Source organism: Nesoenas mayeri (genome assembly GCF_963082525.1).
Source record: "Nesoenas mayeri genome assembly, chromosome: 1".
Classification (NCBI taxonomy): Eukaryota; Metazoa; Chordata; class Aves; order Columbiformes; family Columbidae; genus Nesoenas; species Nesoenas mayeri.
This window is the reverse complement of record NC_137541.1, coordinates 38,504,920-38,615,769: the sequence shown is the minus strand read 5'-3', so window position 1 is coordinate 38,615,769 and position 110,850 is coordinate 38,504,920. Positions and strand designations below refer to the sequence as shown.

At 48.2% G+C, this 110,850-nt stretch overlaps 7 protein-coding genes across 7 annotated transcripts; 5 read left to right on the top strand and 2 right to left on the bottom strand.

Annotated features, from left to right (window-relative positions):
• Window positions 1-5,700: 5,700 nt before the first annotated feature.
• SSTR3 (somatostatin receptor 3) lies at window positions 5,701-6,948 on the top strand (the record flags this gene model as incomplete). The annotated part of the gene is made up of 1 exon (XM_080359545.1): window positions 5,701-6,948. The coding sequence occupies exon 1, from the start codon at window positions 5,743-5,745 to the stop codon at window positions 6,946-6,948; it is 1,206 nt and encodes a 401-aa protein (XP_080215671.1). The 5' UTR covers window positions 5,701-5,742.
• A 10,841-nt stretch (window positions 6,949-17,789) lies between these two features.
• Window positions 17,790-21,148, top strand: C1QTNF6 (C1q and TNF related 6; the record flags this gene model as incomplete). Its single annotated transcript, XM_080350741.1, is given in 4 exon segments — window positions 17,790-17,870; window positions 17,872-18,000; window positions 18,878-19,115; window positions 20,607-21,148. Coding segments are annotated over 4 exon segments (990 nt in total).
• Window positions 21,149-36,184: 15,036 nt separating this feature from the next.
• IL2RB (interleukin 2 receptor subunit beta) lies at window positions 36,185-47,387 on the top strand (the record flags this gene model as incomplete). Its single annotated transcript, XM_080361469.1, has 9 exons — window positions 36,185-36,302; window positions 36,634-36,760; window positions 38,317-38,422; window positions 39,582-39,690; window positions 40,658-40,806; window positions 41,225-41,396; window positions 43,206-43,302; window positions 45,090-45,174; window positions 46,560-47,387. Exons 1-9 carry the CDS (start codon window positions 36,221-36,223, stop codon window positions 47,385-47,387), a joined length of 1,755 nt encoding a protein of 584 aa, XP_080217595.1. The 5' UTR covers window positions 36,185-36,220.
• Window positions 47,388-53,873: 6,486 nt separating this feature from the next.
• Window positions 53,874-72,242, top strand: TMPRSS6 (transmembrane serine protease 6; the record flags this gene model as incomplete). The annotated part of the gene is made up of 17 exons (XM_080344724.1): window positions 53,874-54,036; window positions 54,203-54,345; window positions 54,540-54,607; window positions 55,856-56,040; window positions 58,830-58,871; window positions 59,820-60,024; window positions 60,379-60,515; window positions 61,067-61,179; window positions 61,657-61,766; window positions 63,236-63,381; window positions 64,320-64,418; window positions 66,452-66,565; window positions 66,854-66,970; window positions 67,717-67,885; window positions 69,786-70,057; window positions 71,296-71,432; window positions 72,084-72,242. The coding sequence occupies exons 1-17, from the start codon at window positions 53,889-53,891 to the stop codon at window positions 72,240-72,242; spliced, it is 2,364 nt and encodes a 787-aa protein (XP_080200850.1). The 5' UTR covers window positions 53,874-53,888.
• A 3,569-nt stretch (window positions 72,243-75,811) lies between these two features.
• On the bottom strand, window positions 75,812-81,453 carry KCTD17 (potassium channel tetramerization domain containing 17; the record flags this gene model as incomplete). Its single annotated transcript, XM_080340911.1, has 6 exons — window positions 75,812-75,907; window positions 76,616-76,741; window positions 77,086-77,181; window positions 78,128-78,219; window positions 79,954-80,062; window positions 81,247-81,453. 6 exons carry the CDS (start codon window positions 81,451-81,453, stop codon window positions 75,812-75,814), a joined length of 726 nt encoding a protein of 241 aa, XP_080197037.1.
• Window positions 81,454-88,567: 7,114 nt separating this feature from the next.
• MPST (mercaptopyruvate sulfurtransferase) lies at window positions 88,568-91,803 on the bottom strand. Its single transcript, XM_080340888.1, has 3 exons — window positions 91,689-91,803; window positions 90,472-91,121; window positions 88,568-89,864 (listed from the first exon to the last, which is right to left on the bottom strand). The coding sequence occupies exons 2-3, from the start codon at window positions 91,061-91,063 to the stop codon at window positions 89,566-89,568; spliced, it is 891 nt and encodes a 296-aa protein (XP_080197014.1). The 5' UTR covers window positions 91,064-91,121; window positions 91,689-91,803; the 3' UTR covers window positions 88,568-89,565.
• A 68-nt stretch (window positions 91,804-91,871) lies between these two features.
• On the top strand, window positions 91,872-100,512 carry TST (thiosulfate sulfurtransferase). Its single transcript, XM_080340899.1, has 2 exons — window positions 91,872-92,497; window positions 100,044-100,512. The coding sequence occupies exons 1-2, from the start codon at window positions 91,912-91,914 to the stop codon at window positions 100,340-100,342; spliced, it is 885 nt and encodes a 294-aa protein (XP_080197025.1). The 5' UTR covers window positions 91,872-91,911; the 3' UTR covers window positions 100,343-100,512.
• The last annotated feature ends 10,338 nt before the right edge of the window (window positions 100,513-110,850 follow it).

The following is a 110,850-nucleotide window of genomic DNA, read 5'->3' as shown; positions in this document are numbered from 1 at the left end:
GACACACGGGCCCAGACTTCTCTCCCTGGGGACTGCCTCTGCAGATTGCTGGGGACACCTTTTCACCAAAACATTTCTGCATTGATGCTCCTAAGCTCACGTCACAGTCAGTCATAGCAGTACCAGCACTCACGCTGCCAGGCACAGGCAGAGCGAGAATAGGAAGGGGGAGGGTGGGGAAAAAAAATAAAAGAGCTAGGAATGAGTCACCAGTCCAGACAAATTGCCTCTAAGTCACTAAAATTAAGCAGAAGAGAGTGGTCCCAGTGGTACTATGGATCTGGCAGCTGTGAGCACCTGCCTTCCTGATGCATTGCAGGGACTTGAGAGGAAGAAGTGTTACAGGGTGGCTGCTACTGACACAGCTTGTGGGTGGGAGGAGGGCTCAGGGTGTAATGATTGGCACCGAAAAATCCTGCAGTCCTAGGAGGGCATAAAGAAACTGTGAAGTTGAGCCAGCTTGCCACACCCCGATGCAGCACTGCTTCTGAGTTTCAAAGGCTGCTCCCTGCACTGAGGAAGTGCATGGCTGGCATCAGCAACAACCCACAACAGTGAAGCCCCTCTCATAGCCTGCTGCCAGGGAAATTTCTGACAATTCAGTTCACGGCAGGATCTGAGTAAGGCAGTTAATTCAGTGATGTGACACATTACCCAGTGATAACATCCAGAGCTACCCTGGAGGACATGCTGTGGTAGCGAGCTCCACAAATGTCTGCACTGCTGCTGGATGAATTGCCCAAGCCACATCCAAATATAATGTAAATTGTGTCAACCTAAGTCCAGAAGAACATATGTGAGCATATACCTGTGGAAGGGCAAGGGGCACAAAGCCCTTAAGACTGGGATCTAGCCTCCCTTAAATATATAAAACATTACTCAAACCAATCAATTTCCAGTGCATTATTACTTCCTTTCCAGTTTCCAAGTCTCAGCTTTTTCCTTCTCAGTATGCCCTGTCCTGTGTCACATACAGCAATGCAGAGAGGCTCACCACTTGCACAGAAGAAAATTCATATATCTGCTACCCATGAAAGTGCACAGGCTGAGCTCTCCTTCCAACACAATTCAAACAGGTTGTGCAACCCTGTTGGAGCTGAGGCAGAGAATAGAGCTGGACTCTGAGCACTGAAGAAGTGAGCTGCAGTTGTGGCCCTATGACTGAGCTTACACCAACAAGTTCTGCAAGGTGCAAATGGCCCAGATAGAGCTCTGCTGTTGCATGGCTCTGTTACTTCTAAGATATGAGCTCAGGGACTCCTTGTATGCTGCTGCAGATACCTGTCCTGCTGTGACAAAGATAGCCACTGGGTGCTGCCCATGCCATTCCTTCTCCACTGACGCCTCATCTCTCCTGCGTATCTTCAGACATTGCTGTGGCTGAGATCTAGGCTGAGGTTTTCTGACAGCTTTGAAGCCCCATACTGCCTTCACCTGTTCACCTTTCGGCAGCACTGGCTGGACATAAAATTCCTGACAGGTTTGGAAGGCCAGGTTTTAGACCCTGGCTATGTTCTGCTCACAGAGATACTCTCTACTTCTTTTAAGTCTTGAATTGTTCCTAGGAGCTCAAATGCTCATAGCAGCAGTGCCAAATGTCAAGATCTGGGTGACTGCATAGCACAAGTGACAAGCACAAGTGATTGATGCTGGCTGCAGGACAAGGAAGGGGATGAGTACCACAGGAAAGCCATTTATCCAGGGAATGGGATGCGGAAATCCTAATTTCCTTCCTGGGAAACTGCTCACACAAAGGAGCTTCATTTCTTGCCCTGCACGTTTGTTCTGGGTCCGCTCCTTGCAGCAGACAATAAATTTGGTAGGAGACTTTGGGGCTGTTAAACTGGAGCTTTTTTCCTAAAGATGGTGCAAAAAACATGAGATTGTGTGTCGAGCCAGGAGAGAGAGTTGAGACAGACAGACCTCGTAATAGCCTATCTGCCCTTTGCTCCATCCACGTGGAGGTGCTCATGGGGAAGAGCAGAAGGGAGAAGGGTTTGTGTGCTCAGTACCAACCCCGGTTTCTGAGCATCTTGACAGCCAGAAGGCTTTGCCGTGTCCCTGCAGCTCTGAGCAGCACCGGTCCTGCACGCAGGATCCTCGAAACACGGAGCCGGTGAGCCGAGCGGAGCACCAGCCCCCGCCCCGCCACGCCGCTCTCCCACCGCACGGCTGCTCTCTGCATCCCTCTCTCCCTCTCCACTGTCCTCAGCCTCTTTTACCCCGCTCCCCATCCTTCCATCCTCCGTTCCTCTACGCTCCCCGTCTTCCATTGCCCCTCTCCTGCACTCCCCCCCACCTCTTTTATTCTCCATCCCGTCACTCCCACCGCTCCTCTCCCTTTTCCTGCCCTATCGTCCATCCCCCGCTTCTGCTTCTTCTGCCGGTGTTTCCGTGCGTGGCGACGATTGGCTGCCGGTATCCGTGCCCCCCGGTAGCCGCCGCTCTGCTCCGGCTGCCCCGGCCCGGCGGACGCGCCCCCTCTCCCTCAGATGGCGAGGGGACCGCGGGGCAGGGACTGGCCGGCCCGAGGGTGAGGGACCGCGCAGACTCGGGCGGACGCCAGCCCGGCCACCGGCCACCTGCGGGGCACGGGAGTGGGCCCCAGTTCCACGCCAGTCACGGAGAAGGGGGCGATGGGCAGGTCAAGGAAGAAGGACTTGCGCCCCCGGTAGTGCGTGACGGGACCTGCTCCCTCCTGGGACTGCTTTGTTCAATTGCTTTTAAAGAAAGGGGAAGGGGGAAAATATGACACGGATTCTCCTGGTGAATCAGAGGAAAATGTACATCCCAACGACACGTAAGTACCAGGCGGCTCTGCCTGCTCTTCCCAGACGTCTCCCGCGCGCATGAGTCCATGCAGAAGTTGACTCTGCAGTCCCAGAGAAGAAAATCTGCAGGGGCAGTCCTGAGCTAGGACAGGGCCATGGGAAACAAGGTGGACAGGAGGGGAGGGTGGTAAGAAGGTTGCAGGTTACTGGACTCTCTGGTCCCTTGCAGCTTTTATTCCTGCTTTGTAAGCAGGTCTATATTCAGCTCTTAGCATCCACCTCCTCCTCTCATTCAATGCAGAAATATATACTTTTTTTTCTCCCCTAAAGAAAACAGAGGCACCAATTTACCTTCTTCCCTCTGCTCTCCACATATAGGGATCAGGTATATTCTGGCAGCACCTGTTAGGGGATCTCAAGCATCTTGCAACAGGTGTTCTCATCAATGGTGACAGACCCCAAGCAGATGCCAACACATTATAAAAGTCTGAGGCAAACCAATTCCTGCCTATGCACGCACTGCCGAAGCACCATCAGAGTGGATCCAATCCAGATGAAGCACTGGTGTCCAGTGGTCATTCTGTCAAACTAGCCAAAATATGTGATATGGTGTTTGAGTTGATATATGGTACTTGACAAAGTTAAAATGGGACGGGCAGACCATGCCTGCTTAGAGATGAAGTTTCTTCACTACAGCTCTCTGAGCAGGAGAATGATTTTATAGTGAAACAGTACTCTATTGCATGCCCTGGCATTTTTTATAGGGCTTTTGAAACCCTGAAGCTGGGTTTACTGTATTGCTAAGCCACAGCCTGAGCAATCATCTTTGAGGTCTAGACGTCAGATACTTCCCGATATGCTCTTCATCCCCAGCACGTATGTCCCCATCCGTATTTGATTTTTGTGTGGTTCTGTGTCCAAATACTTCTGTTTTGGAAATTTGTTTGCATGCAGGAGGAACATCCAAAGTGATTCCTAACTATGTCCCCACCTTAGAGGATCATCACTTTGTGAACATACTGTTCTGGTCTCTGCCACCCTTTGCAGCCAACTTTGTCCTCAGAGCAGCCATCACCCTCCCCTTTCCTCCAACAAGTGACTTGTGTCACTGGAACAACACTGGAAAAATACATCAGAGAAAAGATCTTTGAGTTTAGAAATAGAGTTTTGAATAACTTCCTACTCTGACCATTCATTGCAGCTACTCATGATGTGCGGGACAGCCCTGAGAGGTGGGTTTCTATCAGGACAGTATGTAACAGCCCAAGGCATTTGAAAATAAAGAGTCTAAACAATTCCAGTCCTTCAAAGTATATTTAACTATAACAGGAAACATTTATGCAATAACCTGTAGAAATGGCCTTAAGACATAGTTGCCCAATTGTGGTTTTTGGGGTCTATCAGATGAGGTTCTTTCAGCATAAGATTTGATACACCTGTGGAATCTGCTGGATTTGCCTATCTGATGTCCAAGGAATCCATCCAAAGCTCAGATCTCCCCTAAGGTTTTCAGAAGCTGGAGTGACATCTACAAAAAAGAATAAATGCTGTAATATCAAGATATGTGAACAAAGTTGTGGTGCTACAGAAAATTGCACCTGAGAGAAAAGTCTCTGGAGCACTTCTGGCCTCCCAGAAGTGGTTAATATTGGGAGGCCTTTCTTTTGAGATCCTCAGGTTTTATTTCAATAACACAGAAGCTTCAGAGCCCTAAGAGATTTGTTAGGATGGGTAAAAGAGAGCCTCAGGGTCCCTGTGCTCTTCCACCAAGTTATCCTCACTTCCGCAGAGCTAGTTCATCAAAAGAGTAACCCTGACAGTCCATAATTCCAGAAAATTTTGCCATAGCCCAGCTGATCCTGAAAGCATCACAAATCTCCCCCACATAAGCTTTGCCAGGATGTCTCTGGTCTGCAGTATGTGCTGGACTCTGTCACACACATATGTGGAGCCCTGACAAAAAACAAAAGGCACATCCTTCCCTTTTCTGTCTCTTCTCTCCCTGCAGCTTCTCACCCAGTGTCAGCAGCGAGCTGTTGGAGAGTGGAAACCTTGTTTGTTCAAGGCTTTCTCTGAGTGAGCTGAGCACTGTTTCCATGCCAAACCCTGACGTGATGGGCAATTGGGCACCGCAGGTTAGGAGGGCTGGGACACTGTTTTGGTATTGCAAACAGCTGGGGCGGACAGAGTTTCTTACGTTAGCAGTGTGTTGCAAGGTGCAGAAGGAGAGAGAAAACAAGAGAAAGAGACAAGAGAGAGATCTGGACTGATCTCTTTTTGTGTACCCAGAATAATCTGGGTCTTCCTGTACTCTCAAACTGACATAACACAAACCAGCTGCCTTTCAGCTCAGGTGTTGAGCTCAGCCTCTGGCTTTGGATTGAGAGTGGAGGTGCTTTTGTTTCTGCTGGTGGGGCTAACAACCCCATAACCTGCCCAGTCCTAGAAGAGCTTCAGCAGTCAAGAGGATACTCAGTGAATGGGGGAGCCAGAGTTGAAATGGCCTTTTGTCACTGGATGCTCTTCCCTCTTTTTGTTTGTAAGGCACCTGCCATTCATAAATAAGAATCAGCCCCCTGGTGACTATGTCCTCAGTATTGGAGCCATTAGCAGAACATGAAAAATTTCCCTGTCCCTATCGTAGTCTGTGGTTCTTTACCCAGAGGATCTTTCACTAGGGGAGAGGATCCACTGGCCCACATTGAGCCACAACCAGGCTCACTGTGCCTCCCAGGTCTAGATGCAGTCAATATTGTCCTACATCTTTCAGTGGCTGCCAGCATCTTCAAATTCACCTTGACTTCCCATGCCTGTCCATACCTACACACAATTAATGTGGAGATTTTACCTGTGACTTGTCCAGCTGACACGTCCCCAGTATCAATGGCTTTTTTTGTCTCTTCTTCTCACCTCCAGATTGGTAACTGATCCTGCAAGGACACTATCTCCCACAGTCTTCCCTGCCTTTGCTATGGACGCTTCTGCTTTCAGCCTCCCCACACCAGCAGCGTCAGAGGAGAAGAATGTCTCTGGCAGCTGGGCAGGCTTCACCACTCCCAATGGCTCCACCACCGCCAGCCCTGGTGTGGTTGTCAGCGGTGTCCTCATCCCCCTGGTCTACCTCATTGTCTGCGTGGTGGGGCTGGTTGGGAATTCTCTGGTCATTTATGTGGTCCTGCGTCACTCTGTGAGCGAGTCGGTGACCAATGTCTACATCTTGAATCTGGCTCTAGCTGACGAGCTTTTCATGCTGGGCCTGCCCTTTCTGGCTGCACAAAATGCCCTGTCCTACTGGCCATTTGGGTCTTTCATGTGCCGCTTGGTGATGGCTGTGGATGCCATCAACCAGTTCACCAGCATCTTCTGCCTGACAGTGATGAGTGTTGATCGCTATCTGGCCGTGGTCCACCCAGGGAAGTCCTCCAAATGGCGGACTGCGCGGGTGGCCAAGGCTGTGAGTGCAACTGTGTGGGTACTCTCTTCCGTGGTGGTACTGCCGGTGGTGGTCTTCTCAAATGTCCCCTTAGGGATGAGCACATGCCACATTCAGTGGCCAGAGCCTGCCTCAGTGTGGAGAGCTGGCTTCATTGTCTACACTGCCACCCTGGGGTTCTTTGGGCCACTGCTGGTGATTTGTCTCTGCTACCTTCTTATTGTTGTGAAGGTACGCTCCTCTGGCAGGCGGGTGAGGGCTCTGTCCTCCAAGCACAAGCTTTCAGAGCGCAGGGTGACTCGCATGGTGGTGGCTGTTGTGGCTGTCTTCGTCCTTTGCTGGCTCCCCTTCTACGTCCTCAACATAATCAATGTCGTCTGCCCACTGCCAGAGGAGCCATCCCTCTTTGGTGTCTACTTCCTCGTGGTGGTGCTGCCATACGCCAACAGCTGTGCCAATCCTATCATCTATGGCTTCCTCTCCTACCGCTTCAAGCAGGGCTTCCGCAGGGCCATCCTCAGGCCGTCCCGCCGAGTCCAGAGCCAGGAGGTACAAGCATGTCCCCCAGAGAAGACTGATGATGAAAGGGAAGAGGGTGAGATCAGCAAGATCACCCAGAATGGTAATGACAGGCAGGAGCACCCTCTAAGCAGTAGGGAAGGAGAAAGCAATGAGCAAAAAACACTCCCCGAGGAGCCTGTGGGATGTGAAAAGAGCAACGACTTGCATGTCAGTTATTTATGATGAAAAGGATGGTGCAGGGGAAAGAGATATTGGGATCCCCTTCGCCCTCTGTGATTTACCATCTCAAAGGTGATGGGAGAGGTTGATACAAGAGATTATTCAAGGCCAAGACTCTGCTTAAAGATCAATGGGGCTCCATGAGCTTCGGAAATAAGCAAGGCACTGTTCTTGGCTTTAGAAGGGACACCTGCAGTTTGTGTGGTACCAGGTAAAGGAAGGACTGGATCCAGGGAGAGCTGAAGATATAATAGGCACTGAAGATATAATGAGAGCAAGGTGGGCCCTAGACTGCAGGATCCATCCTTAAATCATCCAGCTGCAGAGGGCATCAGCTGCCATCTGACTGTGGCACCTCAAGGAAGTCCTTAAAATGGCATATACGACATGTGCCATTGAAGATCTCGAATAGGCATCCCAGTGCTTCCGTTATCTTCCTTATAAACATGAGAAGCAGTTTACCCTAAAGGAAGAACAGGAAGAAAAATGTCTGGAGCTAAGACATGCCAGCTTCTCTCCAATAAGTCTTGGGGACAATTTCCCTATCCATGCTGGTCCTGGTTGGAGACCACTCTGACTGCTCAAAGCCTCCTCTTTCTTTCCAGGGCTTTCATGGACTCTGGGCAGGCTTGATGAGACTTGCCTGGGAGAACAAATGGGACAATTCTTTCCTGAACCTCACACTCTTCACGGTTTTCCTGGTGCCTCTGCACCCTGGTGGAAGGTGTAACAAGGGTAGAGAAGAAAACAATGAGGCATGGGTTGGAGGCAGGGTTTCTTACAAGCTGAAATGCCCTTCACCTTTTCCTCTCCCTAAGCCTTACTGTGAATAAAAAAAGAGCCTTTGCACTTAAAAGGCCTTCTGGGCAGAACCATTCTGTTTGTTTAGGGGAGGGAGGGTGCCATAGATTTGGCTCTCCTGAGAAGACACAATGTCTTTGAGATGACTTGGTCTTTGGACAGAGTAATGTTTAGCTGGTACAGGAGATCAAGGATGGGGGCAGAGAGCAGAGGGAGGTTGTGGGATCTCCAGTGTGTGAATTAATTTGTCTTATGGGAAATAATACGGTACTTGGCTCAGGATGGAGAAGAAATGATGTGTCTACATGTGTACAAAGGTGGCTGTATGCAAAGGTTGATCACTAGACTGTATGAATGGCTGAACATGGTCAGATGTGGAGGAGCCAGTGCTGATGGGAGTTGTGTGTGGGTTGAACACTGATGCCAATCTGTGTGTGGCTGTGGGATGTTTATAAATGTGTACAAATGTAGACAGGGGGGTATGTGTATGTATAAGCATATATGAATACAGACAAGGAAGTGTGTTTATGTAATTGTGGGACATCTAAGTATAGGTATGGTTGTGGCAGCACACAAGTACATATGGGAATGTGTGTGCACGTGTGAGTGCTTGGGTAAGGGTGTGTGTTGCTGTGAGTGGTGGATGAGTGTTGCTTCTGTGCATCAGTTGTTGGAGAGAAGTTGTAGGTGGGCCTGTCTGAGTGTGCAGGCTAGAGGAGCAGCCACATATATTTGTACTTTGACTTCATTCCTGCAGGCTCTACTAAATGACTGTCCCCACACCTTGAACTTCTCCGTGAATGCTGTTGCTAAGATACAGACACCAAGAAGACTCTCATATCAGAGCCCTTGGCTATATCTGGGCACTTTTCTCCACAAATAGTTTTGACAAATAGGAAGGCAGGATCCACCACAAGAATCCATGCCTCCCTGAGGTCAGGAGATGTTGGAGGAGGCAGTCCATGGAGGGTCAGTGACAAGAGCTGGCTGGGTGATGGAAAGGTGTCTCACAGGTAACTTGAGAGAAGGTATAAGGCAGGAAGGGATGGCATGGGGCCAGGTGTGCTGGGACAGAAGAAAAAACCCCTGGACTGGGAAGCAGAACAAGCTGCAGCAGCTGAGGATGAAAGGGACAGAATCACTATATGAGGAAGCAAGGTCACCCGAAGGTGATAGGAGAAGAAGTGAAGGCCTGGTAGCCATCAGGAACTGGAGAGCAGGACACTGGAGTTTGGAAAAAGACTGTAGCAGAGCATCAGGTGAGGAGACACGTTCTAGCCAGGCCAGAGGGCAGAGGAGGTGTGGGGAGGGACTACAAACATGACCAAGCAAAAGACATTCAGCTGTGCTCTCAGCCACTGGTATAGCTGTCACCTCCTCGACAGAGGTGACGGTTGTCCCTATGAATTCTCCGTCCTCTTGGCTGGTCTTTGAGCCTGGGATGCTGGTGCCAAGCCATCCTTGCCTGTAGGCTTAGAATCTGAGCTACCAGCAATACCACACAGCTACTGCTTTGCTCCTCTTACAGAGTGTGCTTGCTCCTCTGAGTGCGAGCAGACACCCAGGAGTGCTGGCTGAACTCATGGGCAAAAGAAAGCGCTTGGTAGCAAGTTTCTATCCTCTGCTACCTCTTCACATCTCCTTCTTCCATCCCTGCACCAGCTGCCCACACTCTGGGCCTCAGTGAGAAAGCAGCCAAATTATTCATGGGTGTGGCATACACAGTCTGTTGGACTAAGGAAGTATCTTTTTTTTTCTTTTTTTTTTCTCTTTTTTTTTTTTTTTCCTCTTGGGGAGCTACCGCATCCACTAGACAAAGAGCAGCCAAGAAATCCCAGAAGAATGAAGATGAACTGCCAAAGTTCATGCCTCTATATGGGGCAACAAACACTAGGAAGATTAAAAGGTCTGGTTACTGAGTGATCAACTAGATGGACAAGAGAGTACTTTACATGGAGGTCTGTTTTGCTCCTCTTGCAGTGAGGAACAGGGCAAGGTGAATGCTGGGCACCACTGCAGGACCGAGGAGAAATGGTACTAGCTGGGGAGCATGTAACGCTGGTCATGGCTGATGACCAGGTGGTGAAGAAGGTACGTGACAGTGAATGAGGACCTTGCAGGAGGCAGATCAGATGGGTGGGGGGCAGATATCAAAAGGGTTTTGTTCTCCAGAGGGGCTGCCCAGCAGCCTCGAGGAGGTGAGGTAGTTCTCTGGCTGCCAACACACTATCAGAGACGTTCTCCTTCACCACCAAATGGAGCTGAGTCTTCACTTCGCACGCCTTTGCAGCTCCATCTGCTGCACATCACCACTCAAGAAACTCCACCAACTGGTTGGCTTCTTAAAATACCTACGTCTGAAGAGCCCAAGCACTTCAATGCCAGTGCTGAGCAAACGTGCCAAGGAGACATCAGTGTGATACATGGAGTCTGAGCCCACTAGCAAGGCAGCTCTGCTGGGAAAAACCAAAATGTTTTCCAGGAAGACCTGCAGAAACTGAAGATCTTTCACTTAAACAGGAGTTAAAAGCATCGCAAGTATAATATTTTTTCTGTCTTGTGTTTTCTTCTCCTGCCCTACTCTGCACCCTATTCTTCAGTAATAAATTGGGGGGGAAATGGAGTTAAATAAGACTGGAAGAGGGAAAAGAAAAAGTTTGTTGTTGTTGTTTGGGGTTTTTTTGTCTGAAATTCATGAGGAGAAAATAAGTGCTACAAAATTCTGCAAAGCATCATCATTGATTAAAAGGCTGTTTTTCATAGGAACAGATGTTTGGAATCACAGACCTCCGACCCCTGCTGCTGTCCGCAGCTCTGTCTCCCTCCTGGTGCACCCCCAGGTTTCTCTGTGGTAATAGCATATTACTCTGACCGCCCTTGGGATCCCTCTCCTGTTGATGGTGTGGATGACTCTGGGCAACCTGGAGGCCACCGGGATTGTGCACAGTGGCTAAGTGAAATTCTGGCTGAGGTTCAGTGGGATTTGTTCCAGTCATATGTGGAAATGGGTTTTTCTATTCTGGGTGCAGAAACACAGAGATAAGGGCTCCATCAAGCCCTGTACTGCATAAAAGGTTTTATTCCCATCACGTAGAGATGAGAGCTGCAGGACTAGAAAAGGCCGCAATGGTTTCAGCAGCATTGTGCAATGCCTCTTTCCAGCAAATGTTTGATCACAGACAGAATGTTAGAGGCACTGAGAGCTCATTCTGCCAGCTGCTCAGATAGTTTGTATGCACATGTCAGAGTGCACAACAGCAGATATAGAGAGGCGTATGTATGTGATCTGTATGCGTGCATACAAATGAGTATTTATGTGATTGTGTCTGTGTATGTGTGGGTACACGTGACCGTGTGAGTGTTTATAAATATATATACATATTCAGGTCTGTGGGTGCTTTGATTCGAGTATATCTGTGTGTGCGTGAGACCATATGTGGCCACCCACACAGACGCATGCACACCTCGACATGCCTGTACCTCTTGGCCTAAACACGAACACAGGAACACAACACACACAGCCCACACGCAAGCTAAAACTGGGAGATGAGAAACTGACCTTGCAAATGACCCTGCCCACACATGGACCCACCATACACGCAAACCCAAGCACCTTCCTGCCAGCCTAACAGTGGCCTGGGGGAGCTTTGGACCCACTTAATGTGACCCTTCTGCTCTGTAATGGATCCTCAGGAGAGAAACTGGAAGGGCAGTGAGTGGCGACCGGGGAGGGGTTCCAGGGTGGAGAGGCGAGGGTACGATTCTGGCTGTTACTAACACAGCCCACACTTAATGTCATTTGAAGCTGTTGTTAGGGAGCTGCTGTAATTGTCACCAGCAGGGGAACACCGCAGCTCAGCTCAGGCAACAGCAAAACTGTCCAGGGCACATTCTGCTTCAGCTGCTACAGGACGATGGAACAAGGGCATGTGGGGAGGGGGCAGGAAGCACTGAATCAGTTGTTGAAATTATGGAGCTGTTAGGAAAAAGAGGCAGAGAGATACAAGAAAGGGAAACACTGCTGAGAAGATGATGTTCCTGGCTCTCCTGAGGATGCAACAGAGAATTGAAATGCTTTATCTGCTCGAACAAGTGGAAAATATGCAAATATTTGCTCATGAAAACTTGGTGTTCTTTGCCTTCCCAAGCATAAAATATGCAAACACCACACACAATGCAGCCGGCTCACTCAGCTCTCACTCTTACCACATCATGCACAAACACACACATTCACACACACCCGGCACATCAATGCAGCCAGCTAAAGAGATGTGCCTGCAGCATGTCCTTCTATATATGACAAACAGGACTGTATGGGAAGGAAATACATATGCTTTGACTGATGGCATGTCTCAGATTGCCCAGAGAGGTGATAGATGCTAAATCCCTGGAAACATTCACAGCCAGGCTGGACAGGGCTCTGAGAAACCTGATCCAGCTGAAGATGTCCCTGCTCATTGCAGGGGGGTTGGACTAGCTGACCTTCGAAGGTACCTTCCAACCCAAACTATTCTATGATCCCGTGAACTGTGAATGCACAAACGGTGCCCCATCACCTTTTCCTTCGACGGTCTTTAACCAGAGCAGCTGCTAAGCTGTGAGCGGGGGTTTGCAGAGAGGACAGAGGAACGTGAGCCCACCCAAGCCAGCAACCCGCCCTCGGTCACAAGTGCAGGACAAGCGGGCTGCCCGCCCTTTGCAGGCAGCCGGGCAGCGCCGGGGCCGGGAGCAGGCGGAGCGGGGCGCTGCGCGGCAGGTCCTGCAGGGGGCAGTCGGCAGCCGCCGGGCAGGCGGGCGGAGCGGGGCGCGGGGAGCTGGCGGGGGGGCGGCATCCGGCGGGGAAAACCGGGCGGGCGGGGAGCCGGGGGGTGGGCAGCCGGACGGGCTGCGGCAGAGACGTGTCCGCTCGTCGCACACCTGCCCTTTTCCCGGTTGGAAGTGTCTCGGGTTTGAGGCAGCGCCGTGCCCGGCGGGAATGTTGCACCAATGGTCCCAGCCACCTCTGCACACCTCACAGTGTGCTGACTGCTGGAACAACGGATATTGTCGGGACTTTCGTTGGGACCCCTCTCTCCAACACCACTATCTTCTTGGAAATCTCACATATTCACCATGGAGGTGCGTGGATGTGGAGACCCATGCAGGGCCCTCCTTTGGACCCTCAGGCATAACAAAAAGGCATCATACAGTTTCAGCAGAGATCTGTTGCTGTGAAAAGCATCGAGCTTTGCTGCACAGATATTGAACAACGACTGTGCCCCATGCCTTGAAGATGGAGTGATGAACACGATTGTACTGGATCAAATGGCCACAGAACATGGCAAGACTCTTGCCCTGTTGGCTGGTTTTAGGACCGGACTCAGGACAGTGGAACCAAGTCACACTGGAACCTCTCTGCTTCAAACTGCCTTGGTGTCGGGTGGTTCCCTCACTGGGAAGTACCTGTCACAGATCCAAGAGTTTCTGTGAGCTCTTAAACACCAGCTTCCCCTCCTTCTTGCCATGAAGTGCTTGTTTCTTTGGTGAGAAAGATCATGGACACCTGAAGAGAATTTCCTTTCCCTTACCACTGTCCACCTTTCTCAGCATTACTTGTGAGAGTTGAGATGCTCCCAGTAGTGACCTATCTGCGGCTCAGGACAGGGCTAGGAGTATGTGGAGGAGATGGCAGCACAGGGGTAAAAACTCCTAGGTCTCCATAGAAGTGGATGGGACAAGGAGGCATTCAGATGCAGAGAAGCAGAAGGCTCAGCCGAAGTTTATTTTTAAGAACTGTTTCAAACAGGCTGCAATGTCACCTGGTATCTCCCACCCAGCCAAGCTGTTGGGCCTAGATGCTCACAAGGCAGCGAAGTCTTGCTGGTTGCAGTAGGATTAGCGCTCATAGTCAGTTGGCAGAGTTTGGGGTGGATACTGGGGCAGCTTCTTGTCTCAGTGGTCTTGTAGGCAGGCTCACAAGGTGGGGTAGGAGGTAGGACACTCAAGTTGACAAACCAGCCTCTGGGGAGAGGGGCAGCCTGGGTGATGTGCCCTTAGCTGCAAGGTATCTCCAACTGACACAGCTTGTCAGTCAGTCTCTGATAGATCGTTCAGCTGTGTCTGGCAGACGTGTGGTGTCAGGCTAGCTGTGGGGGCAATGGGAAGTAGGACAAGTTCACGCTTTCATTCTCAGTGCTGGAGACTGCCAGGTCTAGCAACAGCTTTGCTTCAGCAATGAGTACAGGTGAACAGCTCTTCCAGCTGCTCCTCAGCCACGTGGCATTTCAGCAATGCAGAGCAAAAAAATGTAATGGCTTTGCCAGGCCTTGATCTCCTTGTGAGACAGTCCAGGCTGCCGAGCAGCCCACAGCAGAAATCTCTGCTGGCAAAAGTGCCCTCAGACTCAGCAGCAGCCTGCATAAAGCCAGGGAATGTGTTGTTCCTGGTTGATCCTGGCCCCACATGGGCACAAGTTATGAGAGAAATGTTGCCACGCAGCTGATGTCCAACAGGCCTGCCTGTCCTCAGAGACGTACAAGATATTCTAAGCCAGCAATTTCATACTGTGTTGGTGCTCTTGGGTAACAAGGGCTGGCTGTTACATAAGCCTCATGCACAGCCATGGAGCCCACAGGCTGGAAAAGATTTGTCTTCCCAACTCATTCTGCAGCCTGGTCAGAGATGATCAGTGATCCAAATATGGCTGAGGATCCACTGTTATTATGGAGTAACTTGGGGGCACCTGAAGCATAAAAGCTCACTGCCACCTTTCCATGTCTCAGGTGTCCCCCTTCCCACTTGCAGGTACTATGGAAGAGCAAGCTGAAGGAACCTGGCTGCGGTTGGGCAGTGATGGAGAGGAAGTAAGTGGGGAGCAGTGCTGCCCATCACTTCCCAGCTCTTGAAACATGTGAGCTCTCTTTCCAAGGGTAGCAAAGGCAGTAGCCAAAAGCCTGAACTTTGCTTCCACAAGGAATCAGCTGTTTAGCTGAGCAAATCATGATGCTATGCGGGGCGGATGGAAGGAGGGAGGGAGAGCCAAGCCTGACACGGGCCAGAGCAGCGGGGGGAGGCACTCACAAAGGCCTTGGAGGCAGGATGGAAAAGACAGTAATTACATAAGAGCACTTGGCGAACATCTGGCTGGAGTCAGCTGGACCCTGCCGGCCCTCCCTCCCCACGCTGTTACCCAGGAGCAGCTGAGGATACGGATAACCCAGCGTGGGACCCTTTGGAGGGGAGCGGAGGTAAGAGGTCCTCTGCTTCCCCTCCTGGCTTGCCATGCTCTTGGAGAGTGGGGCAGAAGGGTGGGGAAGAGGGGAAAGGGAAGGCAGCTGCAGTGGAGGAGAAGCAGCCAGGAAGGGGAAGAGAAGTGGCTGCTTCTCTGCCTTTTGTAGTGGAGAATACCTTTGCTTTGGAGGTTTTGGTGAGGGAGGATTCCTGGCAGGTGAGTGTGTGGGTATTTGTGGGTGAGGCGAGTACATGTGGATGTGTAGTGGGGCAGGGGGTCCACATGTGCAGCAGAGGAGCTGAGCTGTACACGGGTGGAAAGGGGAGGAAATATCAAAGCCATTTCCTTCCCTCTGTACTCATGGTAGAGAGGGTTAATAAGATGGAGGCAGTCACTGAAGGACAGCCAGGCTTTATCCCCCTATTTTGCCCTGTGGAGGTGTTTGCAGGAGAAGGGTTGGAAGTGTAAAAGGAGGATAAAGCAGCTGCTTTTGAGCAGGGATTGTTGCAGTCCAATCTGACCAGAGCTTCCCTGGGCTCCCTCCAAGGCAGAGGGAGCAATGAGGGAGAGGGAAGACTATTGAGCACACAAGGTGCCTTCAGGATTGGATTACACTTAAAAGCATGACTGGCACAGGGCTATTGGATAGCATTTTCAAAACTGCAGTCCTTGAGCACTCGGCCACACAAGCCAAAACCTCCTGCAAATGTGGCTGCCCTGGCAAAATGTTGATGGTACAGCCAGTTCCATTCAGGGAACTGGCAAAAGTGTCTTTTCTGGCATACCCAGCTGGGCAATGCCACCAGTCTTTGTCTGCTGGCTCCCTGTGGGTCCCTATTCAGCTCAGACAAGACATTAAATATGAAGTCCTGCTCGTTGTCCACTGTAAGCTGTCCTTGCAGTCAGATGAGACAAAGGCAAAGGCCCCAGCTGGTGAGATCCTCCGTGAAGAATGCTTGCTCGGTTGTAAGCAACTCAGGAGTGCAGATGGAAACATGAGATGGAAATAAGGACAACAGCCTCCCTGATACCTGTTCCCCTTGGAAAGGTGGAGGAGGCCAGACATAAGGGCGAGAGCTGCAAAAGGGGGATAATATCATGCTTGGAAATAAGCCAGGCAGGAAAACCTGAGGGAGTGAGGCACTGTAATAGTGTTGATGTGACAGTGAGGAACTTTGTCTTCAATGTCAGCCTCTGAGTTTTCATGCACCCCAGAAAATTTATTTGCTTTCAATACTACTGTCAGCTGACAAATACAATGTCAGCTACCAAAATGCCCACCAGCAGCAGGCAGGAATAGACAATGCAACTGATCACAAAAAGCCACTTCTGTCAGCTGGCAAGGCTCTGTTAGCAAGGGGTGTTGCCCTAAATTTTCACCCCTCATTTTCCAAAAGGGGAAATTGAGGCTCAGGCCAGACACAGGAGATTTGCAATGAGTCTCATTGCATGTCAGTGCTGGAGCCCATCTAGGAAGTCATAAGCACAGCAACAAATTTGTTGGTCCTCTTCACGCTCCGACTGGGAGGCATGTTCACTCCATGTTAATTGAGCTCCAGGCTGACAGACAGCCTGAGAATGTCTCCAGGCCTCCCAGCCCCCCTTTTCCCTTCCCCCCAGCTTGTAGCGCATATTTTCCCAGAGTTTTCCGCTTGCTTCTCCAGTGGTTCTGGGGTCCTGCCAAACGCCAGCCACTCTCTGGAAAGCAGGGCCTCCCATTCCCAAACCAAACAAATGGGAGAAAGAAAACAAAAAAAAACAAATCCAAGCACACGTAGACACACATAAAACCCTTTCCCCTTTAGAAACCTTGGAGCCTTCAGCTTCTCTCAGAAACTGCAGGAGACATAGTGCTGACTTGGCACTTGGGACCCCAAAGGAGAAAGTTATTGCCCATCCTTCCTAAAGCCTCTCAAAGATACATATGTGCACCCCCACCAGGTACAAGTTCACAAATCAGGTTTGCTGTAGGGTAAGACCCCCAAAATCGTCTCCCATCCACTCTCCTTCTGCAGCATAAGGAAAGTCTCCTCTGTGTGTCCTCACACTCCTCCTCCCCACCAGAACGCCCTCATTCCCAGGTTCTGGTGCAGCCACTTAGTGCTCATGCCAACAGTACAAGTGTGTCTGCTTGATGCCAGGCTGAGGGCAAAGATCAAGGCCAGGGTTTGCTCCTGATCCTCAGCTTTGCTGGCAGGCACCTCCCCGCAGCGGGGCTGTGCTTCAGGCCAGGCACACCCCTCATATGCGAACTGCTCGGCCAGGGACCTGGCCAGGGACGTGACCGGAGGATGACATACATAGATTGCAAGGCTTGGGGCTCTGCCCAGGGAGAGTGGATGACCAGAGAGGGAAAAAGATGATGCCTCTCCCAGTTGGCAGATGAGCCTGCTGGAAATATTGTGCCTGGGGTGACAGGCTGCAGTGACGTGCAGAAGAAACTATGCAGGAAAGAATGGAAGATGAAGAAGTTTGGGGACTAAGAGTGGGACCAGCACAGCTGAAGAGAGAGGATTGCCAGATGGGTTAAAGGCTAATGCATGGGAGAAGGGACTAATGCCAAGGAGTGAGGGCAGAGTGCTGCACTATCCCACCTGAAGGAAAGCCTGTCTCTTGCACGGGTGCACCCCACCTTACCCACCCTGAGGTGCTCAGGGTGGGACACTGGCCTGCTACCTACCCACCTTTTGCACAGGGTACAGCAATCTGAGATGCCTACATTTTGCTGACCAGGGTTAGGCTGTTTGGAAGTGAAAAGGCAGAGGAAAAAAAAATAAGGAGAAGGCGCTACCTAGGAAAGAGTTAAAGGCGCCGAAGCCCAAAACGGTTTGCAATGGAGAGCGCCCAAGGCCAGGGAGGGAAAGGGAGGGAGAGGAGTGAGCAGGGAGCAGGTCCAAGCCCAGCTGCCTCCCAGCCAGCAGCAGCAGTGCCTGTGCCAAGAACCAGCTTTCTTAAAGCCATGGGCCCGGGGGCCGACTTTGCAGGCAGAGGGGAGCCCTCGAGCAGGGGCTGGGAAGTGCAGAGGGGAGCCCTCATCCTCCAGGGTGAGCTGCCACGCTGTGCTGGTGTGCAGGCAGAGGGAAGGGGGGCAGAGGCTGGGAAAGGGGCTTTTTTAGCTCGCTTGCGTGTCTGTCTTTCGTAAGCGTGCTTCTCTGCAGGCTGCCTGCTCTGAGCTTTGCTTCCTGCACCCTGTGCGGCGGAGCAGCTCCCCTCCGATCTGTCTGCAAGGGCCTGGCGCTGCTGCTGCTCTTGGAGGAGCCAGCCATCCTTTCGGGAAGGTGCAGGGGTTTGTGAGAGCACAACTGAGCGCTGGTGGGAAGGACCTGAGACACAGGGAGGGATGGGGTTTGGTGGGGGGAAGAAGGGGGCTGAAGTTCCCAGCCCGCAGGAGAAGGGTCCTCTGCAGAGAGATGTGGGTCAGACTCCAGCTGGGACAGGGGACTTGTTTGGTTAGACTACTGTAAAGAGTGGATACCGAGTGACTGGAGGACTGGAGAAGCTTCTTCAGCCCTCCTGTCAGATTCAGCAGCCTACCAGAGCATGCTTTTGCTAAAGGGGCTGTGTGGTTTGGCATGTCTCCTTCCTCTATCCAAGCCTGGGGACTGAATCTTCTAGTGGCTCCAATGGTTTGCCTAGTGACAGGGTTTGACGGTCAAATCGTCTTCCAGGGTTACCACTAGTCTCCATTGGTCTGGGCAGAAGGGCATGAGGCATCCTCTTATGCCATGCGGTTGCTACTCAGATTGCAGCCTTGAACCTCCAGGGACTGCAAACATGTAAACTCCCTAGACAGGACAGTGGCATTTTGTCCCACCCTTGGCTCCAGCCATAGAAAGATATTCTGTGGTGATCTCCTCTGTTCCATCCTCTGTGTGCTCCCCTTCTTATACCTCACCCTGATGCTTCCTCATTTCTTCACAGGTCACCATGGACATAATCTACCTGCGCACACCCGTGGCCTTCCTTCTTCTCCCTCTTGTTGTGCTTGGGGCACCCACTGATGAACCCAACCTCAGAGAACCAGCCCCTGGTGCTTGCAAGCGGTGTTGTGACCCACTGGACTCTTCCACAGATGACCCACCACTCCCTCCTAGCCACCACCACTTGCCCTACCCAATGCCAGAGGTCCGTCCCTATATCAACATCACCATACTGAAGGGTAAGTGCCCATCTTGGTCCTGGGATGCAAAGGCCTGCTTGGGGACAGGTGGCACTACAGTGGAGGTGACAGTTGGACCACTGACATGCTGGTTAAGCTAACAGGCTGCTAGACGCCATCCTGAAGAGTGTGTGCCCACACACACTGTGTCTAGGGTCTAGATGTTTTGTGCTGTGATCAAGAGTAGCCTGGGGAAGAGGGAGCTCAGTGCATACCCATGCTGTAACCATTGTGTCTCAGGATTTTGCCTGCTACCAGCTCTTCCTCCCTGCTAGCACAGGAGTAGCAGTGTCAGCCTCTCACCAAGCTAGGAGGACACCTTCCGTGCCTCAAACTTCCAGAGTCCTGTAGTGTGTGAGGGAAGGACCAGTCTCTACCCAGCTGCAAAATAAGCAGGTTTGGAGGGTAGTCGTTGGCACTCAGGGAACCTTCTTCAGTTCCATGGGTCACGTGTATTTCAGAGGAGGGCAAGGGGAAGTAGCATCTATTTGCAAGCACCTCCAGGCTAACTGGCAGTGACCGCTAGCTTGTTCCACCCTGCTGTGGCTGGCTTGGCTTATGGGAAAAGGTTCCTTATTTTAGACCAGCTCCTCCCTTCAGGGCTCCCCTTTTAGCTTTTGCTGCGGGCAGCTGGATCCTGCTCCTACTCACTTATTCTTGCACTTTGGTTCCTCTGGACTAGCTGGGCAGATGTTGCCCTTTCCTTGACCAGCCTGAAAATATCTGCAATCCATAAAAGCTCAGAAGGTGTCCAGAGTAAACAGAAGCAGGGAGTCGCAGATAGTTGCAGATAGTGCAGACCTGTGCACCAGTAATTTTTCAAAACCACACAGGGAAAGGACAGGAGGAAAAGAACAAGGCCCAAATTTAGGATGTTCTCACTTGTGCTGGAGGCTGCTCTGACCCCCATTTTCTTTCTATACACAAAGTACATTCTGGTGCTCATTCTGCCAAAATGATGCCAGTGTTGTCAAAATACCAGCCCTCTAACTTGGACTGCACCATCTGCCAAGACCAGGTGGGATCTTTCCCCTCTGAACCAACTCATTGTCCCTCTCTAGTCATATTCTCCTATGGGCATTAGCACTTCTTGTCCTTCTCCAGCCTACAGAAAGGACATGGTTCATATTATGTGGATATTTGGGTTGTGGGAGAGGTGTGTAGGAGGGCAGGGACTGTGGTGGAGGTAAAGGAGTGCGGTGGAAGAAGAAGAGGTCAAGAGCCCCAGTCTCCTAGGAACAGGTCCTAGTGCCTCCAGCAAGGCCATATCAGGTGGTGAGCAGGGTATTCATAAGAGACCCCCAGTCGCACGCAGAGCTGTGCTAGCTCCTGTCCCGTGAAACACAATGATATTGTGACCCTCAGGAATGTTCCTTCTTCTGGCATTGCTCCATCCTTGAGCAATCCTCTGCCTCCTCATTGGCCTTTCTCACAGCCACTTCCGTCTCTCTGGTATCACACAGGAATTCTGTCCTATGCTGCTTCTTTTAGGAGAGAAAGGAGACCGAGGAGAGCCTGGGATGCCGGGAAAATGGGGCAAAGAAGGACCACGAGGCGAGAGGGGTGCCCAGGGCCCGAAAGGCAGTAAAGGACAGATGGGCACAGCAGGAGACCCCTGCAAGCACCAGTACGCTGCATTCTCCGTTGGTCGCAAGAAAGCACTGCATAGCAGTGAAGGCTACCAGGTCTTGATCTTCGACACTGTGTTTGTCAACCTCTACAGCCACTTCGACATGTTCAACGGCAAATTCTACTGCTATGTAGGTGGACTTTACTATTTCAGCCTCAATGTCCACACCTGGAACTTCAAGGAGACCTACATGCACATCATGCACAACGAAGAAGAGGCAGTCATCTTGTATGCCCAACCCAGTGACCGCAGCATTATGCAGAGCCAGAGCCTCATGCTGGAGCTCCAGGAAAATGATGAGATCTGGGTGAGGCTCTACAAGCGGGAGAATGCCATTTACAGCGATGATGTTGATGTGTACATCACCTTCAACGGGTACCTGGTCAAGCCCAGCCTTGACTAACTGCCTCTCCTCCTTCTTGGGGCCTCTTTGGCCTTTTCCTTCTTCCTCTCTCTCTCTTTACTGCCCATAACCACTGCAAATCACTTAGAAATGGGCCTGTTAAGTCTCAGGCACTGAGTATGAAACTTGCCACACTGGGTCTCTTGTAGCCAGGCCTATATCTGTCCACTTACAGCGTGACGCTACCATCTCTCACCCCCTCACCTCATGACCCCAACTTAGGTTATTGGCTTCTTCTAAATCTGCCAAAAAACTGTGCCTGGCATTTAGGGTCCTAGAGCAGGAGGAAAGCTATAATGCTGTTCCTGGGGATGCGTCTCTTCTTGGGGTTTCATACACAAGAGCCTCCTGGAGAAAGGGTTAGAAAGTCCCTGCCACCCAGGTGCATCCTGGCTCCTCTCTGTTCCAACTAAACATGCCAGTTTTGCAGCCCACAACATGGCCCTGGTGTCACCTCTCACACCTGTAGTCTGCAGAGCAGACTGGGATCTGATGGCCTCCTATAGCACAAGTAAGATGTAGGAGCAGTGAGACATGATACTGTCTTTCCAAGAAAGCGAACAGTTGGCCTTCTGAAGTGTGTTCATTGACTTTCTTTAGACACCCTTCTGTTTGGCTATAAAATCTGGGCCTGGTGGGGTTGTCTGCTGTGCCAGCTCTAGTTCTTCAAAAAGAATAAGGGCCAGACACTCAGCCAGACCCTTCAGAGGCATCTGTCATTGAGTCAGTAGAGCCCACCACTGTATTCCCACTACGGATCATAAGTACAGAACGAGAGAGAGAGCAACAACCCTACAAAACCTCCCTCCCAGACCTCACATGCGGTGCTACTTGGTTGTGGTTCCCCGGCTGTGGGAAGCTAGTCCATACAGTGAACCCAAATCTGCTCTCTTTGGCAGGGGTGCATCCATCCATTGGTATCAGCAGCCATCCCTAACACTCACTGATGTGAGGGGAGAGCCAGGACTGGGCCCTGGCTCCCGTGTGCCATTGCGCTGGTCCTCCTGAAGGTGGTTCTCCCATGCTGGTATTGAGGGACTGCTGTTGCAGGACCTGAGCCAGAAGCTGCAAGGGCAGTTGCAGTTAAATCAGATCCAAACCTGGGCAGGTTGGCTCCTTCCTACCTCTGTGATGGAAAAGAGAGAGAGGTGAGATTACAGCACCTTGGCACAGGGTTAAAAGCTTTACTGCCACATGCTCTGTGCTCTTTTCTGGCAATCTCATCAGAACAACTGAGAAAAGCATGGGGCTAAAACAAACCCTTGCTCTTCTTGTCAGGTTGGAGATTTCGCAGTGGGAAAGGAATGCCAGGGGTGAGATTTGTACTGGCCTCACGCTGCGCTCACTCACATCCCTCTGGGGTTGCTGCAGTCCTGGGGGGAGCAGATGAGGCTGACTCAGTACTTGGAAAACCTACTTCCACATGTTGTGGTACTCCTGTAAACAGCAGTGCCAAGAGTTGTCCCTTTTTTGAGTCTCAGGGCAGGACAAGCAGGGGAAACTGTGTTTCTCCTATGCCCATCACTGATGATGAAGTCTTCTGCCTTACCTAGCTTCTGTGGTCTCATGATTAGCCACGGTCTCTGCCTTTAGCACCTGGGACTACTAGAGCTCTCCCATAGGAGATACACATCAGATTATTGTACAAGACTAGGTCCAGTACACTCAGCCCAGGATGGTGAAGGCACAGGGATCCAGGCTAGATAATAAATATGAGCTTGAGAGAATTGCAGGACATTTTCTCTCTTGCCCTGTTTACTTACCTTCCCTGCTTTGCTAAGGAAGCTGTACAGACTGGAATGAGTTTCAGGCACTTTCTGCCCTGGATCCTCCCCACCACGGTCACTGAGGCAATGAGTATAAAAACAAGGTTTCACTGAGGCAAAGCTGGATTTTTTTTCCTGGGAAACATGATGCTGGGATCATGGGAACTAAAGGAGACTTGAGTTTTATCCCCTCCGATAGCAGATCAAGTGTGTGGAATTGCTCAGAGAGGATTTCAGGCAGTAGAGGTGATGCTCAGGACAGAATCTCTTTCTCCTTTTCTCAACAGGTTGCAAACCCAGATATTGTCTCTTTACAGTGTGTAGCACCCCTGTGTCTCCCTGATGAGAAGCAAGCCTCTCTTTACACTGAACATCTCCAGAAACAAGCTCCATTCTTCCTCCTTTTCTATTTGGTGTTTGAATGCCAGTGATAGTTCTCACGTGCAACCCATGAGCAGCCAGATGGTGCCTGATGAGTGTGAGAGGGTAGGGGAACCAAAGGGTATGTTTAACAGGCTTCTTGGTGCTAAACAAGATGTCAATCCCTTGGTGCTAAATCAGATTTCAGGAGTATTGGATGCTTTCTGAAAGGTGTAGTAGGCTGAGTTGTAATGTACTGTGGAATTAATGGTGCTTTATGTTACAAAACCAAACTCCAAAAACTTTTGTGTATATATATATTTTTTTTCCAGTGGTATTAAACTTTTTTCCCTAGTTGTTTTGCACTTAAGTCTGCTTTTACCTCCTAACCTATTCCTTCTGGCTCTGGTTATAATCAAATAGTGTCATGGAGAAGACAATGACCTGAAAGAGACAGGTACCAAGTCTAACTCAGCTCTGAAACTTCCCATGGCAATGCTTGGCAATCTTCTGTCTGTTTCCTTTATGGAGAGCCATAACCTTAAATCTATGTACTACTTTGACACTTCTAATTATGACAACCCTCTTCTCCCTGCAGGGAAAATTTTACATAAATTCAAGGAAGGATTCTTCGGAAATTATCAAACCAAAGAGGGCAAAACAGTACCTTGTAGAATTAGTTTTCAGATACTTCGCTAAATCTATTGAGAAGGCTGGGCTGATGCTGGACTTCTTTTAAGAGGGATCAGACCCTTTATTCTTGTGAAGTTTTGAGTACATCCTTATATCATGCAGTTAGTAAGTATGCGTGTTTTCCCTGTGGTGTTTATATTTTCTCTGCCAAAGGGTAAAAGCCAGGTAGTACGGATGTATAGGGACATCAAACTGTCGACTAGAAACTTTTGTTTGCTAACAAGGAGATGGGTGACAGTTCCAGAGTTAAGCTGGCCACAAATATTTGGAAGACCTGTGTGTGATGGGAAAGGTTTGAGGGTCAGGTCAGAGGTGGAACACAAGAGGAGATGCCCATATAGGACCTTCTGTTTTGAATTTAATTAATCTTCACATAGCTTCCCCTGTGTTTTGATGTGTACCAGGCGCTACATTTGGCAAGGAGTAGAAAACATAATCATACACATCCTTACAGGCCACTTTGTGTTAGGCCCAGAGCTAGGGCTATATATACATACCCTAGTAAACGCGATACTCTGACAGGTTGGACCACAGCCTTCTTTGGGTTTTTTATTTACTTCTGAGGAACCAGGTAGAAACATGTCCTCAGGAAGTGCAGGGGTTACGCTTGTGCATGTTCTTGGCCCATTGAGGTGAGATGCTGGTAGATTGGAGGTACTTTTGTCACACTTACAAAAGGTGAGGAGCGAGGGAGGAGCGGAAACGTGTAGCCCAGATCTTCTAGAAAAGTTTTCTGTGATACAATCCTTCAGCCTGCCTGCTTGGAGAGTAAAGTGTCACCTGAAGAGTGTCTTCAGCCAAATTTCTTGGGGCTAAGATGCATGTGTGACAAATGGAGTGTGTAGCCAGTGCCACCCATCACACCATGGATGCCCAGCTGGGGAGTTGCCACAGGTGAGGCTCAGCTCAGACAAGGTGAAGCCTGCAATGCTGTTGAAGAAATGAGGGCTAAACTGGCTCAGACCAGCCCTGCTGCCCAGCCAGTGGGTGCAGCCATGCTCTGACAGCCACAAGACCTCAAGTCACCTCATTCACCCAGGGTTGGGTCCTTTTCCATGCAGTGGGGCTGCCCTGTGTTATGTGAGCCTGGGGAGGTGACAAGCCAGAACCTCTCTCTTGGGCAAAGCAAGAAGCATGCCTTGGAGTGGGCAGATGCAGCAACTACCCTGAGGGCTGTGCGTCTCTTCCCCTGAAAGACAGGTCCAAGTTCTGCTGCAAAAGGGTCTGCAGCTGCATCTCAAGCTTGTTCAACGTATGTGCCAAGGGGTTGGCCCTTTAAACTGGCTTCCTGCGAGTTTGTGGTCTTGCAGGTATGAAAATGGGGCAGTTGGAGAGGAGGTAAAAGGCAGGATATGGTGCTGTCTCTGGGGAAAGAAGCATGTGTTGGGACCAGCTCAGAAGAAGCTGAAGGTCTTGAAATAGTTCCCTTCCCTGTGATAGCTGTGGAAACAGAAAGAGAGAAGCAGAGCAAGAAAAGGGGTATAAAAAGAGACTTTTCACCCTGCTGTGGGCACTTGGACACAGGTGCCTGCACCCAAAGCTACATGGAGTGCAAGTGGTGCAGCATGGCAGGACCTGGCACTGCATCTCCATTGACCCTTTATCAAGGGTGGGCCTGGCAGATGCCAGCAGAGCCCCCACCTTGTTCCATCCTGTGCATCGCAACTGGATGCCATCAATGGGCTGAACCTACCTCGGATCTTCTGTTGCTCACCTTTGCTTTCCCATTGCTGGCTGGGAGCTGCCATTGGGCCCAAAGGGCTGGATGAAGACTCTGGCCATGTCTGCATGGGTGATGGGACACAGCTGCATCACTGAGGGCCATTGTTCCACCACCTCGTGTGACATGGCCCTCCTCTAACCGCAGTGGGAAAACAGGCATTTGCTAAGCCATGCCGGGCTTCAGAGGTCAGCTCGGTGCTGCGCTTTTGCTATGACACCCACACATGTACACACAAACATACCAGCCCTGTATGGACATCTCTCACCTTCCTGCCAACGGAAACCGTTGCCCTTTGCAAGCCTGGCTCGCTCTGAAGATGCTATCAGGAGGTAGGTAGAGGGAGGCTGAGGCTCTAGGCCTCTTCAGTACAAGCACAGCTCCCTCACGTCATGACATGCCTCCCCCCTTCTCCAACAAGTCCTCTGTGCTCTCCCTCCTCACAGTTATACCACAGTGAGTGCCAGGGCAGAAGATTTAAATCAAAGGCTTCTGACAGTTTCTCAACCCACAGACCAGTCCCATCTCTCGAGTTTGTGTCATTTAACTCACAAATGACCAGGGAATTGTTGTGAAATCTCGCACCTTTCCCAGTCTGTGTGCAATGACTAAGACGGGAAGGAGCAGAATGGAGAACTCTTGGGTTGGACAAGCTAAAGAGGACAGCAGGTCTCCTATCTAACCGACACTGAGCCTGTAGGCATCATTTTCACTGCTCTGGTCCCTTGCTCTAAAGTTCTGACCACTCTCAGGGTGTCTGACATAACAATGTCCTAATGCGAGACTTGCGCAAACATCTTCCATGGGGTACCTGAGGCTCACTGCATCTTCCTGCTTGTCCCACACATGCTTTTATGGGCTCCTGGCATTCTCTCATTTTCCCCAACACACATGTTTTTCCCCCATCACATGTACTGAAGTAGTGGAATGGAGCAGAGTACTAGAAAGGACATTCCAGGCAACCAAGCCCTGTCCCCTGCAGCCACAGGCAGGAATTCAGCAGATCTTTTGGGCCAAGGGCCCACAGAATTACCATTGCCTCAGTTAAGAACACCTCCCAAACCTTTGCTTTGCCCGGCTGCCACTTCTCTCCATGTGGTATGAGCGTGGCATTGTTTGACTCTCTAGATGACTTATGCAGGTTTTTACAATTGTACCATCTTAGAAGCTTGGTGCCACAAGGCTTTGAAATGTTTTTCGTTTGTTGTTTGGTTTTTTTTTTTTAATTCCATTAATTTGTGATAAGTGAGTCTGAAGCACTCCACTGACCCTAGAACAGGCTTACTTCTCCTCCCCCATCCCCAGCCCTGCCAGCTGTAGGGGCAGGACAGCTATGGCTTCATTGCAATGGCTAGACCATGCAGGGACCATGGTGTGATGGCTCAGCCCATGGCTCTCTTGTCCAGCAGGGTGGCAACCTGAGCTCCAGGGAAATGGACACAGGATCACTGCATTGCTTTGTCTTTGCCACAGTGCTTTTTCTTCTTTTTTTCCACTCCTGCCACCCCCACCCCTTTAAACTCCTGTGACAACTCTGCTCAGCATTGCGACGGGCTGTGCAGAGAGTTCTCTGAGTGCAAAGTGCAGGGGAAGCAGTGGGAGGGTCAGGTGAAGACCGAGAAGGGCGAGAGGAAAAGGTCAGTGACGCAAGCCCAAAGCGATGGCTCTCAGCTGAGCTGCTCTGCTCTTCGTCCGTCCGCAGTGCACTATTTCTATTCGGCAGCAATTCACACATCTGAGGACCACAACTCCTTCCACCACCCACGCTCTTTCCTCCCCACTCACGGGGGCTGAGGCAGGGGAGGGGGGAAGGAGGGAGAGATACTGCATCAGGCTGCCAGCACCATCTCCAAGACCTAAGGGAAAAAAAAAACAAAAACAAAAACAAATGAGCAGTCCTTTTCAACAGCCACCTTCCCTTTGGGCACTGAGCATCTCTGATGAAGGAACCTGCTAGCTGAAAAGGAGTTGGGGAAACAGGAAGAAAGGGGGGAATCCTTCCTCTTGGGGTGCAGGGAATGTCAGCACTGGAGAACCATACTGACACCCTTGTCCTTGAAACATAAAAGCAACTGTGCTCATTTCCTCTTAGAAATAAGGTCTCACCTGGGTAGATCGTGGCTAAGGGATTGGACCCTGGTGCCTGCGGACACATGTCCTTGGCCTGTTCCCAAGGTAAGCATTCAAGTGGAGCCAAGTGCTTGATCCCCTCTGTGTTTCCCCACTGGGCTGCAGCTGTGCGTGCGTGTGTGTTTGTGTGTGCCAATGTGTGCACAGGTGCAGACAGAGGGCATTCCCCCCCCCAAACTTCTCTACAGCCTGCTCCCAACTGTGTGGCACAGCACCCTCCTAAAATAGCCCTCCCTGCCCCGCTGCAATCATTCTTTTGAGCTGCAGGGACAGGGATCATGAAATTATGAAATGCTTTGGTGCTCTGTGCCCTTTTCTGCTGAGGGAGCAACAAGGAATGGAGATATTCAAAAGGGCATTCTCCTCCTGTCCGTGCATGCTGCTCTCAGGAATAGATGAGGAGGAACGTTACACAGTGGTACTGTCTTACTCTCAGGGAACAAAATCCCATTTCCCTCAAGACCTCCACATCCCATTTCCCAAATACAGGTGCAGTCAATGGGACAGATGTGGTGAGCTTCAGCTTTCTGTTATAGCAACGAACCTGAAATGTATCATATGTAAAGGGCTCTGTGTCACATCTCTCAAGGAGCATCTTCAGGCTCCTCAGAGACCGTAGTGGGGCAAACAGTATTTTCCACACTCTTTGTTTTTCCTCCAAGTGGTGGTCTTGCAGTGTTCATCAGGATCTGATGAGTAGTCTCCAGTAACAAGCAGCCTTTCCTACTCCAGTTGCTGTAGCCAGAAAATGGGCTCTTCAATTGCATACAGCCATACCCAAAAGTTTCACCAAGCCACAGAGCCACTCTGCTGCAGGCAGTTCACCTGTAGGGCTCCCTAGGAAGAAAAGCACTCAGAGGAGGGAGCCCACAACTGAAACTCTGACAGAGATGGGCTCTCAAGAGGGATGAGGAACTCTTTGGGTTAACCTATTTCACAAGGCAGTACATCACTTGAGGGATTGAAGTGCTCTTAAGTCCTTGGGTCAGGTTGTGGACCTGGGCTTCACCTTTCCCTGCCATTCCTTCCATCCAGGCATACTGATTGGGTTCATTGCCTTTCTCATCATATCCTCTGCCTTCTAAGAGTGGGGAAGAAAGAGTAAAGTGCTTATGAGCAGTGAGGTTGAAGGGGCGAATGGGGAGCGCTGAACCTGAGAAACTACAGAACAGGGGAAGAAATTTTCTCTCCTGATTGAGCCCAGGGGAGAGACAGGACTGCAATTCCTGAACATCAGTCTGTAGGGAGAGAGGCATCTGCCTCCAAACAAGTCATTTCTATTGAGGCATTTTAATGACATGAAAAATAATAATTGCCATAGTCGCAAATAAGTAACACCCAGAAGAGCTTCAGGGAGAGCAGGGGATTGGCCTTCGGATAAGCGTGACATCATCAAGCATATTTTAAAACAAAATCAACGATCTAATTAACTCCCTTCTAGAAACTGCTCAGGCATAGAAATGAAGAAAATGGAGGAGCAAGGAGAGCTCTGAGTAGAGCGGGGGTGGTTGTTGTAATGGATTTTTCCTCTAGAGAAGGAAGGTAAATGTGATTAAATTGGGAGCGGGCTTCGCTAATCAGAGCACCTGAGGGTTTATTCCCAAGAATCTGCTTCTAGTATCATGTCTTGCCTTCAAGCACTTCTGAAAGTACAATAAATCTCAAAATTCTTCCCAATTTATTAGGTCCGGAAGCCATCATTGCTTCATATTAGGTTTGTCAAGCATTTTCATACAAGCCCCTCTAACTTTAAATAGAGAGAGATGTAAAACGTTGGCAGGCTGCAAAATAGAGCAGGGCTTTATCTTTCCAAGACTGCCCAGGGTAACAAGGTAATAATCTGCTTCAAGGACGAGAGCAGTCGCTGGTGCTGAATAGCAAATTGGCCAGTGTTCAGGTTATTAACTTGCTCGGGCAGAGATTTGGTATAAGGTTGGTCTCCAAATCTGGTGCTGCCCTCCTGTAAATCATATAACTTGCATAGGTACCCCCTCTTCAATACAGACCTGTGACCGAGTTCATGAAGCACACTGGCCATCCCTCTGCAGCATTCAATGCAAGGGAAACCCTCAAGGATATGTGTAGGCACATTTTAATACTAGAAGTCAATAATGTCCCCACAGACCTGGGCAGCAGACACCCATCTGTGATGCAGGATCAGGTGCCTCTTCTGCACGTCTCAGTTCTTAAAGATGGGAAGATGTCCTTTATGCCTTTTTTTTTTCTTTTCTGCTGTGGAAACTGAGACACAGAGAGGATGTGAGAGCCGTACAAATACATCAACAGTCCCACGGGTACACCACCTTCCAGTTCACACTGGTGAGTTTTCCATTGCAGCTGTGCCAGGCTAAAGCCACCTGGGTCTGAGCAGCACTTGTGGCACCACAAGCACTCATCAAGGAGGTACGCAACCTCACTTGGGAGCTCTCTGAAGCCTTGAGTCTGCTGCGTGGGCTTTGAACTGAAGTCCTGACACTGTCTAGTTCTGTCCGAACATACTGAGGAACCGGGGTTCAGGTGCTGAGTAGGGACATCTCGTGACTGTCCTGTGCTCATATGTTCATAGCTGCGTGTTCACAGCCAGGCAGGCTAAGAGTGAAACTACTCAAAAGTGGCACACTTCCCCCTCCCACCCTTGTTTCCCCACTTCTCTGGGCCTGTGACCATCACCATCAGGGAGTGAAAGTGAACACCTCCTCCATCTCCTCCCACCTGTGGCCCCAGACTTGCCACAAGGTGAGAGTGTCTGCAAATAAATGCCTCAGCTTCCTACCACTTTTATCCATGTTCTTCCATAGCTTGCAGGGCTAGGGAATCCCTACTTTTGAAAATTTTGTGTATTCATGTGTATATTTGATGTTTTCTACTTTTATCAGGCAGATCTAGCAGGACACTCTCTGTGGGACAGAAGCTGGAAGGGAAGAAATGCAAAGAACTCATTTGCTGTGTAGGTGGGCTTAACAGTTGCTGCCTGGAATGGTTACCCCATTGAAGTACCTGATCCCAGAACTCGCACTCCGTTGTTTAAATGTCTCTCCACTTAAACATGGTGATGGAGATCAATCCGAGGGCAGCATTTATCCTATAGCAGGAATATCCCCAGGGATGATGGAGCCGGAGGAAAAAAAAAAAAAACCTCTTTAACATTGGCACAAGGTTGCCATTTTGATACAAAGCAAAACCTCTGTTAAACTGGTAAAATGAAGAAATTCAATAAAGAGCTCCCTGACACACTACACAGTGGTTCCCCTGCAGGTACATTTTTTACAGGCTTTTTTTCAGAGCAGAGCTACAATTTAAGAGTAAAATAACAACAGATGTAGAACATCGTCTTAGTTTTGAGAAGTGCGCGTATACGAATGGCAGGAAATTCAATTTAAAGGTTATAGTTGAAATAACATTATTTGGAAAGTACCAAAAATAACCTACAGAGCGTCTAGAGATCTTCAGAGTGTATCCTGTCAGGAAGCGAACTTGGGTGGCCATCAGGGCATCTCTGCACTCATCCCCTCACCTCCTGCTGGCTCTGCAGCCTTCCCGCTGCTGGACTCAGAGTCCCATGAGGACAAGACACCGAGATGGATCTACTGAGCCCTCCACTGGGTTCACCCCTGGTGAGCTGGGACGTTTGTAAACCACAGGCAAGGCATCTCAGTTAGCCTGGGACTCCAGTCCAGGAAAGAGAAGGAATGTGTCCAGCCTAACGACAGATAATGAGTTGATGAATCATGGGATAATTTGACACCACACGAGACTTTTGCCCTTCACAGTTCTTCACATTCTCTGTTCTCCTGTTCACCTCTGCTGCTCTGCGGAGACTCTCAGAGGACGCGCAATTGAAAACAAGAAGTTTCAGCAGCACTGCTCTTCTCTGGTGGAAACAGAGTGCAGGAAGGGGGGAAAGATGAGCCTGTACATAAGCACCTGCCTGAAACGAGAGGATTTTTAAAACTTACATTACTTCTAAAACACCAATCTGGCCGAAACAACACCTTTAACCAAACCTCCAACACCACACTTTTACCTGCTGCTTTAACACTGAACAACATTGCCAACAACTGAGTTCACCCGTCTCAGTCACCATTATGGGGACAGGAAGGTAATCGCAAGAACACCTCACATGTGTTGCTGACAATATGGTTTTGTTTGGCTTCTCACATTACAAATGGCACCATTCCCAACAATCTTGGTATAAAGGAGATTAAAGTGCCAAATTGTCACTAGCCCAACATCCTGGGCAATTGAGTCTGTACACTGTGCTGACAGCAAGTGTATTTATCTGTATCAGATGGAGTCTGGACACAATCACAGCATTATGTCTGCGTAGGAAACACTTTCTTACTAATGCCATGCAGTTGTTGTTTTTAGCACATTTAAATTGTGTTTCCAATGGAAATTAAACATGCTGAGGCAGTCTGTGTCTCCATGCATCGGTATTTGACTATCTGTTGGCTGATCTGTCAGACCATTACCTCTCCCTCCACAATTTTTGAAAAGTAAGTCAATTCCAGTCACACTTGACAAAGATGTACATCCCTTGCTACAGTTAAGCAAAGGTGGGTGTCTCTCTGAGAGCTGTCTCTCTGTTAGGACCTTCATTGGGAAAGTCTTCAATATGACACCAGTCCTTACCAGGTATCAAAAAAATCTATATGAAAATCTATCACAGAGACCCAGTTCTAGAAAAAACTGTATCCAGTGAACTGGCTGACCAGATAAATCCTTGTTTTCAACTGTAGCAGCTGCTCATCTTCTCCAGGGACTAACTACATGTTAATTTTTCCTCTTCCACTATTTCAGGTACTACAGTGTGCAACTCATCTGATTCTTACTATATTTAAAAAAAAAAAAAAAAAAAAAAAAAAGAAATGGATGCTTTGTGTTCTTTCTTTCCCAAAGTGATCTTTGATCTGAAGGAAGGTGCAGATTTCTCAGCTTGAAGGAAGAACGTGAAAAATTATGGTTAACATAAAAACTGCCTTGCAGCCACAGAGCTGATAATACCAAGAAGTTACTCACAGAGCACTTCATTGCTTCAGTTGAGGACTTCTGTGCCTGAGTATACTGCATTCATTTTAGGAGCTCCTGAGAAAGGTGGGCTGTGCCTTGAAGGTACATGCCATTGCAGATCCACCCTGATCGGACCCTCCAAGCTGCAGCCACCACAGTCAGTGGCTGCAGAACAAGAAAGCATACAGCCCATCCTCTAGAAGCTGACTGGTCAGGTTCCCCAGTTGCCCTCATAAACGGTGGCCATAACAGGAGCCTTCAGATGACTGGCAAGAACATCCAAATGGCACCTCTCACACTCTTGATCCATGTCATGGGTGGTGAAGAAGAAGGTATTACCAGACTGCTGGCTGAGTGCTTGATGCCTGAGTGGAGTTTGAACTGCAATGTTCTCTCAGAAATGGCCATGGGAATCCACTGTTACAAACTCCTTCAGAATGGCTCTACCCATGCCATCAAATCACTGTTTTGGTCCAACAGTCCAACACTCTTTCTCTTTGAAGTCTAATATCTTCTGAGATACAGTCTCTGGGCTCTGCTGCCTGTGACTAAAAACTCATCCTCCTCCTACACATTTTCCACTACCTGAAACCAAGATGCCTTTGTTGCTAAAGGAGGCTTAATCCTTCAGGTTTGTATAGTCCTCAAAAAGGAACTGCCTGGAGACTTGGGATTAGCCTCTGGCAACTTTTTGTCAGAAAAATGTGCTTGCTGGACCTGAGCTTGGCCTTGAGCTGCTCCAGGAGAGAAAGGTAAGAAGTGCAGAGCGTGGTGATCAGTGCGTGTAAAAGCAGATTCTCATCATCTGGCCCCACATCAGTGGCCATCTTTGTGCAGCTCCGACCAAACAGGAAATATGATGTGCTGCACTTCAGAGAATTATATTTGTGTATGGAAAAAGAGAGGTGTGTGGGGACACGTGCATGTGTATGCCATCGCACTGTGGATTTGTAGTTGTGTCTGTCTTGGCTTGGGATGTGAAGACAAAGTGTGCTGGGGAAGTTATCTGCCTGTGGCAAAAGGATCTTCTAAAACTACATATGTCCTGCAGGGCCCCTGAGGCCTTATCTGTCTGTGAAGGTAAGGGCACGTGAAGCTTTGGAAGAAGGTGGACATAGTTTTCACATCCCTGTCTGGCCTATTGAATGGACAAGCCATGCCAAGCAGCTCTTGCAGGTACTGCGGGGATGATTCTTCCTTCTGTGGAGTCACTGGGGTGCTCAGCTGGGTAGGGAGGCCATGGGATGGATGTTCCTGTGGTGTCACACCATCTGCAAGCGTAAGGGCTGTGCCTCAAGCTTGCTCACATTCAGGACTGCCCTCGTTCCACTCCCACTCTGATGCAGGATGGGTCCTCTGAAACTGGGGCACTGGTGGGGAGGCTGGTTTTGTTCTAGTATTGCTTAGATCAGTGATTCAAGTAATTTTTCACAAAGTAGTCCGCGGTATTTCTACTGCCGATTGACTCCTATCCCCAGTTTCAAAGTGATCAGTGCACGTGCACAGATCCTGAGAGCGATATGAGTGATGTGTTTGGGTGTCTGAAAGAGGAAACTATGGATCTCTTGCCAGTGTCCCAATAGGACAGGTCCTTCTCTCTCTGTCTCTTTTGCTTCCCAGCAATAGTTATAAACTGGTCCCAGTATATCTGAGCACAGCAAGCTAACACCTGATCCCTCCACCCTTGTTTCTGCACCTATTGCTTTACCAGCAGGAAGTAGGACGTGGTTTGGGGCTTTTTATTCTCGGCCTCACTATCCTTTTCGATACTTCAGGGCCTTGTCTCAGTCTGACAAGGCAAGCAAGCAGCAGCTTCCTGTGAAAAGGTGAGACGAGAAGACGGAGAGACTGTACATGTATGAGAAGAACAGTCGTGCAGCAGAACTTCTGGGCTGGAGGCACCTCTTCTCTCATGCCAGCAGCACTGGCTGACACCTGGACATGCACTGAGCTAGGATATCCCCCTCCATCCCTCTCCTTTTCCTCCCTACCCGTTCCCTTCACAGTTTGACGTCCAGCACCTGCATCTATCCAGCCCCGCAACCCGGTCTCTGGGGACTCCTGCGTCTGGACCGCTGGGTTCCTGGAGCTGGAAGGTAAAGGGGACGATACCAGCTCTCTCCCACACAGGGGTGGCTGATCTGAAAAGCGTCTTGGAAGGAGTTTCGGTCTGACAAACTGAATCTCGATGTTGGGGAGGGCTGAGCACTTATTTATCTCTCTGTCTCTCCACAGTCCTCTCAAATCATACTCCACATCTCACAACCACACCGCCTGCTTGCTTTCTCTCTCTTTCTCTCTCCTTTGTCTGTTAATCATTGTCGTCATGTTTTTCTTCCTCTGAACCTAATCTTTTATCACAACGGGAATCAATGTTATGCCTCATGCCAGCCCTTTATAAACCCTCTCTTCCCGCTGCCCTGGCAGTCCCAGCAGGCTCCAGCGGGACTATGTCTTGTTTTGCCCAGCTCTGCCTGGGCTCCAGGCTTGCTGAGAGGTGAGGGCAATCACTTCTTCTGTGGGTAGAGGCAGATCTCGAGCTCTGGGTTTCCAGGGGTATGAGGAGAGTGGGATGCTTGAATGAGAAGCCTGTAAGCCCAGCCTGTCTAATACGGAACGTGGCTGTACAGGTTTCGTAAGACAAGGAGTCTCCCTGAGTGCCACAAGTAGATGAGGGGTGCTGCAAAGTTTCCTAATTACAAAGCCCAAATTTTCTGCTACCCCTAAAAACGCTGCTCCTTCCAAGGAAGTGCGGGGTCTACATGGTGAGGATGGTGCATGGTTTGTGCATGACTATGCAGTATTTTCTGATATGTTAAAACCTTGACTTTCCAGAACTTGGTAAACTCCTTCTTCTGCCTGATTTCCATCCCTGTCCCAAACAAGCCATTCGACATTTACCTCTTAAGCCACAAGTTCTGCAACTAACTTTTGTCATTTGCAGCCAGGGACCCCTGTTACTCAGCAAGCACCTAGTTATTTCAGCCCTTGGGCTTACCAAAAAAAGAAGCTCTTCAAGACGCAAGCTGTGCGCAACCAAGGCAGCACTCTCTACCTGAGTCAGCAAGCAGCCTGAAACAATACAAGTGGACGGTTACACAGAGACACACATTTCCAGAAGGCTTTACTCCTGCAAACAGCCCACCTGTGTTGTACTACGAACAGTTTTAGTGCTGAGCAAAAGCACCCAAGGCAGGAAAACAATGAGGTGCTGAGGGAAAAGCACAGAATCCAGAGTGGAAAGGGTATGAGTTTGAGCCTGGAAGATTGGCACTGGCTTTGAGTTCTGCCTTGGGACAGTGGATGCCTCCTGTGAGATGACATCTTCCTAATTTGCATTGCTGAGCTATATTGGGGGGGCGTCTTCTCTCTTTCAGTGTGTCACCAGTACAGATGAAGCCCTCTTTGCTGCTTCTGTGTCACCTCTGGCTGTTCAGCCTCACACATCTCTCACGGGCATCAGACTCGGCACAAGGTAGGAAATGATTCCCTTAGCTCGTGGCAGATAGGCGAATAGGGAGATGGATCAACCGGAGGAGCTTGTTTGCCATGGTGTGTTGCTGTGCAATGCTTGTTTTGTAACATACAGCCAGAGCGGGTTGCAATAGTTACAGGTTTCTTATGAGAACATAACCTCCAAGGACATTGCAAAGTGAGTGGCTCTGCCTTTGTTACCTGGAGACAGTTACCCAGCAGAGGAGCCAGTCTGTATTTTGGGATGGGGCAGAACTATCTGGGGTGATGGTTAATGCCAAACATCATTGCTAATTTAGCCACATTGCTGTCTATCTCTTCTCTGCCGGCAGGTGCCTCCAGCCTAACCTGTTGGTATGACTCACGGGCAGCTCTCTTCTGTGACTGGAACCCAGGAAGGGACCTGGTTGAAGCACCATGCCAGCTGGAGATTCTATCCAAGTTAGCTTTTTGTGACAGGTGAGTGACTGGAGAGGCTGAGTAAAGCCAATGTTTAGAATGAAAAGTGTCCGGGAAAGTTTAGCACTTAACAAAAATGTAAGTTCCGCCTCCCCAGGCCAGGTGTAGCGGAGTCACGTAGCTGAGGCGCTTTGTCTGGAACTCTGTCTCTAACCCTGTGTTGGCTGAGGTGCTGAGCATGGCTCAGTGTTTGTCATCTCACAATCCCAAACTGTTTAGCATAGCCCATCTTCCAGCTCCATGGTTCTTTCTGTGCTTCATTTTAGAAAAAGTTTCTCTTCCTTGATAGCCACTCTCTAGAGAGAAAGGCATTTTCAATGGGAAAGGGGGATGTATAGAGATGGTGGCAGAGGAGGTTTGAATTGAAGTTGTACAGGGGCCATTTGCCGTTGTCAGTATGAACTGGGATGTTGAACCCTGAATAACAATAAATGAAGGAAAATATTGTTCCCCTTACCTCCCTTGGCTGTTTCATTTCTCCCAGTTCCCGATGGTTTCCTCTCCCACATGTCTCCCAGCAGAGAGGTTGGTGTGTGGCCAGTACTGCAGTGGCAGCTGACTGAGTCTCTGTGATCTCCAAGTATAACATCTCCAGTCAAGAGACTTGCTCGCTTACCCCATGGCTTCCCTGGATTCTCATTATAAGGATAGCTCAGTATGATTCTTGCAGTCGGTGCGTTTTTTGTGACTGTCATAGAGACAGTTCCAATGGGGGGACAAGGGAAAGTATATTCCAGGGTCTGGTGAATGGACCTAGAAAGCCAAAAGATTTATGTTGCTCCATGAGTGAGAATCACAGAGAAGGGGGATGGAATTTGAGCTGAATTTGGAATTGTGCCATTGCTTGACCACAGCCATAGGACATCACTTCTCCCCACAGTCAGCAAGTCCCGGCCTTGATCTGACCTTACAGATGGAGCAGGCATCTCAGTCTGATAACCCCTCAGCTGCAACCTCCCAGATATTCTCTGCCCTGTCACCCTCTGTGCCATAGCTCAGCTCAGGCCACCCAGCCACGCTTGTCAGAGCAGAAAACAGGTCATGGTGTAGCACTGACAAGTGTGATGTACAGTTCTGGCTGACTGGGATGTGACCTGGTTCAGACAATCGATATCTCAGTTGGTATCTGAGATCCTACAGGACTGTCAGTGGCTTGAAAGGAGACCTGTGAACTATAGAGAGGCTGAAACAGATACCAGATACCTGTCTTCCAGGGCAACATTGGTGCAGTTGTGGCCAGCAGCTGTGTTTGGGTTCCGTGTGCCCTCTGGTATCAACAGGAAGCAGAGCAGGTAGCCAGAGGTTTCTGTGAAGACTTGGAAACCAGAAACCTGCTGTTGTCTTTGGCTTGAAATAATTGGGATGCATTGACTCCCCATATGCCAGCACATAAAATTTGGATGAGTGATGCAGTGGGGAGAGAAAGTGGAATTACATCCTTCCTGTAACCTGTTCAGCAAAAATGGTAGGATGCAAAATGTTTGAAAGGCCTTTAGCATTACATAAATACAAAATAGCCTCCTTGGCTCACTGGAGTTCTCCTACTTAAACCCCAGGTCATTTCCCTTACCTGAAAAATTCAAGGAGCACTGTGAATTACCCAAGGCAGAACACATGACAGGACTGAGGAGGTGCATCAAGACCTTCAGCAAAAACAGTAATGTGAGTAATTCATCTGGAATGTCCTGGCAAATGACAAGGTGGGAAGGATTTGTATGTGGATTTTGGGTGTATAAACAGTGTCACACACAGAAGCAGTATAAAAAACCCAAACCTAATCCCTGACTCCAGTTCTGGTGCTTGGCTTGCTCTTGTGTGTTGCTGATATGCACAGTCCCTGTGGGTTCCGCTGCAGGAAGGACTGGCTTCATTGTGAGCTAGGCCATGCTGTCCTGATACATGCAGAAGAGATGCAGGACAGACAGATCACGTACAGTTTCTTATGTGCCAGTTACCTGGGTTTGGCCCTAATCCCTCTGAGGAGGGATGGACATCACCACCAGCTCTGAGGTCACCTCTTGACCTCATTTTTCTTGGAGAGGTCAGTACCATCTTACAGATCATTAACTACAGTAAAGTCTGATTAGATGTGTCAAATACAAGGTGCAACAGCAGTGTATCACTAGAGCTAATGGTGATGCAAATCCTCTGGCTGTTATTCTTTATTTAAATCAGTCTTTTTTAGACTCGTATGTACTTCCTTCAGTGATATCCAAGATTACTGTATCCTTGAGTTTTCAGAAAAAAATTCACCTAAATATGAGCTAATTCTGATATTGATAGTCACAACCAGTTCTAATGACAAACTGTCCTACATTTGTACATTACGTGCAAAGACAAATTGCAGAGTTGCTAGTTCAAAAATCTTCTCTTTCTAATCAAGTTAATTTTCATTTGTTAATTTAATACTACATGATGTATGTGGCCCTTTAGTATCATTGCATTTCAAGAGTAATAATTAATACTAATCTTGGCTCAATGTTACCAATGAACACAGAATGTTTTAGTAAAAATTTTTTTCCCGATAAATGTCACCCATAGAAAGTAACTTTTCTTCCTGCTTAGCACATACAGCAAGCCTAGCAAGCTAGCATGTCACAATATTTTGTGCCCATCTCACCAATGAACCAAAAGAATCCAGCTACATCAAGTATAAATCTTTGGTTATGCACTGACCACTGAGGCTTATGCCTTTCAGCCACAAATATAATCCATATTTATTGTCAAGTATTCGTAAACCTCTTATACATAGGCAATGCTTAGAAATACAAATGTTCATTGATGAGGCTTCAGTGTTACTAATGGTAAATTTTCCTTTCAGACTCAATGCTTCACCACCGCAGACCGTCTTGCCATGTCCGTCCATTGCCAGATTGGAGAAAATAAGTCTATACCTGTGCAAATAGAAGATTTCAGTCCACTTGCAAATAGTGAGTACTCATCTGTCTTTTAGTTTCTGAAGTTTCCCCACAATAGCTAATTTCTCTTCCCCGTCCACCCCTATGCAACACCCATAGCTGATTTTAGACTTGTCTCTTTTCCTTGTTGCCTACTATACCTAGCCCAGATGAACCACTTGCACCTCTAATGTGCAATGTCATGCCAGCCACTTTGTGCCCTGTCCTGTGTCTAAGACACTGTTGAATGACAGTGCTTTTCACTAGGAGTTCTGGCTTCAAAATGGCAATGACATCTCAGGTGACCTCCTGAGAAATGCATGCTGCAACAAGGAAGGAAAGTCTTACTGCTCTTCCCTTGCCCTTCTTACCAGTTATGTGCTACTGCCCTCCTTTAAGCCAGCTTTGCCATGCATCAGTCTTTGCTGAAAGGATTCAATTCACTAAACCAGCAGAAAAACATCTGCTTCAGTAATATTTTTTTTTTGCTGGATGGCTGAGTGTGCCTTGCTCAAGGAGAGGTCCAACAGGGCTGCTGGAAGGTGAGGCATAGGAAGGCGTGGCTGGAGTCAGGCTTTGGGAAGGGTCAGCCCAGACAGTCTGTGTAACTCCATCCTCTGTGGCTGCAGCTGAAAAGCAGCTGTCACCCCAACCACGCTCCATTCCTGTCTGCACAACTGCTCTGTGGGTCACTTCTACAAGACAGAATGCGTGGCCATGTGGGATTGATTGCACTGACTGCAAGCGCCACTCTCATAGTCTCACAGGAGGAGCTGGCTTTAACCTGGTCTGGAGACAACAGGCCTTTTGCCTGCAGTGACAGTGGGGAAGAAGAAGGAACAGAGAGGGGAGAACTCACTAGCCATCTCACGTGGCTGTGGCTGGCTGGAGTCTGTGAGCACAGCCGAGACACCAGCCCTGCTGCAATGGGGTTTGCAGTGGAGCCCTGTCACGGACAGACAATGCAGCGGCATCAGCCCTGTTCCTTCTCTCTTTCCAGTAAAGCTGAGGCCTCCAGGAAACCTTCAGCTGGTTAGAAAAACTGAAAACACCTACAACTTAACATGGAGCCTGAATATTTCCTCCCACTATTTGGATGGGGAGCGGGAATACCAAGTGCGGTACCGAACCACGAGTCAGTCCTGGGAGGTGAGTATGGAGTGAGGCACTTGAACCTGTTACCATATGAATCTTGGTCTTCTTTACATCACCCAGTGCTTGTTCCTGGGCCTCCCCTCAGGCCAAAGCCAGTTTTGGTGAAGCTGGAGAGTAGATGACACCTCCTGCCCTCTTATCTGTGTGACCTGCTGCCAGCATTTGGTGATGACATGGAGGCAGACAGGAATCCTGTTTTACTTAGTGCTGTCTCAGACATACAGATAGGTCCAGGACAGACCTGAAAGGGATGAAAAAAGCAAAGTGAATAAGACTTGTCCTTCAGAGTGAACAAGCAGTGCACAAGGTGCAGGGATCTGAGACAGGTCCTCTCTGAGGGCTTTGGAAAAGATGAGTACATGAGGCTGTAAACCAGGGTATTGATGATGCTCTAATTTTACCCTACTCACAGGAGGCCAGGAACTTCACCATTGTGCAGGACCAGATGTGGGTGGTGTTTGAGAGCCTCTCCCCTGACTTGAAATATGAGGCAGCTGTCCGTGCAAGGCCAGGTGCCTCAAGTACCTCCAAAGGCGTGTGGAGCGACTGGAGCGAGACGATACTGTGGAGGACACACGCTGACCGTAAGGATCAGAGTCAGGCAGTCTGGCTTGGAGGGGAAAAAGGGGACACAGGGAAAACAAAGTAGAAGGGCCAAACTGGCTGAGAAGCTGGATGAAGATGGATAGGGAGGATTGTGTTAATCAAAGAGCAATAGAAAGGTCAGAAATGATCTGTCTCTCCTAATCTGTTAGGTCAGAATGGCTCAACAGGGCTTAAGGGAAAAGACCCCCTGACCCCAATAGAGCCCCTCTGACTTCCAGAAGACAGTCAAAATCCACAAGACATAAATCAGGGACTGCTTGCCCAGAGCAGTAAGGCCAGATGTCTGACCTGCAGAAGCAGTGGCCAGAACTGGCGTTTTCCCAGGTGCTCCTGTGACCTAGGAACATAAATCCAGCTTTCTAAAATTACCCACTTCATTGGAGCCATTGATCACTGAAATGCAGTGAAAGAGAGCACTCAGCTCTTGAAGAAAAGGAGACCTGAGCCTAGGAAGCAAAGTCTCACAGAGAATGAAAAAGACTTACATGCATGTAAGTCCCTTCCAAAAACATCGGCTGAGACTTGCATCCGTCATTTCCATGAATGACAGCATGGAGGACACCTCCAGCCTTGAAAGACAGTGCCCTAAGCAAGTCTCTTTGGTGAGTCACTGGCTGTGGTCTCTGTCATTTCTTTTCCGAAAAATAAGCAGATAGAGGTTATTCCTTCTAATCTCGCCCCCACTCTGCCCCTGCTCAGCCCTCACTCCCCCGTGTTGTGCCTGGTGCTGGTATAAACAGAGAAGCTATGTTTAGAAAGGGCGCTGTGTTGCTGTGGCGATCAAATTTTGACAGTGTGTGATGTCAATGAATAGGATACAGCCGCAACCAGTTGTCATAGCAACCAAGACCCAAAGATAACCAAGGTACCAGAGACAGAGGAGACAAAGTGATCTGAGTAGCATGTCAAGGACAGGCAAAGAAAGAATGTCCTAAAAATGTCTCCTCCTTATTTTATTTTTCTCTGCTCCCTCACAACTACCCCAGAGGAGCTCTGCAGGCCCTGACCAAGGGAGAGTAGGGATGAAGGGAAATGTGAGTGGCAGGCAGAGGAAACAGGCACCAGAATAGTAAAACCAAACAAAAGTTCATTGGGGAGATGTGTGTGAAAAGAAAAGTATGAGATAATGCCAGACAAGCCTGAGGAGTGCTGGCAGCTCTGGCAATGTGGGAACTCAGTCTCTTTCTCCTAACTCCACAGTCCAAGTACCAAAACCATTATGTAGTGGAAAGCTGCAACATTCCTAGCTTCCTAAAGCTTTTCTACATGTCTTCAAAGAAATAAGTCAGCTCCCTGACCTCTAACCTTCTCTATCCTTGGTCGTCCTGCCTTCTCAAAGACCCATGAACCCCATGCCTCTATTTCCACCACTGACTGATAATGGTGTTTCAAGTGCCATGTTGATTTTAGGACTCCCAGCACTCCTTTGCAACAAAACAGACAGGTTGATGGACACTTCAACCAGTATACTGTGGCACCTTGTCTGTGGAAACCCCCAGCTGTGGTGCTGTTATGAACAGGGATTTCAAACTGCTCAGCACAAATTTTCTAAGCCTTGCTGAGTAGACTCTGAAACCCATCTCAGCTCAAAGGCATCTTACACAACACAGCAGAACTCATTTGTCTGACTTGTATATTATAATTTTATATAGTATTATATATTATACATTATTATAAAAAAGGCCCTCTTCGATCAGCTTGAACAGGCATAGAATTGATGCAGGTCCTACCTCCAGAATTCTGGCAAAATATTTACAGCAACTCTCTTGTTCTCTCTCATCTTGTAGAAACATCCCGGCCGGTCTTGCCAGCTCTTATAGTGAGCACCTGCATCTTCGTGATCATTGGGACTGCCTTCCTTATTAATCTACGGACCCTGAAATGGTAAATGAGAACCAAGTTTTCCTCTCTGTTCCTCTTCTGTATCTTGTGTCTTCTCAAAACCCGGATTATTTTTTACATGGCATTACTCAGGATAGGGAGTGACTTTAAAATATGGTTTACATCCCAACCTTTTGAGGCTGACATTTGTCTGGGGAGGCACATCGCCATTCAAGATGATGTGGTTTCAGCACCATCATTGTATTGTGCCACACTCCTGTGATCTGGTGCTGTGCCCTGGCTAAATTAAAAACAGATGACTCAGCGCTTCTGTTGCCCATGGGTTAAAGTGCTGTTCCCTGGCAGGGACGCACAAAATCGCCTCTTAAAAATCAGGTCAGTGGGCTGAGCACTCCTTCAGTGGAGAGGACCAAGCAAGCCTAGGTACCACTACCTTCTCGCATACTCAAACACTCCAGCAAGAGCTCAGACAGGACGTAGGGACTTCTGGTCTGTAGACAAAACTCCCAAGCGAGGAGTACAAGTCTTCCTCTCCGTGGTCTGTTCAGTCCTGGAGTATGTTGGTAAACACCTACATGATGCTTTAAAGACCTTTTTGTCCTTGTTTCTAGCCAGACATTGCTTTTATTCGGGACTGAAAGTATATCACAAGGTTAGCCCATGGAATAATACAGAGGGTGACCTGTCAACATGGTGAGGTTAGAAATGGCCTCAGGTTTTCTCATCTCAGGACAGGGACAGAGAAGTAGGGTGCTGATGTTCATGGCAGGAAGCAGGGAGAAATGTTCTCAGGGTTGAGGCAGCAGAGGTGGGGACGGCTTCTCTATAAGAACAGAAGGAGAAGCATGTTGAAGGAAGTTGGATACTGAGAAAAGCCACGAGTCACTGTGTTTTACCTCGAGTCATACCACAAAGGTGAGGAAATGTTAGCTGTATGGCACTGAGAGAGATAAAAGTGCCTCCTTCCTCCACAGAGTATAATTAACCTGCGAGAATTGGACAGAGGATAATGCTGAGGTAAGATCCAAGCAAGGATTAGACATGCATGAATAAAAATAGCTTCTGCAGTGATGTAAGTTAGTTTATATGCAAGAACTAGCAAATGATGCTTCAGAGAGCACACGGATTGCCTCCAGAGGTCACGAGGGTCTTTCCTTAGAGCATCTCACAGCAAAGCTTCAGCAAAGAGCCGACATCTCTGAGAGACTGAGGAGCAGATCAGATCAATTCATGCTGCCTCAGGATGACAACTCATTGGATCCAGTAAAGTAGAGGCCACTGGGTGGACACAAGGCATGCTCAGATGGATTGCACAGGCAGCAATACCATGCAGTGTTCTACTAACAGGACGGACAATTGTGGCACAGCTTTGCTAGCGATGGTCCCATTCAGGCCATGTGGTCCTCTGAGTCATTTTGATGACAGCAAAGCAAAGAGGGGGCAACTCACAGCAGCTGGACCTTGGAAACAAGGGAGACCTTCCTATCTTGTCATCAGGGCAGGAGGGGAGGGGGGCAGGTGGAGAGGTCAAGGTGACCAGCCAAGGCAGGGAAGAAACTGTTGATTGGTTGTGCTTCCCCAGGGAAAAGGCTGAGGGGAATGTATTTTCCAATGCTGGGTTTAGCTGCCTGGTCTCCATATCTCTCATCCTTCAGCTACTGTGTTTTAGGCCGCTCAAGAGCAAGGCAAGCCCTCAGACTTATTCTTAATTTACGTCTCCCTCACACCAGTGTAGTAGCCATGAGCTGTGCTGCTCTCTCCTACCCCCCACTGCAATTGGTCAGAATCAGGCCCTGCTTCATTCTTCCTTCTCATTTTCTTTTCTCAAGGTTTAAGAAGATCCTGAAGATTCACATCCCAGACCCTGAGAAGTTCTTTCCCCCACTCGTTTCAGTTCACGGAGGTGACATTCAGGTATGGGACTTGGGATGGAGCCGAGGGATTCTGACGGAGAAGTGAGGGAAAGGAGGGTCCAGCTGCACATGCCCGAGACAGACACTCCATTGTCAAATCTACATGTGCACACACAACACATGTGCCTGTAGCATCAGCTGCTGGGTTCTCCCCTCGAGTTTTGTTTTCTGTCCTTCTAAAACCTGACACTCGGCTGAAGTGTCTCTATAGAACGGAGAAACAGCAAATCACTCAAACTTCATCACCCTGCTCCCCTAACAGGGAGCCTAAGAGACAATGAGGGACCTGCAAGAGGGAGCTTGGCCTCCCAGATCCCCTTGCACCCCACTTCAATCCTTCCCTGCCTGCCCCAGGCTGCCGAGCTCTTCCCCACTTTTCCTGCTGTGATCCCCACCTCCTGGCTGTGAGCCTTTCCTCTGCTCCTAATATGAATTGCCCTCACACTGGATGGCACTTAGCTGTTTTCTGCATTCCTGTTGTCTTTTTTTTTTCTCTTCTTTCTCCACCCCTGCTTTCTCCTTTCCCATGATCTCTCTGTGAATATGGGCAGCTGCAAGTAGGCAACTACCATTCTGTGCAGTATTAAAGGATGTGTCAGATGTGAGACATTTCGGCAGGTGATCCCAAGAGGCATCTTGCTTTAAGAAGGGTGGAAACAAACTGCAGAGGTTCCAGAGGACAGCAAAGCTTTGGGAAAACCTAAGTGCAAAAAGCCTTAGCAAGCTTAAACTAGAGGGGAAGAGTACAGGGCTGAGGGGGGAGGGGGCAGGGGTGTTCAGCTGGCACCCACACTTCCTCCGTGCAGAAAACTAGAAGAATTGGCTTTACAGGCCATGAAGGCAATGAAGTTGGATGTTATCAAAACCAGTTTATTTTTAAGGATAATGATGCACTACAGGATGTCACTCATGGTGAGTGTGGAAATCTAGGCACAAGGGTCTTGGAAGAGCACTTTAGATAAGAAATCTGCGTAGAGCCATGTAGATGTATCAGAAACTGGTTCAGCACCTACGAATAGATCACATGAGACATGTCTTAGTTCTGCTTTTCTTTCTTCCACCTTCACTTATCTTATGGTCTTGCAATCTTTTTCCTTCATATCACTTTAATCTTTCATTCTCCATCCCCCACTTCAGAAATCTCGAAACATAGACTTGCAAGATCTGGTCTTGATTTTGAAGTGACAGATATACTCTCTCTGAAAATCCTGCAGATGAGACATCATGAATGTGAATTTCCCTCCCCACCACCTCCGGCAGCTCTTGCCTGGACAGACAAAATGTTACTTGATTGCTGTGGGTGCTCAGGAGTGGAAAACTTTGGTTTTTCACTGAGTGTTATACTTTGGATGTAACAGTCGCTCTCCTGTGTTTTTTCCCTACCAGAAATGGCTTTCCTCTCCATTCTCCACATCTTCCTACTGTGTGAACAGCACAACCCCGGAGATCTCCATGCTGGAGGTGATGCAGAAGAATGACCAGGAATCCCAGTTCCTACTTTCCAAGGGAACACTGACTCCTGATCCACCCTTAGAAACCAGTGGGAACTCAGTATCCAGCTGCTTCACCAACCAAGGCTACTTCTTCTTCCACCTTCCCAACTCCTTTGAGATCGAGTCCTGTCAGGTCTACTTCACATATGAGCCTTTCACCCAGGAGGGCAGTAGCAGTGAGGACAGCGAGTCTTACCGTGCTCTCCCCTCCCCAGACCTCTGCACACTGGCAGAAGACATGCCCGTGTTGTCCCACAACTTCCTTCACTGTATCAAGGCGACCCAAGGCTTCCAAAACAGCTCCTTCATGGGGGAGAGAGAAGGTGAAGCCCAAGGGGCCATGGTTATTTCTGGGGCTCTCCAGTCAAGGGAAAGCACCTCACCAACACCAGTTCTGAAACAGGATGAGAAGGTGATGGACAAAGCAGCTTTACAACCTGCTGAGGCCCCATGCCAGCTGGACACTGACTTTCCTGACCCACCAGACCTTCATGACAGCAGTACTATCGATGTAATGGAGGGGAGTGGAAAGGCAGTCCCTTCAAATAACCCCTGTACACCAGCAGCACATGCTACCTCCTCTTTCTCTCAGCCTCCACCTCTAAGGCAAACTCAGAATGAGGATTTGTGCAGAACAGCCTTCTCCAGCCAGGACCCAAACACTGGTGCCTACCTTTCTCTGAGGGACCTCCAAAGCCAGTACAGCCATTGCTCTGTCTAGGATCTGCCTGGAGGAAACCCACAGGTGGGAAAGGCCTTCTCTTCACGGAAGGCTAGATGAACGTTTTTTCTATTCAAGAAATGAATGTAACTTCAGCATCAAATCCATTGGGACTGTTCTTTAATGAGTCTGGAGAACCAAGTTACTCCAGGGCTACAAAAACAGTAAAGGGATAGGATGGACAAGGTGTAAATTCATGGATGGCTACATAGGTAGAATTAGTTCTCAAGGTAAAGTGTTAGTGAAATAGACCACTGGAAATTAGAGGACTTTTTTTTCTGGTGAACTGGGCTAGTGGACAGTGAAGCAACACATGGAGAATGATAAAGGCACATTAAGGCTGTTCAGTGGCTACACAGCTCATGGAGATGTAGAAGCCTGATTCTTAGACATACAGGCCAACAAGGACTCACCTTCACAACTGAACCTGTTTCTCAGCTATTACTGGATATAATGGCATAAAAACCCTTTCCCACACTGCTCAAGTGCCATCCCAAACTTCACCAGCTTGTTTCCTTCTTCCCAGCTCCCAGCAGGAGGCTGTGCCAGTGTATCCACACTCTGCATCTTCATCTAAATAACACTTAGCTTTGTGGCTGAGCAGGCACGTGGTCCATTTACCTCATCCCAGCCTAAAACCCTCTAATGGGAGGGAGAAATACCTGAAAAAGTGAATATTAAATTTTATACAAGGAACAGTAGCACAGTGTTGAGACTGATGATGAAATGGGTGAAGACATCTCCTGACCGACCAAAGGTCTAATTTTTAATGTGATGTCCGCAATTCAGGTTTTAATCAGACATTACCTCCTGAGCTACTCAGTCCAGTTTTAGACACAAATCTCTAAGGTCAACTCAGAGCCAGCTGTGTCAGCTGTGTAAGCAGGGCAGTGTAAAAGAAATCCCCATTATTGGGTTAAAAATACTGGGGAAATCCCCTCCCCCCTCCTTCTTCACCCCGGGTCTGATGATGGCAGTAAAAAGAACGCACACATTTTCCCATTCTTGCTGCAATATTTTTCATGAAATCGAAAGCCTCTCTCACCCTGTTGGCAAAACACGGTTATTTGACTATGATAAGCTGATTGCAGAATAGCTCATCCCACATCCTGTATTAGTGGAAAACTTCGCAAACGTGCTGCCCATTCCTTCCATTGCTCAAGGGAAACCGTTACCTAATTAGCAGCAAAGATGTGGTGAATGAGCCCAGAAAACTAACACAAAAATCAGCACCTTTGCTGAAAAAGAAACCTCAATCGACTCACAAAGAATGAGGATGGCAAAGGCAGATTTTTTTAATTTTTCCTCTGCGTTTGCTGATCTTGGTTGAGAAAAAGCAGCACACCACTGAAGAAAAGTAGCAAGGCAAGGGTAGACATGCTGTTCTAGTTATATCCATCCCTGCATTCAACATCTCTACTGTCTGTCCACTTTCTTGCCATATTCCTGGACTATTCAGCAGCAGGAAAATACCAGCCCTGTGCTAAATATATTTATTCTCAGAATTTTTACATCAAAAAGGTCGAGGATTTCAAACTTGTCGGTACTTACGTCACCCCTGTGAGTATCACCCAGAACTAATTATTCCCTACCTCTGCTTGTACAATTGTGGAGTTTCCCCTTTGTCCTGGTCCCATACTGTTGCCTGACCTTACATTGTGCAGCATGATTGTCATTATGTGTCCCAGCTATGAGGTCAGCCACTGGCTTGGATTTCACCTCAGAAGAGCTACTCCAAGGAGTTGAGCCTGCCTGCAGCTGAGAGGCTGGGAGAGATATACCTCTGCTCTCATCCTCTTCTTCACTACCTGCATCAAGATATGGACTGCTCTGTTGTCTCTAGGAGACAGCAGGTGAAGAAGACCCCACGGCTTCCCTGATAAGGAAGTACAAGGCATGCTCAGCTGTTCGCTGTACTTTGAAAAACTTCCCAGATGGACTTCAAAAAGAGACAAAGAATCCCTTGCCCTTGATGGGCAATTTGCTATGTCACCTGGGCCAAGGATCCTAGCTGTACTGATAGTTATCCCGTTCCAGTGTAGACCTTCATAAGCTTCTCAATTATTCTTGCTGCTAAGATGACCAGAAAAGAAAAACTTTGCCTCTTTGTGAATAAAATAAATATTAAGGAATCTATAGTGTTCTTCTGTCCTTTGGGGTTGGGGGAAGGAATTAACAGCTTTCCTAAATAGGGGACTAGACAAAGCTTTGCTCAGACCCATATACCTTTAGCCTTCCTTCCTTCTCCCTTCCCCAAGGGATTCAGCCACCTAAACCAGAAAGCAGAGTTGGAAGTGATCCTGCTGCAAGCCCCAAGGGACCATTCTGCTGGCTGGGTACTTCTCTGCACCTTGTGAAAGCGCTGACAGCTTTCGAGCTGGCAATCTGTTAGCACTGCCTTCACAGGCACGCTGGGTGTGAATGTGTGACACACCACGGCAGGAAGTGCTCAACATCAGATCTGGTGATAACCGGACTTTTCTTCCAGGAAGACAAGGTCATGTGGTCTGCTGTGTGAGTAACCTGGGTCGTGAATACCAGAGGCATAACACTCTCAGTGATACGGGGACCTTTCTCTGCTGGGTCCCCAAGACCTCTTTTGGAAATGTCACATGGGGAGTGGTCCCCTTTCAAGATGATGTGAATGCACAGTGTGTGATTCACAAAACCACAGAAAGATGCTGCAATGGTGTCCATCAGTATCAGAGATAAACCAAAGCTGAATGCCAGCAGTGTGTGGAAAATATTGAGCTAACCACCACAAGCACAAGTCCTCTCTTTATCTTAAGCCCAGAGACAGCAAAGATAGCTGTCACATCTTTCATCTCCCTCTTTCCAATATACCTTGTTTGTAAGTAGGCAATATCACCCTCAGCCTCCTCCCATACCTCTTCCTTTTTTTTTTTTCCTGTGGAGAAGCAAAAAGTAAAAGGTACTTGCAGCAAAGGAATTCCTCTGAAGTCAAATCTGATCAAGGTTTTGGCTCCTTGGTTGATTCAAAAGCCTGCAGTGATAGATGTGGTGTCTTGCTTAGATAGATCAGATTGAGATTCTACGGGGTTTTTTTCTGCTGAAAACAGCAGAGAAGGAAGATGCTTCTTTCCAGGAAAGATGGATACAAAAAGTGAGGTCTCTGGCACTGCAAAGTACCCTAATCTGGGTTCTGACCCACTGTGGCAAGCCCTCATAATGTAAGTTTGGGAAAGCCGTATACACATACATGTAGGCAAAAGATGCATCTAGACCCCAGTTGTCTTGGGAAATTTTGGCTGAAAGTAACTTTTTAAAGTGAAATCTGGTCTCCTGTATCTCTCAAGCAATTCTGAAAGCATTTATTGTCATTGCATGCCTCAGTTCCCATATATACAGCAATGAGTTAGCTGTGATAACCACACTGACCCATTCCCAGTCAAACACTGAAGCTTTTAACTCACATGTAATGTTTATCTGCTAGAATCCACCACGAGGCAACTACAGCAATGGCTTTTGGTCCTCATGCAGTCTGAGACTAAACTGGAACCGGGGGCAGAGATGAAAACAGCTATCCCTGTCCAGCTGACAAGCTCAAATGAGCCCTGACCCGAATGAGCTCAGCCCCAGGTCAATGACACTGGCTGGAGCCCAGCCCCAGGTCAATAGTTGTCTATGTCCCCATCCCTGCCCCCCAGGCTAACTGTATTTACTCTGCTCTAGCTGGGGCTTGGTTGCTTTTCATGATAAACAAAAGGGCACGTACAGAGCTGCAGGGCTGTAAGAAGAAGGTGGTACAGGCAAGGTAGGGGAGGACCTGGGGCTGGAAGAAAAGCAGATGCTGCAGACAGGAGTGAGTTCTGGTGCCACGGAGTACAGGGAGCCCAGTGTCAGGAGACAGGGCAGCAAGAAGCACAAGAAGACCAGAGGGAGTCTTGCAGGTGAGGACTGAGAGACACTGTGCTTTGCTTTCATCTGCATGACCACTGTAGTAACCAGACCCACTGCCTACTGCCATCTTCCTTCCTTCAAGCAATCTACACCTGCCAGCCAGCGTCTGCTCCACCTCTGTGCCAGGGAGCAGACACCCTGCGTTTTACCTCTCCCTCCAATGGGACCAAGGAGGGTATCTAAGAAATACGTCAGTTGCTCAGCAACTTCTTGTCCCCCGAGGAGGACATTGTAAGCTATCTGCACCAGCCTCCTGGGTATTCCCAGCCTTCTCTGCACAGCTGAAGGTGCTCCTACCCTGACTTTTTCCAGGATCCCCCTGCTCTGCCTACAGATCTTGTCCCCCTGCAAGCCTCCAAAACCTCCATTTCAGAAAAGAAAAAAAAACACTGCATGGGGTGTGCTGACCCATTGCAGCAGGACGGTGCAGGACAAAGGCCAAGCTGAAGGGACATGGCATCAGATTATTGATCATTGAGGAGACCTTGAGCCCAGGCAAATAGATGTCCTCCTCTCCCTCCACTTCCATGCGTGCATGAGCTGGCTTGCGTAGGGGGTGTGGGCCAGGCCTCACAGGCGGCAGCAGGTTTCAAAGGTAGGTCTGCAGCTCTGGGGGAAACCCCAGTGCCTACCATCAAATCTTCTAACAAAGAGGCTCTTCTACGGCTGCTTCCTGCCCTCCTTCCCCCACCCCTCTGTCTGCGGTTCTTTGCTTGTTCCTGCTGTTTCTGAAGGGATGCTGTGATAGTAGAGAAATGTCCTTGTTCTCTGGGACCACCGAACCTGGTTCCTGGGGAGGAGATAGTCCCCAGAGGTTACACAGAAAGGTGGCCCACAAGAACCAAGGAAGGGCAATCTGTGCTGGGCCTGTTTGTAGCATGTGTCTGTCTGGAAGGGTGCACTACAGCAAGAAGGTGTGCGACTGCCTGTACAAGTGTCGGTGTTCACCAAGTTGTGTTTAACGTTTCAGAATGAGTTATCTGGTGTGAGTATGTTTTTGTGTTGAAAGCCAGCCTGGAGTGCTCAGGGCTCAGTAACAAGGGTAAAGCAAGGAGACTGAGAAGACCACTCACCTTTATCATGTGAACACTCCAGGCTATCCATGTGGGCTAAAACAGGTGCGAGGCCAACCGCCTGCAACATGTCCTTCCTCTGCATTCATGCCTGCATGGTCACACACACCACTGAGCACAGAAACAACTCACAGACACATAGACATGGCATAGGCATTCCCTGAGACCTCTGTGTCCTCCCACACAGATGCCATGAGCCAAGCACAAGCCAACAGTGTGCCCTGGCAGCCAAGATGGTCAGCTGTGTCCTGGGGTGCATCAAACACAGCATTGCCAGCCACTCAAGGGAGGTGATTGTCCCACTCTGCTCTGCACTGGTGTGGCATCACCTGGAGCACTGTGTGCAGTTCTGGATGCCACAGTGTAAAAAAGTTATTAAGCTACTAGACAGTGTCCAGAAGAGGGCTACGAAGTTGGTGAAGAGTTTGGAGAGGAAGCCGTATGAGGAGTGGATAAAGTCACTTGGTTTGTTCAGTCTGGAGGAGACTGAGGGGAGACCTCATAGTGTCTACAGCTTCCTCACAAGGGGAGGAGGAAGGGCAGGTGCCAAACTCTTCTCTTTAGTGACCAATGACAGAGCCTGAGGGAATGACAGGAAGATGTGCCAGAGGAGGTTTAGGTTGGACATTAGGAAAAGATTCTTCACCCAGAGGGTGGTGGAGCACTGGAACAGGCTCCCCAGGGCGGTGTCACAGCCCCAAGCCTGGCAGTATTCAAGAAGAGACTGGACAATCTCCTCAGATACGTGTTGTGAACCGTGGGGTTGTCATATGTAGGGACAGGACTTGGACTTGATGATCCTTGTGGAACCCTTCTAGAAGGGGTGCTGGTCAGGAGAAAGCAGAAGCAGCAGCCTAGGGTATACGAGGGGCAAAGGAAGCCAGAAGGTGTCCCCTGGCACAAGCAGAGGGTGGTGGAGGGCTGAACATTGTTCAGGTGCTCTTTCATCACTAGCTCAGCTAGTGAGTCAGTGCCAGCATGGGCTTAGCCCTGGAACACTTGGTCTGGTGGGAATGGCAAGGTTTGCTTACTTTTAGGGACCTAGAGCAAAATGGCACAGCAGGCAAAGTGCAACTTCAGGCTCCCAGGCTGGGCTGCTGTTTGCAACTTCTGTGTCCATTGGAGGTTATGGATTTTCTTTCACATTGATTTCTAGGTCAATAAAATAGCAGTTTTAGAAACATTTCCAGCCTGAGAGGACAACACTTTTGTCTCTGGAGAAATTCATGTTGTACTCATTTGCGGTTTTGGCCGAAGCAAAAACCAGGGAACGCCTTTGAATATTGAGAGATTACCCAGGAGACATAGGCAGAACAGTGTCCTGGAAGCCTGTCTCCCACTGAACTAGGAATTTTACTCACATTTGCACTGAGCCAAGTCTTTGATGGCTAGCATACAGTTCTTTTGGGGCTACAGATCTTGGAAGAGGAGCACCTCCAGAGACAGATGTAAAGGGATACAGAAACCCCAGCCTGACCATGCTGTGCTGTGTCACCAGGTGCCCCCAATGGAGGCCGAGGAACAGGAGGAAGATGCCAGCTCCCTCTCAAAGGATGAATCAGAGATTAATTCACGGTACTCCCTCCGCTATGTGCTCCTCGGGATAATCTTTCTTTTGCTGGCTGGAGCTGCTGCAGCAACCTGGTATTTCCTAGGTAAAAATGCAACATGTTTTGTCCCCATGCAGGAGGTGTAGTCAAAGCAATGCTCAGCCCAAAGTGCATTAGTGACTCTGGGTGATCTTTACAGACTCATACGTAGGGGAAAATCCCTCTCTCCTATATATCATCAAGGTAATCCAGTAGGGTCTTCTGTTGGCAGACTACAGACCATGGCACCTGGAACCATCCGTCCTGCAGTTTTACTCTGGCAGCCTCCAGGTCCTCAATCGCCAGTACTCGCCAGACCTTGGGCAAGTGGAGTCCAGAGCCTTCTGGTTGGAGTCATCTCAGCTCCAGAAGATGGTGAGGGTAATTCCATGACCAGAGCTGGCCTTCAGGCAGTTCAGTGAGTAGAAAGAGGAAGGGGTCAGGTGCCTCTGTCTGAGTGACAGACTCGGTGGGTCTATACAGCAAGAGGGATGAAATATATGGTTGGCCAGGGGTCCTTTTCCACTGTAACATTGTGTGGTAGTTATCAGATTACATTCTCGTTGCAGCTGAAGGAACTGATTCGTGCCACAGAACTGGGTCGATATTACAACTCGAGCACAGTGTATGCCTTTGGGTGAGTATCACCCAGAGTATTTTTGCTTGCTGATGTGTGAAAGCTTCCAGTCAATTGTACTCCAGTTTCACTGAAATTTGGCAATGATAAACTGCTTCAGTCCGCAACATGAGCTCTAGGTTAGGCTGGGCAGTCCAGATACAGAACAGTTCCAGCACAACAGAGCTAGGGATATTTTGATGCTCATGTTCATCCAAGGTCATGATGAAAAGCCAAAACTGAGAAATTTTTCGGAGGGGCAAAAGTTCAAGAGAGTAAAAAAACTTACTGGAAAGAACTGAAAAAATATCTGGGCTTCGTATTCTCAGTAGAAACTAAGCAGCTGGAAATGAACTTCTGTAATTCAAGAAAGTAATTTTATGGCCTGATTGTGGGCACCAGAAGAGAGAGGCCAGAATGCACCATGGAAAAGGTATTTCAGCCAAGAAACATGGTCTACCTAGGAACAGCTTAACAGTGGAATAGGAGAGATGTGGGAGTACAACTTTGCAGGTCATCACAGTAGATCAAAAAAGCTGAAGTTACTTCCATTCTGATGTATACATTTACTTCAGATTTTTTTCCCACGGAAATCTACAGGCCTAATTTGTCCTTAAGCTCAGGAAAATCACAGTTTTGATGCAACTCCATTTTCAACTGGGGAGGAAAAAAAAAAAGTTTCATTTTCAATTCTTCCTCTAGCCTTTTACTGAACAAAAGTTTGTTTCAACGTCTCTTGCCCCTCCTTCAGCCAATTTTCTCTGCCAGCTTGTTGAACAGAGCTTTCCCAGTCACAGTCTCCTGCAGCTTGAGCCTGCCCAGCATTAATGGCTTGTGGTGAGGTACTGAGTCATAAACCATCCACTTGTCACCACTGGGAGGTGAGACAATGAAGTCTTACGTGTTCCTTTTCAGTCCCTCATCAGCAGTAACCAAAGGTCATTACTACCTGAAATGAGACTGCTCATTAGACCAGTCTTGATTAATTATCACATTAATTTGACTGTGTTCAGTCATCATTGAAACCAGATGGCATAAAATGTCTTCCTACCCCAAAGGACTGAGCATTAACTAGCACCATGGACATACTACAGCAAGTCTACTGCCCCACTCAGAGTGGTTCCTCTGGGTCACAGCAGTGAGCTGGAAAGTCCACACAGACATGTCTGATTTGTGGAAAAACAGCAGGGCATTGATCTCTGGGGTTTGCCTCTCCAGTGATTCTGGAAAGGAAGAGGGAGGATGTTTAACATGCTATTTCTCTGTTAGGGAGGGGGCTCTGACCTTCTTCTTCTGGTTTGCCCTCCAAATCCCTGAGAGTCAGCAGAAGGAGATGACTGCTGAGAGAGTAAGCAGAATGCTCCACCAAGAGCTCTCCACCAGCTCCAACAGCTCAGGCAGCCTGTCCTACCAGACGGAGTACAGGGTCAACCCAGACTCACTGATTCTGCTGGGTAAGTACCAGCTGCTCAGCTGTGGCCTGAGCAGTCCAGAATGCTGCAAGGTCTATAAGGTGCTGAAGGGCAGTTCGGAGAAGAGACCAGAAGTCACTACCGAGGGGGATAGGGGAAACCAGAAGATGATTAGAAAGAAGTGAGGATCAGGAGATACAATTACATGATTCTTCCTGATAAAGGAGAACTGAATTTTGATTTAAAAACCAAAGGAAAAAAAACAAAACAAAACAACAATAACAACAACAAAAACATCTTTCCTTTGAAGGATTAAAGATTATTGGAAATACAGCTGACCATGACCAGCCAAGAAACAATTTTTTTCCTCCCTCTCCCGTCAGTTTTGGCTTCTGTTGAATGAGACCTTACATAGGTCATGATTTTGGTCAACTTGACTCAAAAATAGTAAGCAATTAAGTCTCCTACTTTCCTTTGGGAGATTATTACAGTCTACATGATTGAGGGAAGAACAAAGGCAATGTACACCTGAGTTACCACTAGTCTTATTCTCAGAAAAAAAATGTTGTGGCCACTTCAATTGCTGACATATGATTTTAAGGATTATTTATCATTGTGCAAAGTGAAAATCACAGCCTGTTCAAAAAGCCACCTCTACAGGACTGTTCTAAAATATGTGTCAGATAAAGGACTAGGGGAATCTGTCTATACTAAATGCATCCAAGTCCAATGGAATTTGTATTTGGTCTTCATAACGAGGCTTAAGTTCCCAGCCTGATCTCATCCCTTTTACAGAGCCCCAAACCTCACAGGTCTTAAAATACATTGTGTTTATTCTCTCCCCTTAGGACTTTGATTTCCAAGTTTCCTTTTCCCATTAAATGCTACAGCTCCTTTTTTTTTTTTTTTTTCCCCAGACACTTTATCTTTCATTTTTCTAAGGCTGATCTTATTTTAATATAGCCCACCCATATTTTCTTCAACTTTTCCCTTCACAAATCAATTGTTTTGATTTGGGGGTCATATTTTTGGTGTCCCCAAAGAAAATCTGATTTCCTCAAAATTATTTTCATTCCCTCATTCAGACTATTTTGTTAAGATCTTATTCTGAAGCTGCATTAGCATCTCATGAACAGCTCTCCTCCCTCAATTACCATTAGTCACTTAGTTCTACTTATGATTTGTTTCCCCCATACAAGACTTTACGCTCAGCCAATTTAAATAAATTTTCATAAGAAAGATACCACAAGTCAATAGGTTAAATGCTTTCAGTTCAACCCATCTAGTATTTTCCCTTCATTTACTCACTCCATAATGTAATTCGTAAACAAATAAAAATGATGGTGCATTCTTCTAGTTGTTTCCAGTTCCCTCTTATTCCCTTTGCATCTGCTTCACTGTTTTATTCACTTTAGCAGAAGACACTTCTTTCTATTCTGAAATTAACACACCAGCCATAGTTTCTCCAGCTCCTTCTATTTTCCCTAGTCCTTTCCACTTCCCTCTCCGGTCAGAAGCACAGTCTGGCAACTAAGGCAAAGGCCAGAAACATCTTCTACTGCTGGGCCAAAGTGACCACAAGCCAGTGACTTAACCTCTGGCTTCATTTGCTCTGTAAAGTTGGACTGAAAAAATAGCAATAGCTAATAGCAAGTCATTAGCACTTCATTGCTTTCTGAGAGGTTCATTTGCTGATCTGCTTAGCTCTAAACTTTAACTCTTGCCACTGGCTGCCTTAAGACACAGAGCTGCAAACCATTGACTAGTGCAGGAAGCTCTCCAACAACCTCTCTGATGCTTTATTTTTACTAACAGCTACACTCACTCCAGGGCACTAGCCTCCTCTTTCCCTTAAAGAGTTTCTCCTTAAAGGAACTCAGTTTTGTTACCTTCAGATAAAAGAGTATTTAGTATCAGCTCCACATACATCCTTCCCTACAGCACATGAGCTTCTCCAGGAACCTGGCTTATGCCTCCAGGATCATCTTTTCCACAACATCTGTTTTTACCATGACAAAACCGCTCTCCCCACAGAATTGAAAGCTCTGGTTGGGAGCTACAAAAGACCGAAGTCCTGACCTAGGCAAGCCCCAACAGCAATTCTCACACCCAACTGACCTCACTGTGCCTTTGGTTTTGGCAATTATTCCCAGTAGCACCTGATCTCTGGCCGCTCCCAGTTCAGCTGGGAGGCTGGAGCAAAGCCCAGCTGTCCTAAAAGTGTTATCCACCCTGTGGCTCTGTTTTGCTCAGATTTATAGTCTTTGCTGGTGGCTTTCTCTGCATCTCCCTTCCCCAGATGTGGACTCTGTAAGGATGTTGAGTAGCTCATCAACCAGTGGTCTTCAAAAGAGACCTCCTTCTTCACCATGCATTTCAGTGAGAGTTGTTTAAACTGGGAGAATGAGGGATGTGTAAGCATATGGTGAAGGCTCTGGGAAGTGGGATTATACCCTGTGGTGGGGCTGACAGAAGAGGGGGTGGCTGCCTGAGGCAATGCCCAGCCCTTCTGGGAAGGAAAAGAAGTTCTGGAATAGCACACAAAAACAAGAAAGAAAAAAAGGCTGAGAAACCCATGGTATGCTGCAAAGCATGAATTGGGACTGTTGTATCTGGGGCAGAGGTTAGAGAGATTTCGCAGACAGATGGGATAGGTAAGGCATGTCTGAAACAGGTCCCCGAGAGCAGACAGAGAAGCTCCTGGAGCATGCCCGAAGCCCAGGTTTTAAGGGAGCCCTTTACATAGCAAGGGAGAGAGTCATTACCTACCATTCAGATACTGCTGGTTTATCTTTTTGTTTATCTTCCTTTATATATTTTCTTTCTAACAGAATCCAGTGTGAAAGATATAGTAGTGCTGAAATCAACGCTAGGTAGGCTATATCTTTTGCTTTCTTTTTGAGTTTGTGACTTTGTGGGAGGGATTTTTTACAGGGGACAGAAAGTTTGTCGGCTTCCTGGAACCGTAAATCCTGGGAAGGGGAGGTGGGAACAGTAACAAGGGAGCATCAGTGCTGCTGCTTGGCCAGATCCAAACTACATGATGCGGCTATGTGCTGGACCACTCAGCACCCAAACATCTCTGTCCCAGTAGCACACCTCGTTGCAGAGGCACCAGCTCCCAGGGGCAGTGCAGGCACCTTTGTCTTGTCCCTGTCCTGATGAGTCCTGTCAAATAGCTTGGTGTACTGGTACAACAGTGCAAATTCCAGGCCCTATGAAAACCTACTGAGTGGGGTGGGGATTTCCCTGTCTGGCTCCGTGCTGGATGCGCTGTCAGTCATTTAGGAGTCTGTTGTCTTAGCAAAATTTAAAGGTGCTTTTAGTAATTTCAGGCAGTGTCATAAGGGCTGTGACTGGCAGCTTGTGGTAGATATGCTATTAGAAACTCACCTTTAAGCCAACTTTTACTCAAAAATCCTGGTCTGGAAGCCTGCTGAAACCTGGAAATCAGATAAGGGGAATGTAAAACTGGGAAGAATATGGGGGTGAGAGAGAAAGAGGTGAAGCCAGCGGAAGATAACTGTGTCGTGGTGATATTTAATAAAGCCTGAGGCAGTATTAGCTTAACTAAGGGAGACGGGACAGTTCGTATAGAGAAACTGGGGCAACAGTATGACGGAGCCAATGCTACTGCAACAAATGTAGAAGTAAATTGAGATCACTGGGAGGAGTCAGCCATACCCCAACATAGGGCTCACACTGATATCCCAAGTGGCAATCCCATGTCTTAATTTCCTTTACGACCATCCCTAAGCCCTCTTTGTCTCCATTTATATCACCCTGAGGTTTAAATCCCTCTATATTCCCCTTGGATTCAGGTTGCTACAGGTACAGCTACGTCCAGGATGATGATGTACTAAGGCTGGAGGGTCCTGACTACCTGGCCTCCAGTTGTCTTTGGCACCTCCACGGCCTCGAGGGCTACATGATTAAGCTACGCCTGGAGTGGACTCTCCCAGACTGCAGAGACCGCCTGGCTATGTATGACACAGCCGGGCCCCTGGAGAAACACCTCATCACCTCGTAGGTAGCTCCTGAGCAGGGTGAGCATGGCGGGGAAGCCGGGTAGGATGGCACAACACACCGCAGCAGGGGAAGGTGTTAGACTACATCAGAGGAAATTCTCTTTGATGCAGAACCTGCCTCTCACTGATCAGCCGAAGTCACTGATGTGGGATATCACAGAGGCAGCTGTTCAGTCTGAGATTGCAGCAGCATGAGTTGTCTCTCTGCTGGCCCTTTATTTGATTCAGCTAGTGCCTCACAGCAGGCATTTGCTGTGGATAACACAGACCTCCATAGTCTCTCTTTCTCCTTCTTCTTTTTCGTCTGTTTGTTGCTTGTTTCACTCCCATCCTTTTATCTCTTGGTCCTCAGAATCTATGGCTGCAGCCGGCAGGAGCCCGTTGTCGAAGTCCTTTCATCAGGCCCTGTCATGTCCATTGTGTGGAAGAAAGCCATGTACAGCTACTATGACCCCTTCATCCTCTCAGCACAGGCAGTGCCCCTCAAAGGTGAGAAAGGCTGGAGGAGGTTTGCCATAGCTACAGGTTATATTCTACAAAACTACCACTTGTAGAGATGCTCTATCTGCATTAGAGGCAGAATTCACTCTAGATTGCAAGAAGAGGTGGTCAGTAAAGAGCAGGTTAGATTTTGCATCTTCACCTGGACTAACACATAGCATTTGGCTTGAGCCTCTACATGCCAGGCTCTGGCAAGCAGGGCCTGAGTGATTGTGATACCTCAAGAGCAAGCCCAAGCTCTCAGGCATCGACAGACCAGATGTGGCTTGGACATCACATCTAGATGCACTTGCAGATAAATGTCAATGCAATGCAAGAGTCGAAAGCAGCAAACTACCCTTCCCTGAAAAAGAGGAGGAGACTGAGAGTCTTGCCAGGTAGAAATGTCCTCTTGAGGAGGGATGGTGAAACATAAAAGTCGCCTTTAGCATCAGGCCTTACAGCCCCTTTTCTCCTCTCCTACAATGGGATAGGTAGCTAGTATGCCCAAGCTGTGGTTTAGCTGACAGCTATCAGGGCTTTGATGTCTGCATTTACAGCCTGTGAAGTGAATATAACTCTGCGGGAAGGCCTGGAGCTGCAGGGGAAGATTGGCACCCCACACTACCCCAGTTACTACTCACCCAACACCCAGTGCACCTGGCACATGACGGTAAGAGCCAGCTCCAGAAAGAGCATCCACCCCCTCCCTGAAACCCACATGGCACTCCCCACATTAGGGAGTTACAGATAGCAGTATCAGTCGGATCATCCTGAGAAGCAAGGAGACGGTGACAGCCTGCCTAACCTCCACATAATGTCTGTTTCTGAAGGGGAAGGAGTCTAATATTGCATGCTGGCGCAGAGATGCCATACCTGAGGAGTAATCTGAAATCTGGACTCCAGAGGAGTTCTTTAGGCAGAATCAGATTGCTGGAAATTGCTAGGAATTACCATACTTCGAGACTAGCAGCAGAGCCACCCTAAGCTGTGGCATGCCCCCAGTTTAGATGGTGCTTCCTTCTGTCTTGCAATATGCCAATTTGCAGCTCTCCCCTTCACATCTACCCTGCTTGTTTTTGTCATCTGGAGTGGGCTGCAGCACTCTTAGGAGCCATCTCCACTCTGCTCTGGACCCCCTTGCCTGCAGGTCCCATCCCTCGACTATGGGGTCAGCCTGTGGTTCGATGCCTACGCACTCAGCAGACAGAAGCACAAGCTGCCCTGTACCCAAGGCCAGTGGATAATTCAGAATAGAAGGTGTGTGCTGGGGTTCTGCTTTCTGTTCCTCACTTCCCACGTGGGATTAAACTGGGTTTACATCTCTGCAGGTTCCCTGCTCACTTCAGCCACCAGGTCGGAGGAAGGAGGGCCCAACACCACACTCAGCAGCCTCTATTTGTGCTGGTGCCTCTTGCCTGTCTACCCCTTTTTCAGCCTCTCCTGTTTGCAGGCTCTCCAGTGAGCACATTTCTTACAGATTTGCTTTGAGCTACCAGCCTGCCTTCTCTGTCTTGCTGTTTGCATCAGGCTTCCTAGTTTTCTCCTCTGTGTGTAACCTTGGAGTCCTCCCACGTCTCCTGTGTTTGCAAATCTGCCTGTCACCACCTCTGCAATATTATCTGTGTGCTATTACCTCTCATCCACCTCTGTACAAATCTTCCACCTAGCTCCACATCCTCCTGCTTTGACTTCAGCCATTTTCCCTTGCAGGACTTCCAAAAATCAGTATCCATAAGCAGCTAGGGCTGCTGCCCACCACCACCCAGGTGCAAAGGACCAAGAGCTGCTGCGCTGCCACCTCCTCAAAGCAGGCCTGAGCTCAATGGCTTTTGTTTTCCCTTCCACTTACTGCAAAATTGCCACTTTCCCTCCAAAACCTCCCCCAGCCCATCAACCTCCTTTCCACTGCTCCTGTGGAGGTAATTTCTTTTCTTCTGAGGGGTTTGATCCAGAAGCTACATTCCCCTGGCTTAGGATTTTCACTTTTTCTCTCCCTGTTCTCTTCTCTTAAACTGTCAGTGCCACAGTTTCTACAATATGGCTTCTTTCGGTAGATAAATGTAAGAAACTAATTGCTTTGTGTGGCCTGAATTCAGTGCTTGCCTAGAAAGTGGGAAATGTCCAAAGATAGTAGGATCACTTTGGACTCACACATGGTCTGAGGTCAGAACTGGGTCACCACATCCACAGACTGGTTTTGTCCTGTTTATCAGGCCTAATTTTGGCCTGTTGTCCCCAGTTATTCAATGCTGAATATCACGGTTATTCCAGGTGTTTCCTCTCCCTCTGCATCAGTTGCCACCACAGCATTAATGTGTTGATGGTGTTTTCACTCCTGTTTATCTCTGGGACTTCCTCACATCTCTTCTTCAGCCATTTGGGGGGAAACACCTAGGTTAGTTATACTGTCTTGCATCCAGAAACGACCCCTTGTTTCGCCAGGGTTAGTCCTTCTTCATTCTGTCTTTTCTCACTCAGCAAGATGTGACCAGGCAGAGCAAGATCCAGTGTCAGCTCTTCAGCATGGGTTTAAATCACACAATGGGAAACCATTGTTTCTTCATAATCTCATCATGTACTGAAGGCATTTTGCCTTCCTGGCTTCCCACACCCCCCCAGTCTGTGTAGCCCCCTTCACACCCCATCCCCACCAAACTCCCTTGCCCCACTTTGTTGTCTTCTCCTCCCTCCCCACCTGGGACATCCTGCCTGTGTTTGCCCCTCAGGTTGTGTGGCCTGCGGACTCTGCAAGCCTACGCTGAGCGGATCCCAGTCACATCCTCGGTTGATATCACCATCACCTTCACCTCACAGATCTCCTTAACTGGCCCGGGCGTACAGGCCGCTTACAGCCTCTACAACCAATCTGACCGTAAGTTCTACCTTTTTCCTGTCCCTTAGTGGGGTGGTGGCTGCCAGCAGCCCCTGTGTACCTGGCTTGTCTTAGGAGAAACACAAGATACATCCCGTGAGCCCCAGAGGCCATCTGTCCCTTGGGCACATGCTCACAAGTTGGTTATGCACACACCACTGATCTCCCAAAAAGAGGAGGCATTTACGTGTGAAGCTGCTTCAGCACATGTGGCCCTGCCTCATGTTTCCAGAGCATCCACGCACCAGAGCCCAAGGTCAGAGAGTTGTCTTCAGTCTCAGCCCCATGCCCACATCATGGACTAGCCTTGGGGATTCAATGAGAGAGCATTTCCAGCTTGAAGTGACTTTTATTTCAATTTTAAGAGCTCTTAGAGCTGTTTCCTGCTCACCTTGGAATCTGTGTGAGAGAAAAACAAAACCGCACACAAATACGCATACACACATATTCAAATGCACGCCCACTATCCGCCTTTTCAAGGTTTCTCTGCCTTTCTCCTAAAGGGTGCCTGTAATGCATACCGGTCCCTGAATACGTGCACCTGGCAACACGTGTATAACACTGACCCCTTCAATGCCCTGAGCAAGTTTTAATAACAACTTCAAAGAACCTATTCCAGCTTTCCTGCAGCATTCAGGAGTCATGAAGCAGCACAGAAGTATAGCATGCCAGGCATGTGGTTGCCTTGCCTCTTGGTACAATGAGAAGCAGGGAAAGAGCCTTCTTTCCCCTGTTGCATACCCTGTCTCTGTTTGCCCTTGTTCAGAGCAGATGACGTGGCAGATTCTGGGGAGTGCAGCGAGGGCCGCCTGCATGCCACGCAGCACATGTGTGGTCAGGAAGGTGTGCGGCTCCACGCTCCACTTTCAAGTCATGATGCTCTGCTGCAAGGAGGTTTCCAGTCACTGGGGACTAACTTCTCTCTGGTGGTTTCACAGCCTGTCCCGGGGAGTTCCTGTGTTCGGTGAATGGCTTGTGTGTTCCAGCCTGTGACGGAATCAAAGATTGCCCCAATGGGTTGGATGAGAGAAATTGTGGTGAGTGATTTCTTCTCCCTCACTGGACTCTGGTCTCAGCAGGACACAGCCCCTTGCTCCTCTAAAGATAGGGAGAGATGGGAAGGATTCAGTTGGCTTTGGCACAGCCTCGCACGCCCCCCTCCAGGAGCTCAAACCTCTGCATCATTAAAAGCCTCGTCCCACTGCCCTGTGGCTTCAGTCTTCTTAAGAAGGAACAGGAACGCTTCTTGCTCCTGTGCACGGCACAGTGGTCCTGGGAGAACCCCCTAATACCTGTGCACCAAGAGCTCCAGGAAACCTGAAATAAGGCCCCTGCCCGTGGTGTCCCCTACCTTGTCCTGCTTTCCCCATACCCAGGTCCAACAATCAACCTCAACCCTGGCCTACAGCCCCCTCTGCTGTCATACCACTCAACATTCCCCTCCCAACCCGCCCACCTTGCCCAGACCTCCCCAAGCCCATCCACTGCCCTGCTCTCTCCCTTTCCCCCCAGGTCATTTGTGACACTTTATCGGTACAGATCCTCACCCATATATTGCACCCCAGCTTGGGAGCATCTAAGTCCTCAATCAACCGTCAATTCTTCTGCCAACAGCAGTTAGTGCTGATGCAGACACAACCCCCAGCATCCCAGGACTCCTGAAAAGGCCCATTTTCATAGGAATAGCTATTTGCACTCAGGCTTGACACCTAATTCTTCTCTTCTCCCATCCCCGGTGTGAGTTGAGGGGTACATCACATTGCTACCACCACCAATTTTTCATTAGTTGATCCCTAGAGCTGTTTTTCCACAGATAGAGAGATTCCTGAACCACTGGAGAGAGTGGCCAATTCTGAAAGATTATAGGAAAGGTATAGAAAAGTCTAAAGTAAAAGGATGGAGAAATCTTTCTTAAGGAAGCTTTAATTCAATGCTGGAAATGTGAGAGGTCTCACAAGATCGCCAAGATTTGGTTCTATATTGCCTGCAGCATTGCTGATGGTGCAGTTTGTTCCATCATCCATCTGTCTGACATCAGGGCTTGCTTGCTTCCCTCATATAGACATGGATACATATGCATTCTTATGAATATCTAATGCTTTCTTGGATCCTGTTAGCTTCTTGGACCCCAGGATATCCTGTGTCATTCAGTTCACAGGTTAATACAGACCAAGACTGGAAGAAAAGATTATTTCTCAGTGTTCTCAAACATCCCTTTATATTTGAAAAAGAAAATAAAAATATTATTATTTCCTTCCTTTCTTATTCTCTTGCCACTGTCGCATATCTGCTTGTTCATTCCATGTCTATATGGAACAGTCCCTGTTTTTAAAATCAGTGTTCACATTGCTTCAGATCTATGAAAGAACATATGAAGGTGCCTTTAGTCATCTGTAAGCCTCACGTTAATTACTGAAGAAATTGTAGTTATTGCAGTGAGAAAATGCCCTCGAGATACTGGCCCATCGTGTTTGATGTTGCACATATATACACACAAACACAGGACAAGTTCCTGCTATAAAAATGTAGGCACCCTAGACCCATCTCTATCCACAGCAGCTATCAGAGCTCATGGACTTCGAGGAATCCTGAATTGTTGTTCAGAATGTACTTATCAGAGGGCAAGGGGAGCAGCTGCTCTGTAGGGGAAGGTGACCCATGAGCTGAGGGTCACAGCAACGCAAGAGGAACAGTGACCTCACCAGACAGTATGCAGTCCTGCAGAACCTGAACAACGCAAGCAGACCAGGTTTGGTGATGGTAACCTGGGGTCAACCAAGGTTGCAGTGATGGCAAAGCAAGGCCATAATGATGAGGAAGGTCTGAGACCAAGCCGAAAAGTCAAGGAAAGTTAAGTCAGCATCAGCAAAGTGTGAGAGAGGGTGCAGACATACCTACAACATAGATCAGGCAAAGACTACACAGCTGCACTATATCAAAGCTGGGCTTAAGCACACCTTATGAGGTGCAGAAATAGGCTGCAGATCCTACGGGTTCACTTAGGACCCAGACCTCACACCTGATGCCTTGTCTTGTGTGTCTGATTCCTGGGTTCTCCCCTTCCATGCAGTGTGCCCTGCAAAGTTCCAGTGCCGTGAGGACAGCACTTGCATTGAGTTCAGAAGGATATGCAATCAACAACGGGACTGCATTAATGGAAGCGATGAGGAGCAGTGCAGTGAAGGTAGGAAGGGGATGGCATGGGGCTGACAAATACCTTCCCCACGCTCAAGCCAAGGCTGTCAGTAGCATATTCCCATTTTGTGAGCTGTGGGCACCAGCTGGGAGTTAACATGCCCAACCTGCTCACAATGTTTGCTCTGTTTGTAGCTGACCAAGCTTGCTCAGGAAATTCCCTGTCATCATTTATGGAGTTCTCCCAAGCTCTCTGTTGCCTTTTTTCTTCCACTCAAAGGCCTTCAGGCTGTGTTTACAACCCTCCCTCAGCCCTGGATCCCTTTCCTTTTTGCAGGGGTTCCCTGTGGTCCTTTCACCTACCGCTGTGAAGATGGGACCTGTGTGAAGAAACCCAACCCCCTGTGTGACACCATTGCAGACTGCAAGGACCTGTCTGACGAGAGGCGCTGTGGTGAGGAAATGCTCAGTCGCACATCAGCCAGGCAGGTTCAGGATGCCATGTAGCTGCAGGTCAACCCCTCTCCCGACTGCCCTCCTTCCCTTGTTCCACCACCCTATCCTGGCCCCATGGCAGCAGTGCCATTGCTCCATCCTGCAGTGACAACAGCAGCAGTGATGAGCCAGGTCTCTGTGCTGTGTTGCCAGGAGGTGTTGTCTGCTCTTTGGACAGCTGCCCTCCATCTCCTTCAGGCAGAGGCATCGGGCCAGATAGACTTGTCCCACAGACCAGGTCCTGCCCAGAGGCTGCCTGTTGGACCATTGTGCTGGCTTATGTGAAGTCATGCAACAAGGCTCCAGCCAGGAAAATCACCCATGACTGCATGGTCACTGGCAGGGAGAAAGCTCATGTTTTGATTTCCCTGCTTGTTATTTCTGGAGCCTCCATGAGCAGCAAAAGGGAATGGCTACAGAGGCTCCCCGACAGGTCAACATGTGGCACAGACAGCGTGCTGGCCCAAAGGCATCCCCAGGCTGCAGCTGGACGTGGGGTAAGGCTGTGCAGGCATCTGCCAGGGCATGTACTGAGAGAGAGTGCTCGCTAAACCTGTCCTGGGCAGTACATAAAGCATCTGCTGACTGAGTAAGGCAAGGGAGCAGAGGTCCAACCCATCAGTCAGTTAAGTGGGAAAGGAAGGGCACGCACAGTGTATCATGTTCCCTTCCTTCCCTGAAGTACTTGCTGTCTCTCCTTCTCAGACTGTGGACTGCAAGCCCCTCTCAGCAGGATTGTGGGTGGTGCAAATTCTGTGGAAGGGGAATGGCCATGGCAGGCCAGCCTGCAAGTTCGGGGAAACCACATTTGTGGGGGAACACTCATTGCTGACCGCTGGGTGGTCTCAGCTGCCCACTGCTTCCAGGATGAGAGGTAAATGGAGAGGGGAGACTGCTGAACAGGAGAAGGATTTTCATTGCTTTCCATGTCATGCATGATGGGAGGATCATCTGGCTTGTGAAAATGTCACAGGGAAGCCACACCCCTTGTCTGGCACCCATACCATGCTTCTCCATGGCTTGGAGCTGGAGAAAGGGGCATTGATACATGCACTAGTATGTGGGTGTGCGTGCAGGGGAAAAGGGGCCATGCTGGGATTCACAAAGCAGCTTTGGGAGGGCAATGGTATTGGAAGAAGATACTTCACAGCTCCACCTTTGCTTTGGCTCTGGCTTGTCCCCATGCTGTTACAACCATGGAGGTGTCAGCCTGTGCTAGGATGGGGACAGGATAGCATTACTTGTTGAGGATGCTGTTTGGGTCTCATGCTGTCCACCCCAGGCCCTGCTCTTTCAGGAGGAAACATGGTATCTCACCCAGTTCCTTCCACCCAGTGTATGTACCACAACAGCAACAGTAACATACAAATCATGGGGTTTCACTCATTCTTTCAAATTGGAAAGAAGTGAGGAAGAGGAAGGCCCACAGCTGTGCTGGGCAACAGGTTTGGGTAGTGGAAGGAATGTGCACCCTCAGACCCAGTCTTCAATTCCTCCAAACTCCCATTTTCCTCTGTCAGTGAGACAGTGGGGATCCCCCAGCTCCCCAGCTACTACTGCTGCTGGACTTCCCCAGCTCCGCTTTCCCTCCTGATACTATGTGAGCTCGAGGAGGAGGAGATGTTGGTCATCCTCTGTATGGTGACACCAGCCTCGAGAGGACTAGGGCTGCTTTGCAGTTGCACTTCTCACTTCACCCTGCTCCTCCCATGCCTACACTCCAACCTGTGTCCTACAACCCTGCAAGGAAGACCACCAGCACTAGGAGCAGGCCTTTCAAGTGGCCCATGTGGGCTGGACCTGGCTATTTTGGAGTGTCCCCATGCAGGATTGATGAAGCTAGCACAGTCCTGTTAGATGGCATATCTGTGTGCCTGTCAGGGAGAGAATTTAAATGGTGTGAGAGATAAAGAGTAAGGGAAACAAAGAGGAGCAGAACAGCAGCAGCCAGGGGTGGACTGTGCTACAGGCAGCAGCCAGTGCAAGCAATAGGCTGGAGGTGAGTCCTGAAGGGGAGTTTGGAGCAAGAGAGACAGTCAAACCAAACCAGGGAGTTTTTCACACACAGCAGGGCAGTGTGGGCGAAAACAAGTAAGGCAAAAAGTGGACAGGACTCTGAGTCTAGACCCGGCCTTCTTCCTGCTCCCTCCTGCTCTGGTCCAGGGTAAGTTCCCCTCTGCTGCTCACCTCCTGCTGGAGACAGGGTTTCCCTTGGCTATTAGCTCTTAGCTGTTCTGTTCTCAGAGGTGTCACCCTGTTAGCCTGTCCCCAGCTGTAGCCCCTGTTTCTGTAAAGGGCTGTCATAACTTTCAATCCCCTCACCTCTGAGCTCCTTTCCTCAGTTTACTCCCTCTTAGAAATTTCTCAGGGGTTGCTCCCCTTCTCCATGTCTCCTCTTTGCAGCTCTGCTTCACCAGCTCAGCTCTTGCTCTCTGCCCTATCATAGTCACTTGCACATGACCAGCCCACTTGCTTGCCTAACCTACATACACATTTTAGCCTGCTTTGCTGAGGAAAATAAGCAAATATAAGCAAGTTACCTATGTGTATGAGTGTCTGCCCAAAGCTGGTCCCACTGTACAGGCATGTCAAGGCTTCAAAGAGGTGTCCCACCTAGTTTCCTGACATCAATAGCCAAATAAAAAAAGAGACCCCTCTGAGGGAAATGATCACCCAGATCAGAGACTCCTTGAAAGACTGTGACAGAAGCAACCAGGCTCTCCCCAGCCTTCTCTGTTCGTGTGGTGAGTTATCTTCTCTGCTGCATCCTACAGACTGGCCTCCGCCTCCATCTGGACCGTTTACTTGGGCAAATATTTGCAAAATACCACCAGCCACATAGAGGTGTCCTTCAAGGTGAACCGACTCTTCCTCCACCCTTACTATGAGGAGGACAGCCATGATTATGATGTGGCCCTGCTCCAGCTGGACCATCCTGTGATCATCTCACCTTTAATCCAGCCCATCTGCTTGCCTGCTCCCTCTCACCTCTTTGAGCCTGGCCTTCATTGCTGGATCACTGGCTGGGGAGCCCTCAAGGAAGGTGGTAGGTGCAAGTTCTTTGCTGGTGGACTACCATAGCAGAGCCAAGGCAGAAACATAGATTCAGATGTGGAGTAGGCAGAATAGACTTCTGTTCACCCTGAAGCATTATGCCTTCTTCACGCTCTTTGATTTTGGGTCACAGGTTGAACAAAATTACCTGCTGAGTGCCTTGAAACCTCATTCAGAGAGACAGGCATGGGTCTGGGTACAGCATATGTTCCTTCATCTGAAGACTAAAATAGCCCTTTAGAAATTAGGCATCTGTCTAGTGGCTATTCAGTCATGGTCACAGCATGGAGTAGCCCCAGTCTCAAAGCCCAGCCCTATGCTTACAAAGACATGTGGGATCCTGTTTGGTTGTTCCCCAGGGACAGTGCCTGACAGTTGAGATTAAAAACCTGCTCTTCATCAAATCAAGACTGTGTCTCCTGGGCACACCATTTTGTGGCCTCTGCAGCAACATTTTCCCCACATCAAAGACTCTAGGACCTGGATCCCCTCAGCAAAACCTGGCCTAGCAAATTCAATGGGAGCAGTGCAGAGTCCCCTGAAAATCACATAGTATAATTGTTAATGTGTGCCCTGGTATTATTTGACCATTTTGACCACAGAGAACCCACACACTGCTGGGGGACAGCATGGTCAAGACCTGTTCCCATGGGGTGGTATGGATGAATCCGTTCTGTTTTGTGAGGAAGAGTGTAGCTGTATGATCATGACCCCTTCATATTCCTTCCCCATAGGGAAAACAAACAAGCCCAGACTGTTTTCTAGTAGTGCCTGACACAGGAATGCTCACCTAGGTCAGCTTAGTGCCTTCACTCACACTCACACACTTTCTCCAGTTGCTTCCCAAATGGAAACACTCAGATGTCTATCCAAAGGTGAACAATCCTGGTTTGCGTACCTAGGCAGAAGACCTTAATATCCATTTCAATGAGAGGCAAACCCAAAACTCTGATATCCGAGAGGTTTCGCCAGACCAATATCCCCCTTGTCCCAAAAACTGATGTGCCTACAGCATACCCCTGTGGGGAATGGTACTGCAGGGGAATGTTACTCCTTCTCTACAGTACTCTACTGAAAGGCAGCGATCACAATGCCAGTGAAGAGCAGAACAATAATTCAGATGGGAGATTTCAGCATGCAGTGAGATGGGCAAGGGTTGGGGGACCATGGTAAATGGCAGAAAGCTCCACCGTTGCTCACCTACACTGCTTTTGGTGCTCTACCCCACAGGACACATCAGTAATGTTCTGCAGAAGGTGGATGTGCAGCTCATCCAGCAGGACATCTGCAGCGAGGCCTATCACTACATGATTTCTCCCAGGATGCTATGTGCTGGGTACCACAAGGGCAAGAAAGATGCCTGCCAGGTGACAGAGAAATTGTGGGATCAGGGCTGACTACTGGAGGTCGGGTGTGTCCCAAGTCTCCCAAATGCACTCCATAGCCTGAAATGAGGGTGAAAAGGCCATAAAATGCCTGAGTCCCCCAACACTTCTTCTGATCTACGTGGCCAACAACAACTCTTAAGACCACTTCTTCCTAGTACCTTTGTCTTAGACAGGATCCAAATATACTTAAATGTCTCATTTTCCATTTCAGCCCATGCTCTTTACCTCTCACTTTCAAGTCACATGTCTACATCAATTTCTTACCTCCTCAGCCCCATTAGCATCTGTCATGCACAATAACCTGTCCCTTCATTGATACCAACCCCAAGGAATTCCTCTGTCTCACATCCCTCTGGGTATCCAGTTAAATTCAACCAGCTTCCTCAGCTTCTTAGGACCAGCCTCAGGGGGAGGAATTTGCATTATGAAGGAATGCAACAATGGGTGGGATGTTTGCACTGGATACTGGTTTTGACATCTGCCTGAAATACAAGGGGTGTTGCAGATGTCCCAGGCATGAGTTGAGCAGATAAAGGAATCTGCATAGAGAGGGACTCAAAGCCAACATAACCATCCAGCAAGAGAAGCTGATGCATGACCATCACCCCATTTTTCTTTCCCTTTCTCTAGGGTGATTCTGGAGGTCCACTGGCCTGCAAGGAACCCAGTGGCAGGTGGTTTCTGGCTGGTTTGGTCAGCTGGGGAATGGGATGCGCACGTCCAAACCACTATGGAGTGTACACCAGGATCACTCAAGTGCTGGGCTGGCTGAATCAAACCATGAGCTGAGAAAAGTGCATCTCTGCCTTCTCCCCATCAGACCTACACTCACATGGCACTCATTCCTGATCTTGCTCACTTGCCTCTCAGAGAAAGAGACTTTCTGTGTAGGATGTTGTCAGACCCAAGATGCTCTTCTGAGCAGGGTAAAAAAAAAAAAGCCTGCCTGCCATGGGGATTGTAGTGAAAAGCAGGTAGACCCTCCTCCTCCTCAGTGCTTTCCAGAGAGCATCCCGAGGTTTTTTTAGGCCATCCATCCAAAAGAGGCAGCTGGGGGATGTGGAGGCAAGGGGTGGCATGACACACAACGACAGCCCCAAGTTGATGGTTAATGAGAAAAAGAATAGGGGGAGTTGAACTTTCCATGAACCATGTGATTCAGCCACAATCTTATGCTGGAACATTTGCTGAAAGGAAATGTGACTGATATAGTTAGAGATTCCAGTAACTGTGAAATCAATCTGTCTCCCTCTTCCTTCCTGCTGCTTGTCCTTCTTCCCCTTTCCCCTCCCATCACTCCTCCTCTTCCATCTCCCTAATTGCTTCTTTTCTCAGCTGGCATGTGCTGCTCAGTGTGCTGCTCAGCTCAGCCAGGCAACGCTTCACGTTTCACTGACTCCCAGGCACGAGTCCAGCATCACATCCCCAAGCGCGTGTCCTGCCTCCCTGCTGGAGCAGTACCCAGCCTCCGTGGCTGGGCTTTCCTCGGGGAAAGACCCTGGCCCCCCAGTAAAAGCTCTGGAGCAGCCTCCCCTCCCCTTCCCTCAGCCCTTTTAATCACCTTTAACAAGAGTGCATCTCAGCTGCTTCCATCTCCTAAAGCAGAAAATCCAAGAGGTGAAGGAGGTGGCTCAAGGACACAGTACTTTAACAGTGACTGCTATGGATTTAGGTTTTTTTACTAAAGATACACACAAATATATGTGTGTCCATATATGTATACAACAGGCCAAACTCTGGAATTAGAAATAAAATTAATTTGCAATGTTTTTTTGGCTCTAGTTTGCCTTACTCTGTTAAAAATTATCTTGGGGTTTGTATCTTTTTGATCAAACCCCAATCCTGGCACTGACAAGTGACAAAAGTTTCCATATCCTTGTCCCTACCCCTTAGCTTCCCCCAGGCACAGTGAGGTCACTATGCTAGCTAGATAGGTGGTCCTCACTTATTGTTAGGATTTTGGGATGCTGATGCCAATTAGCAAACCTGCTCTGTAGCCCAGCTGCCTGCAGTGGGGATGCAGCACAGATGCAGTGGGAAGAATCTCCAGCCCCCAGAAGAACAGCACAGCACGAGCAGCTTTTGGTGGCTCCAGATGATGAATCCAAGCTCCTCTTCTCCAGCTCCCACCTCCTTCTACCAGCACCAAATTTCTGCCACTTGAAATGAGATGCAGCAAGGAGGAACAGACTGTGAATTTTATTCAGGAGTTACAACCTGGTGTCCTCAGATACAGCAGTGAGGAAAACGCCCAGCTCCCCGAGGCAGGCATCTCCTGGGGCTGACACAACATCAGGTGCTAGTGTGTTCTCGGTACCTGGGCATCACGCCCATCTCCTCCTCATCATGCCCACACGGAGCTGCTTTGGGGGACAGGGAGAGAGGCACCAAGGAGTGTGATACCCAGAACAGGGGCACTCCAAGAAAAGTGTGGGTGTCTCTGAAAAGGGCAGTGGCTCTGCATTTGCCCACAATCCCAGACCAGCTGCCTGCAACAGCCAAAGGGTGAGGACTGGTCCTTCTGCAGTGGACACCACCCCGGGGCCCCAGTAGCATCCAGGGTGTTCAGGAAGAGACTGCCGGCCGCAGTGGCTGATGACTGATGTCCCCAGCAGGGGCCACTGTGACATTAAGAAAAGCCGGCCTGCCAATGGGGGTCCGTGGGCTCCAGCCCCTACAGCAACCCAGGGGGTCCTTGGAGCATCTCCCCTCCTCCAGAGCTGAGGCTCAGGCCTCCAAGATGAGTTTGTAAAAAAGAATGGCTGCCTGTGAAGAGTGAAGGGGGCTGGGGAGTGTCACTGTGGGACAAGGAGCTGACATGCACTGCAGTACAAAAATAAATATATAAACCAGAAAATAAAAGGCTGGATTGGAGAGTCAAGGTCACATCCTCAGACCTCTGGCTTGTAACAGCTAGAGAAGAAAAGAGAAAGAGAAAAACAAAATCAATGGCAGAAAAGAAGATGTCATTCAGCATGGAGAGGAGAGTGAGAAACGGGAGAACAGGAAAAGTGAAATGACAGAGGGCATAAGAACAGAAGAAAAAGAGAAGATGTGAGGAGTGAGGGTGAGAGAACAGAGTAAAAGGAAGGAAAAGTCCATGTGATTAACATACACTGACTTTTAGGAGAATAACACACAGGTCCCACAGCCATGGACAAGGAGGCTCTGAGAAGGATATCAGACAACTAACAGGGGCTCTCCACCAGAACAAAGAGTAGCACTGAGCACCTCCAAGTTAACAACAGCTCCACAGATTTCCAGTATGAGAGGGGAACCCTCCTTGCAAAGTTTTCTGTACCCAGCCTCATGCACACAGGGCAGGCAGCCTTCCTGAGCAGGAGGCTGAGCACAGAGGCTCATTTCACATACAGCTGTGAGAACATCTGGAGAAAGGACAAGCTGCTTCCGCTCTGCCTTTCCCACCCTCTCCCACTGTGCTCTCACCCTGGCAGAGGCAGCAGGAGAAAAGCCCAGGGAAGTGAGAGCAGGGAGGGGAAAAATCACAGGCTACCTTCTGCAAACCACCCTGGGGCTGGCAGGCAAAGGAGCTGCGGCCGGCAGTCTGGAGAAGCGATCTGGCATGCGTGTCAGGCAGACACGTGGCAGTTTTTCCCCCCTCCCCGTGCCACCCCTGCCTGCTTTGCATTCATTTCCACCTCTCTTCATTTCTCCCAGCTGCGCTCTCCTTTCTGCTGCCAGAGCCCCTGGTCCACAGCCGTAGGGCCTGCTTGGTGGGTGAAGGCACACATAGGATGAGAATCAGAAAAGCCACCTCAGGTATGAGTCAACATCCCCTACCTGCTTTCCCTCCCCAAGCGCTACAAACCAGGGCCATACCCACAAGAGGGGAGTGAGTCACTCATGCAGAGCTCAGGCTGGCAGCAGCTGAGAGTGCGGACAGGTAACATACCTGCAGAGGAGGAAAAGTGAGGAGCAGAGAGAGACAGGGCCCCTGGCAGGGAGCACACTGAGCTCTGGGGGGCAAAGAGCACAGAGGGAAGGATGCCAGAGGCTGGGGAGTGGGGCAGGGTGGGAGGCAGGTGACAGTGCTGGGATGGCATAGAGGAGAGCAGGAGGGAGAGTCTGGAGGAAGAAAGATTATAGTGGAATCCCGAACAGATAGACAATGTGCAAATAAAAATATAACCACAAATAAATCAAACAGTTTAAAATACAAAACAGCAGCCATGGTAACAGTTCTCTCCTGTGAGCTTTATCTCCAGAGAGACTCCTGCTCCTGGAGAGGACTGCCCCTACACCCCACTCCTGTCCTAGTTCTTCCCTTCTGCTAGCTGTGAGTTCTCACCAGAAAGGTGGACGGGTCTATGCTTGAGGGGTTATTTTTATCATTTTCCTCAAGGATTTGTTGCACCTTTCTCCTCTGCTTCTGCTTCTGCCTCTGCCTCCTCCTCCACCTCCTGCTCTTCCTCCTCCAGGTCCTCCTCTGTGCTCTGTGGCCCAGCATGCAGGACAAAGGGAAGAAAGAGTGGAGATACTTGCAAGATGAGCCAGGGTAGTTCCTTCTGACACACAAGGGAATAAAGCAATGGTCATAACACTGGAATAAAAAGAGACCTGTCCCCATGGCCAAGATGACTCTGGATCAGGGAGTAAAGAGGCTTGTCTTCCTCTGGACCATGAGGTCAGGGCTGTCTAACCCACTTACAAGTGCTGTGTTCCCACTGTCCAACAACTGCCATCAGTCGCTAGTGCTCTTTCCTGTATCCTAGGTGCCTACAGGATGTCATGCACTGTCACACGTTTCTGTCCTTACCTCAAAAGGGGAGCAAGTGATCTGCCCCTTAGGCTGGAACTCAGCAAAAGGAAAGAGAACATTGCCAGACCTCCAGGGAAATCACACCCCAGCAGCAGAGTGACACACAGCATGGTCATGAGGAGGCATGAAGGGGATGTTAGAGTAGCATGAGAAGTGCCAGGGTCACTCACAAAAGCAATTTGCCACACACAGCTAGACACCACCACTCTCAACACATGCGGTCCTCCTTTTGGGCCATGGGTGTAATGCCACGCTGCTGAACACCAGGACAAGCCACTGAGGTGCCCCACAGTCACGGTGGAGAGAAGAAAGAAAAGGGAGTAAACAAGAGTGAAGGGTGTCATAGGCAATGAGAGCAGAGCCATAGCGAAGTTGGTCTCACCTTGGCTTTGTGGCTGGGCTCAGAGCTTAGGCCGTTGGATGAGTTGTACAGCTCTTTGGAGACCACACACAGGAACTCTGTCTGATCCTCATTGCCATAGTTATAGGATGAGCCAATGTTCACGAGCTAGAGAAGATGAGAACAAGAATCACAAGCATATGTAAGACAAAAAGCCAACTATGAAGCCTGGAGTACAATCCCTACCCCCAATAGAAAGGCCTCATAACTAAGCTGAGGAGGCAGCACAGAGAAGCAGGAGAGGAGTCAGTCAGGATGCAAAAGAGCTTAACCTCACACAGCATCCTCTCAACTTATAGAGAAGAGGCAAGATAGAGCCAGTGTGACAGCACCATCAATGACTGACCTAATATTCTCAGAAAGGGAAGGTGCCTTGCCTGGGGACTGTATGGTATCCATGATTTTTCCCCCAAAAGACAACTCCTGCTCAGCCTCCTCTGCCTTCTCCATACCTGCTCAAAGCGCCATCCATCTGACATGGTGGAAACCATCTGAGTGAGCTCCTCTTCCTGGCACTGTAGCACACGGTAGACATGCTTAGGAGGCACCTGACAGCAAAATTACACAGCATGTTGACAACAATCAAACGCTAAAGGCTGTTGCACCCTGCAGAAGGAATTGGCAGTACCCTTCCTTGACAGACATGTCCTCTTGCCCATGTCCCAGGTTAAACGGGAATGCAAACCACAACCCGACTTTCTACTATGTTGTCATGGGGAGCAAGAACAATGGTATCTCTTCTGGAGAGGAGGGACTGAGCTGAGAGCTTCCTGCATTGTCCCCAGAAGATACTTGGCTCTTTCAACGGGGAGTTTGCATTTGTCATTACAAAGTCATTTGTGCAAATGCCACAAATGCTGATGGGTTTTGCAAGAACAAAATGACTGTTGCTGGAGGCTTACAACCTGAAGGCATACCTGATGAAGAGTGAGATGTCAGTCATCATTCCAAGAAGACAGATTTTTAAAGTTTATTGGCCAGGACAAAGTGTGAATGTGCCACAAGATTGTTTCCTTGTGCCTCATTTTCTGCATTTAATTCTTTCACAAACATCCCTTCATCTGTTCCCTCCAGGTTTCTTTGCAGGCCTCCCCATGCTCTCCACTGTGATTACACTTTTAGGACTCCCCACACCAGAGCCCTCCTCCCCATGACACCTCTGTTATCCTCACAAACACCCTTCCATACCCCACAGCAACCAGCTGGCTGCTGCTTCTTGCTAGAGGAGATTAATTGGTTTCAGGGGCTACATCCAGCACTACCTCTGAGGCTGCAAAACAAGCCTGTCGCTTGTTTATTGTAACTGAAATACTGGTAGCCTGTCCCTAGCAAGCCTGTCTATGCAGACTTTAGCATATAAACTCTAATTAGTTACTTCTTTCCATTCCTTGCTGCTTCTCCCAACTCTGTTTCCCTTCTAGACTTGCCTCTCCCTTTCCACATCCCCTCCTTCACCAGCCCCACTCTATCTCTCCTTGCCATTTCTCCCCGTACCTGAGTTACTGGGTAGTCCTTCTCCTCTAGGCGATCTTTGATTATCCGGATTAAAGGACCAATATTATAGAATTCGGCTTCTTCTAGGACCCCTAAGAAAGACAGAAGGACCACAAAGACAGAAAATTCACAGCCTGTCTTTGGTTTTTGGCTTGAAAAAGTTCAGCTCTAAGCTTCCCGAGGTGCAGAGGGAGAAATGACACTCTAGCCTCACTTTTTAACAGGTTTCTGTCACCTGAAATTCTTACTGCAGAAAATTGAAAACTGGCTCTCTGCACTGCATTTCTAATGCTCACTCCAGTTTCTTTATGATGCCTACAGAAAAAGGCACAGCCAGCGGAGGCTTGTGCCAAGGACTGCTAATACATTTCCCAAATTACTGGCCAAGGAGAATAAATGTAGGCTCCAGCCTCTCTCAATGACCAGTAGCTATCACCTTGTTCAGGCCACCTTCTTGACCACAAATCGTTCTGACCTTGTCACTAAAAGACCCTAGAAAATCCCAGTTTTCCTCTTGGGCCAGTTGGAGTTGCACCCATTCGCAGCCCTGTATGACTTCAGACAATCTTTCACTCGCTTCCCAGTGCTTAGTCCCAAAGTAGGTAAACAGAGAAGCATTCAGTCTTTTTCCTCTGTACTGTCTGCATCCATCACCTCTCCTGAGACTCACTTGTCTGCTAACAGGCCTTCAGGGAAAGGGAGGTGGGTTCCCAGAAGGTCAGTCAATGGAAGGAGGCTCAGAGCCAAAACACTCACATGTCCCCAGGACAGTACACAGACACTGCAGGGGTAGGCATTGATCCTTCTCGACCTGACACACTCAGATTCCTGCCTCACTCAGCTGTGAATTGCTTAATGGGTTAGCTTCATGCCAGCCTGAGCCTTTAGGCAGGAATGAAAGGCAGCGTTAAATTGTGAATGGGTCTCCAGTTTATGCCTCAGATCTGATGTTAAACCCTATAGGTGAATCCCATCCAACCTCAGGATTACCAGCAATGGCAAGTAGAAAACACTTCAGAATTGTGCTTATTACAATTCTGTACCATTGCTTAGATATATTTTTGGAATTATAACTCATAGGTCAATTCTGAAGAAAACTTTGTTCCATTAGATAAAAATATGTAAGGGGGGGGCAAGAAAACTAATGAACATGCAGAAACTGTGCTTGGCAAGGGCCAGACAGCACAGCCTGTCTTTGGAATTGGATGGTTGTTAGACTCTAGCATCCAAAAAATAACAAAACATTGGGGATTGCTGGCTGGTAACACCATGATGATGTTACTGAGTTATCTTGTTGGACCTCCTGTCAGCCTCATATGAAGGATTGGTTTTGCTGGCTTGTTCCACTGGAATTGCTGTAGTCCACAGCCCATCGGAGCAAAAGCAGCATACATTGTGTATCACTGATTAAGATGGTCTTTATTACAGTCAGTATAAGAGATGAGCCTGGTCTTGTTTGGTCTTTTGGGTTTTCATTCCTAATTAGAAACAGTCATCAGCAGAAAACTCAGTCACAAAGCCTGGTTAAAAGTGGATCAGGAGCAAGGAATAAAACAGTGTATTGAGACTAAAAGATCTTGCCTACTTCTGTCTCGGTGACATCTCTGCTGAACTAACAGTTGTTAAGCCACAACATCTGTAGGATACTTCTCCCACATATTCTGAATCCCCTCAGTATCCATTCCAAGACCTGCAGGGATAGCCCTCTCAAATCCCCACACCAACCTCCAGAAGAACAAAGAAACAACAGGGTCAACAAAAAGTCCTACTGTGTTCTGGCTCCAGTAGCGATGTTATATGAGAAGTTTCTGAGCTCCAAGACTTACCCTCTTCAGCCATATCTTTATCCAGAACCAGCTTCCCATGACGGAGAAAATTCAGAATGGGTCCGAAATAAGTGGGGTCCCGGTCTATTAGGTATGCACCAGTCTCATCCTAGTAACAGAGATAGACTATGAGGAGAAAAATCCCATGGGAAACTTGTAAACAATCCTCATATGCTCCAGACTACAAGAAAATACAAAGCCAAGCAAAAATTACTACTGTTTCTAAGATTACTTGTAAACTATGGGCCCTGCCCATGGTTCAGTTCCTCTACGGTACCATCACTTAGACCAGGGGTGTCAAACTCATTTTTCACTGGGGGCCACATCAGCCTCGTGGTTGCCCCCAAAGGGCCAAATATAATTTTAGGACTGTATAAATGTTACTATTCCTACATTTGTATAGTCCTAAATTACATTCGGCCCTTTGAAGGCAACCATGAGGCTGATGTGGTGAAAATGAGTTTGACACCCCTAACTTAGACAGTGCATATAACAAAGTTCTCCAGTGGAAGAAGATGCCACTGCTTTGTGAGATGATCCAAAGGAAGATGATGAACCAAAGCATAAGGATCCCAAAGCACGTGAATGCACAAGGAGTTACACAGAACAAGAGCCACCCAGTGTGCAAGAGCACAGCCAGGGAGAGGGACACCTTGACCTGCACCCCTAGGTAAGGTGAAGAGCAGGCCTTTTTGCCTTTTTTGGGGGAAAGAACCACAGATTTTTTTTAAGTTTTGATTGAACTCTGACTTTATACAGGCTTCACCCCCCATGGCAAATGGCACCAATATCTGCAATTTTCTCCTGGAATGGACAACAGAAAGCCTCTATCCAAGTCCAGCCAGCTTGGATTTTAACTCCTGTATTGTTATGCTCAGCATGCCTATCTCCGCATGGACTAACACAGCAGAGAAAGCCAAAAAATAGGCCTCAGCCTCCTTCTGCAACTGTGCATACAGGCCTGACATGAGGGAGCAGAGTCCCCTTCTAGGGGACAAGGCCGAGTCAGGCAGATGCAGCTGGGACCCAGGGGATGTGGGGTGCTAGAGAGGCTGGAGAGCAGGGGTGGAGGGGACATAGCCTCTCTTCAGCTCCACAAGACAGGTGACATGCTACAACACAGCAACGTGGGATCTGGCAAGGGGAAATCCTTCCTGGGAGAGGAAGGAGAAAGAGGAAGCATTTTTTGCTCAGTTACTCCTGCAGCTGCTAGGGTTTAGCTCCATCCCTGCATCCCACCAGCCTCCCCCTGCTCGGCCGGGCATGGTGCGGGAGGCAACCCAGCTGCCTTACCCGGTCCGACTGCAGCTCCTCACCCTGGCACAAGCGACACAGGAAAGATTTCTGCTCCCGGCAAAGGGTCTGCCTGGTGGTGAGGAAGATGGTGCCCCCCACATTGAGCCTCACCCACTTGGCCGCGGTGCCAGCGGGTAGTGGGGTGTCCCAGGTGGAGCGCAGCCCCACGGCGCCTTGCATCTCCTCCCCGCCTTCCATCCTCATCCCCCCCCCCTACCCTCGTCGTGTAGGGACTGCCACAGGTGCTACCTGCCGGGGGATGCCGGGATTTGTAGTTTATCTGCCTCTCCCTCCGCAGTAGCCGCGTTTCCCGAGGAGGAGGATCCTCCCTGGAACCGCCAAGAGAGGCCGGAGGAAAGGAAGGGTGCTCAGTGCTGAGGGATATCGCTACACCTAGTAAGAGTGGGATAAACCACAGCTCCACGGCGCTGATACTTCCTGAGTTTTCCTCTTCTTCCACTTCCACTAACTAAGAGTTGGCCAGAACTTTGGAGGCACCGAGTGTTATGCAAAAATCATCGGCATTGATTTCCACAGACATCCTCTCTGGCTCATTAAAACGTTCTGGGAACTGTAGTTTGCAGGGACATGCATAAAAGGGTGCTGGGAGCTGTAGTTTTCCCGGTCTGCTGTCCCTGCAATGAGGATGCTGTAAAGAAAAGGGCTGTGCTGTAGTACATCACACCAGCCCTGCGGCTTGTGGTTTGCCTGCTTCCAGTCCTGGGTCCTGCCTGCAAGCTTCCTCGGAGTCAGGGAGAACAACCTGCTCCCCGGCAGTCAGCAGATTAACTGTTCAGCACCATATTCCACAGCTTCGCCTTCAGGACGTCCATCACCCCAGGCTCGCAGCTCAGTGCTGCCTGAGATGTCACCCTGTTCCTGCTGCAAAATGTACACACCGTTGCCTTCTTGCTAACGTATGTAGGGACACTTCTGGGAGCTGTATCCTGGCTCTGCATGAAGTGCTGGCAGGAGGTAGGAATAATTCCTTTTCCGGAGGAGTCGCTGCCTCAGCAAACTCTCCCGCCCAGTGCTGCCTGACTGGCACAAACCATGGCAGAGACCCTCTGCATCCTGCCATCTCTGTTTGTGTCTGGGCAACAGAGAGCTCAGATTTTAATTTAGCTCTGTATGGAGTTTTACCTCTGCCCTAGGCACATCTCACCCACCAAGGCCAATGTGCCAGTCCTGATATACAAATCTCACCCTGCCTCTGCCAGGCTGAGCCTGGAGCTCAGCGGCTCCTGCCCCACAGGACTCTGTTCAAACATGCTCCTTGGCATGGGCACAACCTGAAGGAGCTCTCTCCAGCAGCTCTGTTTTTCCCACTCCCATCTAAGCACAGCCATGCTTGCCAGCAGCTTATGCATATTAGGAACAGAAAGGAAAGGCTGGTGTTTCACCCGAGCATGGCCCAAAGCCTTCCTCCCTAAGCAGCTTCCTGGGTCTTTCTTGCCAGGGCAATGCAGCACTGCAGAGACATCATGTATTGTTCTTGCACTTAGATCTTTGTGTCTTTTGAGGTGATGGTTTATTGGAGGAAGAAGAGAGTGGATAATTTTTTACCCTTTTATTCCTTTTATTTTCATCCTTTTCTTTTACTTACAAATCACTCCCTTTTCTCATTACAGGACATAAAGGCAGGACCACCCTTCCCCCAAATCACCAAGGACTTCCTTCAGAAAGACAGTGTAACTGTACTTTGCTCCTTCTGCAGAGGAGTGCAAAGGGGAGGAGGGGAAGAGAGGGTAACACAGTAAAAGTTCCAAGATTGCTGACCTCCAGCTAATTTAAGCACAGAAACAATTCAGCTGCTGCAGGTTGTAAATTCAAATAACTCTGCATCTCTTGGAATTTATGTCAGGAACCAGCTATCACGAGAGTGACCAAAAATAGGGAGAAGATGAAAAATTATTTTTGCCTACCTCTATGGAGTAGACTTTGGCCCAAATTAGTACCCAGCCCTTGGACGAGTCTCCATGGAGCAGTATGTGCATCAAAGATGCTCAGACTAACACTGACCTGAGCTGAAGCATCACTCAGTGCAGCACAGCTCTGGGCTGGAACTGTTGTCCTCCTACTTCTGCCTCTGAGTCAAACCATGGCAAATCTGAGAGCTCTGCCCTGCACTCTGGTGTGCAACGGGTGCAGGACTCTGTCTGTACTGGCCACAGCTCCAGCAGAGAATTAGGGCAAGGACTGTGGCTGTTTGATATGAACACAGCGGTTGGATGTGGCAGTGTATAACCCCTTATCTCCCTCTCCAATAAACCTGCCCTGCCTTTGTTTTCTTCCTTCTTCCACCAAGGGTTCACTCTGTCTCACTTTCTTCCTCTCACAGGCCATCAGCCTCTTGCTCCTTTTTAGGCACAATCTTGTTTTCAATGCCTTCTTCCCTGGCCTCTCCCATGCAAATACTGCTCACAGGTCAGGGATAGTCTGTATTTAGAGCACACCTTCTTCCATCAACATCATCCTCCATTTGTGGCCAGCACTTCAAGTCTTGCTCACCCCAGGACCAGTTTAGTTAGTAAAACTAAAGGCGTATACTACAAGTGATTTAAGAGGTCAAGGTTCACCACTCCCATCCACAGAGCCTTCTTTTCCACAATATTTAGCAGAAACTTTACTGGAAACCCCCAGGCCAGGGCACTCCCCATAGTACATTGAAATGCTCTTCAGGAAGAAGTCAGTCCCGGGTGAGTTGCCAGCTGAAATGCAGCTGATGAGTTGGTGGTATGGGCTAAATATAGGCTTGATTTGCACACCATCACCAACCATAGCTCTGAGATGCACCAGCATGTCCTTGTTAAGGTCCATTAAAATTAAGCAATAGAAGAGAGGAGAAATAAATTTAAATAATCCAATGGCTGTTCCTCCTGCTTTGATGATAACTATATATAAAACACATGCACAGAAACAGAGACAGCAGCAAGCAAGGGCTTACACAGGACAATGTGATTGTATAATACCATACAGCCTCACTGAGCACCCAGTTAAACATGGGAACGATTGGGCAGATAGACTGAGGGCAGGAAAATCTGGACAGCCACGGGGTAGAGAGGTGATGGCAAGAGCTGAGGAAAACAGAGCAGGGGCAAAACTGAGTTTCTTGGCTGAGCAGGCAGCAGGCCTGCAGTGCAAACCTGCAGAAACGCATGCTGCAGCACTCTGTACATACATTGCAGCCTGACGAGTCAGCTGGGTACATGGCTTAGGATGCAGCCTTGACATTGTGGAGTTGCTCTCAGGGGATTGTTGCATTGTGGAGCATTGGTGGGAGCAGGGATCATTGTGTGTGGACACAGACAGTGTCAATATGTTGTCAGGCTGGGAACACACATCTGGGATTAAACCTGTGTGATCATTTAGTTAATTGACTCATTGTGGTATGAGGCACCAGAGATGAAACATTTCCTCTCTCTTCTCTACAGAAAGTGGGAGAGGAGGAAAAGTAATGCTCTGATATTTGCCATTAAGCCAGCAGTGAACTGGGAAAAGTTGCTATACTGAACCAGGGGGTTCACTTGTAGCCAACAGAGTCCAACCTGACTGCCACCTGAGCCAGGCATATCACAGCTGGAAGAGAAAGGTCCCATAGTGGGCAGGTACGCTGATCTTTCTCCAGTTCCTTGTGTTTCATGCAGTCTGTGAGCAACATACCTGCATTCAAAATAGTGTGTAAAGTCTGTGTGTGTATGTGCATCACTCTGCTGGAGGAGTGCTGGAAGGAGGAGAGAAAACAACCACATAGCACCCAGTTGTGAGCTGAAACCAGGAGGAAGAAGAAAAGCCCCTGCAGATAACAGCAATTACCATTGCTCATTAGTGAGAAGGGACAGCAGTGCTGGCAGAAGCACTGCTTTGGGATTTGGGAAACTTTGCAGGGGAACAAAAGGTTTACAGGGAAATGAAGTGTGAAGGAGTGCAAACTGACTGCCAGGCAGCAGTAGGGAAGGAAGGGGAAGGCAAGGAACAAAGACGACACGTGAGGAACAAGGGACTGTGGGATTACTGTTGGACAACCATTGACCAGACCTTTCACAGAGTCCGAAACTGCTTCAGGACAGAAGTATTGCAGACAATAAAATACACCAATAAAGAGTTTACATGTTGGCCTGGGATTTTCAAATTTATGGAGAGAGCTTTAAAAGCTCCAGTCTCAACTTAGCCACGGGTCAATGTGACCCTTTTCCTACATCAGGGCTGTTTTTTAGGCTACTTTTTGGTCACCATGAGCCCTATCCCACTAAAGATATGCTATTCTCCTTTCCCTCTGGTAAATTTTCCACAGGAGGGTCATGAACATTAGTGATTTGCATTCACATCCCTTTCTCCCCTTCCCAGTTTCCACAGAAAAAACACCCACTGAGTCAGGGACATAAAGATCTACAGAACATTTATAGTTGCAGTGCAAGTCCCCTCAGCTGTTCCATATGTCCAGTAGCATCTGTTATGGCTCAAAATAGGTTTTTGCAGTCTCCAGGCTTCAAAAACATTGTCTCAGTCTCCACAATGTTCCCAGCGCTTTGCCTGCAGCGTGAGAACAGATCTCAACAAAAAGGAGGGAGAATACCAGAAGACACTCTTGAACAGATTTTTTTGATATATGATGTAACAGAGCATAAACCAGAAATACAAAGTATCTTGTCGTGGGAAGTTCTCCATTGCTCCTCTGTCGGGGAAATCATGGCAAAGCTAAGCATCTGGTAAAAGAGTTACCAAAAGCTGGCAAACTGAAGAACTGCTGAGATTTGGTGGTTCAAAACCCAGCTGGGCAGTTGAGTACTGGCACACAGACCAGAGAGAGGGAAGGGCCCTGCTGGATGTCATCAAGCCACACAGTCAAAATCTAGAGCAAGGGGAAAGGAAAATCTTTCTCGTAGCTGGTGATCTCCAGGTGGATGGCTGGGCTGCACCAGACACCTGCCCACGAAACACAGGACATAGAAAAGCAGCTCAGTCTCAAGAGGAAGCAGAGAGATTCCCAACTGACCCCAGAAAATGCTGAGATCAGGGGGAAAAAAGAAACACAGCGCTTAAGCTGTATTGCCAAAAGCTCTGCAAGGACAAGAGCAAAAGCCAGCCCCCTGCGTCCACTGGAAATTATTAACAAAGTCTGAAAGAATGTGCCAATTTTCTCTAATAACTAAATTTTCCTGGAGAAACAGAGCAGGCACAGCATTCCTGTCTCTTTGTACATAAAGGCCTGGCCACATATTAACAACATCAGCCTCACCTCCAAGCCACACCCAGGGTGTTCTGCCTTCATGATCCAGCAAGGGAAAGGCTCTTAGCCTGGCTGATGGTGGGGAAAGCTAGAAACCCTGGCCTGAAAAGACATCACAAGCCAGATCCTGCTATAACATCCCACACTAGATAATGCTGTCTGTACAGTTATCTTTAATTTGAAATATTTTAAAAAGCAGCAGCACCCCTGTTGCTCGGACTGGGGGGGGTCACAGTATCACAGTATGTTTGGGATTGGAAGGGACCTCAAAAGACCATCTAGTCCAATCCCCCTGCTGGAGCAGGAACGCCTAGGTGAGGTTGCACAGGAACATGTCCAGGTGGGTCTTGAATATCTCCAGAGAAGGAGACTCCCTGGTCAGCCTGTTCCTGTGCTCTGTCACCCTCACTGAGAAGTTTTTTCTCAAAGTTAAGTGGAACCTCTTGTGTTCCAGCTTGATCCCATTACCCCTTGTCCTATCATTGTTTGCCACCGAGAAGAGCCTGGCTCCATCCTCATGGCACTCACCCTTTATAAATTTATAAGCATTAATAAGGTCACCCCTCAGTCTCTTCTTCTCCAAACTAAAGAGACCCAGCTCCCTCAGCCTTTCTTCATAAGGGAGGTGCTCCACTCCCTTAATCATCTTTGTTGCCCTACACTGGACCCTCTCCAGCAAAGAGTTTAACATCACTTGCTGTTCCCAGACAGCCACCCCAGCCAGTGCTCATCCTTTTACTTTCATGTCAACACCATAATTCAGCTTTAAAAGTTCTGGCACTTTCTTTTTTTTTTTTTTTAAAGTGCTCTCAAGTACAGGCTCCAATCACGTCCTGCTTGACCTGCTGCCTGGTTCTTCCCTTTCCCCTGCAGGAAACAGTTGCTACAAAATTACCCACTTAGGCTACAGCAACGTGTTGCTACCAGCCTTTAAAAATACAGTGATTACTTGGGTGGGGAAATTCATAACGTATGGGGGTAGAAAACCTTTCCCTAGCAGGAAGGAGAAGAAAATTAATTAAACCATAAATTAGATCCAGAATTGGAAGCCTTAACAATTTGCAGGGCACACTGTAACCTGCAAAGGAAGCCCTTTTGGAAGTCTAAGCCCAAAGAACTAAATGGAAGTTGGCAAATATAAAGATTTATTAGTTTATCCAGATCTGCATCTTACACTGCATACTAAAGGGTTACTCATTTCAGATCCCTGCACACTCTCTATGCTCAGCACTTGCTGAAATGCCAATCCCAAGTCCCTGAAGAGCCAGGTTGTTTGGTTAGAAACAGGCAAACTGAATGCTTTCAGTCACTGGAAATTGCTGGAAGGAAAGGTCAGGCTATATACATGTGGGGGGAGAACACAGGAATTAATCATCTGGACTGTTAAACTTTAGGTCTGCAAGAGGTGAGGAGAAAGGGGGCTTCTGTGCATGCAAGTCAAACCCAGAAGCCAGGACTGCAGCCAACAGAGGCCAGAAAAAAATGCGATAAATAAACACTCTCTGATAGGAAAAGATACAGCCCTCATGTTCAGTGGCTACACAGGGACCCTGCAAATCTGTGACCATAAGCACCCATGGCATCCCCCAGAGAGGACGATCCCGTCTTGCTCAGATGCCCACAGGTACCTGTTGCTGCAAGACCAAGAGCAGAACCCATCTAATTAACTTTCTAAATCACCAGTGGGTCACAATAGGTGCAGGTTTTGGTTTGTTTTGTTTTTTTCAGAGGGGAAAAATCTGGAGAGAACAAATTCTTAGGCATTGTCAGGGATATCCTGAGGGATTTCCCTCTCAAAAAGAAGATAATGATCTTGGGGAAAAATTGTGGCTATTTGTCTGTAGGTCTCAATTCCCCTAAGTTTTAGGCAAGAAAACAAATGGACAAGGAATGAAAGGAGGAAGATGTTAAGAAGTCCCAAGAGAGAGATGTGCCATTGTTCTTCCTGCGCCAAAGAGCTTGTTAAGGTTAAGAGTAGTAGTTCTACTCATGGAGAGAAGGAAATATCTCATTTGAATCACCAAGACAAAAAATAAGTTTCTGAAAATAAATCACTCACATAAGTTCCATTCAGTAGAAAGTCCTTGAAACACATGTTTATTTACCCTTTTTCAATCCCATAATCTTTTTTTTTTTCCCATCCCCCAAGGGGAATTTTGAACCATGGGGGTACCAAACAGGTTAAGTACACATGGCAGTTAGAGTCTGAGTGCAAGAAGAAATCCAGACCAAGTCTCTAACCCAAGTGCCCACCTAAGAAGCCATATTTTCTCCTTTAAGAGCTATGTCTTTCCTCAAAGTTTTGCACTTAAAATGGCCATAAAGTGCACAGTTTCTAGGAGAGAGGCAGAGAGCTGGGTCATGAGGCACAGTTATACCAGTCTGACCATCCTGTGAGTGAGCATGGTGGAATGTCCCGAGTCATGAGCTTGGCTTGACTCAATTACTTCCCCATGCTGCCACCAGCACTCTCTCCCTTCCATCTGATACGGTGAAAGGATCACAGAATCACAGAATGGCTAAGGTTGGAAGTGACCTCGGGAAGTCATCTGAAAGGTTGTAGCATAGAGGGTGTTGGTCTCTTCTCCCAAGAAGCAAGTGGTAAGATGAGAAGAAATGGCCTCAAGTTGTGCCAGAAAAGGTTCAGATTGGATATTAGGAAACATTTCTTCATGGAAAAGGTTGAGAAGCAGTGGAACAGGATGCCCAGGGAAGTGGTAGAGTCACCATCCCTGGAGGTATTTAAAAGACATATAGATGAGATTCTTAGGGACATGATTTAGTGCTAGATTTACATTATGGTTGGACTCAATCTTGAGGGTCTCTTCCAACCAAAATGATTCTATGATTCTATGATGTGGTTCACTCCACCTGCTCATGCAGGATCATCTAGAGCTGGCTGCCCAGGTCATCTTTATGATCCTAAGCAGCAGCAGGAGTAAGGAGAAAGTGCTGAAGTACCATGTGCCCTTAGTTGTCATCCAACATCTTCACCTCACAACTCTTAACCAGGAATGCTAAATCCAACTTGTCCAAATCCTGTTTCAAGGCAAATTATCTGCACAGGTGGGAGACGAAGCAACTTATTACACCGTCTTCCCCTTTCCCTCAGAAATAATATTTTCAGGCTGCGCCCGCATGTACCATTCCACCCAGGCCCCATCATACACAGCAACATCTGGTTTGCCACAGAGGAATGCTCCCAGAGCCACGTGGCAGGCAGTGACCCCAGAGCCACATGTGGCTACCACTGGCTTTAAGAGGTCCACCTTCTTCTCCTGGAACAGGCTGCGGATCTGTTCAGGGGTCTTCTCTAAGCCAGACTCTGTGAGGAAATCAGTGAAGGGGATGTTCGTCGACCCAGGGACATGACCAGGCTCAATTCCTGGAGGAAAAGCAATACAGATAGGAATTAACCTCTACAGTCTAGGACAAATCCACTGCAAAACCTGTTCTCTGTTTCACTGAGGGGGATATTTATTATATAGTATAAGTTGTTAAAACAAATACATACATTTTTGTTACACTTTGCTTTACTAGCTTACTGATCACCCAGGAACAATGGCTCTAACCTTCAGGTTTCCACATGGACACAATCCTGCCAAGTTCTGTTCCTCCTCTCAGTTGCCTCCACATCTCCCCTGCATCAGAGCAACCCACTCTGACAAGGCACTGACTGAAGCACCTGCACAGGCCCTTTTGAAGGGAAGGGTACACAAAGAAAGTAACGAATATCTTTGGGGTGTATGAAAGCTATGTTCCTCACCCCAGCCCCTCATGAGTAAAAAAAGATACACAGTTTCCCACTCCTGAATTTTCAAACAGCAGCACTTGCCAGGCAAAGGAGAGGATGACCGGTGGATACACTGTCTCAAGTCTCATCCCATAAAGGACAACTATATTTCCCTTCATTACCTCTAGAGGAATCAAACTGATGGGCACCTTCAATGAAGCCCCTTTTTATTAGGCCAATGTCTTACAAGGCACATTACCATCTCGGGGCTCTGGCTCTACTCCCTGGAACCGTCCTGCAGCACGCGCATCCACTAGCTGGAAGTGGTGAGAATCCAAGTTATCTAAGACGTCCTCGTATGTTTTCACCAGTGACTTGTCCAAAGAGGCGTGGAACTCAGCGGGAGCTACCTGGCTCTTCCCAGAGCTCAGCGCATTCCCTTCTCGCTGCCAGTTCTTCAGGCCACCATCCAGAAGGGATACGGCTTCGTGTCCAAAGGCCCGGAACATCCACCATACCCGGGGCGCTGAGAAGAGACCTTGGTCGCTGCCGTCATACACCACAACATGGGAATCATTTCCCACACCAAGCTTCCCCACGTACTCAGCAAAGTCATCGGCCCTGGGCAGCATGTGATCGTAAGGTGAAGTACGGTCGCTGCACTGGTCAATGTCAAAGAAAACTGCACCACGGATATGGCGCTCCTCAAATTCCCGCTTCGGGTCCCGCTTCATCTTTGGCAAATACCAGGATGCATCTATGATTCTCAAGGCCAGGCTGGGCTGCTGGGACTTGATGGCTTCTGAAAGCCATTTTGCAGACACTAGAGCACGGTAGAGGAGTTGTGACATCGCTCTCGAGTCCTGGCCAAGATTACCTGATTCCCAAGGTCTGCCTGAATCTACCTGACTGCAAAAGGAAGAAAACTGCAAATTAGTGACCAGCCTCACAGAAAACAACTGAACAGAGATGCACTTTGGGACAAAAGAGTTGTGTCTGCATGCAGGTGCTGCCTAAGCCTACCGTGAGGGGTTTGACAGCTCCAACCCTGGGAATAAAAGGTTTCACAGAGCTCAACCCAAACGGTGTCCTGAGCAGGTCAGCCATGGCACAGTCCTGCCATGGCACAGTCCTGCCATGGCACAGTCCTGCCCCGGCCCCGCCGCCTCCCGCGGCCACCTGACAGCGCTGACGGCGGCCACAGGGCAGCGGGGTGGCCCCAGGGACCCCGGGCGAGGGGACCGAGCGCCCCAGGCTGAGTCGCGGCCCCACGACAAGGTGCAGGCTCTGCCCCATCGCGCTCACCGCCGCGGAGCCCATCTCCAGCCGAGGCCTTAACGGGGCCCTGGCGCCCCCCACGCAGTCTGGGCTGCCACCGCCTCCCGCCCCGGACACCCCCAGCCCCGGCGGGGCCGCGGCTGCCTCCGCGCCGCAGCAGGGGAGGGAGCGGGGTCAGTCCACCTCGGCCCCCCGTACCTCTGTGGTGGGCCTCAGCCGAGCAGCACCCGCCCTCAGTCCCCGCCAGCCATGGCAGCCGCCGGGGGCGGGAGCCGAGACCCTCCCAGCGGGCCGGTCCCGGGCGGTGCGCACCGCCCCGCACCGCCCCGCCAGGCCGCCCCCGCTGGCCGCGTCCCTCGGCCGCCGCCATTTTGTGTGAGTTGCCAGCGGCGGCGCCTCTTCCCGGCCCCGGCCCCCCGAGATGGCGCCGCAGGTGCTCGGCAGGGCGCTGGTTACCGCCAAGTGGCTCTCGGAGGCCGTGCGGGCCGGGCGAGTGGGGCCAAGCCTGCGGGTGCTGGACGCCTCTTGGTACCCGCCACAGGAGCGAAACGCCCGGCAGGAGTTCAAGGAGAGGCACATCCCCGGGGCCTCCTTCTTCGACATCGAGGAGTGCTGCGACAAGTCCTCCCCCTACGACTTCATGCTGCCCAGCCCATCCCACTTCGCTGACTACGTGGGGCACTTGGGGGTCGGCAGTGACACCCATGTGGTGGTGTATGATGGGGACGAGCTGGGCACCTTCTACGCTCCCCGCGCCTGGTGGATGTTCCGGGTGTTTGGGCACAAGGAGGTGTCCGTGCTGAACGGCGGCTTCAAGAACTGGGTGAAGGAGGGCCACCCCGTCACGGCCGAGGTCAGCCAGCCTGAGCCAGCTGTCTTTAAGGCCAGGCTGAACACAGTCCTGGTGAAGACCTTCGAGGAGATGGTACAGAACGTGGGGTCCCTGCGGTTCCAGGTGGTGGATTCACGCCCCGAGGGCCGGTTCCGGGGGACCGAGCTGGACCAAGGTAATGGAGGTGGGAATGGCACCTACCCCCTGCGCCAAAGCATTATGAGTGTCCATACTAGTCTGGGCCTAGGGACTCCACCCAGTCAGCAAACATTTTCCTAATGCACAGGCATGCCTCAGCCTAACTCACTGATTCACCTTAAGGGATCCACAGTTGAGCATTTGGATCTCAGTGCCCTCACAAGTTGCTTTTCTTGTGGTTGGTTGTAAAGCTGCAAGAGGAAGCAGCAGAGAAGGTCTGCAGTCACTTGGCTCCAGCATCCCCCATCTCACAGCCTGCAGAAGTTAATCAGACAGAATGCAAACACAGGAGCTGAGAGCTCCCAGGGGTTTGTTCAGGGTCCTATCTAATGCTAGCAGACACACGCAAACTATCAGTATTCATACAGGCGTCTCTCGCCATAATGAATGCACCAGCAAAAGCGCAGGTTTTAGGCAATACAGTAACCCAAGGGACACTTTCCTTCTTGATCTGGTTCCCAGCAAAAAGAGAACTTGCTTGAGCTGATCTTTGTCCTTTTGCTCTCTGCCATTAAATATCTAACAAGCTCAAGTAAGAAAAGACCCAAACCCCAAGCCTCTGGTCTGTCAACCTCTCTCTTTTTGATACCCAAAGTAGAAGAAACAAAAGCTGATTTTATAACAAAGGTCAAAGACTGAACACACAAGCAGCAGGGGTGGGAGAAGTCCTGTGCAGTGGGGACAGCTGGTACAGCAATGTGCCTAGAATGAAATTCAAGTTGGTTGTTAAAGGAGGCCCTTACTGTGTAATTTAAGCCTTGGTATATCCCAGAATAACTTATCCTCCGAGAAGGAGTCACAGAAACAGTTTAAAAAGAAATGCAGAGTTTCAAAACCAAAGCACAGAAAAGCTTAGCAACAGTTGTTGGGTCTGAGTCCAGCTCCACGCTGCAGGAGTGGGCACGTGGTGGGCCCTGCAGCCCTGAGATGGTTCTGCGCTGCTGTTGCATGGGCAGGTTGTCATTTTGTTCTGGCTGTTCTCTTGTGTGTGTGCTGTTGTGCAGCCACTGAGCAGGACACTGTTTCCCATGTTCAAACTCCAGGGTATTTGGCTGTAAATGGCTCTGTACCTGTGGTTCTCATAAGTGTCCGCAGTGAGGTCCTCCCAAACACACTCAACCTGTGCAAGACAACATGGAAGGTGAGAAAGGTAATGGGTGTGACAGAGGAGACTTGCAAGGGGAGAGGGGTAGTTGATATTATCATTTATTCTCTTCCTTGCCTACTGCAGCCCATCAAAGTGAAGGTTGAATTTTAACCTCAAGATGTGAATAAAACGCTCCTTGCTGGGAGCTGGTGGACTTCACATCTGTTTCCCAAAGTGGGAGCTATCACCAGGTGACAAATACCGCAGCCCCTGACAGAGTCTTGAAAGCAGATTTTTCCTTTGAAATGAGTCAGCATGGAACAGTTTATTTGTGGTGGTCCGTATTTGCTTCCCACAGCAGATCCAGCAGTATAACCACTCCAGCTGCAGCTGCTTGTTCCACAGGAGCCTGACAGCCTTCTGAACCAGGCCAGTCAGTAGCTGCACTACAGTCAGCAGTGGGTAAAACGCAGCACTTACACCTAAAAGAGCAATTTGAAATCAATGCTGATTAATTACAGGGGTCATCCAATCAGGGAGGAGAAACGTTGCCTGCAATTTAGAGAAGAAGAATGGTCTTGAGGTTAAGGAACTTGCTGTGTTCTCAGGTGATTTCAGTTTAATTATTGCCTCAGCTCTTGATTTCCTAATTAAGTCAATTAATCTCTCCAGTTCCATGAACTCCATCTCTAGAAGAGGCTAATTTCAGCTGACTCTTTTACCTCTTCAGTTTTTCATTTCTTTATAGTACGAATTAGTTCTCCCTGTTTTATTTTTATGCAGCAGCTACCTTGCTGGGATTTTTAAGTACTGTACCATTTAAGGTAAGACATAATGTATGGCTAATTTTTAGTTGCTGGGAGAGGTTTGCCGAGGTTGCCAGGGTGGAGAAAAATAGATGTCATTTTTATTGGCCAGGTCTCATGGCTCTTAAATGCAGCTATTGATTTGGATGGAAGAGCTTGGATGTTCATGCATGGTGTGAAGCGTAAGCCCATCAGATGTGCAGCCCTGACCCGTGTACTGGGTGACTAAAGGTGTCCCTGCACAGTGCTGTGTTTCTACCTGTGATCAGCAATGGCTCAACCAGGTTCTGCCAGGGTGTCTGTACTTGGGCGCTGTAGGGTACAGAGCTATGGAACCAGCTTGAACTGAGACAATCCCAGGCAGTCCACAGGCAAGTGATAAAAATTAATATGTAATGGTTACCAGTGCTGACTCTCTTGCAGTACTGGGTTCTGAAAACTGAGGAACAAGTATTCTGGCTGAACAAATGCATACAGAAAAGTTGTGAAATTCTGATTTTTTTTTGCAGACACCTGAGAGAAGAGGGAAAAGTTGCCAGACAAGAAATCTGTCATCCAAAAAAAAAAAAAGCAAATCCAAAGTAATTTAATGAGCTTCCAACTATTTTTCTTCTCATTCTCAGCCCCTGAGTCATCCTTTTCTCCCTTGGGCATACACAAAGCTTAAGGTTTTGCCCATTTTCCCAGCTCTCAGTCCTCTCTGCCCCAAACATAAAGCTTTTGCTCAGCTCGAATGTTCAGTGGCAGTGAGTGTGAGAATGAAATGTTGCTGGTTCTTCTCCTCTCTTCTCCAAGTGGAATCTGCAGCTGAGAGTGGAACTGGCTCTACTTTGACCATAAAGTAATACTTAAAGCACAATGTGGAGAGTGAGAGACTTTATCCAAGTCTGTTTCAACTCACAGGAACCTACAATCCAAAGCTGAGGCTGACAAACATCAGCTTCCAAGATTAGCACCATGGCCCTGCTGGTTCTTAAAGCTGACTCTTCTGGCTGTATATGCACACAGTATTTTGACATTGGTGGCAAAGGCTTATTCATTCAACTGCAAGGAATTCTCAAAGGGCTGGCCAGGATGAAGCTTAAAGTGTTCTTTCCAATGAGTTCATGGTAGGTTAGGTGAGATCACTAATGGTCCTTTCTGAGGCGTACAATTTGAATGGAAGAGCGAGATAAAAAAGGAGACAACAGAGGAGGTGTTTGGAAAGGAGCAGCTATCAGCAGCCAGCCAGTTCCAAGACTATGGGGAGTTAAATGTGGACAAGGCACATCTTTTATCTTTTTGACATTCAGAAATTCCATCTGGAGCTTTCATCGCAAAGGGAAAGGCTAGAGAGAAGGCACTGTAGTCTTAGCTAGATAAATACCCAACAAAAAATATATATTTAAGCAGAGAATCTGAACAGATGTGGAAAAGAGGGTTAAGCTGTAGAAGATAACATGTAACAGGTCACAAATTGTGAGGGAGGGTTGCCAGAAGCCAAGCTGAGTGAGGCTTGGCAAAACAAATTAAAACATAACAAGAACTGCTGAACCAAAGTGAATAAAAAGAGAACAAGGAAAGAAAGAGTAAATAGGGTTGCTATGCAGTTAACTGGGGTTCCAAATGAAAGATTATTTGGTACTGCCTCAGAATTATACTGAGGTTGTGCTGCCATTTGTTTTTTTTTTTTTTTTTTTTTTCCTCCTGTAGATAAGTCTGCACAGTAGGGGGAGGGTTAACAAAAAAAAGAGAAGGGAGCAATGATAATTTCTAAAGAGGGAGTATAAACAAAAAATATTCATGTGCTTAAATTGGTGAGGCAGACAATCTCCATCCCAAATATGTGTCAGAAATCAGTCATGACATTGCAATCCCATGAGGCAAGAATTTAATAAATTTAATCAGAGCACACCTAGGACAGAAACACTAGCAAAGTTTGTATTTGTATTTAGGGTAGGAGGTATAACACAACCTAGGCAGCTGTTGATCTGTTATCATAACATGGATAGACTGGAAGGCTTTCAAAAACAATTCAAGAAATAAAAGCACTTGAAATTAAGGCAAAATTGAATAAAATACCTTGGTAAGCTTGCATTGCACCTAAGGGCTGTATTTCCTTGCCAGCAGAATTGATGTGCCATGTGAGAGAAATGGGAACATGTATGCCTTGAAGTTATGTCTGATCTTTTCTTCCAGCCACTGGAAGCACCTATCAGGTAGACTTATTCCATTCATTCTTCATTAATACTTTGGACATAATATTAGAGAGGCAGTTATTAGTTCAATGTGAGAAGAGGGCAAATAGCACACGTACTGTTAGATTCCCAAAAAGCTGACTGGAAGTGAGATAAGGAGGATAAGAATAGCTTGTGCCAAAAGCAGATCTGTGGGGCTGGAAGTTGCCAGCATGGTCCCACCATTATGATTCTGTGTTGTATTTCATATTTTTCAGAATCATTGAGGCAAGAGGGAGTTGCTACTGAAATGTGCTGCTGGCACAGCCTGAGGAAGGTTTGATCACATGGGGAGTGTTATGTGAGGTACCACCTGCAGTGATGGAAGTACCAAGTATAATGCTACAGAGTGCAAGGCTGGATGCTTAGTAGCCTAAAACACTTAATTACTTGCGTTTCTCTTACAAGCCAAAGAGCCACATTTGGAGGCAGTAGAAGAGGATAAGACTTGCATGAATTAGTTTGGTGCAAGATCCTCAGATGTGATTTTACCTTGACAACAGCAATTATTATCTTACTGTCTACCAATCAAGATACTAGGAAATGGCACTGCCTTATCCAGAAGCCTGGTGGTCACCTAGAACTGTTTCTAGGGTGTTTGAGGCAGTGAACAGTGTGTCTAATGAGTTCTTACTGGGTTTAGGCTGAGGGTCTGAGGCTGTTGGATGCGCTGAGTACTCGCTGCCAGTATGTTCGAGCAATAGCAGGAAGGGAGAAAACCTATTTCAGCCACAGGGCAATGTCAGCTCAAGGATAAATGCTGTATGGGCTGACTGTGATAAACTTAACAATGCAAATGCATGTTCCTCCTCACATGAGCAACGAGGTGTCTCAGTGGGAAGTTTCATGGCATCAATCCAAACTGGGTCTGAGATGGATGCTTTTATGATAGCGAGCCTATGAGGTGATCCCTGTAGTAGCTGGGAGCCAGACTCTGTAATCCTGGGGTTCTTTCCTGGCGTTTCTGAGGGTGACTGTATGAATCTGGCAGGGAGTTTACTCTGTGTCATATAAGGCAGGAGCAGATGTATCCTCTCCCCCATTCAGATCCCAGCTGCATCCAGCCTTGCCTCCCAGTTCCGTGTTTCTCTGCTCTTGTCCTAGCAGAGAGAGCTGATAAAACTTCCTCAACCACTCAAGAGCACTTCCTAGGCCGTCCAAGAGATTGTGATTGTGCAATGTCAGCTCCTTCTTTCAGCTGAACACTCACATACGTGAGCAAATGCAGTTGCTACAGAATTCCCCGTCTTTTGCTGAGTGCAAGCACTGGTGTCCAGCTCCAACAGACTTTTGAATCTCTGCAGCAAGGAAAGTTTCCCTGTAGTTCAAAATCAAAAATACTCTAAAATGAGACTGTTCTTTTCACATCTGCTCAGCTCCTAACTGAAGAGCTGTTTGAGGGTGGTGAGTGTCTGTCACAGCAGTTCCCAATAAGAGAATGGTTACAAGCATACCTATTTGAAGATGTTTGAACAGTCTAGGAAAGCAATCATGACCATGGGGCCTGGGACACCTAAGAACTGTACTGGTGGCCCCACAAGCTTCTGCGAGCAAGAGCTGGCTCTTCTAGCTCAGCCCCCAGGACTTCTTGACCTCAGTGCACTTCCCAGTGCCCGGGGATGGTGTGAGAGCGTTGTTCTGCAGCTCACAGACTTGTCTGCATTGGGGTGATCACCAGCACTGCAGCAGAGCCTTGCAGAAATCCCTTGCCAAATGACAGGGTCAGGACCGTTCACTCTGGGAAAGTGGTAGCCTAACCCTGGCATGTAACTCTCCAGTAAGAAGATCTGCAGTCTGAGAACTACAAACAAGGTTTTTTATGATACTCATTTTTTGGATTATTTTTATTTCCCCTCTGTCATACAGACACAATATTAATGAATGTAGGTTTTGCAGTTCCCTGTACTGAAGTGATGAACTGTTGTTTTCTGGAACTGGAAAAAATGTGGTGAAAGCATCAGTCCAAAACATTGTCTTTTTTTTTTAATGTTAGTCCCTCCGGAAGTCAGCAGTTTTTCTCGTGACTTCTCCCTGTAATGCTAAACACTGAAGAGTGTATGAGGTGACTAGTAGACAACAGTGTGAGATTTTTAAGATACTCGCGGAGGATTAATCAAGGGACAAAGAAGGTCCATCTGGAACAGGGAGAGATCTTATGAAGCTGACTCAGGGCAGCTTTGATTGTCTTTAGGTTCTCAGTCCTTGTCCAGCAGAGCAAAAATCCTCTCCTCAATACCCAGCCAAAACCCTGTTTTCCCCTTGTGACATATCTCATCTTGTTGTGACATCACTTTACATGAGCGGTGAAACCACAGTATCATTATGATGTGTGATGTCAATCTCTGACTAGCTGTACTCCAATCACTTGACTATGACAAAGGTTCCCTGCCCCAATCCCTGAGATCAGTTGCCCTGATGACTTAGGCACATGCAAAGCTGTCAGTGAAAAAGATTATACTATTTATGTGGCTTTCCCAGGGCTGTCTTCTTAGAAGCTCAAACCTAGCAAGGAACCGTTCCCTAAAAAGCTTTTACAATGTAATATGTAATGTTTCCTGCTCCAAGGAGGCTTGATCCAAAGCCTCTCAAAGTCAGTGGAAAAGTTTCCAACTAATGTAATGGACTTTGATTAAGCCCACAGTGACAGTTTGAATTTGATGAAAATCTTATCCACCATATTTTTATATCTGCTTTTCTCAAAAGACCTTGTTCTTGAGATACAGCTTTCAACTTGCCTGGAGTGGTCAGTAGTGCCAGTAGAAAAACAGAATACCTGCTGATTTCATCCATGGAGTGGATAAAAAGTGGTACAAAATCTAAATTCCCACTTCTCTGACCCCTTTGCCCCAGGTTATCTGCCTCAGCAGTAATGTGACTGACTTTAAGGTTGCATTACTTTTCTAAAATACAATTTTAAGGTGACACAGGAATTAACACTGATCGAATAGCTACTGTCACAAATGCCACATAGAAGCCATACTTCCTGCTTCTGAAAACTGTGTCACTACACACTGCTGGTGAACTTGAAAAAGGTCAGAAATGCACTGCTGCATTTCTCTTTACACAGAACCCCTTAATGCCTTTCTTAGCATCTTTTCTGTGGCGGTTCTTTGATTCTTGTCATATCTAGGGCTTCTTCAGATTCCTACCTCTCATTGCTTTCAGGGGAGAAATAGTTTGCTAAATATTCTGGATGTTTTGACTTCATCAAAGTTGAATAATCTTTGTCGTTCTCTTTTTAGCCCCATACTGCTTCGCATCCTCATCATTACCTGAAATAAATTAGTATTAATATCTTGGAGAGAGTGGAAGTATCTGCAGTGATGTCTCGTGGATGTTTCTTCTGTAGGTGTCTTTCATCACTTATGTTAATGTCTCCTTGCTCATGTTTACTTTTCTTGTTCTCTCTTTCAGGGCTGGAATCTGGTCACATACCTGGCTCTGTGAACATACCCTTCCACTCATTCCTAACAGAAACTGGCCACGAGAAGAGTATTGAGGAGATTCAACAAATATTCCGTGAGAAGGAAGTGGATCTCTCAAAGCCGCTGACAGCCACGTGCCGCAAAGGTGTCACAGCATGTCACATTGCCTTGGCAGCCTACCTGTGTGGCAAGCGTGATGTGGCTGTTTATGATGGTTCCTGGTCAGAGTGGTTCCACCGTGCCCCACCTCACTACAAGGTCTCTGAGTTGAAGCGCAACAAGGGCTAGAGGAGGAAGAGTTGTTCTTGGACAATGACATCCAGCAGCTGTCTCCAGCCCAGGGTACAGGGAAAGGGAGGAGGTAGAAGTACAGAAAAAAACATGCTGCTTTATATTTTGTCAGTTTTTCTAGTAAGGATAATAAGATTTCTATCAATCTGTCGGTTTCTCATAGTGAATAAAATCTACTTCTAAGATGATGCATCTGGCATATTTCTGATTCTTCCTTGTTGCCTGTGATCTACTTGTGCGGGGTGGGAAAAGCAGCTTTGCAACATGGAGAGTTGCACTCTTCCCTGTAGACTTGCAGAGATTTTGGTGGCCTGGTGAGAGCAGAATGAAAAGTCTGGTACTAAGATATAACACTGGGTGCTGGACACAGGAGGGTCAAGCTGTGATTCTGTCACTGACTCAATGGCAGATATTTTGCCAGCTCACCATCTCCCCTTTTCTGAAATAGAAGACTGGAGCACCTTTCCCCGCGTCTCTAATGTGGGTCAGTGAGCTCATGTGAAGCATTTGGAGGTGCTAGAAGATCCAGTTCTGCTGGATTATTGCGACTGTGTTACAAAAGTCTCCAAGAAATCCTGTGTATGTGATGAGAACTTCTGGGCATGGGAGTTTCGTGAGACATGAGCCTTTTACTCTCTTCCATGCCTGTTTTTTTCAATCAGCCAGGCTGGCCCCCATCTCTACCATGTTTCTTCTGGTTCCCGTGGAGACCACAGCTCATAGATAGAGGGAGGGTTGTTCCCTAGCAACCACCTCTCCTGTTCAGCCTTCATCCCACCTCTATACCTGGACTGGACTTCAGCAGGACCTGCCTGCTCATACAAATCACTGTGGCACCACATCAGGGATCATGGACCAAGTGAGAGAGGTAGTTATGGAAGAGGTTTTGCCTTTTATTAAACCCTGGAGCTTTTATTATTACTATTTTTTTTAAAAAAAAAACAAATTCAAAAGATAAAAGATCTGGTGCCATTTTGACACCCATGCAGCTTCTCAGGTGTGGGGAGTCACTGAAATCTCGTATTTTGGAGGCTCAACCAGACATGGAAGGCCCATGAGACCTTTCTCGTGGCTGGTGAGAAAGGCATATCGATTCCTACACCTGGCTGAGGAGGTTAATTTTCTGCCTGGGAAGGACAGCTTGCTTCTTTCCTCCATAGCTGCATGTCAGGAAACTCAGAGTGCTAGGCTATGCTAAACATACATTTTTAGGGTTTTTTGTGTTCTTTTTTTTTTTCATTTCAAAAGAAAGATCAAGTTTAATAATTTTTAGCTCTTTGATCAAGATTCATCTTTTCTGGTGTGTCGTCTCTCACAGAACTGCCATTCATGTCCTGCCCAGAGGTGTGAGTGAGGGGGAGAAATTGCTCAGGTTCATGGTCTGGAAAACAGTATACACAGTACTTAAGGTCCACAAACAAAAGGCTTTTATTTTACAGCTTGGCCCAAATGGTATATGATTTGATAGCAGAAGGATTTATGTTTTTGTAGGTTCAACTGGTAAACATAAAAAGCTTGTGGCATATGCGGGACTGTAAATTTTACATTACTTTGTTACTTATAAAAAAAAATAAAGAAAAAAAAAGTAGAAGTATGGGAAAGAAAAGAGAGAGAAAGATTTCACCACCCTTATGGCTTCTCTTTATGTGTCATGGAGTTTGCAGTCTCGGATCCAGTGATGCGTGGTGTCCTCTTGTTCAGTTCATACGGTGAGACTGGCGGGCAGTGTGGTCCTCGGGACGGTGGGTGGAGGCTGCCAGTGCTTGCACAAGGTGGGCCTTTATAGCCCTCTGGGTTGCCCACTTGTGTAATTTTTGGTCTTTTGTGGAGGTGTTATTGCAAAAGTAGAAAAGTCAGGAGGGGGGTGATTGCAAAAGATTGACAAACCTCCGGCCATCTTGAAGGGTCTCAGCTTTTCCCTAACTGCCATGCCAGGTGTATCAGAAGGTGTATCAGCCAGCCGGCCTGGTCTGTGGCTTGTTAGTTTGTCGTTGATATGTAAATCACAATTCACCTTATACTGAATGTACCATCTCCTGTGGCTGGATGTTGCCACAATGTTTGAGCCATTACCCTTATCAGTCTCTGACACTGCCTTAGCAAAGAAATAACTAGACGTAGTTGTGTGGTTTCTTTTATCCAGGATGATGATAAAATGGCCTTCAAGTCCTTCTTGGCGTTGACATGCAGGAGTCTCAGAGTGGTGTTTTGACTTTGGACCTTCAGGCTCAGAAGTAAAAGGAACAATAAACAGTAACAGTAACATTATATACAGTTACAAACTAGAAAGTAGAAACAGTTGCAGGATTCAGTATACTTTTGTCCAGGAGGAACTGGGGAAAGGAAAGTTATCAGTGAACAGGATTTGGGAAATGAGCACATTGCCTCATTACACAGAAATCCTGCTTTGTTGGAAGAAATGTGAGAGGAGAATTTTCTACAACAGCAGGCTGGAAAGTTCGTTCTGCTGAACATAGTAATAATAACAAACAGACATGTTTTTGTTTCAAGTAGGAGGAGGCCATTAACACGGTTTATTTAGTAACACAGATTCCTGCACTTTGGTCATGTGTACATGTTTGGCTTTTCTTTAAAAAGAATGAAAAATCATGCAGAGAAGAAACAGATCCCACCTTGTGAGCCACGACTGGTTTCCTCTCTTCATCTCTTGTGGCCCTGTTCTTTTTGTGGGAGAGGTTCTGTCTCAACACATTTGCAGAGCACATAGCACTGACTCCTGGAGTCTGATTAATAGAGTAACTTCAGCGTCAAGATCCCAATGTTGTACCAGACACGCTGCTGTGAAGTGGCACAATGTCAAATACAAGCTGCTGGTTCAGGTCAGCCCTGCTGAGTTAACTTTGAAGCAGTGGGCTTCCGGCCCCATCAGCAATTGTGTCTTACTTCCAAGAATTAGCCTCCAGAGCAGAAGGTAAGCATCTTATGTCATGCCATGACCTAATTTGACAAATGCAAACATACATCCCTACCTGATCCAGATCCCATGTGTACCTTTGCTGGTGCCAGCAGGCTCACAATTACCATGTTCACCACTGTGGGCCATGGCTTCAGTTGCCACCTGTCACAGGTCCTGCTGGACTGAGGAACACAGACCATCAGCAGGAGACAACTGAGGATTACACAGACATTTCCTCTGCAGGAAAGACTTGAGCTTCCTCCTAGTGCAGGAGGCAGTTTGCACAGGCTGAGTGTTGGATCAAACATATCAGCAGGACTAGCACAGCAAAACAGGATAGTCTGTGCCAGAATCAGGGAAGAAACTGTGTCTCCAGCCTGTTTCTCTTCCTTTGCCTAGACAGCATTGCACAGGCATTTTCTGTTTATCGACTCCTCTCCCAATTTTTTCTGGCACCAAAGGAAGGAACTGTTATAATTGCACAGCACATGACAGATCTGACATCTCGTAAGTGCTTCAAAATAAAAAATTACATTTTCACTGAGGTATTTTTCCATTTTGGCTTGTGTCTGCACCATTGCCTGTGAAAACTCTTGCAGCTCGGTATTCCTTAGAGACACTGGTTGGCTGTGTTGTAGGCAGGCTGTCCCATGTGAGCTGTTAATCTGAAATCCTGCAGGACTTCTATGCTTTTTTAAGAGCATCGTGGGTTGTAGGACCAACCGTGCAGGCAGGCAGGGACAGCTTGATCTTTATCTGGGGAGGTGTATAATGCATTTGTGTGAGAATAACCTCTCTCATCTAAAGATGAGCAGGGCCACCATCCCCTTATTTCCTGTCTTTGAGCCTGATGCAGCATTTGTTTCTCTTCCAAGGAGGTGCCAGAAGTTCCACCTTCCCGTGCACCTGATGTGGCAAAAAGTGACTCTGTGCTGACCAACAGTACTTCAGGTAAGTGAGATGGCAGACAAGCTGTCCCTCCTTCAGACCTTGCTTTGCAGCACAGTTTGTGAAGCCATGTGTCATTCCCTCTGTCCCTTCATGCGGATACCTCTGTGAGTGAAAACTACTTGTAGAGGGATCCCATGTGCCATGGGCTGATGGGTTAAAATCTCCCTGCCCAAAGTCCAGTGGAGGACTTGTCTTACTACCTCCCTGCACAAGCACAATAAGGCACTGATGTGCTGTAAACTCATCAGCAAATACTGATGAGCCACAGAAACTATAACTGCATGTTCATGAGAGTGAATCATGGGTTGGAAGGGGCCCTAGACATAAGAAAATACAGACCTTTGCTTTTACCTCTATGCTTCTGTGCATGTTCATCTCACGAGAGCATTTAAGACTCCTCAGAAATATTCACCTGGTTCAGCAAGAAGATTGGTATAACACTGCTAGGTTGTTGGTTTTTTCTTTCCCTCTGAGACCTTTAATGTCTCTGTTGTCTGACAATGACACAATGACATGTCGGGTTGTTTCCAGCTCCATTTACAGTACCAGCTATTATCAAAACAGTATCAAATTCATTGGGCTGTTATTTTTGTCTTTAAGTGAAACCTGAGGAGGTGAAAAAGGAGCTTCTTCCAAAAGGCTTACGTTCCAGCAGACAGAGAACATCCCAAAGGAGCTCCAGCAGAGCCTCCTGGAAGACCCCCAAGGAACCAGTGGCTCAAGGAAGAGCAAAGAATTCCACTTCTATTAAATCCCAGGCTTCTCCTGCTGCAAAATGTGCTCAGACTGAAAACCAGAGCAAAGAGAGTCTCCAGGCTAAAACTCCCCCCACGCAGGGTCTTCATTCAAGAAGCCTTGAAGAACAAAGAAAAGATACTTCTGCCACCAAAGACCCCATAGTGGTGCAGAAGCCAATACAGAGCAGCAGCACTTCCCATCTGTCTGCAATATCCAAGCAGACGGAGGCAGAAGACATCAAATCCATCTCAAATGCCCAAGAACTAGTAGCAGGCCAGCAGCAAACACTGAGGTCTAGAGGACGTGGATCTTCTCAGAAGACTATCAAAGCCAGCTACAAAAAAGCCAAGGAGACCTGCAGCAGATTAAGTTCCAAAGAGTCCTTAGAGTCATCAGAGTCAGATATGAAACACGAATGGAAGCAACTTCTGGAGAAGAGAAACAGCAAAGATAAATGTGCCAATGCAGATGAACTTACTAGCGATGAAGAGGTATTGGAGGAGGCCATTTCATGTATCCTTTATGGCAGGTTGAAGGCTGTTTTTATGGTGTAGCAGGGGGCTGAGTGGGTGGGATATTAGCAGTATATTAGCAGTTTCTAGAAGACATGCAGCAGGATTTGAGCTTCACACTATGGAGCAGTGACACATTCTACAGCCTTTCCCACGTCTTTTTAAATTTTGTTTTTCCATCCGCCTTTCATTTATACGGTTCCTGTAGCAAGTTCCATCTGAGCAAGGCAAAACAATGTGGTGTGAGGACCCAGATCGGAGCCCAAAACCATCATCCCATTCTAATTCTCTGCCTTTTTACCAGTCCTAGTTGTCCCATGCAATTACAATGCCTACAGAAGCTGCTGAGGGAGACTCGAGGACAGACCCAGATCCCAGGGACAAGTCATAGCTGAAAGACCTATGCAGGGGTGGAAATGCCAGGAGTCTGCTGCACTTAGGGAACATGGACTGACAGTGGTTCCTTGTTACTTGTGTTTTCAGGAACGGCGAGCTCTGTGCGTGGCAGCATTAATCATGGGACAGAAAAGACTCAGCGACCGTACTGAAATGCTAAAAGACCCCTTGAACTGTACACCTTTTGCTGATTACAACCAGCTGGGTTTTAACCTGAGGTCAAATATCTTCCAAGGTGAGGAACCATACATACCTGTGCCTGACCTTCAAGCTGATTCTGTCATCACTTTGTCTGGGCTCAGGGCAGCCACACTGCTTTGGGTAGCGATCTGACTGTAGGTGATCCTCACTTTCCCCTCGTATTCCTTCTGTCCACAGTCACTGCTTTTCCAAGCGGTGATGCTTGAGGAAATGAAAGCTAGAGCCTCCCTTTCTATGTATTCTATCACTTTCTTTCCTTTCACTCTTCCTTTCCCGAGATGTGAAGAGCGCAGGTGTATCTTCACCCCTGTCCTCCATGTTCAGAGCTGTCCAAATCAACATCATTTGCTATTCAGTGTTCCCTGTCATCTCCAGTCTCAAATTACCTCTGGTTCCAATACCAACATTATTTATTTTCAACACCTTTAGAGATGTGGGGCTCTGAGATGTCTTGCCCAAACCTCTGTTTCCATGGTCCCCAGGGATCCTTCCATCTAAACAAACATTGGGAACTATACTTTCATTCCATTATCATTACCACCAAATCCAAGAAACTCTGAAATAATTTTCTCTGACTCTAGTTTCTCATGTACCAGCATAAAACAGATTCCTTTTCCTTATACAGTATGTTCCATGACAAGACCTTGCTGGGTGTTGAAGACTGCATTGTCCTGGGTTTATGCAGTCACACAGAGAGGAAGGATATCTTCCCCCAGGGAGGTCAAAATAGTTATTATCAAGGATAAGGTACAATAAAAAGAAAGGTGAAGAGAAAAGGTTGAGGGATTAAAATAAAGCCCCCTCAAATGCCTAAAAGCCAAGGGGGGATAAAAAGAGAAGTCACAGTTGAGCATTATTTGTAAGTATCATGGCAGAAAAAGGAGCTCAAGAAGGCCAGGAGTGGTAAGATGGTACTTTTTGTGGAGCTGTGCTGCTGAGTAGGAAGTTACTCACATGAATAAGGGGACTGAACAGGAGATAAGTGGGCACTTGAATGAAGAAAGGGCACTTGGATACAAATAAAGATGGTAACTTGTGGCACCCTCTGTGTGTGTCTCATAATTGAGGATGAAAAGCAGATAAATTGGCAAACACAAGCTCCCTCCTGATGATGATGAAGCTGTTATTCAGCACCTAGCCACACACCTGACCAAAGGTACTGCAGTCAACACATGCCTTTAGCCCCTGAAACTGCTGATGTTGTTCCCCTGCTTCAATTCCAGGACCGCAGTAGGGTGGTTTCTGCGTACAGTTCTTTATTTGCTCTTCCTTGCAGGTGGCCCACTGGAGAGCCGAAGCTTGATGAAAGATTCCTACACCCCTGATATAATTCAGAAGGCAATCAGGGATCCTAAGAATTGGCATGGAAGGAGGACCGATGAGCTAGGTATGGCTTCTGCCAGGAAAAGTGCATTGTTGGATTCCTGAGATGGGTGCTGCTTCTGTCAATGACAATGGATGGGTTTGGGCAAAGGTGCAGGGGGGCTAGAAATCGGCACTTTCACAAGAGAGAAGCTCTACAGTGAGAAAAATTCTTGAGAGATAATAACATTAGAAGGGAGGCTGTGACTGAACTGTGATTTGCCTTCTTTACAGGGAAATGGCATCAGAAAAATGCCCTAAATCTTAAACTACAGAAAGCACTGGAGGACAAATATGGGAAGAAAAAAGAGATGCCTTAGAAGATGAAGGTTGAGGTTTGGAGGGCATTCGGCGAGTGATCTCTTTCCTCAGCTGTCTAATAAACCTCCACATAAAGCACAAGCTCATTACTTGCTAGTTGTCAACAGCATATTTGTTGCTGGTGCTCTCTTCCCCTCTCAATTAGGATGCCCTTGGGGAGAAGAATGCAAGATAAATCTGAATATTAATACAAAAAAAAAAAAATCACTTTGTTGGTCACTGGTTAGGTGGTCTTGATTAGTGTGTGAGGCACACACCTTTGCAGAGGGATGTGGAGGTGACCAGCAGTCCAGAGAGAAGTACAGAAGATGCACTGGGAATGAACCGGAGCTGCCCAAGGACCTGAATGCTGCTTACCTCTCCCCACCCTGAAGGCTGTAATACTGCCACACAGGGAAGCTTCAGAGCTGTGTGTACGTGGCAGCTGGACACAGCAAGCAAAGACCCAGCTCCCTGTTGATGCTTCTCAGGTGAATTTGGACTCTCTACCAGCAACGTACCAAATGGTGTCCACTCAATAGCCTGGGCACAACTCCGTATGATTGGCACTAGGTGCCTGTCTGGGACAGGAAAGAAGGGCTCTCTGCCCACCACTCTAGTTTTGTTGTATTATCTGCCACTTGGAGGATTTCAGGGAAAACTCTTACCCTGGCAGGGAGCAGCATTAGCATGCAAAAACAGAAACTCACCTGAGGTATTCATCGGGGTATTCACTAAAGCCCACACTATTTGCAGGCCAAGCCAATGCAAAAGGTTTATCCCACCTAAAGGAAAGAGGAAATCTGCAAGGACCCCCAGAGTTTTTCCAATCTGCATATCACCCCACTATGTGAATGGACACTTAGAGAAGCTCTCATAAGCCATAGTCATCCCTGTCAGATTTTTCCTTAACTCAAAGATAAATGTCTCTCAGAGGGAAGCATGTGCATTCACCATACAGTTTGCATAATCTGAAGTTCAGAGAGCATATCTGGACAGTAACCAAGGACCACCCAAAGGCTTGAATGACGCAGGACATGCAGGGTCTTTAGGGCTTCCTGATTTGTTTTTCTTGCAGTATTTAATGGCCCTTATTCCAGGATCCTGCCTTCCACCTCCAAAGTGTAGCAGTTTGATGCAGCAATCACCAAGTACGTGTCTGGGAATAGCAATGCCCCGATCTTTCCCATCTGTTCCAAAGCTTTCACCATGTTAAAAGGTTGATGCTTTGCTCTCTGATATGAACCATTTTGGGGCAGAATTAGGATTGTTACTTCTTCCTTCACTGGTGGTGTATTAGATAACGATATGCTGACTTCATGAAAGTAGTGAAGGAGGTTAAAATGTAACTAATGATAATCAAGTGATAATCATTTTCCATCAACAATAATTAACCATTTGGAACTTAGATGTTTCCAGGCACACGTCCAAGTCTTTCAAATTAGGGAGACAGGCCAAATGGCAGCTTGTAGAAACCTCCCTGTGGGTTTTCCTTGTGCATCAGCACCACGTGGCTTCTGTCAGAGCACACACCAGCTGAACAGCACAGCTCTGTAGAACACCCTGTTCTCTGTGTTGCATCCAGCACTGATGACCAGCATGACTCCAGGTACATAACAAATGCTGTCCTCTGAGACTGCAGCAAGCCCTAATCCAGAAAACACAGAGCTGAACAGAAGTCTACTGATGCTGTTTGGCATATTAGAAGCAGGCAGTTCAGGGCACAGTTAGCTAATGCACAAAATGTAACATGTGGGCTGAATCAGCACATAGGTTTACAGATCTATTTCTCATAGACATTAGAATTAAAGAGACATTAGGGCAGGCAGACTCGAGGATTATGGTATAGCTTGGAGCAAATGCCCTTTGCCACCCATGGAAGGCTCATGAAGAAACTACATCAGAAGGGAAACAGACTGAAAAGTCTTGTTGGTACACTGCTACGCTCTGCCACGAACTGTGTTTTTTGTCTCCTGCGGTGGAGTAAAGCCACTTTGTACACTGTTTACAAATGAAAATATTTTTATAAGCACATAAATAGTACAAAATAGTTGACATTTTATAATGCACTCAGATGGGTGACAGGTGTTTGCTGCCAGATGAACATATGTGTGGCAATCCCCCTTCATCTTCTTTGTTTTACCAAATGTTACAGCTCACAAATGTTACAGTCAGGGCAAGCACTTTCTGATGGGTGACACACTGCACAGATAACTGAGATGGCTTTCCATGAGGCAGCGCAGCCACTGGGAGCAATCAATACCTGCAGTCTCTGAGTGCTGAGCAGACTAGTTTAGCCAGAACCTTGGCAAGGATCATTACGCTGTATGGCACTCTGTGTTGACCAGAGTGCTTTGAGTATCCAAACATATGTATTTAAAGGCAGTTTTGGATCTCCAAGTAGCATGTCAGATGCAGTTAGACAAGAACAGGGCTGAAATAAGTCCTCACATCCCCAAAATCTCCCTTCTAGCCATCCCTCTGCTCTCAGCAGTTCATTCCTTCTTGCTTGTTTGTGCTGGTGCTGACACACCTGCCTACAATCTGAACTGACTGAACTTGATAAACCAGCAGAAAATCAATACAGAAGAAAAAAAAACAAAGTTAACAAGTTAACAAATTAAATCTTCTAAGCAAAGGACATTGTTGCAGGTGAGGCAATGAGAATGATGGGGTAAGTAAATGTTGAGAAAGAGTAATGGAAAGGGAGTGGAGAGGGAAATGGCCTTTCACTGCAGTGAGATATTAGTTGGTCTCTATATTTTCTCACTGAACTCAGCATTTGACAACATGGGCAGCCTGTACTTCAGTGATTTTGCGAGGTCTGATCATTGGGTGGCAGCTCTGAGCCGACGTTTCTATCCGGCAGGGCAGAAGTTGGAGAAAAAAAATAGGTTATCTGGTGTAGCAAAACCTTCACCAACACAACTACTTAAGAACTGTTTCAGTCATCTATGAACAGTCGATCTGTTTGAAATACGGATAATCATACTACAGCAATTTGAAGTAGAAGAGACCAAGTACATCTAAGCTTCTGCAGCCCTTTCCTCATACCTTCTATTATTTCTTGTAGTAAAGGGTATTTCCCAATTTAGGCTTATGAGTCCCTGCAGTTGAGGCACAGATCA

Coding starts and splice junctions, on each gene's coding strand:
- MPST (XM_080340888.1), bottom strand. CDS start 91,063: ATGTCACAACTCCTCTACCGTGCTCTAGTGTCTGCAAAATGGCTTTCA. Junction 89,865..90,471: donor AGAGCCAGAGCCCCGAGATG/GTAATGTGCCTT, acceptor CTTTTCCTCCAG/GAATTGAGCCTGGTCATGTC.
- TST (XM_080340899.1), top strand. CDS start 91,912: ATGGCGCCGCAGGTGCTCGGCAGGGCGCTGGTTACCGCCAAGTGGCTC. Junction 92,498..100,043: donor GGGGACCGAGCTGGACCAAG/GTAATGGAGGTG, acceptor TCTCTCTTTCAG/GGCTGGAATCTGGTCACATA.